General features: G+C 41.1%; 1 protein-coding gene across 1 annotated transcript; it reads right to left on the bottom strand.

Moving 5' to 3' along the window:
- Positions 1 to 1,342: 1,342 nt before the first annotated feature.
- On the bottom strand, positions 1,343 to 60,263 carry SLC16A10 (solute carrier family 16 member 10). Its single transcript, XM_063311119.1, is given in 8 exon segments — positions 1,343 to 6,188; positions 14,657 to 14,885; positions 19,397 to 19,540; positions 25,413 to 25,444; positions 30,991 to 31,098; positions 31,101 to 31,423; positions 36,301 to 36,445; positions 59,605 to 60,263. Coding segments are annotated over 8 exon segments (1,617 nt in total). The 5' UTR covers positions 60,005 to 60,263; the 3' UTR covers positions 1,343 to 5,952.
- Between the last annotated feature and the right edge of the window lie 41,103 nt (positions 60,264 to 101,366).

The following is a 101,366-nucleotide window of genomic DNA, read 5'->3' on the forward strand; positions in this document are numbered from 1 at the left end:
CAGGGATGGCCATCTGCAGCAGCCATGGAAATGTGCCTTCTCTTCACTGCCCCCCTCCCTCCTGGCATTCAGAAAGCCTGGAAAGACCTAGCTATTCAAACAGATTTGGGGAGGGGGGTCATGTGGTGGTCTCTCATGAAGGATACACAGGCTGCAAGTTTTCTCAGGATGAGAGCTTGTGGTCTCTCATGAAGAATGTAGGAAGAATGCACAGACACAACTTCCTCGGGATGAGAGCCCCGATTCAAGCCGTAAGCCCTCTTTTATTTTCCCCCAGCTAAGCAAGTGCACTAAAACAGTAATTCACATAGCAGAAGGCTGATTGGTCTAAATAGCAATGCATACCTCATGTAACCCCCCCGATAGCCTCCTGGCACAGCTCAGGTTACAGCTCGTGTTGCCTTGTGAGGAAAGTTTTTGCTACAACCTTATCCACTATGGAAGTTCAAGGAAGGTTCAATGTAAATAAGCATCTTGCACAGCTGTCGTGGTTTGCCAACCAACAGCATAGCATACAATGCTCTCTACAGGGTCAGAATTATACTTGTGTCCCCCTGGCAGTGGAAATGGTTTTGAATGGTGGTGGGGCTGACCATGCTTTACTCCAAGGGTCTTATCAGTGTGATTTTTTAAAAATAGATTTGTTTGTGGTGTCCTTGGTATTCTGGTTTTAGCCCATGTTACAAAGGGGGAGTTGCTCATCTCTTTGAATTGGTTGTGACTGGAGCAGCCTATAAGCCCTGTAAAATAAAGGAATATTCAGCTAAGCAGGCAGATGGTTTCTTCACCGTTTGACTAATAATTTCATGTGTATTAAAGTGCTTCTTTAAATGCTGTTGTCCAGTTCCATTCAGGACTTGTAAAAAATACACAGCTGAAGAAAAAAAAACAGTTTAACAATACCAGAAATAAAAAGATGAATCCAACAAAATAAAGGCAGTGATAAGTTCTCTCGATAAGAAAAGTAAAAACAAAGGTTTGCTGTCCAAGATTGGTCGGCTTTCCCAACAAAACATTACAAAATTACCTTTCTTAGAAGAATTTTTTTGCTGCAAAAGAGAAAACAGAAGAGGTCTGTTTATGATCTGATTATGATGATGCCCTGTAGGTCTCTCAGAAATGAACAGAAATATAAAACAATTTCACATATGCAGGCATCTCAACAGCTTGTGGACAATATTTTCTGTTTAATACTGTATTTGCACACACACACCTCTCTCAGAAATGAAATTATTGTGTATGTTCCTCTTCCATAAACATAGCATAAAATTGGCTGCAGCATCACCTTGATATTTCTAATAAAGAAGCAGAACTCTTGGATACCCACACCTTCCAGAAGCCATTCCGTGGGTGTCTTTTATTGGTAAATACAGAGATAAGCTTCACCTATCCAGGGCTTTGAACCTCCTTTGAAGGAGTCATTTAAATTCATTTGCTACATTTCCATGCCGCACAAGATTCCTGGAGCTAAAGAACTAGAAAGAAAAGGATGGTATATGATCACATTTATTTAGTTAATTTATATGGCAGCTCAGCTCACAGATGGTGACTCTGGGTGGCTTACATAGAATTAAAACAGAAAACAAAAAATAACCAACCAGGTAAAACAACAGAAAATACAAGACAACGGAGGCCAACCCAGAATCGTAAACTCAACCATTAAAACTCAACCATTAAAAAGTGTGTCCAATACTTTGGCCCAATACCCAGGGGAGCAGCCAGGTTTTTCAATGCAACTGATGCACAAGATGGCTCCTCAAGCAGGAGCCAAGAGTCCAAGAAGACCTCCAAATGGAAGGTCGCCAGATCTGGAGGTTCCTAAATCCCACAGCAACTTGGTCTTGCTAGGATTTTGCTGAGTGGCATGCGCTTGCTGAGTGTCTGCCAAAACACTGTGTATCTTTCATTTAGTGGGATACAGGCAACAGTACGTTGGCTTGCAAAGTAGTCTCTTAGGCCTTAGAGACCTTAGCTTGCATCAAATAGCATGTATATACACTTGGTGTAAAATGGCTTTGGTTGCATTTGTGGCAAATTCCCAAAATTCTCCTTGCTCTTAGCTAGAATGTTGCATTTGGCATGAGTATGATTGCCTATATTACTAAATCGCATTCTGTGAAAGTCTAGATTTACCAAAGCTGTGTAGGGTGGTAGAGGTCAGTAAATATGGGCTCATCTAGTGACAACATATGTTAGATTGTGACTTAGAATGGAAGAGGAGTAAATGATAAAGAGCATGGATTAATCAATTAAATGAAAGAAACAAAAATAGATTTTGTGTCTGGAAAACTAAGGGCTTATCTGCACTGCCCAGTTGCCCGGTTAGCAGGCAGCCTTGTCTGCTTTGGCTGTTATGCTTCAATACAAATACGAACCCCAGCAGTTCACTGGCTACTTCACAAAGGCAAGAATGGCCCTCTCAGCTGAATCAATGGTTGCTATCTGTGTCTTCCAGAACACCTTTACCAGGAATGCTGTAATAGTACAATGGTTATAACACTATTAACAAAGAGAAGGTTGCTGGTTTGGAACCTGGTAGAAACTTTTTTTAATTACTATTTTTATTTTCCTGAGTTATTTATTTTTCCCTGTGATATTTTTTTAAAATGTTGCAGAGTTGCAACATTTTGTCATTTTTCCAGTCGCTTGGGGTAGAAGGATTTAAACCCTCAGATCCAAAGGGACACTTTCTACTTCATGACTGGGAAAATGATGAAACGATGCTATTACAGCATTCTTGCTAAAAGTAGCTCTAAAAGATATTAGAGGTGAACAGAGTAGTAAGATGGAATTTATTTTGAATCTGGTTGTTGTGCCTGTATGGGCACTTTGATGCTTTTAACTTTGTATTTAAAAATTCTACTTATCCCTTCCTTCCTTTCCTCGCTCCCTCCCTCTCTCTCTCTCATATATATATATATATATATATATATATATATATATATATATATATATATATATATATATATATGTCCAGTAAGACCCACCCACAAAAAGGAACAGGATTGGAAACTGCTTTCCTAAAACAAGAAAAGTGGGAGTAGGACATCATCAAGAGAATTGTCCAGTGGGTGGATGTGATAGTCTTGTTAGGACTGAACACCAGCAGACTGTTTCATTCTGGACAGGATTTTCTTAAACCAGACTAGAATCAAGCTGCCATGAGCACAGGGCAAGAGCAGCTTAAGGATGCAGCTATGTCCTAAGAGAAAGGGAAGGATGTAACATATCTGAATGAAGATGATCTAATATTCTGGAGTTGATGAATACATGCAGGGAAGGTTTAATTATGAATGAGAAAGCTAAAATCTATGTCAGAAAGCATGAATTGTTGTCAGCTAGGATGTAGTAGACATTTACAGTATGATAGTAAGATTCTATAGGCTGACAACAGCTGTATGTTAAACTCTAGTGAATAGTGATAATGCCAGGGATGAGTTTTAGGAAAAATGTGCAATGTTCTGAATGAATATGATGCAGGAGAAAAATTATTTTGCTACGTAGCATCATTGGATGAGTGTGAACAAGGTGAGAGAGCACAATAACCATTCAGAGACCAAGGAACAAATGAGAATGGTGACTGTTCAGTGCACGTCTGCTTAGAAAAATCTGTTTCAAATATGTAGTTTAAATGTAAATTTATTCATATGTACACATATAAAAAAATATAAAAGAAAATACTGATCTGATTGTTTATGATGAAAGAGTAAGAGAATTAGGGGAGAATACAGGGATGAAGAGAGGTTCTGTATATGAAACAACCACCATTTCTTGGATAGTGTGAAGAATGGATTTTGGGGGAAGAAACGGAACAGGGAAGAACCTAAAACAAAGTATGACTGAAACTAGAATGACCACAGGAAGAGACTGAATCCTCTGAAAAAGTATGAATGGAAAGGGTAGGTAAGGAGAAAGGATCTGGAAACTGGAACAGAGTGAAAAGACTGATGCTGAAGGACCAGGTTAGGGACAGATCATCATGGAGAAAATGTAGCTATGTGGCTGATAAGAGTTGACACTGACTTGATGGCACATTGATTACTTATCAATCAATTACTTATCAGTGAGCGCCATGGAAGTATGTGACATAATGCTAATAGGAAGTATAAAAATAATACTTGATAGAATTATAAAGTAAAAAAGAACACACATAGTTGCAAAAAATGCAGTCAGAGAGAGCAAGGAGCATTCAAGAATAAATAAGGCAGAGGAAAAGCAAGGTGATTTTAATGGAACTAAAAAGATTATTTTAGAAGTGGGTGAAAATGGCCAAATACAGAGCTTCAAACAGAGTGAAACGATTTGAAGTGATGAAATGGTTTGGTATGAAACTAAATCAAATTTGGTTACATTTTGTTTTCTTAAGGCTTTAATTTTGGGGCTCACTATTTCTTATTCTGCACACTGCATAATGTTGCTTACCCCGGTGAGAAAAAGTGTGATAGGTATCTGCATGGTATGTAATTTATGGTAGATTTTGATTCTTCAGCTGGAGGCCTAAACAGCTAGCAAGACGAACCGGGTGCTGCAAAATGTGTCTATTGGGGAAAAAATAAGGATAGACTACGGCGTGGACTGGAAAGGCTCAACGGTGGGAAAAGTCTATAATATTCAGCCAAAGGCAGCTTAAATTTCAAAACACTGAGAGGCGCCCCCTGTGGGTATTGCCATGTCATTCTCATATCTTTCCTGGTTGTGTCTGCTCTTGGCGCAGACACAGGACCTGCGCAGGATAGACCCAGAATCTGGCCTCTACCCACAGGACTGCTGTTTTCAATAACTGTGCTGTGCACACGAAGGACCAGAGAAATGCATGGCAGTCCTGAAACCCGAATAATTAGTGCTATCTTAAATATGTCCTTTGATCTGAAAATAAAACCAATATAGAAAACAATTTACTTGTAAAGTTACTGAACTCTGAATCACATAATAAAAACAAACATAACTGAAAAACCCACATTAATGTACCTAGCATATGTGATTTTAAAATGACTTCAAACTATCAACAAAAAATTGCTTAGAACTATAATTCCTAGGCACTAAATGACATGACATTCATATGTTTGAATGCATGCTTTACCATATACACATGAATAAATCAGCCATTTGATTTTTTCAATATGAGATAGCCTTAACAATACTATAGTACTATCTATACTGAGATGTATGAAGCAACATAGAATGGAACTATTAAAGATTTAAGCAACAGAAGATTTATAGAAAACTAACAAGTGTCAGTATTGCATTATAATACTCAGTTTTATCCTGCACATACCAATATTGTAAAAATAAATGCTGAAGTTGTAGGTTTTGTTAGGTATTGGTATGCATTTGGATTTAGCTGGACCTCCTCTTCTCTTCAGAAGCAGTATGCCACGGGCCTAATCAAACAAGGGCAAAGCTTCACCAAGAAGCAAACCACACAACAAGGCATTGTAAATGATTCAACTTGGTAGCGTGCTGTAGAGAGGCAGGGGCCATTTTGCAAACAATTACCACAATCCTCCAGAATTTTAAAAAAACTGGATCCACATCCCCAGAATTTTTAAAGATTAGCAGTAATAGTTTTAACACCTTTAGATGCTACTAAAAATTACAGTCGAATCACTCCACTAGACGGATTATAAAAGTGAAGGGATTCTGAGAGGATTAGCCAATAAGAGAGGACAGATCTTGACTTCCAGACGCGCAATCACGTATCTCCCTACCTACACATTCATGAGCATATATTCTGTTATAATAACTTGCCGTACAAAAGTGGAAATGTATTTTATAAGTACAACAAAAAACAGCCCAAAAGCCTTCTTGATAAATTTGCTTTAACCTCTACGATTTCTACCCTGCTCACCATAGCTTTGCCTTTGAAGCACGATCATGGTGCACTCAGTTTATAAACAGAAAGCTACCTAGTCTTATAAAAATAAATTCAATCTGGTAAAAAAAAAAGCAATATTAAATATTAGATTGTGATTCTTTGCTAGGTTTCTCAAATGAGTCCAGCACAGGGGCGATTTTGATTTCCAGCATTTTCTCTGTGGTTTCTCCATACGCAGGTGTAGCTTGCTCTTTCTGCTTCTCCTTTGCATGCACCCATGGGATAGCACATAATATAGTTCCTCCAATAAAAGGCGGGACTCCTGCTAGGTAGAATGCCACATCGTAAGTGCCTAGGTGATCCCGTAACTTCCCTGGAAAAAGAAAAAAAAATAACACTAAGATTAACACTCAAACAAGCTAGATAACTATCTGTTTTTCAGCAGGTTTATAAAATTGGGAAGTACTCCTGAGTTAATTATACCTACAATAATCATCCAATGTAGGTCTTAAAATAATAGAAACCTGGTAGGTTAATGAAGCATTTCCTTTCTTCAAAAGAAGACTCACTAAGGGGAAAAACTGTACTGGGTCAAATACAACTTATGCTTAGTGAACTGATGCTGGAAGAAGGAGCATAGCAGTGATTTTCTCCGATCCTCTTCCCCTCGTAGTGTCCAAGTAAACCCTTTTACGCTGCTCCAGAAGAGGAATAAGAATAGATAAGGAGAAATTCTGAGACATTTTGCTTTTCCCCAGCAAGAAACCTTCACTGGATCCCAGTTCTCTCTAGAATCCTACAACCGTGGAGCTGGAATAGCCCATTTAGAGACAGAAGAGAGATTTCCATTCACAATGGGGAAAGTCAAGGTTGAAAGGTGTGAAACTATCAGGCTGTGAGATGGGGGTGAAGCAAGAAAGAGAAAGTGTCTCGAATTCATAAGGTTGAATATGAGTAACAAAGGAAAATAACCAAAAGGGAAGTTGGAAAGTTCCCGAAGGTCGATGGTGCCTCAAACTCATGAGAGAAAAAAGGGAGTTAGCCACAGGTGGTGAACGGACCCTGAACCTTGAGTGTATGAAACTAAGATGTGGGTGTTTAGATAAGATTGCTTAGGTTAAGAATTTGTAGCTAATTGTGTAGAATGGCTGGCTAATAGAAATATGTGCTTGAGTAGAGATAGACTTTGAAACCTCAAAACAAGGATGAGGGAGGATCTGCAGAATCATCCCACAAACCCATAAGTTTAGAAGATAGTGCAACAATGTATGAGATAATGTTGCCTGCTTGGAAGAAAAAAGGAAGATTGTGAGCTGAGCCCTCGAAAGAGGGGGAGGACAGTTAGGGTATAAAGGTTTTGAGCTAGCTTTGTTCTTGGTTCTTTTCTGCACCTGCATGGAGGGAACCTGCCTTTGCAAATGCGTTACAAATAAACTCTTTTCTCTGCATCATCAAACCTTGTGGATTGGAATTCTTTTGGGAGTGTTTTTCCCGCTGACAATTTGGCGAGCCAGCCAGGAGCCTGAGGTTCGGGACCAATCCAGAGGGGTTGCTATGAGAGGGTAAGTGGCCACCGCTTCCCGTTGTTGAAGTGTCCCTGTTCGAGACCCCTTGGGACCGCCTGCCCAGGTTCCTATACAGAGCGATGATCCAGAGAAAAGAAAAGAAGCCCGACTGTTGGAGCAGTGGGTAGAGAAGACCAACCGGTTGGAGGCCAACTGATCGAGGAGGATCGGTTGAGCGTTGTCCAGTCGTAGGCTCTGACGAGAGCTGGAATAGGTGAGTTGTAAGGCTTGTGGGAGGACGTGACTGGCCAAGGGACCCTTTGTGTGGGTGGTTAAACAGTCGCAGTTCCTGCTGGTAGCTGTGAGAGTCCGGTGCCTCAGGTCGGCTGTAGTGTTCCCTTGGGGACGGGTTTAGAAGAAGTCAGACTTTAAAAATAGCCAGCGTCTGCTGGGAGTCTGACAAGATCTCGCTGTGAAAGAGAGGGCTTAAAATTCGCATCCAGCGCGGGCTGGAGTCCTTGGGGCGAGATCAGTGAGAAGAACGGTCAGTCATGGGGAAAGAACAGAGCAAACTGCCTAGGAGACTGGAGGCTGGCAATGGAGGAGCATCCAGCAGAGGGCCAGATCCGGATGTGCCCTTAGGACTGGTTATAAACCAGTGGAGCATGCCATGGCTGAAGAGGTATACCAGAGGAAAAAAGAAGGTGAGGATGATTAAATTGTGCACAAAGCAGTGGCCAAAATACCCATTGGTCGATCCTGAACGTCCCTAGTTTTGGGATCCGAATGGGATGTCCGATGGGTATTGGATCACTCAGTTGAAGAATTATGTGGAAGGAAATGGTCTCACGGACCAGGTGCCTTATGTAGAAGTCTGGTAACATGTGTCTTGGGAAGGGCCAGACCCGCCCACAGGCATTTTTGTAAGTAAAGAGAACAGCAGCGATGAGGAATGCCTTTTTAAACTCGTCTCGATGTCATAAGTTGAGGTCGGACTTTAAAACTAGCCAGCGCTTGCTGGGAGGCCGGCCCAGTTTTGCCCCTAACAGTCAGAGGCTTAAAATTGCTGGAAAGCAAATCCAGCGCGGGCTGGAGTACTCTACCTTGGGTGTAAAACAATCAGAAGGTCGAGAGGGGCTAGTGCTGATCAAGGATCAGGGTGAGAGAAGGCAGTAACCAAGATGGGCTGAGGAGAGTATAGAGGATTTCTTAAAGGAAACGCAGAAAATCTATGTGCAAGGAGAAACAGAGAAAAATGTAAGCAGAAGGGCAGGATCATGGTAGCAACAATAAGGGAGGTTGTGGAACAAAGGGAACACAGCAGGACGCCGCCACTCAGAGATGAGGAAAGTATAGGTGTGGAAATGGCGGGGAAGAAGAGAACCGGTAGAAATCAATCCTGGGAGTCCTTCAGGACTGTCAGAATTTGTATGAGTATGTGAAAATGTTTTCCGTTTGTAGGTAGTTGCCTGTATGTATATTTGCTGAGGGAAATGGTGCAGAGTGTGTGTGTGTGCTCATGTGTGTGTGTGGCATGGGCATTTGTCCTGAGCTGAGGAGAGAAAGTCTGAAGAGGGAGAGAAAAGCTATGTGAGCTTGTCCCTTAAGGAGTTAAACGTGAGTCTGTCCCTTTCAGGAACTGAACTCCTCCGCAGTGAAAGGGGAATGCTTCAGGTTTTTGGAGATCCATAGCCCTGGCCAGGCTGCGGGTCTCCCAAATTTTTGGCTATGCAATCCTGTCTGTTATTTGCTGTGAATGGAGGGACATGGGATTTGATTGTGCCATGTGTTCAGTGCTGTGAGTAGGTGACCACTTTAATTTGTGTGGAAGGGAATTGGGTAAAAGTGAATTAAATAAAGTGAAGGAGAAATAAGAATGAACTTGTGATGTTGAGATGACTTGAGAGAAAGAATGCCTATGGGGTGGTACACAATTTTGGAAAAATATGGCTAGAGAGGGAACTAAAGGGAAAGAAGTTTTTCCCTGTAATAACACCACAATTACAGGAGCTTAAGTAAAGTTATCCTAACCCCAGAGGAAGAAGCAAGCTGGATTACCCATGGGGCAGTAACAATAAACTAATGTTGCCAGAAGGGATAGAAATAGTAACTAAACCAATTATGCAAAGGGTATACCAAAGGTCACACTGAGGAACACAAGCCTTGTGTTTTGTGTTGTTTGCTTAATTCGAATTTGGAAACGAGAGCTGAGGATTGGCAACTGTATGTGGATGGAAGGTTGGATGGATGAAGTGTCAGTGATTTAGTTGAGAGTCTGTGGATTGGATTGATGCAAACCCACAATCCAAGGTGGCAGGATATTCAGACTTCGTTATCAGTCTTCCTGACACTGGAGGAACAGAGGATGGTTATTGAAATAGGAAAGGAAAGAGAAAGGTTGGGGGAGGGGTGCTGGCAGAGCCCATAAACGAACAGGGTGTTTGCAGGGCAACCCCAGGAGGAAGAGAGAAAAAGAAAGATGAAATGCCTTGTTTTTAGCTCAAGGTTTGCGGCCCCAAAGAGGGGGAGGCAGGGGGAGTTCTCGGAAGATTGGGTCGAGGAGGTATTCCATGGAATGGAGGGCTCGGGAAACAGACAGGCGCGGAAAGGACCTGGAGAGACGCAGGCTCTCTGGGGAGAGGAGTTGAGTTAAATCACAATAGGGCAGTTGAGTGTGGATTGTCTCCAATAGGCATGGGAGCGGCTAGATTCATCTTGATGGGAGCTATCGCCCTTTTAATAAAGCATTCCTTTCTCCTGACTGAGAGGCAGGGAGGAAGAGCTTCTGTGTTCTTGCAGGGCTGTGGTGGATTGCATGTGGCAACAGCCTGTTGAGGCATTGGTGTGCGGTTTTCTTTTTGAGAGCATTTGTTTGTCTGAATGTGTGCGTACATGTAAGGTTGAAAAACTGTTTTGAGTTGTGAAAAGAGAGTTGAGAGATTGTGTGAGTCTATTCTTTAGGTTTTGTGTGTGTGTGTTGTGATTTATGTAATTTGAATGCATATGATGGGAAAGTTAAAAGGTTTTTGTCAATCCTTTCCCATTTGTTTTGTTTGTTCTTTAATTGTTTGAGGAGTATGTGTGTTTCATTATTTGCCCAGTCTCACCCAAACTTCCCCCCTTACTGTCTGCCTCTTGCCTGCTTGTTACAGGCTTGAGGATCCAGATGAGGGGACAGAAGGGTGACAGAGGGGAGGGGCAATGCTTTTACAGAAGATCCTTTACTCCCCCATCTTTTTAGGATTCTTCCTTTTGCAGTGCCTTTACACACATCAGAGACAATCTTTTAAGTTTCAGAGATTTCTCTTTCTGCTGTAGAAGGAAATGATTATTCCTCTTGTGAAAGCGGGGGGATGTGGGCAGTTTCAGAGAGGCAATGACTCAGAGAGGGGGGGGCACCCCTTTGCTCTCACAGCTCCACTCTGCTCTGCCCCTGGCATTCCAGTTTTAGAAAAGTGTGTGTTTTTATAAATTTTATATGGATTAAATTTTAATCACTCCTCAACATAGCACATGATGATAAAAACAGGAGACAGAGAGAGGAAAAATTTGGACAATATATGGTTTTGGTAGAGCTTCCATGGACTGGTATGATCTATCTGAATTTTGTTTTTGTTTTTGTTTTTTGTTTCTGTTCTAACAATTTTGGCTATGGAAACAGTCCAAACACTAGATGGGCTCTTATGTCAATGCTTTATTTTTGTTGTTCTTGTTTTATAAGTTTTGATTTTAAGGAAGTTATTGGGGAATTAAATATTGGCATTAAAGTCTAAAAGTCTTGACCCAATTTTGGGGGTTTTGGAAAAAAAAAACTTGTTGTTTAAGCAATTGGGTCAGGTGGCGAAGAGATGGCCAGCCTACTTACTTAGGGTGGTATTTTGCTAGGGCAGAAAAATTAGTTTTATCCAAAGCAGTGTTTAGATAAACCCAAAACTACACCTACCAATCTAGTCACATGGGACAAACGCTTTAGGGGATTGTGTGTCTAGAATATTTATTTGTCCTGGAATCTTTTTGAAAGCCAAACAGGTGTGTGTGAGAGATGTGTGGTATGCCAAAAGGACAACCCAAAGACCAACCAGGTTCAACTCCAGGGGAACCTCCAAAAGGGGGTTGGCCCAGGGGTGAACTGTTTCTTAGAATGGGTGAAAGGCTTTCTTTATAGGCTAAAAAGACACTTGGAGAGGCTAGGACCAAAGGCAGGATTAACATGGACACAAGCCATTTTAGTGACAATACGAAGTCTCTGGATTGCTCCTAAGAAAAGACGAGGAGTCAGTCCATTTGAGATGGGTGACTCTATCTTGGATTCTTAGTGGAGAAGTAGGAGACATGCATGCCATGGGGAAGAAATTTGTCTGCTAGTATTTGAAACAGTTATCTGCGCAAGTCTTGTCCTTGTCTCCCTATCTACAGGAACACAGAGCCCTACTGTTGGAACAGCAGGTGCATCCTTTTAAGTCTGGAAATCGAGTTAAACCAGACGGAGGGGAGTCGGCAACTGAGTTGGGAGAAACCCTAAAGAAGACACTGGTGTTGCCAAATACTGCTGGACACTGGACTGTGCAGAAAAAGAAAAATGCACCTGAACTTTGTCTAATACCGTGTAGTTTTGATGACCATAATAGTCCCTGGACCTGGAAAAGAGTGTCACAGGGTTCAAGGAAAGCTTTAAAGATGTACTCAATTTAAAACAATAGGGAATTTATATTTCCATATGAAAAGGGATTAGGGTACAGTTCTGAAATCTAGCTTACCTGTAGTATGGAACTACGGTAAATCCACTGGTTTGGATTTGTTAGCCTTATGGGATGGTGCCTATAACTCACACCATCCAAGAGATAGAAGCTTCAGTTAAACGGCATCATCAACAATGGGGAAATGAGAACCTGGAAAAAGATGATGATTGGAGCTGGCTATGGAACTGGCTGCCAGGGTTTGGGTGGATAAAACAGCTTTTGTTTGTGATTATAATCATAGTTTGTTTTTGCCTTTTAATTTGTTGTTATATTCAATGTGCACCGTTATGTCTTCACAGTTTAAAACATTGTATGATCACTATTATTATTATAGTTGGATTAATTTTTATGTGTTGTTGTGTACAATGCTTGCCTGCGTGTATGCAAGTAGGGAAAGACCGTTGGCATAAGTGGAATTAGAAAGAAGAACAGATGATGCTGCTTGAATTCGAGACAAAGTGGGTAGAAAGAAAAGGGGGGGATTGTGAGATGGGGGTGAAGCAAGAAAGAGAAAGTGTCTCGAATTCATAAGGTTGAATATGAGTAACAAAGGAAAATAACCAAAAGGGAAGTTGGAAAGTTCCCGAAGGTCGATGGTGCCTCAAACTCATGAGAGAAAAAAGGGAGTTAGCCACAGGTGGTGAACGGACCCTGAACCTTGAGTGTATGAAACTAAGATGTGGGTGTTTAGATAAGATTGCTTAGGTTAAGAATTTGTAGCTAATTGTGTAGAATGGCTGGCTAATAGAAATATGTGCTTGAGTAGAGATAGACTTTGAAACCTCAAAACAAGGATGAGGGAGGATCTGCAGAATCATCCCACAAACCCATAAGTTTAGAAGATAGTGCAACAATGTATGAGATAATGTTGCCTGCTTGGAAGAAAAAAGGAAGATTGTGAGCTGAGCCCTCGAAAGAGGGGGAGGACAGTTAGGGTATAAAGGTTTTGAGCTAGCTTTGTTCTTGGTTCTTTCCTGCACCTGCATGGAGGGAACCCACCTTTGCAAATGTGTTACAAATAAACTCTTTTCTCTGCATCATCAAACCTTGTGGATTGGAATTCTTTTGGGAGTGTTTTTCCCGCTGACAAGGCTGAGGTGAAAGTTCACATTCTCTTGGGGATGGGAGGGTGAAAGAGAAACATCCCAGGATATGTATCTGGAATTCAGAGACTCAGCAAAAGTTTGCATTAATTCTGTCGTTTTAGAGTTTAGTCTTCAAAGCTCACTGAGAGCCAAAAATGGTCTCCTGAGAATCGTGCCATTCTCAGCACTCAACCTGGCATGCCCCCCCAGTGTGTCTCAGGAGCTGCACTAACACCTGTCTTTAATACTCCTAAGCGTTGGCCAATACTGAAACCATGTGTCATCAGTTCAAGGTCCTATTCTACTGTCTTTCAGGCATGATACGTGGAATCACCAAATGTATGAACTGAAAGAAATCTTGTACGTCAGGCCTCTGCTCAGTACAGAAATCCACTATCCCATCCAGAAAATCAACTTCTCTGCTTAACAGCTCTTGCCAGTAAGAAATTCTTCAAAAAAAAGGAGTTGCTATTGATTTAGAATACCAGTAACCAGGACTCACATTTTAGAAACTATTTTCTCTCTCTACATGGTAATAGGTGTATTAGATGAAGTATTTAAAAAACTAACGTGCACTCTTAACAGGATATTCTATGCTTTTTAAATTCACTGTGCCCACCTCAGAGATTCTAAAACTGAAAAGGCTATAAAGTAAAATAACTTTGATTCAGTAGAGGCAGTCTTTGCTTATCAATTATCTGGTAATTGGGACCAGAATTTTCATCACTAAGTGATGTGGTTGTAAAGCACAACGTGATCATGCCACTTAGCGATGGCAGTTCCAGCAATCCCCGGTTACCATTGTTAAGTGAATCACCATGGGTCGTTAAGGGAGGACCTCATGTGACAGCAACTTCTGGCTTCCTAATGACTTTCCCATTGACTTTGCTTATGGGAAGCTAACAAGGATGGTCACAAATCGTGATCATGTGACCACGGGACACTGTAATGGTTGGAAATCCAAGCTGGTTGCCAAGCGCCAGATGGTGATCACATGACCATGGGGGTGCTGCAATGGCTGGAATGAGGGCCGGTTGTACCACTCATTCAGTGCCATCTTATGTTCAAATGGTTGCTGAATGAGTGGTCGTTAAATGAGGACACATATATACAAACTATAAAAATAGTTGAATTTCAAATATCAAAAGACTTGTATCTATCTGTGAAATAGAACAACGCCATTGTGTGCCTGACAACCTAAGAGTTCACGTTATACCAGAATATGGTGAATTACTATAAAGTCTGTTTATAATTAAATTTTCATACCTCCAGACTTTGAATAATTTCAGGCTGTGTACAACATATAATGCCAGACAAGCATAAACTCATTTATGTTGTTGTTGTTGTTGTTGTTGTTATTATATTAAAATAAATGTATTATGGCCACCTACTCCAAAAGACTCTGGGCAGCTTATGACATATTAAATTATACAGTTAAAACAGTTAAAAACATAACAGCAGCATTATTACTTGATATGCTTTCTACACAATTAATTAAACATTTCTGCCTACCTGCAATAGGTGGACCAACTGTCATTGGTATAGACATCAAGCCCAAGAGGAATCCAATTGCTTCAGAAACATGTTCTGCGCCAACTAACTCAAAAGCAATAGGTGCCATTATGCTAATAAAGCATCCATCAAAAAGGCCCATGATAAGGCAGACAACAACAAGGTCTCCAAAGGAATTGCATAATGGGATCATCATAGACATCAGGCCAATTAAGAAAAAGGATATCACCTATACAAGAGGAAAAGAAAAGGTGAAAAACAGGAAAGGGATTTCTGTTATGGTACCCATTACAAATGATGATTTCCCCCCAAAAAAAATTAATAAACAAGGTTTTATCCAATGCTACATACATACAAACAATCTAAGCAGGATCTGATCTGGCTAATACTTGAATGGGAAAGTATCAGGAAATCCCAAAGCTGTAGAGTAGACTAGGAAGTAAGAAAAATAACCCGAAAGAACGTAATAGCAAACTTCCTTTATGCTGTTACCAAGAAAACTAAATGAGTGTGTCCATATGGTCACCAGAAGTCTATTTGACTTAAGAGAGTGTTATCTTTCTATCTAATTGTGTCCCTTTGCTGATAGAAAGGTCTTCCATCCATGGATTAAGATATCTGTGAACAATGGTTTTCACCTTCCCTTTTTCTCTGCAAACCGCTCTAACAACTTTCAAAGTCTTCTCCAGGTGCCTCAGAGCATCTTTGGAGGATTACATCTGGGTTGCCAGAGAAAGATAAATTAATTAATATTTACCTTCCCTTCTTTTCAAGGAAGCCAGTGCTGGAGGAAAGGGCTTCCCATGAGGTGAGGGAAATAATAAAAACATCCTTTTGTTAACTGTTTATTGCAAGGTATCCAAATTATTTTGTTATATGCAGCACTACTGTTACAAGGCATGGCATACTTCTATGATGTTTTAACATTTACATGGAATGACTGTGAGAACTCATGCAGCTGTCTGGCCTGCAAAGTCATCCAAATGCAGGCGGCATACAGTCCTTTCCTTTGTTTCCACTGGCTTCACTGGGTGACAACTATGGAAGGTAAAGTTCTGCCCAGCTGGACGGTTGTCAGGGCAGACTGTTCTCATCTCAAAGAGATGGAGGAAATGCCAAAACATTATCTACAGGAAGTTTTGTAATAGATGAGGTCCTAGGGTTGGAAAATCTATCAATTTCGATAACGGTGTGCAATTTCCTTTGAATAAGTTGCATTCCCTCTAAAAAGGCAAGGATGCAGTCTGGAAATGTTCTTAGGCTCAGCAATTTTATCAGAGGTACAAATGGCAATGGACCCTTGACCAGGGAAACTTCTTCCATTCTCAGTTGTTTTGGTAACTGGACTCTCCATAGAAAAAACAGACCTTGCTTGGTGATTTATGCTGTGTCACTGACTTACTCTCTTGTTCCCTCCAAGACTAGATTACTGCAATATATTCTGTGTGAAGCTGCCTTAAAAGACATTTTAGAACGTTTAGGTACAGAATGCAGAAGGTTGCTTGTGGGAGCTTGGCAAATGGAACATGTTCCTCTTACTCTGTAGAAACAGCACTGGTTGATGGTTAACTCCAGACCTAATTTGAAATACTGCTTTTAACCTTCACAGGCCTAAGTAGGCAATATGAAGACCAGCCTAATCCCTTCAGGCATGCTCCTCTGTTGAGATCAAACTCAGACCCAGCCCATCATTAAAAGAAGTTGTGCCGAGCCAAAGTACTAGAAACAACCCTACATTTGTGGCTAGATTATTAGTTCTAAAATGACATGGAGAGGGCTTCTTAAAATTTCAGTCTGTTATTACTTATGAGGTCTTGATTCTTCAAACATTTTAAGAAAGTTCATTTTCTTTTGTTTTATAATAAGATTCTGTTCCATTATTTGTTCATATACTATCTTATGAGAGTATTAAATCCTGAAAAGCACCTTATTAATCTTGGAAGTAATGGCTATCATGATGATAAGGATAATATACAAGTAAATTTCACTTTCCTGGGGAGTAGATATAAAAATAAAATCTCCACTTCCCTTGAATCAGTCTTGACTCCTGTTAATTGTATGGTCAAGTTCAGAAATGGTTTGCCTTTACCTTATCCTGGGTTGTTTACCAATATCCTAATCTAACCTACATTTGGAAACTTCCTGGCAGTTTCCATTTAAGTTCTAAGCAGATGTGACCATGTTTAGTTTTTTTCAAGATCAGCCATGGTCAGCTCAGTGCTGCCACCTGGTGTGACCGCAAGGCATTAAAAGTATAGGAGTTATTTCTGCTGAGCTCATCCATACCTAACATTCTGCCCAAACATTCTGCCAGCCCCAAGCCCAATATTCTGTCCATTGTCCCATATTGTTTCTTGTAAGCTTCGTATCTTTCAGATGAAGTAAGCATGTCTACATCTGAATTTATTTTTTAAGAACAAGAACTTTATATAACATTAGATACAAAATGTGTGAGGTGCTAAGATTCAGATACTGGGTTTCAAGGTTTCTGTTAGACAAAGAGTCAATCATTGCTGATCTAATCTTCTTCTGCTAAGACTTGTTATATCCTAGTATTTAAACTTCAAATTAAAATCCAGGCAACTTCTCTTCCTGTTAGGTGAAACTCCAGTGAATCAACCATCTGTGTCTTCCTAATCTTACATACAGTATGAGGAAATGTTTACTCAGCCTTGATAAATGGAATAAAAAGGATCTAGCTAAATGCCCTTTCTTTCAAGTGATCTTGCTGGGACATAAATCTAAAAGTAAGTCTTCACATTTCCATTAAATTTTCCATGGGAAACAGACTTCAAGAGAAACCATTGTTGCATTTCGTTGCTCCATCATGTTTGGGTTTTTTTGCAAAGGCAGACCTTAACATGACCAGAACCTAATGAATCTTAGTTGATCCTAGACTGCAAAAACCACATATCTGACACTTCCCCACTTCCTGTGTCCACATTAACATGGAGGGCATTCACTGATTTCTCAGCATTATTTTTAAACTAAACCAGTGTAGTCTGTAGACCTGACTGTATTGTGTAAATGGCTATAAGATAGATATAAAGGTCTCTCTGCAGTCTGAAATCTCCAAGAGTCTTTCTCCTCTCCTTTGTTCTCTTGCTCTTTCCAGAAGTGGGATTGTAAAGATACTAACATAGATTGAATGAAAGCTTAGATACTGAGACAAATATTTTCAATAGTTTTCTAGAATATGTAGGAAAGGTACTTTCCTTTGTTCTGTGGAGAATATAAGATTTCTCATTGTTCTGGCAACCGTGAATGCCTTACATGCAGCAACCACATTTGTGAGTTGGTCCTGCAAGCAGCTACTTGGGAGACTTCTACCCTATTTATTTCTTATCCCAGTTTGGTAATCAGGATGGTTGATGGTCTTGCCATGACGATAAATCTATTTGGACTCATGACAAGAACAGGTTGAATCCAGAACATGATAAGAAAGAAAGGGCAGAAACCTGATGTCATAAATGTTCAGAGTCTGCCCTTCCCTTGAATAAGAAGGGAATTTATTCATTTGCAATCAATTAACTAATTTTAAATATCACAGTACATGTGAAACTATAGAAGACAATTATACTTATGGAGTATATTTACTATTTGAGATATACTATACTATACTTATGTATAGTTATTTCAATGTTCATTCTGAACAACTTTCTGAAAGAAAGAAAGAAAGAAAGAAAGAAAGAAAGAAAGAAAGAAAGAAAGAAAGAAAGAAAGAAAGAAAGAAAGAAGAGCCACTTTGGTCTAGTGGTTAAGGTGCTGGGCTAGAAACCCAGAGACTGAGAGTTCTAGTCTTGCCTTAGTCATGAAAGCCGGCTGGGTGACCTTGGGCCAGTCTCCCTCTCTCTCAGCCCAACCCACTTCACGGGGTTGATGTTGTGGGGAAAATAGGAGGAGGAAGGAGTATTAGATATGTTCCCCACCATGAGTTATTTATAAAAATAATAAAGGCAGGATAAAAAAATCTTTTTAAAAAGTGCTGCTATTGCAGGTAAGTTACTTTAAAAAAAACCAGTACTTTGTCTCTAGAAAAGAGAACATTTTGCCAAGGTTTGTGTCATCTGAATTAATTGGGGTATATTGGGTGGTGTCTGCAGCATCACAGGTGCCAAGTGTTTACCTAACATTGCTATTTTGTGACCTTTTAAGAAATTCCTTATAAAGATAAGCAGCGAGCAGCTATATGAAGAAACCCAAGTAATCACTTGATCCTTAAAAAAGAAAATTTGAATGCACACAAAGAAATATTCCTATTCCAAACTTTAGGTCTCACTGTCACCTAAAGAAAAAAAAATCTTTTACTCATGTAGTACAGTAATTTAATATATCAAAGTTGATGTTGGATTGAAAATATGTGGCATCTGACAACACTTTCCACCCAATTTTCAAGATCTAGTACTGTATATCTATAGACTTAAATACTTAAATCATGCTATTGGTATGATATGCTATTTTCAGAAGCACTGTTTCATGGGTACCATGGATGGGAACTATGCATTCACAAGAGTATCTCAGATCTACTGGACTGAACCCTCCATGCACTAGATTCTTAGCAGCATTTCAGTGGTCTTTAGATGTCAGACATAACTCTGCAAAAGTTACTGTATGCACTTCTCAAAATATGAAGGACAGCAAATATAGAAGATAAATCCACCAAAGGGTCATATTATTAGCCTGAAGCTTCTAGAAATATATTATTAATAATCAGGTCAGGTTGTGGTAAAATAGCAGTACCTGTAGATAAACCTTTTTTGCACCAGGAATATAATCTGCAATTTTGCCAAAGACCAGCCGACCAATTCCTGAAGTAATGCCAAGGCAAAGCAGAAGTGTCACATCTGGAACATGTTCACCAATACGTTCTTTCACATGTTTTAGCTATTTGGAAGTAGGAAAAACAGGGTTTTAATATAAAAAGAAATTTGTCTTGCATATAATCCATACACACACATATACAATTCTTTAGTTTTAAATCAGCCATATTTTAAAATTTTACTACATTCATACATCTTGTTTAAATGATCATATCTGAGCTTTATAAATTTGAGCCTTTTGTTTGTAAATGTTCCTCCTTTGTTCCTCCATTTGTGATACCCCCAATGCAATGCAGAACCACCTTCAAATTATGGCTTAGCATCGTACCAAAGCTGCAGTCATAATAACCTGGTTTGTATAAAACAGGGAGTTATGACTAATTAGAGACTTCTTGGTTTAGTAACGGCCCACACAAAGGGACAAATAAATGGGCAGCACTCATTGATAAAGTGCTTGTTTATATCTCAGCTTATTACACCAAGATCAGATCATCAGAATGTAGCTAAGGTGCTCTCATTTATAAAATCACAGAACCAAGTCACAACAGATACACACTCAGTGTAGTTCATGAAATGAGATCTTGAAGAAAGTACCCCTTGGTTTGCATTGGCTGACCTAAATAAAGGGTTAGAAAAATGATTCCATCTACTCAACTGAAGATTACATTTATGCAAAGCTCAAGTAATGAGAAAACCAGCTGTGGACTGCTGCCATGTTTGCAGAATGTCTTCCATGAACCAGAATCTAACCAGTGATAATTCTGACGGCATCATTTGTAAGCTGGAAAGATGCAAGTAATTTAGTGAAGATTCCACTGGGTATTATTCCACCTACTGATGGTGCTAATCATCTTTTTACTGGGTGTGAGAGGTGTGAAAGGAAAGCTGAATGCAGGGTTCTTATCGAGCACCCACTTATTCATGGGAAACAAATTGCTTTTGTTCAATAAAGGCAGGAATATTTTCAGAAAAATAAACAAGGACAAGATTAAAACACTATTCTTAGATACAAATACTTTATAGAAGAAAAGTATCTAAACATTAAATCTAGAGTATCTAAAATAAAGGATCAAGAAGATGTGAAATTATTCTTATATATAGTATGTATTTCAGAGCTACTTAAATTGAAGGGAGCAAGATTAAATATAGGAAAGGATAATACTGCATGTATCGTAATACCTTATTGGACACTTCAGGCAAGGAAGAAGGTATTTAAAGTCATGAAAACAAAATAACCAGAATTCCCATTCATCTCACAGACGCACTTTACTGAAACTTTTAACAGATTAATCAATGAGCCCCAGCAATAAAAATTAATTTTTAAACATTCAGGGTTTTTTATACTGCTATTCTGGAAAAAAAAAACCCTTCACTGTAAAAACTCAAACTTTTGGATTATATCAGCTTTATAAAATACAGTAATGTGGTTGAAAAGTAGAACTGTTAGTATGTAAACATGCAAAAAACTCTACAAACATACAAACAACACTGTAATGTTCTTAATATTTAAACTTTGACTTGGGGTGAAAGGTAGAGTACCAGAGAACAGTATTTTCTTTCTCTTTTTTCCTTTCATAAGTAAACCATCGGGTGCAAACCAGAGGATATCTAGAGCCTTTACCACTGCTTAGTTGAGGAGCTCTTCACCCACCCTTAAGTCTGCAGAAAAATGAATTGGCATGAAATTGGCTGCCCCACTGCTGATACTTCTGCCTCGGTTTCCTCTTTTTCAAGTCAACTAGCTTAGTTCCCTCTAAAGTGATGAGTGACAAAGTCACCTTCCAGCTGTCACTGTGGAGAGTGTTGGGATACAGTGCAGGAGGAAACGCTATTTCACAACTCAGGATGACTTAAGCCTGTCTCACTTATGGGCTTGGCCAAGATGAAAGCAATTTCATGGGAATACAGCAAAAAATAAAAATGTTGCCAGGATATGATCCTTCAGTGGTAAGGTGCACATGGAGAGAGAGGTCCATAGTTGCAGTTTAGGAACACCAGTTCAATACCTAAGTAACCTGAGCAAAATCTAAAAGCCATAATGCTTAAAAGCAAAGGATGCTCTGACTATATTGGGATGTACTTCCCTTTTCCTTGCCCTTAGACATACTGAGAACAAACACCTGGACTTGAAAACATATCAAATCTATTTCAGATAATGTTTTCCAAATAAATGTTCCCAGGAATCCCCTGAGAATACTGTTTGTGACTTCAGCTAAAAGCTGTCAGGAAAACCTTAAAGGCCTGGCTCTCCTAGTAGACAAAAAGTACTGATAAAATTTATACCATCTTATGGGACAAGGCTGGCAACATGTATGAACTTCAGTAAAAGGCTTTCAACCATCTGAAATGCAGCTTTAGGTACCTCTCAGAATGCAAACTACCTTTTAAAGAAGAGTTACTATTTAAATGAGTTTTGCGAAGTAAGAAAAGGAGTGCCCTGTCTCACATTTCATCTTTATCTGACTGTCTCTCTGCTCATTTCTGGCATGTGTGGCCTCAACAGCAAAACCTTTTCATTCATTCGCCAGAGTTGTTCGTACCTTGATGCTGTAATCGATTACATTACACTCCTGCTCTGGAAAAAGTGTTGGAGTTGCATCCCTATATATTATTCTTTATTTTAAAAAATAGTTACACACCACCAGCAAGTTTTTGTTAAGTCTTATCAAGGGTTTTTCCCCAGCAAAAAGTATTAAAAATATAATATTTTTTTTATCATGTGAAGTTTGCATTTGATATAGGAGTGAATCTAACGCTCCTCTTCTGCAGACTTGGGAGAAGGAACCATGTTTTGTTTTGATCTCAGAGGAAAACAGCCCTATTCAAAATCAGTCAAGCTGGGTACATTTTATGCCAATAAAACTCATTTTTGTTGCTGTTGTTGTTTCAACCTTGAAACAAAACTATCTGAACAATCATGGGGTTTTTTTGAGCTTCAAATGTTTGAAACAACCTGCTTGAAGGCTGTTTCCTATGACAGAATACTCAAAATGCCACTTTTTGAAATGGCCAAATTTTGTTCCAAAACCATGGAATGCACAAGTCTGCTTTGAACTTGGAACACCTTAAAAGCTTTGAGTTTAAAACATTTTGCACAACCCTACAGAAGAATAAAGGTCCATTATTCACAAGAGACACAGGTTTCTACCAAAGGTTTCTACTTCTTTTCTTTCTCAAAAAAAGTGTGTGTCTTTAATTGGTTCTTCCCTTCTGTCATCACAGATAGGATATGCAGAAGTTATAATTCTGTTCACTTTCCCTTTTTAAAGTTTATGCACTGTTAAATATATACTTTAAAGCTACAATAAAAAAAAACAATACTGGTGCTGGCAAGTGGTAAATACCTGAAACAAGAGGTTTCATTTAAATGGTTCTTCTTGACAGACAAGTTACTGTACTGAGTAATGATATTACATAAACAGACCAGGGTATGCCTCATTGTTGGGAGAAAATAGAAGAGCTTGAATGAAATACATACAATGGGAGGAAGGAAATTACCTTATAGAGAAATAACCAACATAAAACAATCCTCTTCCCATATATTTCTACCTAAGCTCTTCATGGGAGGCCCTGCTCCAAGTGTCCACCCAGGCTGAAAAGTGCTGGATGGCTATTTTGGAGCAGCCTTTTTCAGTACTAGATCCACAGTTATGGATTATTTTCCCAAAAAGTGATGCCATGACCATCCTCTCCAGGTGCCTGGAGGCTGTGGGGGTCTGGATGGGGAACAACAGGCTTCAGCTGAATCCTGGTAAGATGGAGTGGCTGCGGGTTAAGGGCTCTTCCGTATCTGGGACTTTGTCATCTTTGGTTCTGGATGGGGTTGCACTGCCCCAGACAGACCCGGTGCGTAACTTGGGGTCCTCTTGGACTCATGGCTCCTGCTCAAAGAGCAGGTGGCAGATGTGCCCAGAAGGGCCTTTGAGCAGCTTTGTGTTGTGCACCAGTTATGCCCTTTCCTGGATCTGGAAGCCCTTTGAACTCATGCCCTTGTTATCTCCCATATTGACAATTGCAACACGCTGTACATGGGGCTACCCTTGAAGAGCATCCGGAGGCTTCAGCTGGTCCAGAATGCAGCAGCACAGGCTAATTTTGGCGCCCCCAGAAGGGCGCATATAACGCCTTTGCTGCATGAGCTGCACTGGGTACCAGTTCACTTCTGGGTCCAATTCAAGGTGTTGGTTATCACCTTTAAAGCTCTACATGGCATGGGGCCAGGCTATCTGAGGGACCGCCTCTTCCCTATTATGTCAACCCATCCTACCCAATCATGCAGAGAGGGCATGTTGCGGACCCCATCGGTAAGATAATTCCATCTGGCGGGGTCCAGGAGGCGGGCCTTCTCTGCAGTAGCACCCACCTTCTGGAACATCTTGCCCCTAGAGGTGAAGTTAACCCCATCGCTCCTGGCCTTTTGGAGGAACTTGAAGACCTGGCTCTGCCACCTGGCCTGGGGCAGGGAGGAGAATAGTCATGCCTGGGATTGGCTAGTGCCTTGAAGTATCCCTTCCACACAAAGACTGAACGAGATCACATCCATCTGGACTTTACTTTTATTTATATTTATTAGTGATATGTAATTTTATAATGCATTTTTATATATTTATTGTTTTAGTGAGCATCTTGTTGTAAACCACTCAGAGTCTGTCTGGTGGGAGGAGAGGGCGGTGACAAATTTGATTGATAGATAGATAGATAGATAGATAAATAGATCTGCCTAGTGCTTTCTTTGTTGTCTTCTCAGCACTGGGCAAAGTCCTTTTTATCCTACTATTTGGAATACTATTTTCTGCAGTTTTATTTTCAATCTTTACGATTTGTATCTGCCCTTTTGATTGTTTTATTATAATTTATTAAATTCCCTTTTCATTTCTTTTAAATACAAACTCTTGATGGCTTTTATTTGCAATTCTTTAAAACAAATACGTGTAAAATAAACTGCCAACTTTGATTATTATTGTTCCTGCTTTTAAATGCAGAACACAGTATTGAAACAGATTCAACAAGACTATCCCCCAACTCATGACATATAATTTTGGAGTATTCCTGGTAGTAGAAAACATGACTGAATGTTAATCATCAGCAAATCAAGGAGCTCTGTTTATAAATGCTAAGTTTAGTAAAATAATGTTACATGTATGTCATACTTGGCTTTTTACTCCTCAAACACTGCTTCCCCCCAGGTTGCATGAGACCAGTTTGGAAATGGTTTGAGGAAGTGACATGAAATCTGTTTCTGAGTTTTGCTGGAAAGGGGCTCAGACATTTCCCTGCGTAGTTTGTATGCATCCATACAAAGGTTCACAGAGCAAGTTCCAACTTCTCTCAATAGATAATCAATATTTGCATTATAAATATAGAAATCAGATTCAGTGGAATAACTTCCATTGCATAAAATGGAGGTTACTTCCACACAGGCATGCACAGGATCACAGGACATTAAATTCCTACTGAGATGTCATAATGCAGAATTAACTGCATATGAATTATCTTTGATATAATACAATAAGCTAGCACTAGTCATATGTTACTTTATAGATCAGCTACTAATTTTATTTAACTTTCATCCCTTATCCTTTTTTTACTCTTCTAACCTTTCCTTTCTCCAATTTTAACATGCAAATTCTTAGAAAGCATCTCTCCTAAGAAAATAAGTACAAGAAAGTAAATGGTCATTGATAATTATGACATTTGATCACCAGTTTTCCCTGCTGTGGATGTAAAGACTGCACTGTAATATGGAAATTTCCTCCCACTTTCACTGTGCACACATGTGGAGAGAAGGAGAGAGAGAGAGAGAGAGAATGGAGTGAATCATGGTTATATAAAAGTAAAAAGGGTTAAATAAAGCAAACATAAGTACTGCCAAGCAAAACCTGATAAGTGCAAAGATACAGCAATTACAGAGCTGTTAAAGGGGGGAAAGCACTAACCTGCGCTGTCAAATTGCAGCAGAAGTTGAAATCTGAAGGAAGATAAATGTAAAGATTAGAAAAGCATGTACAACACATAAGAGTCATGGAAGATTGGAGCCTTAGACACATTAATGTAAAAATCAAGGTCACGCTTTAATGCACAAGCAGCATATTAAGTTTGGATAGAAAAGTGTAGAGAAAGCTAATGAAAAAGAAACACAACGTTGAGACAAAGAAAACAGAAAAAAGGATAAGAGAAAGATGGTGTGAGTCTTAATTATGGTTGATAGTCATACAGTAACTGAGCATAATCCTGAAAACAGTACTTTGGTTCCTCTTATAACTGAGATGCAGAAAATAATGTTTTTAATGCAGTTAGTTGCTGTCAAGGCAAATAGGCAAAAAAAAAAAGGCTCAAAAAACACGAAATAACAATTAACACTGAATTCAGTTATGAGGGAATCGAAATACTTTGCCTAAGTCAACTGATATAAAGGAGCATAGGAAAGTCACAACTGGATTTTGCCCTGACACACATTGTATAGAACAAAACAAGAGAAATTTGCAGAGAAGCCACTCAGCCCCAGTGTATTTTTTCTTTCAAGTTTGATTTATTGAAATTATCAGCAAAGGTATACAGAAAAAAAGTACTGATAAAAATGAAAACTATTTGAAGATGACATTGACAGTTTGGGGGCATCCCTGTTAATGTTGAAGGAGGAGGGTTCTGCAATTCTCACCTCCATTTGCAGCCGCCATAGCATATTTCCTGCTATTCATGAACTACTTCAAATGCCAAGATGATCTTTTCCAGAGAATTATGAAGTGCGGTCACATATGCTGACTTAGTTTTGCCCTAAGCCAGAGTTCCTGGGTCACAAGTGGAAGTCTGGCTTGTTAACATATCTCTTTTCTCAACATCTGATTTTGGGAACATTCTTCCACAACTACTCTTCAGTTACACTTGTGTATGTTAACCATTGCCTTCTTAACAACCACAATCAGGCTCCAGCTGAAGTCAAAACTCTTGAAAACCGGATCCCTAAGCTTCTTAAAGCCTGAAGTCTATATACCTTTGCTAGGAAACAACTCTTGAGAGAGAACCGGCCAGCTGTCTATCCAGATTCTCCTTATCTTAGGATGGCTCTGCATTGTCTGATGTGACACAGAACCACCCATGAAAAGTATAGTTGGCCCTTTCTGCACTTCTAGGGAAGCCAGAACAACAGGGGCTATCTCCATGAGATGACAAGAGAGAGAGAGAGAGAGAGAGAGAGAATTGCTGTGCATGCTGTACAAATACATTCCTCCAAAAACTGAACTAGATAATTCTATTTCCTTCTGGATGAGCCTTAGTGCACTTATGTGAAATGACACTGTTTAATATAAATAGGCACTGGTATGTTAGCCCTGTATCATATCATATCATATTATATCAAAAGCTCTTTCTATACCTCCTAATTAAGAAATTGAAACTTGCAGCCCAGTGTTGAAAATCTGTCCATGTACAGTATATTTATTTATTTATCAAATTTGTCACCGCCCATCTCCTCCGACCGGAGGGACTCTGGGCAGTTTACAATATAGAATAAATATACAATAAAAATTCTAATAAATATATGATAAAATTCTAATAAAATCCCATTAAAACTAAAACGATTTCTGAACTACCCTAGCTCATAAAATCCAGATGGCTATGATCTCTTCAGTCATTATGTAGGAGGAGCACTTCAAGGCACTAGCCAACCCCAAGTATGTAGATTCTCCTCCCTGCCCCAAGCCTGGTGACAGAGCCAGGTCTTCAACTTCCTCCGGAAGGCTAGGAGTGATGGGGCTAATCTCACCTCCAGGGGCAGGATGTTCCATATACATACCTATCACACTATTTCCCTTTGGGGTATGCAATGTTGTGCAGAGCATGGTAAGATGATAATTTAAATGAATTAATGGTGAGATATAAGAAAAAGAAATGCAACTAAATCTGCTTTACACCAATATCATTCACTATACATTTTCTGTCTTCACAAACCATCCTTATTTCTACCATATCCACAGCTGATTTATATATTGCTTTTTATTCTTTAAACTTCTCACTTCCCTCTCCCTCTCCCCCACCCCCCGCGCTCTCTCTCGGATCTGATCAATTCCACCCAACAGCTCCTCTTTCGGTTTTTCCCTTCCTCTTCATCCAAACACTATTCCCTTATACTGGTTTTGCAATTTAATCCTCATTCATTCGTTCTCTATGACCAAACCACCTTAATGTACTTCTTTTATTTTTTTTTTGTCATTTATTTTTGCATTCAATCCATATTCATTTAATACCCATTCATTCTAGACCCTATCTCTTCACATTTTACCACAAACACTTACGTATTTCTATTCCCACTGCATTATTCCAATTTTTACGTTTCTCCTCTGAATGGCCCAATCACTTTTTCTGTACTCTCATGTTTCATTCCCACCCATCCATTCATGTCACCTAACAGAATAATTTTTCCCTATTTTTTTGCTAGATTCCATTCATTCAGAATGTTGCACAATTTCCCCCATACCCATCACTTTTTCTTCCATTATCACCATTCACTTGAATGTAATATGTATCTACCATCAGCTTGTTGATTCCCACTTTCAAACATACCTACAACTTACATGTCATCAATAATACTTTCTGACATATAATTTAGCCCTTTCACTCTTAATTACACCTTCACTTCCCTGCATAGATTCACCATTCTACAATATCAGACCACCTTAATTCAAGTTGTATCTTTCATGTGCCACAATTAATACCCACCCACCATGGCTTTAGTTATTTGTACAGTTTCAAGGTGATGTACATAATGTTTCCTCCTTCTATTTTTTCTCAGCTACACTAAGGGGTAGATTGGGTTGAAAGAAAATGACTGGCCCAAAGTCACCAAGTCAGTTTCTGTGCTGAGGGAGGACTGGAACCCATGATTTCCTGGTTTCTAATGTAGCACCTTAACTACTACACATGACAAATTACAAGGGGATCTCCCTTCATTTTATCCTCATGTCTCTATGAATTGAGTTTAGAGAGTCACAAAGTCATCCCATATCTTTCCATGGCTGAGAATGGTGAACTTAGGTCTCCACAGTCCTAGTACAACAGCTTTACTACAACACCACGCTGACTCTCAAGTTTTCTCGTTGGATTTCTGGTTGCTGTTTTGTGAGTTGGCAAAGCCTCCTCTGCAGCAGCCATTGAAAATTCTTACTTTCAAAATTAACTTACTGAAAGTTTCAACTTGCCAAACCAGGTTGCCAATCCTGACTTGGCCTCTTCAGAGTCAAATTTTAAAAAATGCCAGCTACCCTTGGTCTGAATTTCCAATGCTTGCTGTTCTGTGTGCTGTTGCTTTTGGGCAGCATCATCTTCTCCAACACTGAGATCTCAGGTCACATTCACAAAATGCCTGAAAGATACCCATATGCCTGCCCTCAGCCTAGAATTATTCCCCTGGTGCCACCAAGTTGCTTCAAGGGAATCAAAGGAACTGCACTTAGAATGATTATTCCCCAAATCTACTGCTTCAGGTCAATCACCTAGGTCAGTGTAATCTCAATAAAATGCATGGTTGTGCACGAAGAAAACCTCCGTTATTGCCTGCACAGGACAAAAAAATGAAAAAAATATTCAAAGGCAAGGACAGTGAAATCAAGAAACTCCCTTCCTGTCTCTGGCCAGATACAAACTTATATTGTTCAAGCAATTCTAATAGCAAATTATTCAGCATCTAGTTTCCCCACCACAAATTTCTGGGTGTCACAAATCATCAAGCAAGTTCTCTAAAGAAGCAAGGTCAGCAAGGTCAGACTACAGTTATCAAGTTTACCAGGCATTAAAAGTATCGATTAAAATCTAAAGGGTTTTTTTTTGTCAAGCACTGTGCATGCAAGCATCCTAAATACAGAGCAGTCAGCTCCATCAGTTGAGAATGAGTCAGATCTCCTGCCCTCTATCTTTGTTTTTGTCAGTACTCATTGTCTAAAGCAGGGTTTCTCAACCAGGGTTCCGTGGCACCCTAGGGTTCCACGAGAGGTCACTAGGGGTTCCCTGGGAGATCACAATTTATTTAAAAAAATATTTCAAATTCAGGCAACTTCACATTAAAGAGGTAAATTTCATTCTTTATTTTTAGTTTTAAAAAATACAGGCCTACACATGAAACTAATATAATAATTTTGTAACTTCTGGCCTATATTTGAGCCTGAATGTGCAGGGGTTCCCCAAGGCCTGAAAAATATTTCAAGGGTTCTTCCAGGGTCAAAAGGTTGAGAAAGGCTGGTCTAGAGAGTAAAATAATAAAGATAGCTCAGCGGATTCCTTTTCCTCACTCTAGCTTACCCAAGATGATGTGAATGGAAAAAAGAAAAGAGGGAAGCACCAGAGCAAAGAAAAACTGAGTATGGTAAAAGATATGGGAGGGACAAATATAGTAGGAAGGAAGAGAGAGACAAAGAACTGCATGAAATACTGGAACTGACTTAATAGGTACAGATGCAGTTATGTCTATATGCTGCCAGTTCTATTGTGCTATACCAGGCCAGGCACAGATCTAAGTTTCCCCTTCTCACCTGACATATGCTTATCTCAGCCCATGGGCTTAACAAGCTTCTAAGAGGTCAGAGCGCCAAAGAATTAGAAATCTCTAAATTGATCAACCAGGTATATTTTCCTAATATAAACCAGAAATGAAGAGTACAAGAGATTTTTTAAAAAACCAAAGATTTGTTTCAGAATAGTAAATTCATTAATTTGAATAGGTTTCAGAAAAACTGTAAAAGTTCTAGGGATTTAAGAAAAGTTATTTTTAAATGAAATGTGCATTAATTAATATTGTAAGTAATAAACATGATCTTCTATGTTGATTTTAAGGCTTATCGCCCAATTATGTGGTTTCTTTGCCTTACAATATCTCTGCCAAGGATCAGACGTATGAAAACAAATCCATTCTTGCTGTCCACATGTTGGAGTGGTCCTAATGATTTGTTAAGTTGATCATTTCTTATATAATATTCTAATTCATTTGACTGTATCTCAACTGAATAGGCCAGGATCTTTTGCCCATAGAAACAGTTCCTTTGCTCTTCCTTTTAGAGCACACAAAATATAATGCATTAATTAATTAGGTCCCTATTTATTCAAAAAACTAAACTGTAGCTTTAGCATAAGTTAAAATCTTAAACAGACTTCAAACTATGAAATTTCACAGGTAAAACAGGAAATAATGGCTGATTGGAGACTTCCTAATTTAACAGTGATCCAAAAAGGTAGGCTCTTTGTGCTAGCAAGTCTCATTCATATCTCAGCTTATATCTTAGGTCTTAAGCCAAGATTATGAACAAAGGTCTGCAAATGATCGCCTGAAGCCCCCCACACCTCCCCACCCCACCCCATTTAATATATCTTTTTACACAAAATAAATAAAATGAAGGAAATGCAGGGAATCTTACTGGTCTTTTGTTAAAAAGAAGGCTTTTTAATGTAGAAATATTTTTAAATAAAGTTTATTATATTCAGTTACATAAGCAATAAAATATAAAAATAGAAAGAAGTATGAATACTTACTAGGTGAACATAAGGTATGAAGTATCCAAATAAAGCAACTGGAATCCCCAGAGCCCAGATTCTGTAACTCAGAATTTTGAAAACGGAAAAATTGCACACGTCTTTCACCGGAGATAATTTGAACTTGTTCCCTTTTCCACTTTGCTTGGCACTAGACATGACAGGTGTGTAAGTAAAGCCAGCCAGGAAGAGAATAAAAACCAAAATGCATAGGACCTGGAAAGTGCCATAGATCTCGACAGATTGGATCAGTACATTTAAAAGAAAAGGCAGCGTTATAGTAAACAAACTACTCCCAGCAGTAACAATGCCATTCACCAGTCCCAGGCGCTTCTTGAAATAATGTCCCAAAATGACCAGGGATGGCTGATAGGTAAATGAACAGCCACAACCAAACAAGATTCCATAAGTGAAGTAGAGAGATCCAAGTGAGCTACAACAAACAGAGAACAGTGTTAACTGTGGTCTTCTGCAAATTTTCCTTTTTATTTATTCAATTTTGTTGTATATGGATATTGACAGAAAATCAAAGGTCATTTATTTTTTTATTTTTATTTTTTATCCCACCTTTATTATTTTTACAAATAACTCAAGGCGGGGAACATACCTATTACTCCTTCTTCCTCCTATTTTCCCCACAACAACCACCCTGTGAGGTGAGTTGGGCTGAGAGAGAGTGACTGGCCCAAAGTCACCCAGCCGGCTTTCATGCCTAAGGCAGGACCAGAACTCACAGTCTCCTGGTTTCTAGCCCAGCACCTTAACCACTAGACCAAACTGGCTAATAAGTACTTAGTACTTATGATGCTGGCAGTACTCTAAATAATTGGTTATAAGTCATATCTAGACTGTTGTATTTCAGTAATGTTTACATGAGCCAACTTTTCTCCAAAAACTGTAATCTTTGCATAGTTCAGACCAACATTAATTATACATTAAATATATTTTCTAACACTATGTTTTCTACATGGTTTGCGTAATGAAGAAAAAGTAAAAGTCTGCATATGCATGGAAAGATTTTGGTTACTTCTTTAAGTTACTCTTTACCAAAGGAACCACTCAATTTATAATTTTGTATTTGAATACATACAACAGAATTCATAACAAATTAGCATTTTTATTCCTCTTGTTTGTTATTTTTTGGCCACTACTTCTGCCATCCTGATCTATTATTGTAAGATAATCAGAGAATTAATGGATTGTGTCACAATATGTGGGAAGGAACACTATCATGCACGCCACATTCCCAAGATGCGTATGATATACATGCTCAAATTCTTCAAAAGAATAAGAGAATTATTATCCAGATTAATATAACGAAATACCATGTTTTACCCAAGTTAATAATAGTGGATTCTTAATTTAGTAACAAACTAAAAAACAGTGATTTAGTTCTCTCATCACTATTTACAATACTAAAAAAATTCAATACATTTAAACAGAACAAACCTAGAGTAATTAAAAATCATAGCAAACAAGATTAAACACACTAAGAACCAATAGTGTGCCCTTGATATTTCAAAAGGAAGAAGTAAGTCAATAATTCTGCAATAGAAATATAACCAAACTTAAACTATGCTAAGTGAAATTATTTTGGAGGATGGGGATGGAGAATTGTTTTACTTAATTTTCACAACAGAAAAGCAAGAGATAAGAAAGAAACATCTCTCCCTGCTTTCCAATAAATAAATAAATACATAAATACATAAATAAATGGTAGCATGTTAAACTAGGATTGAGGAAACCCAGGTTCAAGTCCATATTCAACCACGCAACTTACTGAGGGACTTGGGTCAGTCACTAAACAAAGTGGGGATATATGCTGTTTTGAGTTTCTTAAATAAAGAAAACATTCACATGTAAATAAGGAAGTATATAATAGTACAAAAGAATTGGAGGGAGGCATTTAGGCTATTGAGATCAACTCCCTGTTCACTGCAGGATTCCAATGTAAAGCATCTCTTTACAGACCGCTATTTAGTGTCTGCTTGAACATAAGATAGTCAAGTGACTGGAGAAGGGAGATCTTCCTATCTTCAAAAAAAGAATGCTAGGAATGTTTTTCCTAAAGTGTGTTTCCCTAACTTTATTCTATGTTTTGAATTCTGGCACAACAGACAATTGGTCTTAATCTTCCTTTATATGCCACACCTCTTCAAGTACTTGAAAACTACTGTCATGTTTCCTTACCCCATCTTCTCAAAATTAAATGTAGCTAGTTCCCTAAAGCATGATGCTGGTCATAGCATTCAACTGGGATGCGGACAGTGAAAAATACTGTGACAGTAAAGATTTGCTCTATTCAACTGAAGTAGACAAGGGTGCTTCAGATCCAGCATGGGCAGCCTCACTGCATCTGTTGGCATTAACAGTTCCTTAACTCAAACAGGCTACTGTAGGAGCTCCAGGGAAAAAATGTGACTCTTACAGCAAGGGTGACCAAGCCAGATCCAAAGTACCCTTGCCCACTTCAGATCTGAGTACTTTACACCTCCAAGTGGAACTATTATTTCTTGTGGTTTGGAAATTATAATTCTATTGCAGTCTAAAATTACATTGCCCTTTTCTGCAGTCACATCACATTGTTGATTCATATTCAGTTTGTATTCTCATCCTTTACTTGACCATTTGGCTCCTATTTCCTAAGAGAAGAACACCAACAAGGTGTCTGCTAAATTTTATTCTTTTATTTTCATCCAGTTTTTCTAACTTATCAAGATTAAATTGAATTGAATGTTTTGTCTTTCCAGGTAGCAGTCTGCAAACTTTTTTGATTGTATACCCTTGTAAGTAAAAAAACAAAACAAAACCTGAGCATCCCCACTATATATACATATATGATTATTTATTTATAAATTACATCCATGTACTCCTATAGTAATATGTTATGTACATTATAAAACATACCCCTAAAATAAATATTTTAATATTTAATATTTTAATACAGACATTCTACTTTTTTTCTTGCACCCCAATGGATCACCTTGCATGTACCCCACTTTGGAGGCCAGTATTCTAGGATAGCTATCCCAGCTAAATCCGTGTCATCTGCAAATTTGATAAGTGTGTCATTTATCTGTTCTGCAGGCATATACAAAAGCATCTTCTAGAGCTTTCATTTGCTTACTGGATGTGTCAGGGGAAGCTTCAACATGATTGCAACACATGTATAGAAACCATTTCCAGCTACTGGAACTGGAAGATGGAGCTGGAAGCGAAGCAACACACTGTTGCACTTCCAGAAGTGCTTAACTAAATAGTCAGAGAAAATACCTCTACTAAAAATTCAGAGGGTATTGAGATATAAAGTGCTATTATATGTACCCTGAATAATGCAGGCATGCAAAATTCTCGAACACCATACACCATTTCACAATCCCCACACCATTTTACAAACATCTGTTTACTTTGAACAATCCTTTCAGATGTGAAAAGGAAGATCTGAATGATTTTGCTTTGCAAAAATGGTGTAGAGGAGTATGACGATAACCTTGAAGAAGGAATGCAAGGGCAGCTACATAAATATCAACTTAGTCCTAAAAGAAAGGAAGGTGTGAGAAAGAAACTCAAGATTGTCCCACTTTGATTCTCTTTAGTATAAGGTTCAGGGGAGAAAAAGAGAAACTATCAGGCTTTTGAGATTCTGTTACTATACGCTGCAACCATAAAGTAGAGTTCCTGTGGTCTGTGTAGAGTCTGTTTCCTAACTCAGTTTATCTCAAACGTTTGACAAACAGGCAGCAAAGAGTTCATAGCTCTGGAACGGTCCATGGAAAATCTCACTACTTTCTTGAACATACGGTAATCTCTGGGGCAAGAAGCTTTCTCAGTTTTAATACAGAAACAACATAGAGCAATATGGGGAAAAGTTCATCTACATGGAGGCCCACTTTACCGCAGAACTGGCTCCTAAATCATGCTTGATGACAAAAAGGCAGCCAGAACAGGTCTTTAAAGACTAAAATTATGTTATACATGAAGTATTATCCTAGCACTTTAGTACCCAACAGCACCCTTAAGATCATGATCTAATGATAAAAAAGTGGGCAGTTGGGCAGGAGGAATATTAGGGTTGTCCAGGAAGTGCTTCAAATATACTGCCAAAGGCCAATTGCATTTCAAAAAGTCAGTGGAAATTAGTATTCTTATCGTACAGGACTTCTGGTGGGGACATGGCAGACTGAACAGCTGTGCCCGCAGGCTCAGCGGGCAGAACTGACAATGTGGCAGTTTTTTCTGGCTCAGGCAGGTATTTCCTGAAGCCCAGGAGTGTTTTTCTGGAAAAACGAAAACACCTGGAATCACCCCATCTGTCCTCCAGATGGCTGCTTGCAGCCAGAAGATTGCAAACAGTGTTCATGCTTGACTGGTAAGAGCTAGCCGTGGGGCTGGGATATCACCATTTCCAAGCTCTGCTGTAGCCCTAAAGGGACACTAAGACTGGCCACCCCAATTTTAAATCACCCAATTTATATTTCTTTTAAGTACGCGTACCTTAAGAGAGGCTTTCTACAGCAAGGAGAAGCAGGCTCTCTTGGTGCTTATCGTTATTTCTGGGATTGGTTTTTTAAAAAATTATTTTTAAGTTTTGGACTGTGTTTTCCATCCAAATATTAAGGAGGATTGTGAGGAAATAATCGTCTCCCTGTTATTATTTTTGTACTAAATTTGAAGATATTAGCATTTCCCTACACGTTGAATCGGCTGTTTTGAACTTTCAGTTTTCTGCTTCTACTTTTCCTGGGGAACTGTCTGCATATCTCACTTTTGCTTGTGTAAACACATTCTGGAATTCTTTCGTATCTTCAACTTTCACTGGTTAAGCTCCTAGGAGGCGCCATAATCTACTGCTTGAGACATGGAGGATTTTAAACAGACTTTCTCTGACTTCCACCAAGATTTTAAACAGAATCTTTCTGATTCCTACCAAGTTATTATGCAAGGTGTTCAGGACATTGTGGAAAATATGAGGTCTAAAATGTGTCATCTGGTTGGGGATGTTGTGGATGAAACCAAGGAATTTAACAGCGACAGAAATGTCTCTTCTAAGAGTGAGATTGGGACTTCTGTTGAAATGCTGGATGAAGATCGGATAGTCGAGTTGAAGAAATTAGAGGGAGAGATCGAGTTGCAAGCCATAAGTGAAATTGATCTTCTGATGGAACGCCATGGAAAAGAAGGGGTTATTGTGTATGAGAGGTCTCCTGAAAAGAAGTCAGAGTTTTTGAGGGGGGCAGTTGGGCTGTTCGATTTTTTAAAGAAAAAAGCTCTTATTAAAATAATTATTCTTATTAAAAAAAGTATTCTTACCGTACAAAGGAGCTTGAAAGGAGCCCAATGAAAGCCACAGCTGCTCCTACTACAGCTACTTGTCGACAACCAAATGTGTTGGTAAATACACTGACAATGGGAGAACAGAAGAAGATCATTCCCATGGACAGAGAATTCACAAGTGCTGTAGAACAGATTAAGAATTAGAATTGATTTAGCATAGCAGGTTGGAGAATATTGTAAGAGAACATACAGTGTAATGCTTATCCCAGTTTTCAGGTAGCATGGAACAAAATCTGGCAAATGAATAATAAATGGAAAACCTCAAGTAGACCTGACGTTTAACATTTTAAACGATAGGAAATGGTATAGTCATGTTTTATACAAATTTGCAAATACTTATAAAGCTATATTATAAAAAATATTGTTAACCACCTTGAGTGTTAGAAGTGGGAGGTATATAACACCCAGAACATGTTCTCAAAAATCACATTTTGGGATATAATTTCCTACCACTGATGATCCCTGCCTTATATATTCACATGTACATCCCTCTGAGTTGGAAGAGGGGATATTTTTCTCTAGCTGGAGATTTACTTTCATTTTTTTCCCAATCCCCAAAGACTTCTGGGGATATCTGGTGCCACAGAGACATCACCAGTGATGGAACCCAAATATTTCAGTTTTTTTCTTGAGGGCAGTTGAAGGAGTTAAGGTATTAAAGTACAACTTCCTCTTTTCCTTAACGAGTTAAGAAGTTACATCAAATAGACCTTCCATAATGTAGGTGTCCAAATAGAGACAGATCTGTTCAACTATGTTCTTGCATAATGAATCAAATTGTTGATAATAAGCAAACTTGAATACAAGTTCACCAAGTTTTTTTCCTCTTCCAAAAGTTCTTGTTTCTTGCCCCAGGCAGGGAATATACTACACACTTGGATTCCATTCTAATCACTCTGTACAATTTCAGTGAACCCCTTGAGAGAGGGATTAGAAAAAATCTCTATCAATGTTACCTATGCCATACATGATTTTATAGACTAACAATCAGGCCGAAAACAATAATCAAGGAACCACTAAGGAGGAAACCACACCCCCATCAAACCTGGCAGGGCAAGCTACTATATATAAACAGGCATCAAACCCCATCCTCACTCACACTGATGATGTTACCACGTTGGGTAATGAAACATCTCTAAGCAAATAACCAAGCTCAGAGAGCACCACATGATTTTATATACTTCTACTCTGTCTCCTCTTACCTCCCCCAATGTCATTCTTTGTATAGAAGCCATTCCAGCCCTCTAATCATTTTAGTTGTCCTTTTTTGCACTTGTTCAAGCTCTACATTATCATTCTTATATCCTCACTGTAATACACAATAGAGTAAGTAGCTAAAAAGAGTAAAATAGAGGGGGACAGTGCTGAAGGGCCCCAAAAGACAAAAGCTCCAAATTGTCTGTGTTTGGAACACTGTTCTAGGAAAGCAGTTCAGAAAGACAAAGCTGAAGAGTCCAAGTTGGTCTCTGCAGTTGATGTGCTTTGTATCTAATATTGTTGGATAATACCAAATTTGCCCATTTGTTGCAATTGTTTAGAACATTTTGGGTGGTTCATGCATGATGCTAAGCTATAATGGATTTGTTTCTTTTTAGCATAATGTAAGATTCTACCCAGAACTTAACCAGAAAAAAACACAACTGTTTTAAAGTAGCTTATTATTCACACTATACTTTTGTCACACTTGAATTCAGCTTCTGAACCTTCCTCTTTGGAAATGTGGGACAGGTAGTGCATCTAGTTATGAAGACTACATGAAAACTGAATTTGTATACTTTTTGACTAAAAGCATCACTGTGCCCCTGAGAGTATGTTTTCACAAGAATTTAAAGTAGCAGTAATTTATTTATTTTCACAAAAACAATACTTCGAGAAGGAAAATCTGATAATGTTTAGATCTGCTTTCAGCTTTCTTGTCTCAAGATGAGTGACCACATGGCAGCATAAGAACTTCAGACATTCCTGTCTCAAGTGATTCCTCTACAGTTTTGAAAAAAGTCAAAAGCTACTTTTTAGAACCCGATTTTGATTCTTCCAGCAATGTTAACCTTTGATATAACAGACCAGAATATTCTTTAGAAAAACTGACAGTTTTTTATCCTACTTCTCAACAACTATAGGCACTATCACTTTCCTTGGACTTAGATGCAGGGTGCCTCAGTTGTGGTTCAATCTCTAATCCATTTTTATTCATGATAGCTTTAGAACTGACTGCCATCGGCATGTCTAACTGTATGTTTCTTCGAAATCAACTGTCTTTAACTTGAAAATAGTGCTTGAAAGCTGTGAGGAAGCAGATGAGAATGAATAGACTGAATCCAAATCCAGATAAGGCAGTTTATTCTACTCTTTGGTAGGGTGGTGGCAGGAAGAAAAGGTATTTCTAGCACAGAAAGGAATAGCTTGGCTGTAATGTGTGAAAAAGGTGAAGAGAAGCCTTCACCGATCTTGGCTGATTCCCTCCAAAAGCTAAGCAGGATCAGATCCAATGAGAATTTGGATTGGCTATGTGGGAGGATCCCAGATGAAGGTAATGGGAAAATATTTCCATATTGTTTGCAAACTGTGTCCAGGTAGTTACCAAGATTTTATTCAATAATTTTTTAAAAGAGAGGCATGCCTAAGTTTTGGAAAACTTCTTTAGGCAGATGGGAGCTAGGGGAAGGAGTATCTTTTTGTTGTACAATGTAGATGAAGTCTGTATAGGCCAGAAACTGACCCACTGATTCTTGCTTCTGTAACTTTCAGAATTTACTATAAACATTGCTTTGTGAGATGATCTTGAAAGAAGCTGGAACTGGTAGAAGTCATAATCACCCTGTTCTGCTACAATTTAACTGGTTGTTATTTTGCTCAAATTTCTAAACCATATAGCAGCTCAATCTGATACTATCTGCTAAGTGTTTCTTTGTGGTCAACAGTGGTTAATTTAAGATACTTTTATATAGGACTTTTTTTCTGTCATCTTCTTCCATACCTTATTTGCTAGTTTCTTACACTAACTTATAATAGTAATAATATCACACACACACACACACACACACAGATGTTTATTTGGTTTGGGCTGTTGTTTATTAAAAACTATAATGAAAGTTCTGAAGTTACAGCACATGATGTATAACTCATTTATACTGTCATATTCACCATTTCAATGTGTTGTTAACATCGTAACGTTTCACATGTCAAACCGTTCTTCCGTGTCTTACATGCTTGAACGTTTGCTGGTATTTTCCATTATTGCTGTGCTCCTTATTTTGCTCCTTTGGAATGTATGTTTGGGTTTGCAACTCTGTTCAAGGTTACTTTCCCAGGCGTGTGTAACGGTTCCTAGCACCTGGGAGGGGGTGGTTGCTAACGAGTGCTCGGGGCGGGACTGGGTTGGAAGCAAGGCTTTTAAGTTTGTATTTGGCGCGCTATTGCTCATTCTCAGCTTTCTCTGTATTTGCATACTATTCCTTTAATAAATCAGTTATCTTTAAGCCCGGGCTTGTGAGACTGAGTATTTGGGATTAGGCAACCATTACATAAAGCTGAGAATCATTTATATCATCTTCCGCTAGCCCCATCCAAAGTTTGGGTAACGGGGAGCGCTAGCGATGACAGAACCTCAACTACGCAAGAGTGAGGGGAGCGAAGAGGAGCCGGACTCGACAAAGACCCTGGTAGCTCCGACTTCGCGAGCCCAAAGGGCAGCACGTCGAGAGAAGCGGGATGCCCAATTGGATGACCTATTGTTGGCGGTGCAGGGTGCCACAAGGGGTGAACTTCAACCCGAGGTGGAAGCAAGAACGGGGAGGGAATCACCACAGCCATCCTGGGAACATGAAATCCCCTTATCACCGAGGGTGGTGGTGACAACTAGACCCTTAGAAGAGCCCGTCACCTCTGCCCGCATGAAGGCAATAGAGGATAAAATGGACATGATAGTGACCCTCCTGAAGGATATTCCCAGAGGGTCGGAGTCCCTACAGGAAGATTGGGAAGAAGACCCCTCCCAGCTGGCTTACCCGAGAGAGAGGTCCCCGTCAGGGGAAGAAGTAGGACTCGGGCTTCCCGACAATCGAGGGGAAGGGAGTCGAGAACAACCAGGGAGCAACCACCACTGGGGGCTCGACGTGCGTTGACGTTTGCGGAGCCATCACAGCCGGCGGAGCCGATAAGAACCTTTCCACCATTTGGGGTAAAGTTTGATGGCGACCCTACCACGCTCTCTTTTTTCATTACCAATGCTAGACATTATATGGATGATTGGGGGCGATGCTTTCGTTCAGAGCAGGGAAAAATTAATTTTATTGCCAACAAGTTGAAGGGGAGGGCAGCGGATTGGTATGTGCAGTTATGCCAAGCAGAAGCCACGGAGTTAGAGGACTTTGATGAGTTTCTGTGGGCACTAAAACAGCACTTCGAAGACCCCTTGGCCCAAGAGAGAACGAAAAGCGCCCTGAAAAAACTTTATCAAGGAACCCTCTCCGTCGCAGACTACGCTTTGGAATTTAAAGCCCTGGCGGGAAAGGTGGAGGATTGGTCCCAGTCGACTTTAGTGGAAATGTTTAAACGGGCTGGAGACGGAGGTCCTCCGGTGGGCTTTGTGTTGGGACGACCCCAAAACGTTGTATGGGTGGATTCAGTTGGTGGGCAGCGCGGAAAACGCTCTACAAACGTTCGCCCATAGCAAGGAACTGAGGCAAACCAGAGTTAGTAGGGGGGCTCGGGCCCCTGGATTTTCAAGCCGCCCGAAAACGAAAAGTTGGGACGAAGAAAGGGAACGACGATTTGCGAAAGGTCAGTGCCTAAGATGTGGGAAGGAAGGGCATCGTGCCACTTCGTGCCCGAGACGCAGACCGGAGGAACGGCCGGTGAAAGCGCCGGGAAAATCGCCAGCATTACCGTGTAAGATGAGGGCTGCCTGCGCAGAAGTCGACCCTTCAGACCTCCTATTTGGAGAAGAGGAGGAGGAATTGCACTTCGACCAGCCGGCGGGAAAAGGCTACCACCTGCTCTGAAGGGCGCCGTTGGGCAGGTGGAAGAAACCGGGTGCGACCACGATTCGGTGAGTGGGAATTTTCCTACCCTGTCAAAGTGAAATTGGGATCTAGAACAAAAACTGTTGAAGTCTGGGCCATGCTAGATTCGGGCTGTTCATGTTCACTAACGCACTCCAATGTTGTAGCCGCCCTAGAACTGCCCACGTTCCCTTTGCAACGACCAATGATCTTCACACAATTGGATGGAACTATGGCTGGGGGAAAAGCGGTTACCCACACTACAGGACTTGTAGCTTTGCAAATGGGTACCCATTGGGAGAAATTGCCTTTTGTCATAGCTCCAGTGGGGGGTCCTTTGGTTATTTTGGGAATGCCTTGGTTCGTACAACAAAATCCTTTTATCAACTGGCTGCATAGAACTGTAACGTTTGCTGATGGGTTTTATAAAGCACCAGAAAAGGACTTGTTGGAGGACATTGAGGGTGGACGGGTGGCTACCACTACTGTACAGACACTTCAACCCCTAGAAGGACTGCCTAAGCAATACCAAGACCTGGCAGATGTGTTTGGAGAGAAGGAAGCAGATCGCTTACCACCGCACCGAAAGACAGACTTGTGCCATTGAATTTCTGCCCAATGTGAAATTACCTCACCCAAAAATCTATCCCATGTCTCCTAAAGAGCTGGCCACGCTGAGGGAATTCATTGATAAAAATCTAGCTAGGGGTTTCATTGAGCCGGCAAATTCCCTGGTGGGGGCACCTGTCCTCTTTAGACCAAAAAAGGATGGTTCTTTAAGGCTATGTACCGATTTCCGCGGGCTCAATGCAGTATCAATATTAAATAAATATCCTTTGCCCCTCATCAAAGATATGTTATCACATCTGGCCAAGGGCAAAATCTTCTCAAAGTTAGATTTAAGGGAAGCCTACTTTCGCATTCGCATAAGGGAGGGGATGAGTGGAAAACCACGTTTAACTGTCCTCTTGGGGCTTTCCAATACAAAGTGTTGCCTTTTGGGCTGTCTGGGGCACCTGGGGTTTTTATGCAACTTATCAATGAGGTCTTGCATGACCACCTATTTAAAGGGGTTTTAGTGTATTTGGATGATGTATTAATTTATACTGAAACCATGGCAGAACATATTCACTTGGTGCGTCAAGTGCTTGCTAAACTGAGAAATGCAGAGTTGTATGCAAAACTGTCCAAGTGTGCCTTCCATCAATCACAGATTGATTACTTGGGGTATAGAATTTCAGCAGAGGGCATTGACATGGACCCTGCCAAGGTTGAAGCCATTGTGGCGTGGGAACCTCCCCGTACCAGGCGGCAATTACAAAGTTTCCTTGGATTCGCCAATTTCTATAGGGCATTTGCCCAAAATTTCGCTGAAACCGCCCTTCCCCTTACTGAACTACTAAAAACTAAAGCTCAAGGGAATACGCGGCACTCCAGGAACCCAGGCGCGCTCCTTAAATGGACCCCAGCCTGCCAACAAGCGTTCGATGCGCTCAAACAGATTTTCACCACTGAACCTATTTTGCAGCATCCTAACCCAACTAAGCCTTTCGTACTGCAGGTTGATGCCTCCGACTTCTCCATCGGAGCAATTCTGCTTCAAGCAGACCAATCTGACACTCTAAAACCCTGTGCTTACCTCTCTCGCAAGTTCACAGAAACAGAGAGAAGGTGTCATGTTTGGGAAAAAGAGGCGTTTGCTGTCAAAACAGCCTTGGAAACCTGGCGTCACTTATTGGAAGGGGCTTCCCACCCTTTCGAAGTGTGGACTGATCATAAGAACTTAGAGGCATTAAGCACCAGTCGAAAACTCAGCCCCAAACAACTTTGATGGGCCGAATTTTTCACTCGCTTTGATTTCACACTCAAGTTTATACCAGGCAGAAAAAACTTTTTAGCCTTATCACGCAGACCCCAAGATGCTGGCCCTGGGCCAACGGTACAGGGTACTGTATGGACTGAAAAGCAACTGAGTTTGGCAGCTGTGACGCGCAGTCAGACGCGAGCGCAACAGGCTCAACACCTCCCTCCCATCCGGCGCGTCTGCCAATTCCATCAGACTTGAAACAACAGTTGCTTTTCCACCTGAAATCTGACACTTGGTTACAAGCAAATTTAAACACTGTAACTTTTACTGAGGACTTTGCCTGGCGAAACGATCGTCTCTATGTCCCTGAGGCTTTACGAAAGACAGTCCTCCAGCGCTGCCATGACGATAAGTTGGCTGGACATTTTGGGTACCTTAAAACCCTTCACCTCGTTAGATGTCAATTCTGGTGGCCAACTCTTCTAAGGGACCTTAAAACCTATGTGGCCGCTTGCCCTGTGTGCGCAACAACCAAGCGCAAACCTGGCAAGCCTCAAGGCTTTCTGCAACCTGTGGCGACCCCTGCCTACCCATGGCAGGACATATCCATGGATTTTATTGTCGACCTCCCACCCAGTCAACGAAAAACAGTCATTTGGGTAGTAAAGGACTTTTTCTCCAAACAAGCGCATTTTATCCCATGCGCTTCCATCCCCACCGCGCAACAGCTGGCATGCCTCTTCCTCGTACACGTGTACCGTCTCCACGGAATCCCCGCCTGTTTGGTGAGTGACAGGGGCTCACAATTTACGTCACAGTTTTGGCGGGCATTTTTAAAACTGATTGGCACCAAACAAGCCCTCTCCACTGCGTGGCATCCAGAGACGGATGGATCTACTGAAGCTGTTAATTCAACACTGGAACAATATTTACGGGCATTCGTCAATTATCAACAAGACAACTAGGTGGACCTGCTTCCTTTTGCTGAAGTTGCCTACAACAACGCTGTACATCAAAGCACTGGACAAGTTCCTTTTAAAACTGTCTTTGGCCGGGAGTTCGTCCCGATACCCGAACTCCCGCACCCACAATCACTGCCAGCCTCTCTCACTGACTGGGCTGAAACCCTACAAGACTCATGGCACAACATTCAACGAGCTCTTTCCCATGCCCAAACCACATAGTATTTTTATATAATATACTCACATAGTATTTTTCCTTAAATACATATATGTTACAATTTAAAATAACTAAGGTTAAAAAAAACAAGCATATGCATTATGCTACTTTAGTAAACACCAGTCTCTATATGTTAAAGCACACTCTGGGTCTCATCAATTAAGCTGCATCACCTTGTAGGACCCAGGAAGATGCCTTCTTGGTAATGGCTCCTGCCTTGTGAAGTGATATCCCTCCAGAGAGCCATTCTACTCCCACCCTTTTAACTTTCTGCAAATTGTTAAAGACCTGGTTGTTTTCCCAGGCCTTGGGCTGGGATGATGACTGAGCCCCTTTGGGTTTTTTGGTTCCCTATTCCAGTCAACTGCATTCTTTTTCTGATAGTTTTCATACAAATTTCAATTGTAAGCTGTGCACAGCTGCTTTGAAATAGGGTGGCCTTGAAACTGAGTGAATGAATACATAAATAAATTTTTAAAAGGAAGTAGCCAGTTGGCTTAAAAGTAATGCAACCTTTTTCATTTAAAGCAGAGGGTTAGATAAGGCCAATCTTCTACTACACAAAGTCAGGAAGCTATAATGATGTACTTCAGGAATCCAGAGAGAGATAGGTAGAACATCTTCATAGCATGGCTAATGTATGCAGCAGGAAAATAAAAATCAGATAAGGAATAGTTCGGAACAAGCCAGAGTCATTTTCATTTCTATACAGCATCCATTTTAGAAACGGGCAAATTTCCCAGATTACCATGTGACAAGCTGGTTGCATCAATCCTTTCATGCTGGTTTTTAAAGGCAGAAGGAACCCCAAAGTAAAAAAGCAATGCAATTTCTCCCATCTTTGAAACCCTGAAGCATCAGAAAACTCAGCAAGCAAATTAACAGCATACAGTTTGCTCCTCTCCACCTCTAGCACCTGGTTACAAGACAGACAGGAAGCCAAAGAAAAATGTGCATATTTGACAGAATTTTCCATCTTAAGTTCAGGCATCTGTGTAACCCTCCATCCTTTTCAGAAGAGTATCAAATTTGTGCCAGTGCAGTATAGTGGTTAAGTGTTGGATTCAGAACAGAGAGTTCAAGTCTACTTTCAACTCACTGAGTAACTCTGGGCCAAGCATTTTCTCTCAGCCCACTTAATTCACAGGAATGTTTGGGAGATAAAATGAAGGGAGAACCTCTTCTTGATCTGTTGGAGAAAAGCACAATGTAAAACTCAAAGTGTATTATAGTGTATTATTTATGAAGGTGCAGGGGGGGTTGTTTGTTTGTTGTTTTGCCTTCAAGTCAGTGGTGACTCCTGATGACCTGGACTAGTCCCAGCAGTTTTCTTGGCAAGTTTTTTTTCCAGAAGTGGTTTGCCATTACCTCCTTCCTCAGGCTGAGAGAGAGTGACCAGCCCAAGGTCACACAGCTGGCTTTGTGCCCAAGGCAGGACTAGAACTCACGGTTTCCTGGTTTCTAGCCTGGTGCCTCAATCACCACACCAAACCGGCTCTCTTGGTGAAATTATTCCCTCAGATATATTCAAAGCAGCACACAGTTTGACATTTGAGAACAACTTGACACCAGATCCATTTCTGCAGTTTCTTAGCCAGACAAGCAAGTTAGAGGCAAGTGCAAATCCAGAGTTATAGAATAATCACAGATTCCAAACTGACTTATGAAAAGTATGCAGGCATAGTCCTTTCAATATCACTTGCTAGGGAACATAAGCAGAAAACTGCTACTGCATTACTTACTGTGGGAACAAATGTTCTACCTACATTCTGAAAGAATTCAATGAATGCTGGTAGGAAAAGGTAGGAATCTAATTGAAGCCTGGTACAGTATACAAAAATCTAATACAATGTGGTGGCAAGATGGTTTGTTAAAAAAGATCTATACGAAGGAAGGATGGTAATTGTCATTAATTTCAGTATTCCTATGGTCACTACCTATGGAAGGGACGCGGTGGCGCTGCGGGTTAAACCGCTGAGCTGTCAATCGGAAGGTCGGCGGTTCAAAACCACGTGGCGGGGTGAGCTCCCGTTGTTAATCCCAGCTCCTGCTCACCTAGCAGTTCGAAAACATGCAAAGGTGAGTAGATCAATAGGTACCGCTTCGGCGGGAAGGTAACGGCGTTCCGAGTCGTCATGCTGGCCACATGACCCGGAAGTGTCTATGACAACACCGGCTCCAAGGTTTAGAAACGGAGATGAGCACCGCCCCCTAGAGTTGGATTCGACTGGACTTTACGTCAAGGGAAACCTTTACCTTTACCTATGGTCACTACAAGGTGGCATAAATTAGGCAACGCTGGCTGATTTCAAAAAGCTAAACAAGGTTGGATCTGATTAGTCCTTGGGTAGAAGACCAATAGGAAATTCCAGGGCTGTGAACTATGCTTGGAAATCATCATCATCACAACAATAATAATATCTCAGATAGTGGCAATAGCAAATCATTTATGTACTGTTGCCAAGCAAACATCTTGGAGATGTCCATACAATCACCAATTGGTGAGCTGAACCTAAGGAGACTTTTTCTTTTATGGTTATTCTTTTAACATATTCCAATGAGTTTAAGCATCACTATGGAAGATTAAACAAGTTTGTCTGCAAAACAAATTACCCAAAACGAAAGGGGTCCAATCTGTTGTTTCTCCCCACTCCAACAAACCAGCCATGATTAGCATTACTTCAAATGGGACCTGGTTGCCCTGACTGTGCTTAGTCATCTCACAGATGGGATGAAATAATCTTGATGAGGAAGGGAAGGGTGAATTCTATGCTGCAACGGTAGCAGGCCATACATCTAATATTTTATGGAGCAAGACTGACAAAATAATTAGCCTTCTACCCAGAGGGAAGCTGACACTATGTTGTTTCTGTTCCCCGTTTATTGGTGGAAGACAGCGTTTCTGCTGGGTTGAAGCTTGTTTTGGGACCTCTGACCCCATTCTCAGGGGACCTTTGATTACAATATCTGTGTTATCTGTGTGTCCCAGGGTCTGCTATGGATGCAGCCAGTGGGCAACAGGAATGGGCAGTGTAACCTCATGCCCTGCTCCTGTAGCTTTCTTATTTTGGGGTGGTTAGGAACAGGTCTTTCCTTTCATCTTTAGCCTTGATTAGGATGAGGTTTTTCAAAATGGGTTCTACAGAACCCCACAGTTCTATGAGAACTTGATTGGATTCTACAGCTTTAAGGGGAAAAAAACTCTCCACGAAGAACTAAGGCCTAGTCCCTTGTGTACAGTTGTTTTTTTCCCTTAGACCCTTAGAGAGTTTTTCCTCTCCCTTGCAGAATTTTCCCTTAGTTTCTTGTGGAGAATATTTTTTCCTTCAGTTACTAAGTTGGGGGTGGGGGGAACCTCCCTGCAAGGGACTAAGAGAAGAAAAAACCTTATCAAGGGACTAAGGCTTAATCCCTTATGGAGAAATCCCCCACCCTCCTTAGTCACCAAGGAAAGCAGAAAGCCCAGAACTTGTAAACTGACATTCAGAAGCCCCACCCCTCTTGGTCAGGGATTTTTGTTTTGTTTTGTTTTCATGACCTGAATATTTTTGGAAAACCTGACATAGGTACCCTGAATAGCTTGGTACCTTTGAAGGATTTCAATATGAGGATTGATTTTGATTTAGAGGCTATGTTCCAATTCTTCAGCAACAGTTGTATTTAGTGTCCATATTAAGTTTCTAGTATCTGCCATGAAGGCAGCAGATTTTGCTAGTTTGTTCATACCCTGCCTGAGCAACTCTTCTGTAAGGAGATGAGATGAGCTGAGATAGCTGGTTGGCTCACAGAAGTAAGGTTCTAGTGGAAATGAATTGATTGCATTCAGCTACGGGAAGCATAGTGGGGTGGTGAGGATATACATTGTTGTATCACTGGGGAGCACTCTTGCTCTACTTTAGCTGTTGGAGCAGTCCTCTGTGTTGCAGATGTTAATAAAACAGCATGCCTCATTAGCAGATAGATGAGTTGATCCCATGATGCAATTCCCTATGTACGAGGGAGCTGTTTGTTGCCACTCCCACTTCCTCTCTCTCTCTTCCTCCTCCTTCCACCAACTGAGGAGGCAGCAAGCATGCTGCTCTTTCTCCCTCCATTATGACCACATGCTTGGGCCTTGAAGAAGGATTTTTCCCATTTTCTGCATTCAGCTCTTAGCAGCTACGAGGGCTAAGAGTTCATTAAGTAAAGGAACAGAAGAAACAAAGAATCTTCATTTTTCCACTGAAGATGGATGTAACTGAACCAAGAATAAAATCAGTAAGACTCTTTTTACTTTTAAACCTACTTTGTCTAAGCATATGATTCTTTATGCTTGGGAGGGACGAGTGTGTAAGATCAATAACCTGTATTTCTCTAACGTGGTCATTGAAGCTATTTAAGATATTATTTTTCTGTGCACAGTTCTCTGCTGTGTTAAGCTCTGCTCCATTCAGTGGTCCTAGCTGTCCACTAATGGCGTCACTCTGATGTGTCCAGATATAGCAAGTTTCTGTCCATGAGTTTAGTTACCATGGAGTTTTTCATTCCAATGGCTAAGAGCAAATTAAACATGATGGAGAACTAAAACTAATGAAGGGCATAGGAGCAAAGAAATATGATCCTGCTTATGGAGGGATCTCATGTCACACGGATGGCTAATGGTTCTCTGGATCAAGGTGGTGCACAGAACTGGGGATGGAGCTCCTATAAGGAAAACTATCAGCATCTTGCAGCACATCCCCCACTTGTTGAAATGGGCAGCTATAGAAATCAATCAATCAATCAATGAAATTCCTCTTGTAGAATGCACTGGCTCAGCTGCAGAAAAAAATGAATTCCTCTGTAATGGTTGTTATGGTTCATGTGGCCAGTCTTTAAAAACAAACATGCTTTTTTTTTTAGATCTACTGCTCAATTAATATGTAAATTTAAAATTAATGGATATAGTTAACAAATTTTTAAAAATCAGTAAAGATTTGAATAAGTTGTCAGCTCTAAAACTGAACTATCTGCATTGCTATCTGGAAAGAATATCAATCAACTAAAATATGAGGACCTATCCCATTATAGGTTTTGTTATCAGTTGCTTAAAAGACAAACATAATCATTATTATTGGAGAATAGTTCTGAAAACAGATTGAAAGAATGGAGAGAATGCTGCATGAGCTACAAACAACTCTCACAGTCTTAAATAGTAGTATTCGGAAGTCTCAAAGCAGATTTCTTCCCAGGAAACGTGTTTGGGAAGCACTGTAAATATTACAAGTATTATTTAGCATTATTATTTTGTCCTTTTCCTGAGTGAGGGCAGCAGTGGAGTTTCAGATGAAAGGACCTGTCCATAACGAGAAGAATCAGAGTGAAATAGCAACAGAAACATTGGAGGCTCCCATTTAAGGATGGAATGTAAGGTTAATCTACATTCAATTAATATAGGTATTCAGAATATTAGAAGTGTTGTTGTAGTCTAAAGTTGTGCAACACAAGGCAAGTCAGCAAAATGAAATAACCTATTAAAATACTTAAACAATTATTGAGATGTACTTATATATTATGCAAACAAACATCTGTGGAGTACTTGGGATGTTTATTACATTATATCCCATCTTTCTTCTGACCCTCCTCAGAATACTTCAGATAGTATGGTCATTGCTGGAATTCTAAAGTCCACACAACTGGACAGCACCAGTCTTGGGAAAGGTCATTTTAGGAGCAAAAGGCAGTACACAATATGGCCTTCATTTCATCCTCACAGCAACTATTCTATGAGGTAAGTTGGGGTAAGAGACAATGACTGGCCCCAAACCACCCATGAGGTCCATAGTCAACTCTAAGCAGAGTCTCGTCTGCCATAGTCTAACACCACTATAATGCCTTGGTTTATCATATTTTGAGAAACTGAAATGAATATTACAAGGCATGATCAGCCTATAAAGGCGTAGACGCAAGATAATGATGATAGCTTAAGCTAGCTTGATACAGTATAGACAAAAATCCTCTTCAGTCAGTCTTTCAGAGAAGTAGTTGCCTCTAAAACATCTAATTTAGCTCTCTCTACACCACATTGTTGTTGTTTATTCGTTTAGTCGCTTCCGACTCTTCGTGACTTCATGGACCAGCCCACGCCAGAGCTTCCTGTCGGTCGTCAACACCCCCAGCTCCCCCAGGGATGAGTCCGTCACCTCTAGAATATCATCCATCCACCTTGCCCTTGGTCGGCCCCTCTTCCTTTTGCCTTCCACTCTCCCTAGCATCAGCATCTTCTCCAGGGTGTCCTGTCTTCTCATTATGTGGCCAAAGTATTTCAGTTTTGCATTTAATACCATTCCCTCAAGTGAGCAGTCTGGCTTTATTTCCTGGAGGATGGACTGGTTTGATCTTCTTGCAGTCCAAGGCACTCTCAGAATTTTCCTCCAACACCACAGTTCAAAAGCATCGATCTTCCTTCTCTCAGCCTTCCTTATGGTCCAGCTCTCGCAGCCATATGTTACTACGGGGAACACCATTGCTTTAACTATGCGGGCCTTTGTTGTCAGTGTGATGTCTCTGCTCTTAACTATTTTATCGAGATTTGTCATTGCTCTTCTCCCAAGGATTAAGTGTCTTCTGATTTCCTGACTGCAGTCAGCATCTGCAGTAATCTTTGCACCTAGGAATACAAAGTCTTTCACTGCTTCTACATTTTCTCCCTCTATTTGCCAGTTATCAATCAAGCTGGTTGCCATAATCTTGGTTTTTTTGAGGTTTAGCTGCAAATCAGTTTTTGCACTTTCTTCTTTCACCTTCATCATAAGGGTCCTCAGTTCCTCTTCGCTTTCAGCCATCAAAGTGGTATCATCTGCATATCTGAGATTGTTAATGTTTCTTCCAGAGATTTTAACTCCAGCCTTGGATTCCTCAAGGCCAGCTTGTCGCATGATGTGTTCTGCATACAAGTTGAATAGGTAGGGTGAGAGTATACAGCCCTGCCGTACTCCTTTCCCAATCTTAAACCAGTCCGTTGTTCCGTGGTCTGTTCTTACTGTTGCTACTTGGTCGTTATACAGATTCTTCAGGAGGCAGACAAGATGACTTGGTATCCCCATACCACTAAGAACTTGCCACAATTTGTTATGGTCCACACAGTCAAAGGCTTTAGAATAGTCAATAAAACAGAAATAGATGTTTTTCTGAAACTCCCTGGCTTTTTCCATTATCCATCGGATATTGGCAATTTGGTCCCTAGTTCCTCTGCCTTTTCTAAACCCAGCTTGTACATCTGGCAATTCTCACTCCATGAACTGCTGAAGTCTACCTTGCAAGATCTTGAGCATTACCTTACTGGCATGTGAAATGAGTGCCACTGTTCGATAGTTTGAACAGTCTTTAGTGTTTCCCTTTTTTGGTATGGGGATATAAGTTGATTTTTTCCAATCTGATGGCCATTCTTGTGTTTTCCAAATTTGCTGGCATGCAGCATGCACTACCTTGACAGCATCATCTTGCAAGATTTTGAACAGTTCAGCTGGGATGCTGTCGTCTCCTGCTGCCTTGTTATTAGCAATGCTTCTTAAGGCCCACTCAACCTCACTCTTCAGGATGTCTGGCTCTAGCTCACTGACCACACCGTCAAAGCTATCCCCAATATTGTTATCCTTCCTATACAGGTCTTCTGTACATTCTTGCCACCTTTTCTTGATCTCTTCTTCTGTTAGGTCCTTGCCATCTTTGTTTTTGATCATACCCATTTTGGCCTGGAATTTACCTCCAATGTTTCTAATTTTCTGGAAGAGGTCTCTTGTCCTTCCTATTCTATTGTCTTCTTCCACTTCCGCGCATTGCTTGTTTAAAAATAATTCCTTATCTCTTCTGGCTAACCTCTGGAATTTTGCATTTAATTGGGCATATCTCCTCCTATCACTGTTGCCTTTTGCTTTCCTTCTTTCTTGGGCTACTTCTAGTGTCTCAGCAGACAGCCATTTTGCCTTCTTGGTTTTCTCTTTCTTTGGGATGTATTTTGTTGCCGCCTCCTGAACAATGCTGCCAACTTCTGTCCAGAGTTCTTCCGGGACACTATCTACTAAGTCCAGTCCCTTAAATCGATTCTTCACCTCCACTGCATATTCCTTAGGAATATTAGTGAGCTCATATCTAGCTGATCTGTGGGTCTTCCCTAATCTCTTTAGTCTGATCCTAAATTGTGCAAGAAGAAGTTCGTGATCTGAACTACAGTCAGCTCCAGGCCTTGTTTTTACCGACTGTACAGATGTCCGCCACCTTTGGCTGCAAAGGATGTAGTCAATCTGATTTCGGTGTTGTCCATCTGGTGAAGTCCATGTATAAAGCCGTCTCTTAGGTTGTTGGAAGAGAGTATTTGTTATGCAGAGTGAGTTGTCTTGGCAAAATTCTATCAGCCTATGTCCTGCTTCATTTTGTTCTCCCAGGCCATACTTACCTGTAATTCGAGGTGTCATTTGACTGCCCACCTTAGCATTCCAGTCTCCTGTGATGAAAATAACATCTCTTTTAGGCGTGTTGTCCAGTAGGTGCTGCAGATCCTCATAGAACTGCTCTACTTCAGCTTCTTCACATCTGTGGTTGGGGCGTATATTTGGATCACTGTGATGTTAGATGGCTTGCCCTGAATTCGAATTGAGATCATTCTGTCGTTTTTTGGGTTATATCCAAGCACTGCTTTAGCCACTTGACTATTAATTATGAAGGCTACTCCATTTCTTCTGTGGTCCTCTTGTCCACAGTAGTAGATCTGGTGGTCATTTGATGTGAAGTGGCCCATTCCAGTCCATTTCAGTTCACTGACACCCAAAATGTCTATCTTTAATCTTGACATCTCACCAATAACCACATCCAATTTGTCCTGGCTCATAGATCTTACATTCCAGGTTCCAATGGTGTGTTGATCCTTAGAACATCGGATTCGCCGTTCACCACCAGCACCGTCAGCCGCTAGCCGTCCTTTCGGCTTTGAGCTAGCTGCGTCATCACGTCTGGGGCTAGTTGAACTCATCCTCTGTTCCTCCTCGGTAGCATTTTGACCATCTTCCGACCTGGGGGTCTCATCTTCCGATGGTATACCGACATATCTCTTGTTGTACTGATCCATTTAGTTTTCACGGCAAGAATACTGGGGTGGGTTGCCATTACCTTCCCCAGGGATCGCATTTAGTCTGACCTCTCTGTCATGACCTTCCCGTCTTGGGTGGCCCTTCACGGTTTAGCTCATGGCATCATTGAGGTGCTCAAGCTCCAGCACCACGACAAGGTAACGATCCTTTGCTGAAGCTACACCACATAGCTTATCTATTTTTAGAAAAGCAAGGAAAGCAACTTCATGCTGCACATAAATGAGTATTAGGAATAGATTTTTGTAAAGTAAATAGTTCATTGTGTCAAGCAAGTTACACAGGAAATGTAAACAACCTCACAGAGACTGCCCTTTAACTTCTTCCTCTGCAATTCTGACCTCTTGGGAGTAAAGGAATGGCCAATAATTGACTTATCCAACAAAATCAGCTTTTAAACACTAAAAGATCCGAACTTCTTTTATCTGCATAGCTAATGCTGTATTACTTATACCTAGAGAGCATACAATTTAATATAAATCCGCTGATATTTTCTAGGGCAGGACAAATATGAATCTTAACACTTTCATTGCTTATTGCAAAGTTTCTAAAACATTGTGCCTGAGTTAAATATTTTTAAACCTTTACTAAGCATTCTTAGTGTTTTGATATAATTTGATTTTATAATAAGGCTACACTGATAATAGAATAGTTGTATAGATTTGTTTTGTTTCTTTACATCAATTTTTGCGATGTTACATGAATGCTATTAGTAAATCAAAGACTTTATTTTCAACTTTGCAACTGAAAAAAAAGCTGAGGTTATAAAAATAGAACCTAGAAGGCAAGAGATATGAAATAGTCATATTTATTAAAATCTGAACAGTTTTGTAAGATCTGATAAATTCTGATAGAAGATAACTTCATGTTTTCTTCATAATAATTAGCATTGCCTAGGGCTTATCTTTTATGTCCTTTTAACTTGATTTTAGAAACACAAAGAAGGAAATATTTAAAGATCTGTTGTAAGATATTTCTCTCCAGCACCATTGATAGTTAAATTTAATTTTTAAAAGCTGGAATTTTATATAATGGCTTTTGAATAACCCAAGCCATATAAAAGAAAAAAAAGGAACATCTGATATTAATGAATATGTCCATCAGCAACTACTTTAGCTATGTGTAATTCTTCAGAGTGCTTGAATAAAGAGCAAAGTTCCAGGAGACATGAAACATTTGTTTAATCTTCAGAAACAGGAGAAAAATGACTTCACATAATCCCAGAATAGTTAGCCTGATACCAACACCTAAAAATTCATGAGCAATTTTATTAAGGGATTGGTCTGTAAACATTAAGAAAAATAATGCACTGATTATTAGGAATCAACACACCATCTTCTGATATCACTAATTTAGTAAGCCTAGCAATCTCATTAAGTAGGCTGGCTATTACTACTGTTAAGTGGATGAAAAGCTAGTTACGCATCATAGTCATGTTATTAGAAAATGATAATTATAAGCTTCATGGTGCTTGGCACTGATCCCTTGCATGTTATATCACAAGTTCATTTGTAAAACTAATTTAAAAAACAAAATCTACAAAGCTTGGTTTATCATAACAAACTTTTCAGATTACTGCCAATTCTACAGGTAAATCTTACTTGCATCAGTTCCTCTAACAGGATCGTTGGTTACATCAAGCCTATGCCACATAAGGTCTGCAGGCCCTGTGTGGCCCACCAAACAGCCTTCTGCAGCCCATTGACATTTTTTGAAAATTCAACAAATGTACCATCGTTAAACATTGCCACCTCCAAGAAAGATCTGCTGCCTATTTTTTTGCAGCCACCACCACCCTGAAAGATACACCGCTGAGTGCCTCTAATGCCTCCAGACCTCACTGACACTGCCAGCTGCATTGCTGCCGCTGCGCCTGATCGGAGTGCCAGGTATTCCTTTGTGGACCAAAATTATTTTTCATGTAGCAGTCTGGCCCTTTCCTTTCTATGAATTGTGCTGGCATCGGTTACATACTGCATTTTGCTAATCTGTAATTTGTATAAGAATAAAAAGATTTGAAAAAGCACACAATTAAACACATTACACTTTGCCCTTGACAACTGAATTGAAAGTCTTATGAATATTACTAATTTACCAAATTACCTAAGAAGGCTTAAAATCCAAATGATTTATCTTTGTTTCTGAAGACTCTAGAGGACCACTCACTTAAAAGAAGGATCTGGAAAAGAAAATCCTTACAGATTTATTTATCTTTGCAAACAAAGAGTAATTTATGTGGTCGTGGAATTTTTTAAGTGATCATCAGAGCAAAGGCTTCCACCACAAAGTTTCTGTAGTCTTATGCACCAAAATTTCTGTTTCCAAACAAATAACCAAAACAGAAAGAGTGCTGGTTTTAAATAAACAAACTGACTTGGTTTGTACCACCTTAAACATAATGTGTATAACAACTGCTGTAGCCTGCATTCTCTTTCCCTGATAGTAAACTGTATGGCACTCAGTTGGGTTGAAGAGACTTGCAAGAGCAGCAGTAGGCAAGATTATTTGAATATCAGACTTTGAAATGTGGAATGAAATGAAGAAATGTCCATCACTTATACTTGGGTATAAATTCAGCATTTATAGCCAGGTATACTGACCATTTATAATCATTGTGATAGGATGCATTTTAAATATGCAGGTAGTTTTCATTTGGCGACCATAATTGGGACCAGCTACTCGGTTGTTAAGCAAAGCGATTGCAAAGTGAAACCACAACGCCAGCTTTTCTTTGATCTTACTTCAGCTTTCCTTTGCTTTACAGACCTGCGAAGGTCATAAATGTGAAGATTGGTTGTAAAGTTAGTTTTTCATCATTATAATGCATTTTTGAAAGCAACAATAACTTCAAGATTCACTCACTTTAATAAAACAAGTGTTTTCATTATATTCATCTTTTATTCACAATCGCTAACAGTATCTTCAAATCCTCTAAAGCAGATTTTGTTCTGTAAATTCCTTTTTGTTTGCATCAGATGGTCATTTCAGCATGCCAGTGTTTCTCTATCCTCTATATAGAAATATTGTATTTAGGGATTCTGAAGATCAAATATATACCATATAGCTTTCTACAACTTCTTTTGCAAAATATATGAAAATGGGTTTGGGACAGAGGATTAACGAAGAGGCGGTTGTTTGATGAGAGCCACAAGAAGGATCTGAAGGTCGCCATATTTTAAACAAGCACATGCTCCTTTTATTTGCCACATGTTTGTAAACGTCCCTCACACTCAGCACTTGAATCATTCCTATATATTATCATTATTTCACCCCTTTCCAGTGGCTTTTACCATTCTCAGCTTTTCTTCTGCATGGTTCTCAAGGTGGTCCATATTAATATGTTCTGGTTATAAGAAGGATACAATGGTAAACCCATCCACTATTGTGCTGTGAAAGCAAGAGTCTTGTTAGGTTCAGATGAGTTTAAATAGCACTGCCATAAATACAATGGAAAAAGAATCTTAGTCTATTTCTGCCTTAGCCCTGCAACTGAAGCAGTCTGTTAGATATAATAATAATAATAATAATAATAATAATAGCTTTAAAACTTAGCAAATAAGTATATTTAAGCGAGGGAAGCCTGGAGGCATCCTCTCTTCTGCTCCTTACATCCTTAGACCTTGTTCCTGGCAAACCATCTGTTCCCCTCTTCCCTTATTTTTTTAAATTTGTGCCTTAACTCCTGACAACTGCCTGGACTAGTCCCTGCACTACAACACACTCACTTCCCCTATTACTGTATGGAATAACAAGAGACAGTCTGCAGATGTCCTACCAAGAGACTCAATTCTGTTCAGACCATGCTGTTGATGCTTGATGCCGTCATTCAGCTTGTATCAGTCCCATTGTACAATTTATGTTAGCTAGAACTTAGCTAAAACAAACCCTTCTCATATTATTTGTCTAATATGAAAGATTATTTTAATGTAAATATATATTTATACAATTTACACATATCACAGAACATCAGATAAACTTGTTTCTTCAAAAAAAGATGAATATATTCCAACTAGGGACAATAATGTCTTTTCATTACATTTCTATTACATTCAATGCCAAGTTAAGGCAACCCTATTAGATTTTTCCAAATACTTAAGCAGTTGATACTTTTCTAACCTAGATACTTTCATAAGAATGAAATATACTTCAAGCCCAAGTCAAAGCAAATATCCAAAGTTTACTACTTTTCAGTGAGAAAAAATAATGGGGATCACTTTGCCTCTATTTTGTATGAAGTTCATGCTCAGTTTCAACCAGACATTTGCAATCACTGAAATTATAATAGGAAGATACAACTAATTGGATTAAAAACAAAAAGATTGGCTATAGTGATATATTATTATTATTATTATTATTATTATTATTTATTTTCTATCCCACCTTTATTATTTTTATAAATAACTCAAGGCAGGGAACATACCTAATACTCCTTCCTCCTCCTATTTTTCCCACAACAACCCTGTGAAGTGGGTTGGGCTGAGAGAGAGCGACTGGCCCTATATATCTATCTTTATATATCTATCTCTACATCTGTATCTTCTTTCCAGGTGGAAGTAAATGTTTCCCCCAATAACTTATTTTCAAGATAATCTAATAAAAATGCTATCAGGAATTTAAATAAATGTATTACTTAATTTTCCTTTAGGTACACAAATATTAACCCAAATCAGACCAGTGGCAACTGGGTGGAAGAATCTGTATAATGCTTAGATTTGCAGTGTAAACCTGTGCGGCAACCTCCAGAACAGTGACTTACCAACAATGTAATCCTATACATGTATATCTGGATATATCTCCTGTTAAGTTCAGTGGGATATACTCTTACACAAGCAAGTAAAGAACTGTAGTCTACACTGAGCTCAACAGATGGCCAACATAATTTGAACTTTTTTACTGGGGGAAAAAACCACATTGTCATAAATACTACTCACTAAACTATCCTTAGAAAGTTCATATAACCATGTGCATCTAGATCTGCAATACTGTATTCTTAAACAAATTAAAGTCATTAAAGTTGGGATTAGTAACATTTTAAATTTCTAATTCAAATGAATTGGGGGGGCACTGTCATTGACAAAAAGAACTATAATTTTTTTTTTCTAATTATAAATTTTAGTAATTCCTATCAGTTCTTTATTTCCACAGACTCCAAGTGTGGAAGTTGTAAAGGTGTAAGTAGTACAAAAATAACAGCTGCACTATAGGGCTGCCTGTGCATATTCTTAAATTAAAATCACATGCCCTAACTTAACAGTTTTTTTCCTTCTTGCACTATTATTTGTATGATTTTAAGCATTATGCAATTGCCTTAAACTTGTATTTCACAATTTTGCCCAGCAAATATTATTTCACCTTGAGTATTGAGTTGTACTGGTGGTATTTACAGGATCACTAACACATGGTTAAATGAACTATGGTTTACTTAACCCAAATTTCTGGATTCACACAACACACTAGGCTAAGGTCTAGCTAACTTGCTATAGTTTAGAATGACATACAAGCATAATCCTATAACCCTAGAGAATACAATGTGGCATTTGCCAGGTCATCCTTCCCTCCAAGATGATGTTTTTCATCTCCTACACAAATGAACAGAGCTGATGCTTTATGCTACCCCTGTGGCACAAAAGCAAAAGAAAGATCAACTAGATTTTTACAAAGGAATTTCCCCAAGCCACTGTCAAATCACAGTTCACATCCATCTTTGCAAATACATCATAAAAAACAAGAGAGAAGCTTCAGGGTGACAGCACTTGAGAGAGAAAGTGTTCCAAGCATCAGTCCTCTGTGTGTTTTACAAAGGATGCCAACAAAACCAGTAACAACTCACAGTTTGGGCCCCAAACCATAATGCCAGCCCAGATCTGGGGCTTGGCAGCACTCTGTTGGTAGGACATGCAGCACTCCCACTTGGGAGGTGGGAATCAAGCTGTCATGCACTTCGTCCCAACCTTCCCCAACTTGGGGCTTTCCAGACGTTTTGGACCACGAGCCCCATTGCACGAGTTTGAGGAAAGTTGCTCAGTTCCTTCTTCCCATCGCCTTTCAGCCTTGCTGAAGAACGCTCACTGGAGATCTTACAGGAGATCCCCGAACGTCTTTAGCGAGTCTCAGACCCCTCGCGTCGCTGCTCTCAAGGCAGCTGCGAAGGGAAGCAAGCGCCAGGCGCCCACCTTTCTTTCTCTCTTACCTGTCCTGAACATCAGCTGTTTGTCCTCGGGGTCTCCGAATACCTCCACCAAGGACTTGAAGACGAGCCCGCACGAGTTCTGGATCCCGAAGACAGTCCCGTTGCACCACATGGAGGCCAGCATGACAATCCACCCCCAGCCTCCCTCCGGCGGCTCGGCCGTCTCCAGGTGGACTTGCAGCGGCTCACCCTGCTGCGCCGCCTTCTCGGGAGGACTCTGCGTCGCCCCGAGCCCAGTCATCAGGAGAACTTCTCCGTCCCCGGAGGCGAGCGAGGCTTTCTGCGGGCACCATACCCCGTTCTCCTGCTTCGGCTCGTCGCCCACTGACTCACTTTCTTCTGGGGGGGAGGGAGTGGGGATGGTGTTCCCCACTTCCACCTCCTCGCTGAAAGGAGACATAACCGCGAAGGCGAAGCACGGAGGCGGCCTGGGCTACAGCTCCGGTCTCCTCGCTCCTCAGCTGTGCCGAGGCAGCGCAAACATGCCCCGCGTCAAGGGAGGAGGAGCGCGGTCCAGAACTTAGCCAGCGGGCGCGAAGAGAACGTTCTCCTCGCGCTCTTGTGACACCACTCAGGCTCTCAAAGCTCAATTTACATATATTTCCTTTAATCCGCCCGTCGCGCGACCGCGCCAGCCCCTAAGACGGTCCCATTTGGGCAAGAGTCGTCCAGGTGGTTTTGAAGGAGCAGCCCACGAGGAGGCGTGGCCTTCAGCAGAGATGTGCTCAGCGCCCCACCTTCTTCGTCTCTTCAATGTTCCAGACCTCTCCATTGGCCAGGGTCCGCTGCGTTCCGCCCCTCTCCCCGAGTCGAACCAAATGGGCAAACTGGGACAAAGCGCAGAGCGCTCCCGCGGGTAAGGAAAGCGGGAGCGGGCGAAAGACGCGACGACGCATAGATGTGCGCGCGCCGGGCAGCCCATCAGTCAACAGATGACGACCACCCGAGGAAGGCGATTGGACGGGGTGAGGGTGGGGTGGTGACAACGGGGAGTGCTGCTGCTTCTCTTCGCTGCAAGAGCGACAGGGAAAACCGTAGAGAAGGTCTGCCCACCACGCGTTGCGCGGGGAGTCGCGTGAGGGAGGAGAGTTTTCCCTTACACACGACGGCGCCCTGAGGGGCTGGGCCGGGAGCCTGTGTGCGTGCGCGTCTGTGATGTCAGCCACCTCCCCAAAGTTAGTGACAATTTATTGGCAGAGCTGTAAGGAAACAAAACGGCTTTTGCCAAGGTACAGGGCAAAAGGGCAGTAGTTGCACGTAGGGACGGGTAGAAAAAACTAATAAAGTACATACTTCTAACTTAGGAGACCCACACGTAAATAATTTGAGAAAGACTGACAGGAGGCAGATGGCCCTTCTTTACAAAGCAGCAATCGAAAGTAATCCAGAAGAGGAGCCATATATTGGTTTGTTATAAAGAATCTTTAAGTATCATATATTAATTTAATTGTAATGTAAGCATTCTGGACTACAGCCCAGCCTTAATCACCAGAAGTATATCAACATCACTTCAGATATGTCCAATGTTCAGGGTGAGTGTTAGCACTTACCTAAGAAAACAGCAGCAGGTGCTCTGAAGAGAGAGATCTGGTAGCTGGAGGGCATGGCTGCACAAGCCTCAAGGCCTTGGGTGTCCCACCCATAAACCAAAGGGCCACCAAACTATAATCTTTAGTGGACAGAGGGTGTCCATGGTTTCAGTCTGAAGGAGCACAACACAGAGGAGAAGGACCAAGCTTTATTGATCCTTAGGTACATGCTTTCTAAGAAAGAGGGACCCCAAACAATAGGAAAGCAAAGATTTTTATAGAAGTTGAGAACTAGAAGGCGTGAATCCTAGGGATCTGTTCTGCTTACCAATTTGGGGAAGCTAAGTGGGTCCTTGCCCCTGTGCCTGGGGTTATTTCTATTGTTAGGCAAAAAACGGGTCCTTGCCCCTGTGCCAGGGGTTATTTCTATTGTTAGGCAAACCAGGCCTTTGAGGAAGGCAACAGAGCTGAGGAAGTCCATTGTTAAAGGAGATGGAATGTTGAGGCCACCAAGCTGATTGAGGATGGAAGGTTTCTCAGTTTGTTACTATGTTGCAACTCTCTTATTAGGGCTGCCCTTTTGCTATATTGTGGGCTGGTGAGGAGGCTTCCATTCTTTGGTTTAGATGGATTGCAGGGGGGCCTTGTCTGGGGGCAGGGAGGGTCAATTTGGGCCTGATGGGGTTAGGCAAAAAGATGAGCTGGCTTTGACCCTTGCTCATGTCCAAAAGACAGGGAGGAAAAGGGTGTTGCCTCCATTTCATTTCTTGGATTTATTTTCTCCACTACAAAGGAATTTTGAATGCACTGGAAACAATCTTATCAACTCATTTTAATAAAAAGGGAATTATTTTTAGTCTTGATGTTTATTTGTTCTGCATAGATTTTGCATGTGTAGCCCTTAATACACTACTCAGCAGCCTTTTACACAGTGGTTGTTGGGCATCCCAAGGCTTCCAGAGGTGCAAGAAATATTTTGGTGGGGAGGGAGAGAATTTCCCAAACAACCTTACTGCAGCTGCAAAATGCTGAGCCACAGCTCCTTTAAGGTTGACCCTTTTAGGGAAGGAGGGGAAGATCATGTACAGGTAGTCCTCACTTAGTGACCACAATTGGGATCAGCAACTTAGTTGTAAAGGCTTGGTCACTAAGTGAATCTGTGACCGTGCTTATGATCTTAGTTTAGCTTTCCTTTGCTTTACAAACTTGCGAAGGTCATAAATGCAAGGATTGGTCATAAAGTTACTTTTTCATCACTGTTATAACTATGAATGGTCACTAAATGAGGCAGTTGCTAAATGAGGACTACCTGTAAGTGGCCACTGTGAGGAATACTCTAGGCATTTGATGAATAAAATCATTCGAATCCATTTGGACTCTGGCTGGTCAGTTGCTGTGGAGCTGACTGAGGCTGGGTCTTACCCTAGTATCTGGAGAAATGTAAGTCTCAAGGACAAGGTCCTTTGGGGTGTTAGTACTGCCAGATGGATGTTAGATGCTTGTCTGTCCTGGTTGGTCAAGGCTGCCCAAAAGATTACCACTGGCTGTGTTCAAGCTGTGGTAAATTCATCTTTAAGTGAGAAGGTGGTACCACCTTCTTGAAAAGGTGATATATCCTCTCCTCAAAAAGCCATCTTAGCACCCAGCAGTGTTGGATAATTTTTCAGCCTGTCTCTAAACTCCCTGTTTTGGGGAAGGTGGTAGGGCTGCAACTCTTGAGAGCCTTCAAAGAAACAGATTGTCTGGACCCTTTTCTGTCAGGCTTTAGATGAGAATGCCTGAGATGCCATTGCTTACACTTACAGAAGACCTCTGGTGGAACAGGACAGGGTTGATGTGACTCAGCTGATCTTGCTTGATCTCACTGCAACTTTCAACATAATTGATCATATCTTTCTAGACCACCTCTGGTACAGAGCATTGTTCTATAACAGTGGTTCTCCTCTTTTCTCTGGGGTGGTTCCAGTTGGTGTTGGTAGTGGTGAAGAGATCAAGCACATAAGGCTGGCTTTTGATTTAAAGGGCCAGCTGCTCCCCACTACAACTCTATGTAAGACTGCCCTTAAAGACCACTTGGAAGCTACTGCTGGTGTAGAATGCATCCATGCAAGTAGTTACAGGAGTATGTCATTTCACCCATATAGCATCAGTACTTCACAAGCTGTGCTGGTTGCCAGTTGGCTTCTGGATGCAATTCAAGCTACCAGTTGTCTCCTATAAAGCTCTTCATGGCTTCCTGGATACCTGCAGGCTGCCCCTCTCTGGTTTTTTTTTCCCCCTTTCTGATAAGATCTGGCAGGGTTGCTTTGCTCCTCATCCCACTGATAAAGCAAAGCAATCTTGCAGGACCTTGGAGACAGGCCTTTCTATGCCCAGATTTGCCCTGTGGAACTTCATTCCCTTGGAAGTCCATATGGTCTTGACCCTGTCATGCTTTCAGAAAGCCTTTTGACCTGTAAGACCTGGCTTTTTAGTGGGCTCTGGAGCTGGGTGGTTTGTGATTTGGCTACCTAAGGCATGTTCTGTATTGTTCTGTAATTGTTGTTTTCCACAACATAGGAGTGTGGAGTCATCTTATTGTTTGTTATTATTTCCTTCTTTTTTGTTTGTTGTTCTTATTTGATTATTTCTATTTGTAAGTCACCTAGAGTTAAGACTGTGATTGAGGTGGCCTTTGATTAAATAAATTGTTGATGGATGTGTGTATGTGTGTTCATATGCATGGAGATAATGTAATGGAGATCCTGGACATTAGATTAAGATTTCCTAAGAAGTTATGTCTAAGATAAACATTCATGTCTTATGTAATTGCAGCTATTGTTAAATACCTTTCTGGTCTTGTCATTAATGTTTAGTATATGATGTAATGTAAATCATGTAACTTAATGATTAGCTTAGAGAAATTAAAAACAAAATAAAAATTAAGCCCTGAGAGTATAGCACAATCATGGCACTGTGTATGCCTTTGATCAATCTACATCAGTTGCATCTTTGTATGCATAGTTTTATGTATGCTTTATACATTCCACAATTATTATTTGTTGATTGTCAACTTTTAATTATTATTCCACCTGTATATATGACTGGATTTTTTAAATCTCAGAATTAGCAATTTTATTAATATTGTGAGAATCCAACCAGCCTCTGACTCAAAAAATGAAACTCTTTCTGAGTTAAGAGGAGGAAATAGAAACATACCGGGCTGAAAGCGAAACCCAGGGATGAGTCAGCAGCGCAGGAAGAGTCACAGGTGCTGATTGGCCAACCTTTGGAGGAGGATTTGAATCCTCCAATCAGCGCGCATCAATGACGGGCAGAAAAGTGTGCGAAGGAGAAGGCAGCCCGATTGGCTGCAGAAGGAAATAGGCGTGCAAAGGATAGGCATAAAAGGCAGATGTATGAGGAGCAAGCTGCTGGAAAGAACCGGTCCTACAAACCTGCAGCTTCCGTAGAAGAGTCCTTACCAGCATCGGAGACAGCATCTGTTACTGAAGAGGGATCAGCACCAGCGTTCTCCAACGAAAAGGACTTGAATCCTGTTTCTGCTGCCGCTGAGGATCTTCTCCTCCCCGAACCCAGCAATCTCAGTCTCGCGTCCAGCCTCGGATCTCCACAGTCTCCTGGTGCACGTTCCAGGTGCGCTTTCCATCCCGTTTTGAGGTTCCATCCATGTCCAGAGTCTCAAGTCCAGCCTCGTCATGCCTCAAGTCCACTGCCTTCCCCTGAGTCCTCGGTGCAGCCTTGCAACATTTCTAGCTCACAGCTTAGTTCCAGGTCTTCAGTACAGATTCAGGGTGCCTCTGACCTCCAGTCTCAACAAGGATCTCCAATCCAGTTTAGCCACACTTCAGGTGCTCAACCTTGTTCTGGAGTTTCACAACTATCTTGTTGTGAACCAGATTTGCAACCTTGTCCAGGATCTGTGGTCCAGTCTTGCCATGCCTCAAGCTTCTTGCCTAGTTCGGAATCTCCAGTCCAGTCCTGTCTTGTGTCGAGCCTTCTACCTAGCCCAGCATCTTCAGCTGAGTCCAGCCTTGCCCCGAGTTTTTAGTCCAGAGCATTCAGCCTAGTCCAGGGCTTCCAGACGAGTCCAGCCTTGCCCTGAGTTCTCAGCCTTGCTCTGAGTCTTCAGTCCCAAGTATCCAGCCCAAGTCATCAAGTCCAGTCCAGCCTGGTCCTTAGAACCCTGAAGTATCCAAGGGGCTTCACCCAGTCTCGCCCAGCATTCTGGTGCCAGCCTAGTTCGAGCAGTGTTCCAGGTCAAGATCATTCAACTTCAGCTCCAGTAGCACCTTGCGTTCCAGCTTTTCCCAGCCTTCCAGCCTCCGTTAGAGAATCCTGCTCCCCCAACTTGCTGCTGTCTTCTCCTGCAATCTTGCCGGTTTCCTTGCTGCTACCCAGTTGGTCTTGACTGAACCCACTTCTTTCTTGATTCTAAGGACTTATTTACTGTAAATAGTTATTTAATAAAGTGTATTTTTGATACTTAATCTGCCTGGCCACCTCTAAGTCTGATCAGGACAAATATTTTTCTTTATATTTGTTTTAATGAAATATTTATATTTTATTTATGATTTGGTTTTATTTTCTTTTATAAGGGTCAGTAGACCATGTGCAACAAAATAGTATTTATTTGTTGAATATATATTATTTATTCATAAGTATTTCTGTGTTCTTTACCTAAAGCCTTGAAATACTTCAGAATAAAAAACAGTACAAGCAGGTTGAAAGTAACCCCTCTATTCAGCCAACATAGCTTTCAGATGAGCCAATAATAATAAAGAGAAAAAGTGAAGTATGATTTTTGTATAAAATTAAACTAATTAATTAAAATCATAATTTGATTCTTCTAAATTTAAAAAAGCATAGATGGCACCCAACCAGTTAAAACAGGTTTCAGCAGACAACCCATTTTAAACTAGTTGTGTAAAAAATCCTGATACAGTTCTACAGTTCTACTGTTTCTAATTTGTATATTTATTTCAAATACAGACTACCTTTGCCCATTAGGGTCCTCAAGACAAGGTATAATTTAAAATAATAGAAGACATACCAACCAGTTAAACATAAACTGAAAATGTAAAGTGCCAGCTTTGTGCTGATGTATGGAATATAAGATGACAGTCCTAATGTTGTTGGTACAAGATCTACCTTATTACAGCACTCCTTTTCTGTTCACACAGCATTTCTAATTGAACAGTAATCAATGGTGTAGAAAATCAATAATTTGATTCTTTTCTCTTTGGGGGTGGCTTGGCTTGGTAAGCTGATAGAAGAGGCATGTGACATTAGTGTTCTCCTTTCACACAAGAAGGGGAAATCTAAAGTACCTTGGTCATGGAGGACTTTCTCAAGCACTATAGGATTGAAGCCCAAGAACTGTGATAGTTCATGAAATAACAGAGATACAGGAAAAACCTTTATTTATGCCATTGTCGTTGTCATCACCACCACCATCACACCGGGAGACAGGCTCTTGGACCATCCCTGTACAAAGAATAGGCATACCAGCTTTCTGTCTCAAGGAACTTCAGACCTAAGGTATAAGGTCTGGCAAATGGGAGAAGTAAATGGATCTCTTGCTTTGGTGTTACAAAGAAAACATGAAGCTGGGAAACCTCATAAAATGTATTTACAGGTCTGGTGGGAAGTGAAAGAAGACTCACCCATTCTGCTGATCTTGCTGTTTTAACTGTGGTTTATTGAACAAGTCACAGAAGTCAGAACCAACATAAAAACGTTAGCACAAAAAAGCACAACATAAAGGAAAGATCAAGATACTATGTAAATGATTTTCCTTAGAAAACCAAATTTGTTTCAGACTTAAATGTCTTTCTCCTCTACTAAGTTAAAATACTATCCAACCATTCTTGAGTTGGGACAAACCAGTGTGAGTGATGACATAACATTTGCTGCCCCCATTTGATAAGTTATTTTGGGAATCTGGTATATTTGATGTTTTATACTGAGTTTGGATTAATTTGTGTTGCGTTTTTATGTAATGCATTATTATTTAAAAGGAGCTTGTTTATCAGGTAAGTTAGTAAGTACAGGGGTCAAAGATATGGAGTTACGTAAGTGCAGTGCATCTGGTAATATAGATAAATGGCTGAAGACCAAAGCTGCAAACATCTGGGAAGGAGAAGCCATTGGGGATGCCAAAGGGTAAACCAGTGTGAGGGCCATTGTTGACCCTACACACAAAAGTCATGGACAGTTATCTAGAAGTTGGACTGGTTGCATAACTTATCTGAACGATTCCTGGGACAAGGGATTTGACTGGAGAAAGGCTAAAGTAAGACCTAGGACAGTCAATCAAAACGCCTGATTCTCAGGATGAAGACTGGCAGCCTAGAGAAGATAAAAGGACTGGGCTTTGGGATGAGAGCCAGAGAGCCTCCACCGTAGCTGCAATGCTGACACATGTTTAGCCATCGCATGGCTCCATACATCCGTTTTTCACTTTTCAGCTCTGCCGTTCCTTACAGGGAAAGTATAGCTACCCAGTTGAGACCTACATGTTGCAAATGTGAATTTAGACTTCGTTAGGATAAGATAGGAGAAAATGTAAGCACTCATGTTTTGGTTTCCAATTGCTTTAGTAAGTTCTCTGAAGACTGAACTGTTTTTAGAGTTCCCTGGTTCAGTGTTATCTTTAATTACGCTCTGCCATAAAAGCAGAGAGCTTCCCAATATTTGCTTGAAGCTGCTGATGACTAAGTGAAAGGAGAGTGTTTGTAACTGATAACACCAGAGACAGGCTTGTAACCTTAGCAATGTACTTAACATTTAACTAAACCAGATAAGAGCAAACCTCCAGCATTCTAAGTCTCAGAGCATCTAGCATAGAGACCCATCCTCTCCCCTTTGGAATAACATCCCCCCAGATATACTATTGGCTCCCACTCTCCAAGTGCTCTGGAAGTTCCTTCAGACCTCGTTCTACTCCCAGGTCGGGGTTAGGCTGCCAGCATAGCCCCTGTTGTGTTTCTTTGAACGTTGTTGTTGTTGTCTTGTCCAGGCAGTTATGTTTTGTTATGTTTTTAAGTGTGTTTTAATTACATATTTAATCTTTTGCAAGCCACCCAGCATCTTTTTGGAATCAGCTGGCCTTAACAAATCAAATCAAATAGATTCTACTAAGGGTGCCCTGACCTAAGGATGAAGACTAGCATCTTACCTGGTATTTATAAGCTATGACATCCCTACAGGAAAAAAATGAACTACAACCCCAATCCTGACACTGAGGTTAAAAAGCAGATGAAATTTGTCAACATTATTCCCTCTGCGGCTTAATCTTTAATATTAATGTTAATATTTAATATTTGACTGTACCTGTTAAGACCACCTGATCCCTGTCTTGCCTCCATTATGTTTGTTCCAAATCACTGCCAAATGGTATTGTCCTGATCAGTAAGTGTGCCACTCCTGATGACTAGAGTGTCTGGTTTTCTCTGCTGGCTTTGATGACATCCCATTAGCCAGTAGGGGAAAAACATCCACCCATCAAGGCATTACAGCCTGAATAGGGAAGGCCTGTTTCAAAATTCTGCCTGGGTTTCTCTAAAATAATATGTCTGGCTGTCTTTCCACATGCCATTTGAGCATCTCCCAAGTTAAAAAAATAAAGAAATGTGGTAGGATATCTGGGCAGAAGTGGGAGGCAGACCCTGACCTGATTGTGCAAATACATAGATTGTATAAATAACAGAAACTAACCATCACTGGGCAACCAGTTCTCTTAGTTCAACGGGGTGGGGAGTAAAATAAGCTGACAAGCAACAAAATCGAACTCGACATCCTTCATTGTTTTCTGAACACTTCAAGGAGGCAAAGCCATGTTGTTGCATCTAAAGCAACTGATGTCAGTTGGGAATATTGTTAATACAGAAGCAAGCCATATGCCTCTTTTTCCCCAAGTAAAGTAAGGGAGGTCTGCTATCCTGTTCTGTTTTCAGATGCCTGGATTGAAGATGGTATCTGAAACAGGGAAGGGAGATGATGGCTATAGAAGGTGACTCTTGGAGACAAATGGCTATGGCTGAGGCTGGTAGGCACTCCCAAAACCTGTTCTGATCACACCCACAACAGTCCCCTGACTTCACCTCCAAGATAACACGTAACAAAGCATTGCAGATTTTACTTACTTTAAGCTGTGGTGGAATAGTGTCAGCTTAAGGAGAAACAACAGTACTTCTAAATGGGACAACCTAAGGCTGTTTCACGCATGGGTTCAGGGTAAGATGCAAACAACAACACGTAAACAAGGGGAAAAATGGGGGTTGTCAGGGGATGAAGGTACAGCATTAGTCTTTCATGAGGAACTCCTAATTCCTCAAGGTGTTCCACAAGGAAGAATCCCTAAACCAGATTCTGTACTGCTATATTAGTATTAAAACATCATTATATTTGGAGGGTGTCCTGATTCACATTTAACATTGATCCAGCAGACATGGTTCATGATTCACAAAATCTGGGCTCAGTCACCGTGGTAAGGCAAAACAACACTAACTGTGCAATGTCTTTGTACATTGTGCAGACCGAGCCAAACTCAGAGAGAGATGGGAGAACTGGTGGAGGGTGCAAAGAGGCCTGAAGATGTGCATATCAAGTATTTTCCCAGACATATTTTGGTTACTCTTTTCCTAATGGAGCATTTGCTGACTTTGAAATCTGCCTCTGAATACAGAAGTTTGTGTGGATAAAGGGGAATGGAAAGCTCTATTCCACACCAGCCTGGATTCACATTAAAATCTGCACTGGAAGCCCTTTCTATTTGCCTGAAAGCAATTAGGTTGGTGAGCAAAAGGGGAGGGGCTGTTTTGCAGTGGCCCCACCCTTTTGAATATATGATCAATAGAGATCCGTCAAACTGTATCACTTCGTACCTTTAAGAAAACCCTAACAGCTCACTGTTTAAATGACCCGGTCCGAAGTTGTATTTTTATGGGACTGCAATGGAATACATCTATATGGTCATATGTAATGACCCAAGGAACGTTGGATACTGTAAATACTCCAGTAAAACTCGGTTTTACTTGACCATGTACTGTATTCAATGTTCCTTGGGTCAGTTTAAGATGTTTATGGAAGGTTTTTTTTTCACTTATAAAAACGTTATTACAGTTTTTTCAAGTAGTTACAAGCTTCCATATGCTGCCAACTGCAATAAATTTGAAAGGCATAGCTTGTCAGTTTTGTTTGTTAAATACTGCTGGGGCAGGAAGGAATATGTTACTTATATAAGCAAGGAAAATCAAGCCAGGAATGACTTCCTTCCTGTCAAAATGCTTGATGGCTTGGCCCCCTCCACATATACCCCCATTCCTACCATTCCTCTGAGACTGAATGTCTAGAGAGGGATTGCATGACTCCTCTGTGTACTAGTCATGCACTTCCAGACAGGGGTTAGAGACCCAGTTTAGCTTCCCTAAAGGGATCTTTCCAGTATGCCTTAAACTGGCCTACTGGGGTTGTGTGACCTGCCTACAAAGTGACTACTCTGGAGCTCTAAGCAGGGTTTTAAAAACATGTTGGGGATAGAGGGCTAAAGAGCTTTTCTATAGGGTATTTGTAGCCTCTTTCCCCAAACTAGACTGAGAGGTAGATTATCTATCTATCTATCTATCTATCTATCTATCATTTATCTATTTATCATCTATCTACTGTATCATATACAGTAGATAGATACGATAGATAATATTTCGTATCTATCTATCTACTGTATCTATCATCCATCTCTCTATCTATCCCTCCTTAAGATGCAAACAGGCATGAATCTCTGTAGTAAATTTTAAAAAAAATTTCTCCAAATCCCAGACATTTTAAACAGTTTTGGCTTGTGAAGGATGGTAACACATATTAACTCTATTAGTTATCAGACTGGAATATTGATTGTTTCTGCAGGGTTAATCCTGTTCTCTTTCAAAGAGCAACTCATTCTTTTGTACATTTTATATATTTCACTACAAAGTCTACCTTACAGTATAATTCCTTGCATTAAAAACACAGTTGTTCACCTTTTCTCATATTTTCATATTTTCTGAATGTATATTTACGTTAAAACCTGCCAATATTTGCATTTCTGTTATTGCTAATTATATTGATAGTTAATATGTTAAAGTACAATTACCAGTTGCCAAAGGCCATGACTGATACTGATTGCTCTCTAATAACTAACAGGCAAGTGTATTTTCATTTATGCTGACTAGTTCAGATTTTCTAAAAGCTAACACAGCTGCTAGGACACCATGCACTCAGATTACTGGAAAATCTCAGTGCAAAATCTCAGAGCCATATGTTATCTCATGTTCCTGTAAGCAAATATAGGAATAAATTGGAATAAAAGAGCAAGTACTGCATTGTATAAACCCTTTTAAAAACTTTTTGAACCTAAATATGCTCTTTTATGAAGTAATAGCATTTATATTGTGTTACAATATTTCCATTTTGAACCTTGGGGGAAGAAGATATCATGAATTCATTTTCTCCCTAAAATTTCCACTACCTTGTACATAAATAATTATTCCTGAGATTTGAGATGACTTTGACCTCTGCTTTTAACAGTAATAAGGATCCAACACCAAGCATATCATCAGTTTAAAGCAGAAGTGGACAACCCACGGATCCCATGTAAACCCTTCTGTGGGGTGCCAGAAAAGGTTGCACGGCTGAAATCTGACAGCAAAACTGCTGGGTTTTGGCATGCAATTTTCCTCCATGCATTAAGCCTTGTTGGTTAATATACCCATTTCTAATCCCACCCCCACCCACATCTGCTCCTTGTAGCAGAAGTTTGCCTGTTGGTCACCTTCCCCAATGGAATAATTTGTTTATGAAATTGGCAGAATTGGTAAACATTATTTTGAAGACACATTAATTCATCACATTAGGGAACATAGAAAGGTCTTGTTCCTGCCTTGATGTACATGTTGCTAACTAACTTTGGCCAATAAATATAAGAGTAAAATTAAAGGAATTGGAGATGACAAAAGAGGGCAAGAACCCAGCAAACCGTGAGGCTCTGGTATTATTGGTATGTCACTATTCCCTTTTAGGGTAAACTGTACTATGCAAAGTACCCAAAGCTCTTAAGTCTGGAAAATTCTTCAAACCTGATTTTGGTCTGAGGCCTGGGGTTAATGTATTGTTGGAATTTGGTGGGGGGGCTATTTTGTTTTGCTTGATTTGTGTTGTTTTTAGATTGTTTCAGCCCAGGCTGTCTGCATGGGTTCTAGGTTTCATCTGTTCTTATGGATTTTTTATTTTGTTTTGGGCTATTTTGTCTGCTACCTAGAGTCCACTGGAATTGTGTGGCTATAATAAATTTAAATAAATAAATATAGAAAAGAACAAAACTAATAAGGCAAACGAATTAAGGCATAAGATAAACAGAAGAGGAAACACAGGTAAATCTAGTTCATACCCATAGCCTTCACTTTTGTTCTTTAAACTTTTTATCTCTCTCTTTTGTGGTATTTCATTTAGTATCCAGATAAGTCTTCCACTTCCTCCTAAGTAATTTGTTTTTCCTTGATATCTTTGTTTTGTAGTCCAACTGTCATTCTTTTCCTGTCTTTATATTCACCTGATTTTTATCCTGCCTTTTGTTACAGAAGTCAAGGCAGAGTACACAGTGTTTCCTCCTCCTCCTATTCTTTCCCACCACAACAATACTGTGAGGTAGGTTGGGCTGGGAGAGAACGCATGTCCCAAAGCCACCCAGTGAGCTTCGGTGGAGGAAGGGGGACTAGCATCTGCATCTCCATGCTCCTTGTTCAACGCCTTAACTAGTATACCACACTGGTTCTAAGCAACCTAGCATACTTCTTCCATAATGATCACTCCTTTTTGTATTCATTTGGCATCCATTATGTAATGCACTCCATCTTCCCTGTCAAATACTGTGACTGTGGTCTTCTATACATTTATTTTCATACCTATAATCCCCACTGCATCATACAATTTATCTAACATCTGCTGCAATTCATTTGCGTTCTCCTCATCTGCATACAAAAGAATATGCACTTTCGTGTCCCCCAAATAGGACAATGCTGTAGTTAGAATTCTGCCAAGCACTTTCCCAGGAATGCTTAACAAACTAGTCCCCTGTAGTTTTTGAATTCACTCTTGTTAACTTTCCCTCTGTATTAGTTATCAACAATGTCATTCTTCCGTCAGGAACAAAAAACGCATGCATGTGTTTTAACAGCCACTCTGTAAGCAAACCATATCTATATTTTGCCATTTCTCCAATTATACTGTCTAATCCTATAGCCTTACCTTTTTTTTCTTTAATGATTCTCACAGAATTTACTACTTCCTTTTCATTATTCTCTTTGCAACTGTCATCAACCTATGGACTGTTATTTTCATACACACCAACTACAGCTTAGATGACATCGCTTCATAACTTTCTGACATGTCTGTTAGCTCTTACATTCATAATGAAACATATACCTTTCCTTCCCTACATGTATTCATCTCCACAAGATTAAGTGGAGTTAAGTTTGAATCTATTATATCATATCATATATCGTATCGTATCGTATCGTGCTGTATTATTTATTTTTCAAATTGGCTTTGGTCAATCAGGGTTTTCACGTAAGACTTTTTACTATGATAAAGGAGCCATAGACTAGATTAGCAGCCTTAGTTATATCCATTCCATTGTCCCTGCTAAAGGTAAGGTTAGTACTGGTCAGTTCTAGTATCTTTTGGCCAGTATTCCACAAGCACAGCCAAAGCCCAGTTCTATCCCGAGCATAATCAGGCTATTCTATGCCAGCTGGGATCTCTCATCTAAAGACTTTATGGTAAAGCAATTTATTAGTGCTGTGGATCCCTCCAACTAAGATGTATGCAGTGTATTAACACACACTGTCCATACTCTTCAAAGCATTATTTCCAGAGTTTTAAATGTCATTGCTATAATGCCTGTAATATTCCATTCTAATTAAATATAGATGAAGAAGAACATTTAACACCCAAAACTCATACAATTGTCCAAGGAATACAGCAATCCAAGAGGCATGGCATTTCCCAAAATAGATTTAATTTATGCCTCTCTGTAAGAGCTAGCACTTTGCTATTAATCAGTGACTGGTCTCCTCCTGTTAGACAGTTAGAGGCAAAGGAAATGCATTTGGCTAAAAATAAATAATTACATGGATGATTGTGTTTGTATGTGTAAGTGTGTATATAAATGCAAATATATAATTGGGTAAATGAAAAAGGAGCTGGCTTTCAAAGGTTGAAATGTCAGTTTAGAACATACAACAAGAGCAACCAACAGCTGGAAGGAAAGTACATGCTACAACCTTGGGAACAATATGAAGCTGGTTTGCACATATCATATTGGTTCAATAAACTGCACAGCTAACAGAATGTCAAATGCAACTGCATAACACCCACTTCTAAAACCTAACACACTATTATTTAGTATTTCTGTACGCTGCCTTTTCCCCATTGCAAAATTCAAGTAATTGAAGTAGTTTCAGAAATTTCTCATCCAGCCACTAGCTGTATTCTTACAAATGTGAAGGCGTGATGTGGTTTGCTAGGTATTGATTTACTGTGTTGTGGGAATCCAGACATTGTGGCTTATTCAATAAACCATGGTTAACAAAATAATGAGTTAGCATGATGTGCAGGTTGTTATTGATCAGACTTACCAACGGTCCTATTAATAGCTAACTAATGAAAAAGGATTTGATCATTGTTAACATTTAGGGTTTGAAATAAGATTCCTCCACCCCAGTAATGACAAAGATTACATCCAACCAAAATTCTGTACATTAGTTCATTATGAAAATTTTGTGATGACAGATAGGATGCTTTCAATCTGTAAACAGAATGACAGTATTGCCTTATATTCAGCATGGAACAAATGCATCAACAGATTGCTTCATCCCATCAGATAATGTTGGCAATGCATGCACTGCCAATACAAATATTTGTACCTGACAATACATCTGCTTTTCCTGTTCCCCGTATTGGGTATAATAACCTTTTTTTCCTTTGCTTTTTAAAAATTTTCAGCTCTGTTAGTATCTCATCCAGTTAGGTGTATAATTAACAGAGCTGCAGGTTGCACTGTTTGCAAAATCTTTATTGCTGCATGAGCAAGAAATATATCTGAAGTTTCAGTTCTCAAGCTGAGCCTGCAAATTCAACATATAGAAAACATTTCCATTCTGCCCTTTCTCGACTTGCTAAAAGCTGTTAAAAGTTTTAAACCATATGAATTAATTCCAGTTAATTACTCAGCTGGACCAAAAGTACAGATAATTCAAATGAAAAATGGCACATGATGTTAAAAGCTCTTTGCTTCTTTCTCATACTTACAAAGAAGGTTTTTTTTCCTTTGTTCCCTTTTTGGCAATTATTACTTTTTAATCCTCCTCCTCATTAATTGTACAGGTTTTAAAAAATAATAAAATAATAAAAGTTCATTGTGTGGGCCTTTATCCCACACAATGAACTCTCCCCCAACAGCTCCTCCACTGACCCACACTTTCAAACTATTCCAGAAATCTCCCATCCTCTGTAAGAGACTTGGGTGTGCAGATATTTGGAGAGCCAAAGATTAGGTTCACACATCACATTAAGCCATTGGTTGGTCTGCCTTATTTGGGCTTAGTGTATTCATTGATTCCAGGTGCTGCCATTTGGAAACCATACTTCATGATTTACTGTGATAGACAAATCCAGCTGACTTTGCTATTATTACTATTACTATAATACCATGTTTTTGTACAAGGGAATACTCAGTTTTAGGGATATATTGTATTTACCTACCTACCTATCCTAACAGACAGCTGTCTTTAATGTGCTGCAAAGTATTTGTCCTGCATCAGATTTATATTATCGCATTTCTGAAAGAGTAACTGTTTTCCATTAATAGAGCCTGCTCACCAGCCTCCAAGGCTGGCCCAGTACACTTTGCTGCCTGAAGCAAAGGACAAGATCATAGAATCATAGAATCATAGAATCATAGAATCATAGAATCATAGAATCATAGAATCATAGAATCATAGAATCATAGGGCTGGAAGGGACCTTGGAGGTCTTCTAGTCCAACCCCCTGCCCAAGGCAGGAGTCCTCATACCATCTTGGACAAATGGTTGTCCAATCTCTTCTTGAAAACCTCCAGTGATAGAGCACCCACAATTCTGGAAGGCAAACTGTTCCACTGCTTAATAGTTCTCACTGTCAGGAAATTCCTCCTTGTTTCCAGGTTGGATCTCCCTCTGATGAGCAGATGGTACCCCTTCTCCTTCCATTATGCAGAAACTTACCGGTGGAGCTTTCTTCTTGCCGTGGCCACTTCATCCAGAGGCAGAAGGCTACTTTAGGAGTGATTATATGGCACACACAGATCTCACCTCTTAGAAAGGGAAAAGGCTGGGAAGGCTCAGGTAGAATAGTCAGGGACTGTCTCCCAGCATTTTCCCCTGCCTAATGGCAGGTGGAGTCTTTGTCCTCTCCATTCCAGGACACCACAATCAGCTTGAAAAGATGACAGACAAATGTGTATGTATCTACTCTCTCTCTAACCTATATGACACATGTGAAAAAGCAAAATTTTCCAGAGTTGCAAATGTAAAAATAAATGAATTGTTTTAAAAGAAATACATTTCAACTCTGTACAAAGGAATTAAGAATTTGAATTACTTTCTTGAAGTTCAAGAAACTTTGTTTTCACTTTCTTCCAAGAGAAAGAACAAGAGGTTTTCTTCAGCTCATGCTCTTATTTTGCTTAACTGTTATGGAGATGAGTCACAAGTGAAAGATGCAACACCCAACTTTTTCCTGCCATCAGCTAGTTTTTCTTCCAAAGACAGCCTGAGGATCTTCAAGCAAACTGCAGTATCTGTTTACTGAGCAAGGACATGGGAAGAAAAATCATTTGGAAAATTGTGTTCAATTCAATATCTGTGTAGTATCTATATTTCTTTTCAAGGATGAATTTTGAAACAGATAGTGTTTGTGATCCAGCCAAATCAGCTTAAGTGGTTTTAGAACTTGTTGATTTCATCCAGGTGCTAAACTCTTGACCGCTGAAACCAAAGAAGGTTTCATTAGAAGTATTATATTTTGTCTGGACTGTGCCCAACATGGTCTACTGGATGTGTTTCATGTACAAGGTAAATGAACCAAGGTTCACCATGTTCAAATAAACATTGTATTTGTTATCTACTCACCACCAACCTATCAGGAAATACCTCTGGTGTCAACCTCATACTTCTAAAACTCATCAGATCAAAAGGAAATTGTGTATTTATGCATGTTAACCTCTTCCCTATTTTCTTTCTCACAAGTGCTTCTTTAAATTGTTCTAGTTAGTGCCTGGTAACACTGATAATTTGTACTTTCTGTTTACTGCATATTGCATAATGTAGGTTTGTGTGACCCTTTTATTCTCAGGGGCAAGCTCTGCAATACAAAAAGAATGTCTAGTTGCTGACAAACTAAACAGGATAGAGTTATATACAGATTCAGAAGATCAAGTGAATGCTTGCAATAAATTTTAACTTGTATGCTTTAAACATTTGTGGTTTCCTTGGATGTGTTAAGGAAACTTTTTTTGAAAGTCTCTAGTATCACAATTGATAGAGCCAATGCTGACAGAAGATAGGATGAAATGGTCCATATGTCCTTTGAGGCAAAAAGAATTGCAGCATACAGGGTGAAGTCAGGGTAGAGACCAAACTTAATGTTCTGACAACTTTATAATATTTTGTTTTGAAGAGCGTAAGCACACTCCACCATGGATTAGAGAAAGTATTCCTTGCATAAAACATTATAGATGCTTTATTCCTTTTTTCCTACCCAATTTATTGTCTCAGAGCTTACTAACCTTACTTTAGAAGCTTGGGGAAGGAGTAACAATACTACCTTCTGAGGATGAAATTTCGTTTGCAACATGATTATAGTTATCTTACTACCAGAAAATGATGTTGTTTCTTCATTAGAAATTACAGTTACCAAAATGAGAGCTTGAGGATTATGCTCATAAGAAAATTACAATAAAGCAAGGAATTTGTGTGATAGTTTGGCTCCAGATCAGCCTCCTCCATATTAGCTAAATTGATTGGAGTCGAAATGCAATACCTTTGGAGGCACCAAAGGACTCCAAGTGGGAAGGGTGATTTTAGTTTACCTTATAACTTTGCACCAAGACCTGATTGATGTGATGGAGCTCGGAACAGAGGGAGGAGAGAGTGCATTTCAGGCAGGTAAGCGTTCTCACAGCTTGCACAGCTTGGAGAGTGGGGGGGGCTGAGGAAGAAAGTCAGACTGGCATGCCCTAGATTCCCAAGGGTATTTTTCCCTTTCGCTCAGTTAAGGAACCTTTAGTCTGGCAAGATTCTGTGTATGGTAGAAACAATAAAGAACTAGAGTTGCAACTTCGACTCAGTGTTGTTTCTTCGCCAATTACCCTGACAGTTGGACCTGATTTATTCCTTCTTGGAGATGTGCCCAGGATACAGGTGTGGCATCAGTTGAGAACCCAGGCAGGGGTTGGGGGTGGCTATGTCATCCAAGATGCTCTGGTGAGGTCCAGAGGTACTGCTCCACAGATAGTTGGTTGCAAGACCCTCATTGTTAGATTGGGCTCTAGGGGTCAGTTGGGGCCCTTCTATTGTACTGGTGGCCAGGTTGGCAGTGCAGTTCCCCAGGCACATGGTCCTTTGAGACTTCAACTTGCCTTCCTTGGGAGCAGAGTTAGAAGTGACTTGGGAGGTCATAGCCACCATGGGCCTGACTCAGGTTGAGAGCATGACATGTAACAATGGTCATATGCTAGATTTAGTTTTCTTGTTGGAGCAATGGCAGTGATCTTCAGTTGGAGGAGACTGCTATTGTTCCTCTGGTGCTCTCCTCTACTGCAGTGAGGCTGGAACTATTTGATTGGTCCAGTCCAGATGAATGATGGACCCAGTAGGGCTCTAGAGGAGACTAGGGTTGTCCCTGAAGGTCTGGTGTACAGTCTGATCGAGGCATTGGTTGTGTCAGAACCAAGCCTGCCTCTGACTCGGAAAGTGAAACTCTTTCAGAATCAGAGGAGGAATTAGAAACTTACTGGGCCGGAACTGGGAAAATGCAACTCCAGGCTGAGTCAGCAGTGCAGGAAGAATCCACGGCACTGATTGGGCAAGATTCGGAGGAGGAATTGAATAACCAATCAGCGTGCATCAATGAGCCAAAAAGAACGCGCAGGAGAAAGCAGCCCGATTGGCTACAGGAGACTCCAAGTGCGCCAAAGAACAGAATAAAAGCCATGCAAAGAGCGAGCTGCCAGAGACAACCAATCCTCTAAGCCTGCAGCTTCGGAAGAAGAGTCCTTACCAGTGTCGGAGACAGCGTCCATTGCCAAAGAGGAACCAGTGCCTTCGCTCCACTCCAAGGAGGAATTGAATCCTGCATCTGCTTCCAACAAGGAATCAGTGTCAGCCGCGCCCAGCAGCTTCTGCCTTGCTTCCAGCCTTGAAACTCCACAATCTCCTCAGCAGTGTAGTCCTTTGATGTTCCAGTGCCGCCATTTGCCTTCAGTCCTGCACAACCGCACTTCGTATGCTCCGTTGTGTTTAGGGATTTCACATCTATCTTGTTCAGGATCTGGTAGCCAGCCTAGTCCAGAGCTTCCAGCCAGGTCCAGCCTTGTTCTGAGTACCAAGCCTTGCACCAAGTCCCCAGTCCAGAGCTTCCAGCCAAGTCCAGCCTTGTTCCAAGTACCAAGCCTTGCACCAAGTCCCCAGTCCAGAGAATCCAGCCGAGTCCAGGGCTTCCAGCCGGGTCCAGCCTTGTTCCAAGTTCCAAACCTTGCTCCAAGTCTCCAGTCCAGAGAATCCAGTCAAGTCCGGGGCTTCTAGCTGGGTCCAGCCTTGCTTCAGTTCCAAGCCTTGTGTTCAAATCTCCAGTTCAGAGAATTCAGCCTCATCCAGAGCCCCCAGCCATGTCTAGACTTGCTCTGAGTTCAAGTCCCACTCCAAGTCTTTAGGCCATCTCTGTCTGCTGTTCATAGTCCTGCTTCAAGGTTCAGCAAGCCAGTGATCCAGTGCCAGTACCGTCCCAGTACCGTTCCAGTTCGAGAACTTCTGCCTCCAGCCTCTGTGTTCCAGTTGAATCCAGCCTACCCTTCCAGTGAAGAAGTCCTGTCCGCTGTCTTGCTGAGGCCCAGTTGGGCTCGTTAACCAAGTCTTCATATTTCAAGGACTTAATGATTGTAAATAGTTATTTAATAAAGAGTATTTGTTGAGAACCTGTATAGTGCATAGTCTGGACAGGATAGGTTGCTGCTGGAACAAGAGGACAGTGAGGGCTTTGGACTGGATTGTGTCATTCAACCTCTCTTTTCCCTCAGCCCTCAAAACTTCCCTTAGATTACTAAGGAGTTGAGGCAGATGAAACAGTTGAAGACTTACCTACAGCACCACTGGAGGACAAGGAGTGAGCTCAACCAAACATGAGCTAGAGCCACAATTATGATCTATCTTATGGCAGTAAGGGAAGTGAAATGCCAGTATTTCTCTGCCTTTATTGCATCCACATATAGTTACCCAGCGGCCCTGTTCAAGGTAACCCAGGCCCTCCTGGGGAGGACTGATTCAGAGGTATGTTACAGGTCCCGTCCATGAAAGAGGGCCACTCGGTGGGACTCAGGAAGAAAGCTTTTTCTGTTGCAGCACCGGCCTTGTGGAACATCATTCCCTCTCAGAGAACACATTGTCCACAACCCTCTTGGCCTTTTGCAAGGCCCTGAAAACATAGCTGCGTTCCCAGGCTTGGGGGTTGAGGTGTCTCCTGGAACCTGTGAATTACTGTGAATTTTTTACTGAAATATTTGTACTTTACAGGTAGTCCTGGTTTAGCAACTGCCTCGGATAGTGACCATTCTCAAATACAATGATAATAAATGGTAATAAAAAAATTGTTTTCTGACCAATGGGCACATTTATAACAAAAGCCTTCAGTGTGGTCAGTTTCAGGCAGCAGAGGGTTCTAATCTACCAGTCAAGATCACAGAGCTGAGCTTGTTAACTTGAGTTCGCACTTTTTAGGGACAGGCTGCACTGTGGAAAAAAGCAGCTCAGGAAGAGATAGCTTGTTTAGGCAATCTCTCTGACCTGCAAGGGGGGGGAAAAAAGGGAAAAAAATGGGTCAGGCACAGGACACTGTATGAGAGAACTTTATCTGAATGAGATGACAGCAACCGACAATCTTCACATCTCTTTGTCACGTGGTTCACTTAGTGACCATATTGCTTAGTGACCATTTCACCAGAACAAATTGCAGTCACTAAACAAGGACTACTGGTTATTTGTATTGATGGTTGTTTTGTTGTTATCTCAGCCGCCAATCGCCTATTTATTTTGTTTTGTTGTTGTTAACTGCCCAGAGTCGTTTGAGACAGGCAGCCATATACATTGAATAAATAAAATTTAAAAAACAACAACAACCAATGCCCCATATTAGCATGCACTTCTTTCTCCCAATGGAAGATATGAACATTTGAGCTTGCTGACATGATTGGTTATCTTGGGACAACAATAACTACCTCATTTCAGTAGAGAACCTGAATAAAGATCTATGCTAAAAAGAAGGTCAGATAGAAAAACTTGGGCCTCTTGATTGACTTGACATCCATTTTGAGATAAGGGAGTAGCAGCAACTGTGACAGGAAGAGCAAAGAATTTCAAGTTCCTCTGAATGCCCAGAAAAATGAGCAAAGGAATGCATTTGAAACATTTCCCAGTAGCCAAGGCTAAATGATATAAGATAACAATCCTAAGTCAACAGCTTTAATTCATTGGGTAAATCAAAACATTTGGAATTATTTGGAAAGATTACCCTGTCAGGTTAAGAGGAGGCAAGGGAATTAGCAATATTTGTCATTGAGATGCATTTTAGTTTTATGATCCAGTTCAAATAATATGGAATGAGAGTATAATGAAAGGAATGTTACTGTAAACATTTGAATGGCAACAACAGAAAACATTCTTGTCCTCTAATTATTTGTAGTGTTTTCATAATTTGTAGTAGGAAAATTGCTCAGAAATCCAAACATTTATGTGTAATAAACATTATGGAAAATGACTAAAATTTTAAGGTCGTATAAAACATGTAATGTTAACTGTGGTATCTCAACATTTCTTCTCATAGCATAGAACATAAGAACATCATAGAAAAAAACAAATGCAGGTAGGTTTGTTTATTTAAACGTAAGATTGATATTTATCCAGAAAAAGTAGGCTCAGTCAACCCTTATTCATCTAAAGACTCCTTCCCTTTGATCCCAAAGCAACAAAAGGACAAATCCACCAAACCTGAAGAAGGAACAGTTCTCCTAGCTGAGGTTTTTAGAAGACTAGTTTTGCCAGCTAAAATTTCTATGTATTGTTCAAAGTTGTTGACTTTTTTTAGCAGATAGAGTTTTAGTGCAGTAAAAAATAGTCTTAATTACATTTAAATTTGCTATGATGAATCATTGCTAGTCTTCATATGGAAGAACTAGATACCTACCTTTAAAAAAAGTTCCAGTCTAGAGGGATATTATTGTTAACTGGATACTTTGAAGTACATCAAACACCTCTAGTCTACTTGTTCCTTTCAAATGGTAGGACTTCTGCACTATACCACATACTCTTTATGACAGGCCATTATGTCATTTTGGACTTTTGAGTTCAGCACAGCCCCTTGTCAAAGGTGACAGGTTGAGAGGAAAGGTGGATTGGGCAACTTCCCTGCCATCTGTCTGCTGCCGTTGATACATGTGAGCTTGAAACAAGAGCATTTTCCTTGAACAGCCACTAGAGAGTCCTCCTTTTGAGGAAAAACAGAATAATAGTAAATAACAACAGTAACAGCCTCACTACTGTTGAGCACCTGGCAGCCCATGGGCATCATATAATCTAAAGTATAGAACCATTATAATGCTAATATTCATGGGGAAAAGTGTAATTAATATTAATATTATCTCTAGAGAAAATGCAGTAATGTGTATAAGGAAGACTAATACATAAGAAGTGATTATGGTTTCAAAACTAAAAGTCCAATTATAGTAACTATCTATATTGTTAAAATGCTTTTGCAACTATTAATGAAAATAAGACAGAAGTAAGAATCAACTGACAGTAAGGACATAATACATTGTTATAAAGTAGTGACTAAACAGACAGCTGTATTTGAAATGTTTCCGAACTTTGGTCACTGAATGAGGGCATGTTATAAAACATGATTAGTCCAGCTACTTTATTCCCATGCTATTTTCTTAAGATTTGGGAGTAATTTTAGCCACATCTATTGTCAGTGTTAACATTTTAGAATCATTACTGAATATTTATTTATTTATTAATCAAATTTATATAGCCATCCATCTAACAAAGGGTGACTGGGCAACATACAACAATTAATTAAAACAATAAATATATAAAACAGTCATTCTTAAAATATAAAAAACCACAAGGTACAAGAGAGAGTGGATGTTAACCATGAAGCCATCTCAAGGTTTCACCACTGCCCTGGGACCCCAGGCCTGATGACACAGCCAGGTCTTGAGGGACTTCTGGAACATTAACAGGGATGGAGATGACCTCACTTCGGAGGAAGAATGTTCCATAAGGGGGGCACCACAGCAGAGAAGGCCTGCCTCCTGGGACCCGCCAAGTGTAGCTCCCTAGCAGATGGGACCCGCAGCATGCCTTCTCTACCAGATCTCTACCAGATTCAGGATATTTTCTCACTTTCTGCTGAAGGGGCAGCCACATTACAATTTAATGCATCATAGGCCACAGGACGCGGTGGCGCTGCGGGTTAAACCGCTGAGCTGTCGATCGGAAGGTCGGCGGTTCGAAACCGCGTGGCGGGGTGAGCTCCCGTTGCTCGTCCCAGCTTCTGCACACCAAGCAGTTCGAAAACATGCAAATGTGAGTAGATTAATTGGTACCGCTTCGGCGGGAAGGTAACGGCGTTCCGTGAGTCATGCTGGCCACATGACCCGGAAGTGTCCTATGGACAACGCCGGCTCCAAGGCTTTGAAATGGAGATGAGCACCGCCCCCTAGAGTCGGACACGACTGGACTTTACGTCAAGGGAAACCTTTACCTTTACCTTTACTAGGCCACAGGAATTCATGCCTTAACCATATGGTGTAATTTGGAACAGTTCTATTTTCTCCTCTCTCTGTCTTCCATATTCCACTGACAAGTTATTTCTCGTCACCCATCTCAGGAAAGCTTCCTGACACAGCTTTGCAATGAAACATTTAGACATGAAGGAGCAAGATTTGATGGTAGTAGTGTTTGGAGTTACATTTTAGAAGACTGCTTCTTTCTAGCTTTAAAAATGTATTTTTGGAAATGTATTAACCGACACAATTATATTCTTCTACATTTTTATCTGTGCCTTTTTCTCCAGCCTCAGTTATCATATTGGTTTCCTAAAGAGATAAACATTTAAGACTGAGGAAAAACATTCCTGCAGATATACTTCACACAACATGGAAAGAGTTCCCTTTCCTTTATTATTATTACAACTCCCCCCTCCCCCAATATCATGCTGTGCATTATTATTTCCATTGATCTGCAACTGCAACATATTGAGAGCATTTTGGATGTACACGGTACACATATGATACCATTGTGATTATTTAATCTATCATATATATACCAGTGTTTTTCAACCTTGGCAAGTTTAAGGTGTGTGGACTTCAACTCCCAGAATTCCCTAGCCAGCATGTTTGTTGGGGAATTCTGGGAATTGAAGTCCACACATCTTAAACTTGCCAAGGTTGAGAAACACTGATATAGACACTATCAAATGCAAACAGAAATGAGTTAAGAAATTTATTCCACATATATTACACTAATTGTATTTCAGTTTCAATTAAGCTCCTTCCAGCCTTTAACAAAAACCTGATTCCAGAAATTAATGTGTTTTTGGCTTCTTCAGAATTCTCAAAATACTCTACTGTGTTGCTGCCTTCCCCAATCTTGTATCTTCCATATATTTGGATCACAATACTTTGAATCCCAGGCACTATTGCAAAGGGGATCTGGGAGTTACGTCCCAATGTACTACACTGGCATCAGATTGGGGACTGCTGCACCCTGTTGTATCTGTCTGATGAAGGAGGCTGAAAATCTACTATTAATTTTTATTACAAAATCTATATGCTTTTGTGGGCATATAGATATGGAAGATGAGAATGGGAGGCAGGGGTGCAAAATGGGTGAGGTGCTACTAATGGTAGGGACTAGCCCCAGTCATGCCAGAAAAGAGGGCATCCATCAGACACAATTTCTAATGTTCCCAACCTTTCTAAAACAGCTACAGAGCAAGGAGTATATATGCAGATTTTCTGGGGCAACAAAAGACAGCATATTGGACTATAAACCCACAGTAGGTCAGGTCTCAAAGCAACGCAAGTGACTTATTTTTATGCTTCTTCCCAGTCTAACAAAAGTCCCATCAGTGCTTTCAGTTCAACAGGACTGAACAACTTGATTCTTCTGCAGTGGCAAGACAGCCTCATACTGTCCTGTTCAGACTATGAAGCGGCCAGGAAGAATTATCATCAAAACACTCTTTATTAAATAACTATTTACAATAAATAAGTCCTTATGGCCAAGAGGTAGGGGGGTTCTGATCAAGACCAACTGGGTAATAACGAGGAAACCAGCACGGTTGCAGGAAGAGGCTGTAGTAGAACAGTGGAGTGGGATTCACTGACGGAGGCTGGAAGGCTGGAAGAAGCCAGGGCACATGGCAATGCCCACGATCCAGACCAATACTAGAACTAGGCTGGCACCGGGGAGCTGGGTGAGACCGAACTGGACCCACTGGATGAGTCTTGGCTACAGTGGCAGGACTGGACTGGGCTCAGTGACTCAGGTTAGGCTGGAAACTCTTGGCTGGAGGCTCGGAACAAGGCAGAGAACTTGAAGCAAGGCTGGACTTGGCTGAAGATTCCTGGCTGGGCTGGAAGCTAGGCACATGACAAGGCTGGACTGGAAGTTCTGAACTAGGTGAGGGACTTGAAACATGACCGAACTGGACCACAGGTTCTAGACAAGGTTGCAAACCTGGTTCATGACAAGATAGGTGTGACATTCCTGAACAATGTCAGGCACCCGGGGTGCAACTAGGCTGGGCTGGAGATCCAAGGCAAGGATGGAGATCGAAGACATGATGAAGCTGTACTGGAGACTTTGGACAAGGCTGGGAGCTAGAGGTGCAACAAGGCTGAAGTGGAGACTCAGAGTAAGGCTGAGGACTTGAAGCATGACGAGACTGGACTGGAGACTCTAGACATGGCTGGAAACTCAAAGCAAGGCTGGAAGCACACCTGGAACGTGCACAAGGGGGACACAGAGGTCCGAAGTTGGACATGAGACTGAGGTTGCTGAGTTTGGCAAGGAGAAGATCCTTGGTGGCAGTGGAGGCAGGATCCAAGTCCACTCCGATAGGAAACACCGGTGCTGGTTCCCCTCGTTACAGATTCGGTTTCCGATGTGGTTAAGGACTCTTCTGCTGGAACTGTGAGCTTGAAGGATCGGTTGTCTCTGACAGCTTGCTCTTTGTGTGTCTGCCTTTTATGCTGATCCCTTGCATGCCTATTCCCTTCTGCAGCCAATCAGGCTGCCTTCTCCTTTGCGCGTTTTTCTGCCGTTGTTCGCGCATGCTGATTGGAGGATTCAAATCCTCCTCCAAAGACTGACCAATCAGCTTCTGTGACTCTTCCCACGCTGCTGACTCATCCCTGGGTTTCACTTTCCCGGTTTCAGCCTGGTAGGTTTCAGTTTCCCCCTCTGACTCAGAAAGAGTTTCGTTTTCTGAGCCAGAGGCTGGCTGGAATCTCACACATACTCAGGTTACATCTTGTCAAATTTATCCTTGAGCTTAGGTCTAGGTCTTATGAAAGCATCAGGAAGATAAAGTTCTGCCTCTGTTTTTTGCCCAGGATCTACTCCAGGAGGAGGAAGAGATTGGGGGAGGGGGGGAACTAGCTCCATGACTTAAAGCTACAGCAATATACAGTACAAATGCATAAGCAGAGGAAGAGGATGAAGAAACCTTCCTCATTCTGCCCCACTCCAGCCAGAATTCTCCAGAGACTCCTACTTGCACATCTACAGGGCAAGAGTTTTGTGGGGTGGGCAGTCAGAGGGTTGCCATGGACTTTCAGTGGTAGACAGGCAACAAATAAATTGATAATGGGTGGAAGCTTGTCAGAGGGAGGAGGAGGAATTTCCTGACAGTGAGAACTATTAAGCAGTGGAACAGCTTGCCTCCTGGAGTCATGGGTGCTCCATCGCTAGAGGTTTTCAGGAGGAGATGGACAACCATTTGCAGAGATGGTATGAGAATTCCTGCCTTAGGCAGGGGGTTGGTCTAGAAGATCTCCAAGGTCCTTTCCAACCCTATGATTCTATGATTGGCCAGGATAAATAAAGACTGTATACAGAAAAAAAAATGGCAATGAATTAATTTAGTTAATATAATTACTCCCCACATATATAACAATTTCTCTCTTCTGCCCTGTTAAGAAGTGCAATTCAGCTGCAAATCTGAAGGGGCTCTAGGACCTCACTTGTGTGTGTGTGTGTGTGTGTGTGTGTAAAGAACATTTACACAGCACTTCAGTCAGGCTGCTGAATTAAATTGCATCTTTTTAAAAAAGCAACAGGTATTTTCTCTTTGTCTGTTGGCCCACTCACCAGGATAGACTACATACCAGATCTGTGGTTGCAAAGAGGGCTTTCAGACTTCCTTTTGTGCTGCAAAGCAACAGTAAGTTGAGGCATAAGTTGAATAAATCCCATCCTGCTGGCGAGAGCTTCATTGCCATTTATATTCCAAACGATGTTTAGGACCAATAGGTGGCTTTCCACTGGTACCAGGCAAAGATCACAGGGTTATAAAGATTTCAGCTGCACAGTTACACTTCTTTGAATAAACAGTTCTTTATTCCTGTACTGTGGATTTCCCCTGCAGCACTTTTGAAGCTTTGGCGACTTCTGTTTGCAGGTATAGATTCATCGACAGATCATTTTCTAAAATCCCACTCAGCTCTCCACTTTAGGAAACTGGTCATGGATCTGGATCTAGAATTGCTCACATATAAACTACAGAACTACAGGACAACCTATTTGCCAAACAAACCTTCTGTGCTAGTCAACCACAAGGGAAAGCAGGTGAAAACCACTCCCAATAACTGGATTATATGGTTTGGAACAAATATTCTCAAAACCAAAATCTTATGGGAATACCTGGACTATAAGGAAATTAATGTGCAGCATTGTTATAGCATATTGTATTAAGCTAGGGTCAGATTAATCACATTTTGTTGATGAAACCCAATGGCTGGCATCACATATAGTACAAAGTCACAACCCATGGCATACAAGTCACAGTGGGTGCATTCACACAACACACTAAGCCAAAACCAAATAAATCACTATTTAGCATGATATATGAACCAAGCCAATGTTACTTGCACCTTTGTATTGTGACCCTGTTCATCTCTGAAGCTCAAAATAGATTAACACAAACAGGTCGAATTTTTTTTTAGTTTGAAGAATGCTTGACCCAAGTCAAGTGGTTATGTTAACAAATTTAAGAATTTGCCCTAGTGTTCTCAGTATTTTCTCACATTATTTATAGCCCCTGTTTCCTACCCTAGCATCATCCAGATATGGTACATCTCCTTTCAGTCTCTGGGTAACTGGCAAGGTCACTAAAGCAGAATGAACCAGAATTCCAACTACTGCAAACTCAGATGTCAAAAGCCATGATAAATAAAAAAGATCTAGCAATGTTCCTGAAAAATGTCTCCGATTCAGTCTTTGGAGTCACGTTTAGGGAAAAGGCAGTCCCAAAACACCTCTGGTCCCAGCATGGCTTCTTAAGTCAATCCAAATGTGACAAGGATGGCAAGGAGACAGGATGGGAAGGAGATCCATATATCTACACACACACAGACACAACTTTGCCACAACAAAAACATAGTGAAAATAAGAACAATTATAACATCATAATAGTATTTCCACTGTGCAGGTCCATGGGTCTTATAAACTATGCAGCAGCAGCTACAAGCAAAAAGGTACTTTTAAGCTATGAGGGCCATAAGCAAAGTACATGCTGTTCCCATCTATTTTTATAATTTCTGACAAGGCTTGGCCAGTTTCAGTTTGCTACTCTTCTCACACTTCCTGGTACTTTTCCACCTAAGTGCTATTGCATCATCCAGTTCACATGGAAACTCAGTGTTCTGCAGATTTCATGTTCTGAGAACTGTCTTTTGTTCTGTGAACCGTTACTTGGTAAATCTTCTTAAAAGTCTTCATTCTTGTATTTTTACACATGCTGCATAAGCTGAAATCTTCCAGAACAAGTCATTATTGTATGCTGCCCAGACACTTCCCGTGAGAAGAGCAGCTATATAAATTTGACAAATAAATAAATAAATAAATAAATTCTGCCTTTACATTCTAATTTAAGCAAATATTTGTAGCTCAGGGTTGAACTGTGGAGTCCTTGGTGCTCTCTGGGTGTTGATTGCTGGCAAGGGAGTGTACTGGTCTTTTGGCTTTTCTATTGTCTCTTTTGAATGGTATGTAAATGTTGTTTACTTCTATGTGTCTGTTGATGGCTGCTTGGTCTGAGTGCCAGGCTTCCAGGAATTCTCTGGCGTTTTTGGATTTGGCTTGGTTTAGGATGCTCACAGTTTCCCAGTTGAAACTATGGTTGAGTCTGTCCATGTGTTGTGAGATTAAGGAGTTCTCATCGTGTCTTCTGACTGCTAATTGGTGTAACAATCCAACCTCCCACAAGAGAAGCTGTGTAAGAACATTATTCAGATGAGCACTTACACACTGCAGCAACCCAGAACACCAGAAAAAAAGAAAAATAACATCTGCACATCATCTTCCAACAAAATGGATACCCACTCAACTTTATCAAAAAGTGCCTCACCACCCAACCCACTACAACCCAACCAGTGGAAACTATGAAAAGGATAACACTGCCATACATCAGAAACATCTCAGAAACCACCAACAGACTCTTACAACCACATGGCATCACCGTAGCACATAAACCAACTAAAACTCTTCAAAACATATTAAGCAACCCAAAAGACCCAATAGCCCAAGAAGAAAAAACAGGAGTTATTTACAACATACAGTGCAAAGACTGTAACAGCCACTATGTAGGACAGACAGGCAGAAGACTATCAGAGCGCATCCACGATGTATTCTCCTTAATCTCACAACGCATGGACAGACTCAACCATAGTTTCAACTGGGAAACTGTAAGCATCCTAAACCAAGCCAAATCCAAAGATTTCCTGGAAGCCTGGCACTCAGACCAAGCAGCCATCAACAGACACATAGAAGTAAACAACATTTACATATCATTCAAAAGAGACAATAGAAAAGCCAAAAGACCAGTACACTCCCTTGCCAGCAATCAACACCCAGATATGCAAAAATCAACACTAGGATTAACACCAGATGAGCCATCAAACAGCACAATACACCCTAATCAAGGAACTATTAACTCAGGCAATCAATCAAGCAGCAAACAACAGCCCATTCAAAGAACTCCCAAGGAGAGAACAACACCCCCACCAACACAAGCAGGGCAAGTCAATGTATATAAACAGAGAGCAAGGCCCACTCCCTCTTTGCACTGAAGATGTTGCCTAGTCTGGCAATGAAACATCTGCAAGAAAACAACAAGGCTCAGAGGGCACCAAGGACTCCACATTCTAATTTGAATACATCTCATGTACTGCATCTCTGATACATTCATACCTTCATGCAAATACCTGACACAAAGTATATGCATTCTCATTCTCTTTCTCTCTCACACACACACAAATGAACCAAAACAGGTATAAAACATGTGTATGATAACTATATGGTAACACTGAATAATATGGTCACCAAGTAACCTACTTCTGAGACATTACTAGATTCCACTTGTTGACAACAACATTGATGTCTCTCTTTCCATTTTCATAGCAAATTCTGTTAATTTTGAGTCAGCACTAGCTGCATCTCTTGTGTAAATGCTGTCCTACTGCTCATTTGATAAGAATCTGTATCGTTATCTCAGGGTGGTTAGTTTTTCTGATTTTAACCATTAGATTAGAAATTAATCCCCTTCCTCCGCAACAAACGCTTCCTGTATAATTCAGAGATATTAACCACTGAAGCAACTTTAATAGGGAGCAGCGGTCTATTTAGTACGAAAATAATAAAGTTTCCTTTAACATGAATTCTTTTTTAAGATTACTCTATTGCATTCTCATAAACACATCAAAATGTAATTTACATATCACGCTAAGCCATAAACCATGACAAACCACAATCAACAAATTCATGCAATGTGTTCAGCCAAACAAACAAGCCACTCTGGGGATTAATACGGTATATGAATCAGAAGAGTCATGGGGTACATCCACAATGTAGATCCACAATGAGTAGCAGCAAATGGGGGTGGGAAAAACTTTAATACTGCAACTAGGTAGTTTTTTAAAGAGTTACTTCCTTAAGAACAATGTATCTGTGTTAAAATATTGACCATTTAAAAATGATGTATGTATAATTTTAAATGGACAAATCAGTTTTAACAAAATTTGCTTTTTCCCCATCTTCGTCTAAAGCACGGTAGAAAATCTAACTATGTCAAAATATTTAAATTCAACTTTTTCATCACAAGCACATTCGACTTCATTAACCAAACACATCTAATGCTGCTCACAAAAACTTATTATCTCTACATGTGGCCTCTTTATGATTATCAGAGCCATCAAACATTTTGTTCAAGAAACTGAAGAATGGAGGGAAAAATATGACTCCAATATACATCACAAAAAGCAGCTTGTTCAATAGCATGCTGCCAAGCGGAAACCAAAATAATTTCAAACATTATGCTATTCAGAGCAGCTTGAACACTAAAAAAAAAGATTTATAATTAAAGGATTGCCAGCAGCAACTGATTAAAAGGAAATGACAAGTGTTTTCACATTTCTCACTACCCTCCACTCATTTTTATGACATGTATGCCCAATCATTAAATCACACTAATTTTCAAAGAGGTAATGTAATGATTGCCTATTCTAAAACACCATCAGACTCATGAACAGGTTCATAAAGATATCTGATTTATTAAAGAATAGTATGCAGGATCACAAAGAAAGCTGAGAATGGAAAAAGCGCGCCAAATGCAAACTAAAAACCCCTTGGTACAAACGAGATCCCTCCCCCCGTAGAATCTTCCCAAGCTCACAATCCCAGGTGCTCCTAACGGCTTCTGATGGTCCGTGGGAAAAGTCCTTGAGCAGAGCACATAACCCAAACACATTCCATTGAAATGAACATAGATACAGAGCTTGGCACAATGTTTCACAGCAGCTCCCTCCCACCATAAACGCGCGTCAGCACCATGGCATGTGAAACGTTATGATGTAGAGTGCACATTGAAACAGTGAACATGACATACCGCCCCCCCCCAAAAGAAAGAAAACTAAGCGGCAGGCTTCAAAGGGTAAGCTAAGTGGAAATGGTTAACTAAATCAGGAGCATTAACGTGGCAAGCAGGCACCCATCCAGGATGAGGAAAGTGTTTCCAGCGGACTTCAAAGTGTTGTTGCCCATCAATCATGACTGGAGCAGGAGGAGGAGGTTGGGGATGCCAGTGGGAAGAGTGGTGGACAGGCTTGAGAAGGCTGCAATGGAAAACAGGGTGCAAGCATTTCAAATTGTGAGGCAGGTCCAACTTAACAGTAACTGGATTGACAATACCAACAATAGGAAAAGGACCAATGAACTTGGGAGCAAGCTTTTTCGAGGGCTGTGGGGACTTGATGAATTTGGTAGAAAGATAAACCTGATCCCCAATTTTGAAATCGTGTTGCACAGAACGGCGTTTGTTGGCGTGGAATTTGTAAGCAGACTGCGCATCAGCCAAAGCCTGCTGAATCACTGGCCAGGAATCAGCCAGCTGAACAGCCCAGTCAGAGGCAGAACAGGACTGGGGAGGGGTTTGTGGCAACTCAGGGATGGGAACAAAGTCATGACCAGAAACCACCCGAAAAGGGGTATGCCCAGTGCTCTGATGGACAGCATTGTTGTAAGCCACCTCAGCAAAGGGCAACAAGTCAACCCAGTTGTCCTGATGGTAATTTTTGTATGCCCTTAGGAATTGTTCCAGGGTAGAGTTCAAAACCTCCATAGATCCATCAGTCTCAGGATGCAATGATGTGGACAATGCCTGTTTGGTGCCAATCAATTTTAAAAATGATTTCCAAAACTGGGAAGTGAACTGTGTCCCATGGTCACTGACCAAACAGGAGGGGCTACCGTGGAGACGGTAGATGTGGATGAGAAAGAGGCTGGCCAATTGCGGGGCCGATGGGATGGAAGCACATGGAATGAAATGGGCTTGTTTGGAGAAAAAATCTTTCACAACCCAAATGACAGTTTTCTTCTGACTGGGAGGCAGGTCCACAATAAAATCCATAGAAATCTCCTCCCAGGGACGGAATGGGCTGGCCACCGGCTGCAGAAGCCCCTGTGGTTTCCCCCCTTTCTGCTTTGACATGGCACAAACAGGACAGGATGCAACATAGTCTTTAACGTCATGCCTTAAGGTCGGCCACCAAAATTGATGGCGAACCAAATGCAAGGTTTTGACAAAACCAAAGTGTCCAGCCAGTTTGTCATCATGGGAATGCTGCAAAACATCAGCCCTCAAAGTTTCAGGCACATAAAGGCGGTGTTCCACCCACACCAGACTGTTCTCAAAAGAAACATTGTCTCTATTAGCTAGCAACCAAGTGCCAGATTTCAGTGCCTGGAGAAAGTCCTTTTGTAATTGACAAGGAACTTGCATTTTCCGCTTCCCAGATGGAGCTGGGGGCAGGGTTGCCTGCGCACGGGTCTGGCTCTGGGTGACTGCAACCAAGCCCAGTTGTGGTTCAGTGAGAACAGTCCCAACTATATCTGCCACGTGGTCAGAGTCCTGAGGCAAACATGACAAAGCATCGGCCAGAAAGTTTTTGTTTCCCGGAATAAATTTTAACTGGAAGATAAAGCAACTGAAAAATTGAGCCCAGCGAATTTGTTTAGGACTGAGATGCCGGGGGGTGCGGAGGGCTTCCAAATTCCTGTGATCGGTCCAAACCTTGAAAGGGCATTTAGCACCTTCCAGGAGGTGACGCCCGGCTTCCAAAGCAGCTTTTACAGCAAAAGCCTCTTTTTCCCAAACATGCCACCAGCGTTCAGTTTCAGAAAATTTTCTGGACAGATGAGCGCAGGGTTTCAACTGATCTTCAGAATCTTTCTGTAACAATATACCCCCAGTTGAGAAGTCAGAAGCATCAACTTGGACCACAAAGGGGCGACCAGGATCAGGGTGCTGTAAAATAGGCTCAGCAGTGAAAAGGGTTTTTAACTTTTCGAATGCTGCCTGGCATTCAGGTGTCCACTTCAGCACTGCCCCAGGATTTTTCACCTTGCGTGTTTCTCCCAAACCCCTGGTACGTAGTAAGTCAGTAAGGGGCAAAGCAACCTCAGCAAATCCCTGGATAAACTGCTGATAGTAATTACTGAACCCCAAGAAACTTTGTAATTGCCTCTGGGTGCGGGGGCGTTCCCAACTTAAAATCGCCTGAATTTTTTCAGGGTCCATCTCAATGCCTTTGTCAGATACCCTATAGCCTAAATAGTCAAGTTGGGCTTTGTGAAATTCACGTTTGGAAAGCTTGGCATAGAGTTTGGCATCTCTAAGCTTGTTTAACACCTGTTTGAGGAGGTGTTCGTGTTCCTCCTCAGTTTCAGTGTAAATGAGAACATCGTCTAAATAAACCAGGACCCCTTTAAACAAATGATCATGTAACACTTCATTTATCAATTGCATGAAGACCCCGGGTGCCCCTGCTAACCCAAAAGGGAGGACTTTGTACTGAAATGAACCCAATGGGCAATTAAAAGCAGTTTTCCACTCGTCTCCAGCTCGTATGCAGATGCGAAAATAGGCTTCACGAAGATCGAGCTTGGAGAAAATCTTCCCCTTTGACAAATGAGCTAACATGTCCTTCATGTGTGGCAGAGGGTATTTGTTGCAGATTGAGATGGAATTTAACCCCCGATAGTCCGTACAGAGTCTAAGCGTGCCATCTTTCTTTTCCCGGAATAGCACAGGGGCCCCAACTGGGGAATTTGCAGGTTCAATAAATCCCCTTGACAGATTTTTGTCGATGAAGTCCCACAATGCCTCAAGCTCTTTCTGAGTCATTGGATAAATTTTTGGCTTGGGCAATTGAGCGTTGGGAACCAACTCTATTGCACAGTCAGTTTTTCGATGGTGGGGGGGGGTAGCTGATCTGCTTCCATTTCCCCAAAGATGTCTGCAAAGTCTTGGTATCGATCTGGCAAACCTTCTACATGTGCCAAGCTAAGGCGCAGTGTGGCAATTGCAGCCCTCCTGTCATGCCCTGTCTATGCAGAGTAAAGCACTGATGCTGATTTATGTGAAAGCAGGTTCAGTTTTATTCTTACATAGCAACGGTTCCGAAAAAGCTGAGAGTGACAGGAGCGCGCCGGTGCGGGGTTTAAATACCCCGTGCCGGTCAGCGCCCCCTCACTCAGGGTTACGTCATCCCCCCTTTGTCCTGCATGCTGTCTTGCCGGTAGGTGAGGGGTTGCGAGGCCCCGCTGGTGCTCCGGGATCGCCCATCATCGGTTTCCTTATTCAGCCGGTGATTGCTATCAGCTGGGCGATCTCCGTTGCGCTGGTGCTAACAGCTTGGGTGTGCCTCGCGATCCGCTTTGCCTTTGTCTCTTCTTCTTTCTTCTTTGTGAGCTGATGGCTGCTTATCTTGAGCCCCTTCCCCTGCTTTCTCGTTATTGTCATGTGTGCCATTGCGCTGATGTCTTCAGCTCAACGGCACTCATGACACCTCCCAACCCCCACACGTGAACCGCTCTCCGTGGTAGGGGCTTGGTAAAACCCATCCCTAAAAATCAGAGTTCTGTGTTCCCAGTTTATATTTGGGTTTCAATAGGTCAACCAGGGAATTCCCAGAATTACTAAGGGATTGCCAACAGGTGCCACTACAAATTTTAAAGACTCACGGTGGCTGCTCATTTGCATCGCAACAGTTCCAGTGAAATGGGTTGCCACCCCCAACCCCCCATTGAACCATCCAACTGTGTGAAGATCAAAGGCTGCTGGAGGGGAAAGCTAGGCAGGTCCAAAGCAGCAACCAGATCAGGGTGAATCAGACACCTGGAACACCCAGAGTCAACTAAAGCCCAGACTTCTGTAGTCTTAGTGCGGGAGCCCAATTTCACTTTTACTGCTAGAGTGGGACAGTCAGCACTCACCATAGTATCTTCATGCTCATCCTCCTCCGCCTTCCCACAGGCGCTTTTCAAGGCAGGTGGCTGGCGTTTCCCGCCGGTTCCTTGGAGTCATCTTCAGCCTCTCCCAAGAAGTAGGGTACTTCTTCAGCGTCGGCCGCCCCCTTGGCTGCTGTCATCCTCCGCAATGAAGGCGGCGATTTGGCTGGCAGTTTGCCGGCTCGGTCTCCAGCCTTGACTTTTGGGCAATCAGCTGCTCGGTGTCCTTCCTTTCCGCAGCAGAGACACTGACCCCTCGCATAGCGCCGATCTCTCACCTCTTCCTAGGCTCTGTAGCCTGGCCGGGCAGCCGTTGTGGCACTTCAGGGTCCCCTCATGGTGGCTGGTGGCTTTTCAGGTCATTTGGTTTGCATGTAGGTATGCTGGGCATGCCCAGCCTTGTTGGCCAGACAGATCCATTCATACAATGTTTCTGGGTCGTCTCTGCACAACGCCCACCGCAGGACATCCCTATTGAGTCCCTCTTTAAATCGTTCTATTAAGGTAGACTGGGACCAGTCGGGGATTTTCCCAGCTAAAGCCTTAAATTCCAGGGCATAATCAGCTACAGACAGTTGGCCCTGGATAAGATCCTTCAGTGCCCTTTTAGCCCTTGCTTTGGCTAGCGGATCTTCAAAATGCAGCTTTAACGCCCACATAAATTCCTCGAAATCCTCAAGCTCAGGGGCGCTAGCTTCGCTTAATTGAACATACCAATCAGCCGCTCATCCCTTCAGCTTGGTGGCAATGGCAGTTATTTTAGCCTCTTCAGAAGGGAAGCAGGGTCCAAACTGTTTCATATAACTCTTAGCATTAGTGAGAAAGACAGACAACTTAGTTGGATCCCCATCAAACTTGACAGAAAAGTCTTTCACCCCCACTCCTGTTGGAGCTGAATTAGCGGCTGCTTGAGTGGTTGGGCCCCAGGTTACAGCAGTTCTCCTGTCTCGGGGTGGGGACACTGATGGACGGGCTCTGCAGGGTGGAGATTCATCCCGGCTTCGTCTCCGGCCCCGCTCCACCAGTGGTCCGGGTGAGGGGATGGAGGATGATTGTGTGGAGCTGGAATCTCCTTCACGCCTTGGCTGCCACCCCCATGACAGAGACAGGGCTTTTAGCATGTACTCCATCAATTCTAATTTGGCCTCTACCACTCTTAGCCTTTCAGGGGTTTGAGATTCCTCCCTCCCTCGTGTGTTAGGCTGACTCCCTTCTGATACCATGGTAGATTCTACGTTTGGTGCCAGTGGGAACCGATACTTCCAGGACGCCTGGGACGTCCCTGGCTGGGGTTCTCCCATTTCATCCCAGGTGATCAACTCTGCGGGCGATTCACTGGGTGCCGGTTGCTTTGGTGCTCTCCCCTCTTCGGAACCCTCTCCCTCCCGGCTGGAACTTGAATGCTGCCATGAAGCTGAAGGTTCTGGGGTGAGGCTCCGTTCTTCACTCCTGACCGTTGACTCGGGCATCAAGCTAGTCAGCTCCTCGAGTCTCCCGGTCATGGGTTTGGCTTTGGCCATCGTTAACTGTTTTCCCTCACAAGAAACTAATCTTGGCAGAAGCTAACAGTACAACTTTGGTGATTCTCAGCTTTATGTAATGGTTGCCTATCCTAAAACACCATCAGACTCATGAACAGGTTCATAAAGATATCTGATTTATTAAAGAATAGTATGCAGGATCACAAAGAAAGCTGAGAATGGAAAAAGCATGCCAAATGCAAACTAAAAACCCTCGGTACAAATGAGATCCCTCCCCCCATAGAATCTTCCCAAGCTCACAATCCCAGGTGCTCCTAACGGCTTCCGATGGTCTGCGGGAAAAGTCCTTGAGCAGAGCACATAACCCAAACACATTCCATTGAAATGAACATAGATACAGAACTTGGCACAATGTTTCACAGCAGCTCCCTCCCACCATAAACGCGCGTCAGCACCATGGCATGTGAAACGTTACGATGTAGAGTGCACATTGAAACAGTGAACATGACAGGTAAATAAGGGAAAAAAGAGCCATCTTTAACAATGAATTATAGATGTTGTACAATTTTGTACAAACAACTTAACTTTCCATTTTAAACCTGAATGAGGAGGAAATGAATGAACTCTTATATGATTTATCACATTATAATTCAAGGACAAGCAATCAATTACAGCTCATTAGAAGCCTAAAAGCGGCAGCAGCTTTTTAGTTTGCAATTTTTTGCTAACAACCCCAATCTATAATGTTGACTCCCAGATTGAGATGGAATCTGAATTTAAATAGCTGATGTCATGAGTACTGATGGCGAGCAGGAGGGGGCCTCTATCCAGGGGGGAAAACGCATGCATAGCACTGAGGAATTAAGAAGCCATTCAAAGAGACACAGATCTGACCCGCCTTAACTTTTGGGGTTTATATGTCTGGGTTTTCCCACGCTTCTTCAGTTTGTTAGGATTTTCTGTCTTATGTAGCAGTAATAAACACTAGAGACCTATTCCTCGTCTCAGTGTGATTCCTGACTGTTAGGACAGCTGCTAACAGTTCTTCTTTATGAAAAAGAAACAGTCCTTGCACTTATTTTGTGAAGTGAGAGTCACCCTTTCCGTGAGGTCTGACATTCTAACAACCCTAAACTGAAATGAATCATGGCTGCTTCAGACTATTCTACAAAATTAAGAGATTATGGTTTTACTAGCACCATGGGGCTTTACCAATGGACCATTCAGGCTTTCTAAAGTTTGAGATGAAAACCAGGCATTTGAAGTAAAGTATCTTCCCATAAAAACTACAGGTTGTTGTTGTTGTTGTTCATTAAGTCATGTCTGACCCTTCGTGACCCCATGGACCATAGCACGCTAGGCCTCCCTGTCCTCCACTGTCTCCCAGAGTTTATTCAAATTCATGTTCATTGCATTGGTGATGCTATCTAACCATCTCATCCTCTGCCGTCCCCTTCTCCTTTTGCCTGCAGTCTTTCCCAGCATCACGGTCTTTTCCAGTGAGTCCTCTCTTCGCATTAGGTGGCCAAAGTATTTGAGCTTCAGCTTCAGTGTCTGTCCTTCCAATGAGCAGTCAGGGTTGATTTCCTGTATGATTGACTGATTTGACCTCCTTGCAGTCCAAGGGACTCTCAAGAATCTTCTCCAGCACCACAGTTCAAAAGCATCAATTCTTCAGCATTCAGCCTTGCTTATGGTCCAACTCTCACAGCCATACATCATTACTGGGAAAACCATAGCTTTGATTATATAGACCTTTGTCGGCAAGGTGATGTCTCTGCTTTTTAATACGCTCAGTTTGCCATAGCTTTCCTCCCAAGGAGCGTCTTTTAATTTCATGGCTGCAGTCACCATCTGCGGTGATCTTGGAGCCCAAGAAAATAAAATCTGCCACTGCTTGGTCCTTGCTTAACGACCACTTGTTCAGTGACTGTTTAAACTTATGACAGTGCTGAACAAGTGGTCCTTGTACTTATGGCCATTGCAGCGTCCCCAGTCACATGATTGTGATCTGGGTGCTTGGCAACTGGCTCGCAATCACAATATTGCAGCATCCCAAGGTCACGTGAACGCCATTTGTGACCTTCTTTACTGGCTTCCTACAAGCAAAGTCAATGGGGAAGCCAGGAGGAGGTCGCAAACGGCCACGTGATGTTCTGCTTAACGAAGCCACAGGATTCACTTAATGACAGCAACAGCGTCATTAAGCGGCGGTCATGTGATGTCACATTTTATGACTGTGCAGCTTAGTGATGGTAATTCCAGTCCCAATTACTGTTGTTAAGTAAGGACTACCTGTAATAAATCCAAATCTCTTTTAGGAATTATTTATTGGGTTGAGCTAGAATACACCCAATAAAACCCTTTTAAATTTCATTAACTCTAGCTCAGTGACTCCATGCCAAAGATCTGCCAGAACAATTTTACTAAAACACTGCAACTATATAAAGCAAGGGTGGGTCATCTTTTGGTGGCTGAAAGCTTTGAGGGAGAATGAGAGCCATGATGCAAAGACGGTGAGGGAATTTTCTCTTGGGGAGGAAGGGACTAGGGAAGCTGATTAAAAACATACTCTCAGGTTTACACAGCAGTTTCATGACTTCTGTCTCAACATGGCAGAAGATCATACCACAGATTTTTAATCAGAAGCGGCTGTGGAGGTCATAAAACAGGATTTCCCCTGCTCCTAAGTTAAGGTCTATTGCAACTGTCCTAGGATACTGAAAGGTTTTCCTACCAGTTTCTGACAGTATCAGCACCAGATCTGAAAAAACTTTCAAAGGAAGACTTCAGTAAGAAACAAAGTTTCACCCTATGTGTCAATTAGATCAAACAGAGAGAAACTGTTAATGATCCCACACTTTGGGGAGGTCTGGGAGGTGCTGCTTTTCTGGGGCAGTGCTGACACTGTGGAACAGCCTCCTGGTTAAGACCAGGCAACCCTCCTCCTTGTTGATGTTTTGGAAGCTTTTAAGGACGAAATTCTTCTGGAGAGCCTTCTCCTGATTTTGTCATGCCACCTTCATTTTCTATTTTTATTGTTTGCAGTTTTCTATTTGGGTGGCATTGTTTTACTGTTTACAGTATACTAGTTGTTAGACTGGGGGCATTTTACTTGTGTTTTTATACTCCATAAGCTGCTAAGTCTCTGGACTGTGTGGGATGGAAATGTAGAAAATAGGTAAATGAATATGGAAGCTAAAGAATGTGAGTAGCCCGCTTGCTAACAAATTGAACTACGCTTAAATAAATCTTACCAGGCCAAGGGCTTTTGGCTTTCTAGGTGCACATTCATCAGGCTCAGGTATTTCATAGCATGGTGGATAGTCTGTATA

The sequence above is a fragment of the Candoia aspera genome, chromosome 1 (genome assembly GCF_035149785.1).
Source record: "Candoia aspera isolate rCanAsp1 chromosome 1, rCanAsp1.hap2, whole genome shotgun sequence".
NCBI classification, from domain to species: domain Eukaryota; kingdom Metazoa; phylum Chordata; class Lepidosauria; order Squamata; family Boidae; genus Candoia; species Candoia aspera.